The 144,179-nt window shown below is 42.8% G+C and overlaps 1 protein-coding gene across 3 annotated transcripts; it reads left to right on the top strand.

Moving 5' to 3' along the window:
• Positions 1-88,965: 88,965 nt before the first annotated feature.
• Positions 88,966-140,752, top strand: PAK3 (p21 (RAC1) activated kinase 3). Of its 3 annotated transcripts, none has more exons than XM_077826111.1 (15): positions 88,966-89,140; positions 97,422-97,522; positions 101,204-101,248; positions 102,402-102,555; positions 104,141-104,178; positions 106,846-106,977; positions 109,538-109,700; positions 119,595-119,658; positions 126,466-126,514; positions 130,719-130,831; positions 131,881-131,998; positions 132,792-132,891; positions 133,343-133,539; positions 139,834-139,971; positions 140,663-140,752. In XM_077826111.1, the coding sequence occupies exons 1-15, from the start codon at positions 88,966-88,968 to the stop codon at positions 140,750-140,752; spliced, it is 1,677 nt and encodes a 558-aa protein (XP_077682237.1). The 3 variants fall into 3 exon arrangements, with proteins under 3 accessions (XP_077682237.1, XP_077682238.1, XP_077682239.1); XM_077826112.1 differs by lacking the exon at positions 101,204-101,248 and adding an exon at positions 100,029-100,051 and having other exon boundaries at positions 102,395-102,555; XM_077826113.1 differs by lacking the exon at positions 101,204-101,248.
• The last annotated feature ends 3,427 nt before the right edge of the window (positions 140,753-144,179 follow it).

Raw genomic sequence — 144,179 nt, 5'->3', positions numbered from 1 at the left:
CTCTGAACTACCATATAGATCAGAACTAGGGGGCCGCGTGTTGGAGCTATGTAAATAGGTCCCCAAAATGCGTGCAGACACACACTGCAGCAGCAGCACAGCTCCCTGTGCAGAGTAATCCTGCCACACTCTTCAAAGGCACCTTCCAGCTTGGTATCAAAACAGCAGAGGCAGGAATAATCTGTACCGGGGACTGTGTGAAGAGTCCTGGGCTGTAATCTTTGATCCCTTGCAGACCCACTGTATTCCCCCCAGGCCTTTATAATCCTGTTGTGCAACTCAGTGTGTGCTTCCCCTACCCCACCCATTTTCTCCCCCCTTCCTGTCCCTGCACTTTCCCCCCTTTTCTTTCAATCCCTCCCCAAACCCTACTATTCTGGTGACACCCTCAAGAGGCGAGTTAGCCTGTTAGGCCCTTACCCAGATTATATGTGTCTATGTAAACTAATGGCACCGGAAGAGATGCCTATCCCCAAAGTGGATAACCTCAAGAGCCCATCCTCCCTGCCCTGTGTTACTCTCACTCGCTTAGATGTGACAAAACACTTTGGGGCAGGCATCATGCCTGTCTTCTCTCTCCAAAGAGAGACTGCATAACAGAACTGATGATGTACAGGGACCGCAGTGCTGACTCTCTGGTCCCATTCTGGGATGCCCCTTTCTGACTCCTATCACATAGACTCTGCAAAGCAACCCTGTCTGTAAGCTTTGGTGAATGTTGGAACAGGAGAAACCCAGCGTCTCCTCTGGGCTAGGAATGGGAGTGGGCATTCATAGCTAGCTAGTGTAGTCTCTTGTACTGCTCTCATTATGTAGTGTCTGAGCAGCTCATGATCGTTGTAATGGATTTATCCTCACAACACCCCACGTGGTAGGGAAGTACTATCACCACCATTTTATAGAGGGGGAACTGAGGTGCAGAGATGCAGCTAGATGCTGTTGGATTGAGATTCACTTACTCAGCAGATGGGTCTAACAAATATTTATTAAGGCAAAACACTCAGAGTAGTAGATCAGTTACTCACAGGTGATCAATTACTCAGGACGATCTCATCACAGTCGCCTCCAGTACCAGACAATATAGCTTAAATCTCCCTTTGTTACACACAATTATTTATAACTTTTGTTATCTTATGTGTAAGTTTTAGTCTTTCATTTCCATGTTAGCTTTCCTCCAGTGGCAGTACAGACTTAGTGTTAGTCAAAACCAATCTTTTCTAGCTTTTTAGTTATACTAGCTGTTCTTGTTCTCACAGACATGATTACTCTGCAATTTCTTGCACATACAGAGGACTACTTATGCTTATGCTGTTAAATGTTATCAGAACAGACTGCTAAAATCCACAACAGGCTTCTGTCTGGTTGAAATATGCCTTCGCTCCCAGCAGCTGCCAAATACCTTTGAAAATCTGAGCCTAGGTGATTGACCCAAGTCACACAGGGATTCGATGATGGAGCAGGAAACAGAACCCACATGTCCTGGGCTAGAATTGAACCCCCAGCCCGCCATTCTGTATGCTGTGCCTGGCAGGATTTGACCCTGTGCTTTGTCTTATGGCTCTTTCCCTGGGGCTCAGGAGTTAGGGATGCTATCTCTAAAAAAACTGATGGATGTAGAAGTCAGAAACAGATTTTAAAATCCTGTGGCATGTTGACAAAGCACCCAGTTGAAATAGCCTCAATGAAAATCACCCTAACTGAAATGATTTATCCATCTTTACTTCACACTTATAATGTGAGTGACTGATTTAGTGATGCTGAAGCTCTGCCATTAAGGTATTGGGTCTATAAATCCTGGCAGGCATGTTTTAAGCTTGGATTTGTACACCCTGATCAGATTTTCTGTATCTGTTTCTACCAGGCAGAAGTGATTTTGTAATGAGCACCCTGAAAGGTTTCTCATTGTATGTGCTACAGTCTGATTAGGGGAAGCTCTTTACAGAACCTTACCGAGAGATGGAGTCTCTCGTCCAGCCTCGTGATACTTTACACTTCAGAGTTTGGTGGTCTAATCAGTAACCCTCTGCCTGCCTGCCTCATTTGTAAGTCAGCAGAGAAGAGACCAGCAGATAGGAGGAGGACTGAGCTATTGGGCTAGGCAATGGTGCTGGGTGATGCAGATCGGTTCTTTCCTTACCCACTGCTTTATGGCAGGTGGAGTCATAGTAGCTCAGTGTGGGGATGGGGGAAGAGTGAGAGTCATAACATTCAAAACCAGAAAGAACCACTCTGATCATCTCATCTGCCCTCCTGTATGATTCAAGTCATAGAATTTCACCCAATAATTCCTCCGCTGAGCCTGATAACTTGTGGACAAACTAGAAATGAAGGAAACAATTTTTTTTTTTACCACTGGTAAATCTGACTTTGCAGTCTGTGCCATACAGAGTAAGTTTTGTGAGATATAAATCTGTTCTTCACTCAAGTGCGAAGAGGTCCCCTGTCACATTTGGTCTTAGGTCAGTAATGCAGCCTAAGGAGAGAGACTCAAGCGGTACAGTGTATAGGATGCACATAATCTTGCCTTTCATATACTAACCTATTCATGGTTCTTCATGAGCAAGACCAATATGCAGAAGGTACTGGAATGTGGCAGCTTCTATTGTGTACACTTCTGCCAAACGAGCTTTGAAATGAAATCATTTAGCAAATTGAATGAACTTTAAACCAGAAATGGAGGGCTTGATTCTCTGCTCGCTGATACTGGTTTTGAGCCAGTGTGATTGCACTGCCTTCAGTGCAGTTACTCCTGATTTACAACACTATATGAGAAGACGATCAGGCCTATAATTGTGGGGAAATGGCTTAACTCTCAATTATAGCTGGGCATTGAAACACTTTTCAAACGCAAACAATCTTCGGCTGCTGAAACAAAGCGAAAGTTTAATTTGTTTAGGAATAAAACAAGACTAACCCCAATATGCTTTTCACTGTACTAGGTAATGTGAAAGATGCCTTGGTGTTTTGGCTATTAAAACCTTATAACACACATAATGTTGCTTTAAAAACGACCTCCTGCATACCGAGATCTATTGAGATATTAACATTTCTGTAGAGTCTGGCTTAATAGATCATAAACAGAACTGCAGGAGAGTTAAGGAAATGATCAAAGTTGAGTGTTCTCCTGATAGCTACAGCTGGGCATGCTGACAGGATTTCTGTGACTTAATGACCAACTTTCCCACTAGCCTGCAGACTGACCCTGTGTATGTGATATACTAGCATGTGGGTATCTATACAAACCACTTGGTATATATGAATGCAGATGGAGGCAGTCCAAGTCATATGTAAGTTGGGGAACAGTCCTGCTATTGTGGGGAACTTTCCTAGCTTCTGCACTATCCCGGTGAAGTGGGCTAGCGAAAGGATCTGAGTCCTTGCTCCCACTTCCTTTACCCAGTGGCCTCCCTGCCCTTGAGGACTCCCCTTCCACTCTCCTGTCTGGCAGAGTCCTCGTAACCCCAACAAGGCTGGGCCCAGGATTCCTGGGGGGGCTCAACCCCCAATTCTGCTGTGGTCACCTAGGACAGGGGCTAGGGTGTCCCCACTCCGGGGTACTCTTTCTGCACTGGGCACTTCTCTGACCCACTGACCATTACATACAAGTTAAAGCAAATGCAAGTTATTTAATCAACAATTAATTTTAAAAAAGAATAAGGAAACATGGGAAAGGTTAAAGGAAACACATCAACCCGCTCTGTGGCAGGGAACGTCACAAACAGTGTCTCTGGAATGTCTGGGCAGTTCACAGTCTGTTCCTTGTAAGTCCCAGGCCTCCTTCTCAGGCCCTGGCTGTGCTGCAGGGATGCTGTGGGTCGGACACTTGCTCCGGTGGTGGCCACACGCTCTCAGGCTCTAAGTGGTAGGACCCTTCTTCCCAGTGTCGCCCCCGCCCTGTTGGGGTTACGATTCAAGCCTGGACTGCAGAGCCTCTTGGCTGAGGCGTCTCCCTGTGCTGGGCCTGCTGCCCAGGGGCCCCCTCACTCTCCTCAGCTGCTCACCGCACCCAGCTCCGGACTGCTCCAGCCCCAGCTGCGCCACTCGGTCTCTGCACTGCTGCTGCTGCTCTGCCTCCAGCTCCCTGGGCTGCTCCTTTGGCCCCTCTGGCTCTGGTTGCTGCAGCTCTGCTCCCAGGACAGGTCTGCTCTGCAGGCTGCTTCTGTGACTCTGCTCACAGCACTGACCTGCTTCCTGGGCTGCTTTTCTGGTCCCTCTGGATCTGGCACAGCTCTGCTCCCCAGCTCAGCTTGGGCCCCTACTTTCTTCTTAGCTTGGCCCCACTCTGTCTGACCCAGGCAAATCCAGCTCACATGGAGGACGGGACCTCCCTGACCTCCTGTATCTCTGATTAGCCTGCCCACCCTGTCATTCAGGCTGACCTGGAGCATTGTCCTCTCCTCATTGTTCCTGGGGACTATCAGTCTCAGGGTCTTGGTTTCCCATAGACCGTTCCCCTTTTAGTACTGGGAGCTAGCCAACCAAAACACCCCCACTGAATGTTAGTAAGGGGGCAACAGTCCCCTTACAAATACATATTCCTCCCTACAGAAGGTGATCCAATGTTCCACAAAACCAAGCCCCTCTATTTAATGATTACATGTGTAAATGGAGAGAACTGTAGGTAATATCAAGAAACTTAGCTCCTTAAATCCATTAGGAATATGTAACTCCTGTGTCTTGAGATGATACTGTAGCCCTTATTGTTTTGTCCTGGATCAGGGAAAAGAGCAAATCTTGGAGAGCTGGGAATCCAGTATAATTTCAAATATCTCCAGGCCTAGTGAACAGGAACAATAATCAAAGAAGTGGTGATGATTCTAACTCTGACATGTTTTACTGACCCCCAAAATTTCCTCTCTTGATCTCTGTGCATTATGTTTTCATGATGCAATAGTCCTACAGGAGTCCACTTCTGAATGATTACAATTAAATGTCTTCAACAAATGAAGGAATGGTTAGGTGGACAAGAGGTAGCAGAAAAAGATCCATAAAGTACATGGAGTGCAAAAGATAATGTAAACTACAGCACTGCCCAAATGATGCATACCTAGAAATCATTCAGTGTCAAGATTTAGTAATATCTGTGGAAACATGCTATAATTAGCATGACGCTAGATATTCAGGATTTACGGCACGATAATGATTTACTGACCGAAATGCTTCTGCTGTTGCACCAGCCTCTCAGTAAAAATGTAGGGTGAATTTACATGTAGATATAAATCAAAAACTCCTGCTAAACTATTTCCCCAAATTGAGGTAGACGCTTGCTGGGCCAAGTTCATCTTTGGTGTAACTCCATAGACTGCATATTTGAACAGCATATGTTCTTACCAGTACAAAATAAACTTTGACATGAAATTTTCTACTGGAGTTACACTAACTATTCTTAGTCTTAAAGTTCCACTTTGCCTAAATACTTTTTTATTGAAACAATTATGGCCAGCCATGATCTACATAACAGACATGAGCGCTCACCAGGAAGATCATTCAGAAGCCAAAATCTGGACATCGAAGAAGAGAAATATGGGTGCTAGGTTCAGATTGGCAAAGGTACAAAGGCAGAAAGATGCCTGGTAGGACTTTCCAAATTTCTTAAACAGGTTAGGCACCTATTTCCCACTGAAGTCCCATTATGCGCCTAACTACCGTTGTAAAGCTGGTCCTTTGTGTGCTGCATTGTGTATGTGGGAGCTAGGAGAACAAAAATACAGATGAGAAAGCAAACCATGATCAAGATCATCTTCTCTTGACAACAGTGTAGAAGATAAACTAGTAATGGGTTGGTAACATCACAAGGACAAGCCAAGAAATAATGATTACATGCATAAGGTATAATGGAGCACCAGTGAATAGTAAGGACAACAGAGCAGATGGTGATGAAATAGGAATCTTTGCAGAGCCATCTTGGTCATCTTAGCCACGTCAGGGATATATAGTAGCACCATGGGGAAGCCTTCAATTCCAAGGGACGGAAAGAAGATGAGGATGGATAAGTGTCACAAATTATACCATTTCCCTAGTGTTCCTGTTTGGCTTCCAGAAGGCCTAAAGGAAACCCATAATGTGTTGCTCTACCAATAGGAAGCCCTGCAAAATACAAGCTATGAAGGTATAAAAACTATCATTATGTCAGAGACAGTCCCTCTGTCGACAGTATCTTTTTACTGAGGTTTTCATTTATGTCACTGAACACTTTCATAAATGCATTTGCTAAAAGTATCCATTTGCAGGCTGTACAAAAGTATTTTCTTCCCTGGTTTTATTTCCTCAAATTGTAGGCATGGTTGCAAGTGGCATCACAGTCCTGTTTAGCAACCAAGAGGAAATCCTTAATGGTCCAAACCAAAATCTGATTGAGATGCCAGGCCTTTACTAGTGACAATCCGCTTATTAAAACATTTGGGGTGAAATCTTGGCTTTGCTGAAGTCAATGGCAAAACTCCCATTGGCGTCATAGGGCCAGGATTTCACCCTTGATGCACTATTGTTGCTTATGGAAAAATGCAGGATTCACAATTCACAATTTCAGTCTAATCTTTATGCCATTAAATAATTTAAATTAAACTACTACAACTTCTTTGGGTTTCATTACCACCTATAATCACCACAAAGATTGGGATCCTATTATGCTGGGTCCTATACAAGTATATAATCAATAATTCCTGTTCTAAAGAGTTCACAATCTAAAACCACAATTTAGCAAGGTATTTAAAGGTGTGGCTAATTTTTAAGTATGTGAATAGCTTCGTTGGCTTTAGTGGGCCTACTCACAGGCTTAACCTGAGGCATGTGCTTAAGTATCTTTCTGAATCAAGGCCTAAGTACTGACAATCTTTTTTTCCCCATTTCCCCCCATTTTTCTCTATTCTCATATCCCATTCCCTGCTCCCCCTTCATAATACTCCATAGTGCATGTGCTAGCCTACAGAGAAGCCCCTAGAGTATTTCATTAATACAGTTAGGCTAAGGCAACTATATTCTAGCAAACATGCTGCCTCAATAATCAACAAATGTAGGGTCTCCAAGCCACACACAATACCCTGTGGTTCCACACTGTTCTCAGCAATCAGAGCTAAACAACAACATTGGAGAAATGGGCATTCGACCGGAAGCCTATTTTGTGAACTGTTGTAAACAATAACCGTTCTGTACAGTTCATAAGATTATAGTGATCTCTGTCCGAAGTGGCCAACCTAAAATGGTCCTGGCTTTTATTATAAAAATGTGGAGCAGAATTGTACTTCAAAATTTGGGGGTAACTTATAGGAGTGTCATGAGACAGCCTGGTGTATGTAGCTGTGCCTCTTATTTTACTATTACCTCACCATATGTCTGGATTCATCTGTTGGCAGGGGTAGCTATTGTGGGAGACAGTGATGATTATAGTATGTGCTGTCTCATGGAGACTACTTTTGTTTTTTCTTCGTTTGTTGCTTCCATTAATTTTAAAATCAAAGCCATTCAGATTAAAAGTACATGGCTACACTCTCTGCCTAGGAGACTGAACCAAAAAGGAGTTGACGATAATCTTTTGTTTCAGGTTTTGGCTGCTACTTGTGGAAAAATCAAATAAGCTTCTCCTTTAAGGCTCTTTACCATTTAACCCTGCCCTATCTATTAGATCTATAAATATACCAAGATCCTTGCCTTTGCACTGCCAATGAGGACAGCAAAATTAAGGTAGCTGACATCTTAACTTCTTCAAATGCCTCCTTCAGCACCCTCTCTGCTGGGATGCCTAAAAATTGCTACCACCTGGTATCGATCAGGCAAGTGCTGAGCTTCACTTGTGCTTTTATGCTCAACTCTGTTTGTTAGCTCAGCTCCCAATCCCCCACCTTTGCCCCCCTTTGTTTGTTTTGCCCAGCTGTCCAACCCTGTGTGACATAGAGATTGTCAGCTCTGTGGGGCAGGGACTGTCGTCTTTGTTGCTTGTCTGTACAGCACCTAGAACAATGGGGTTCCTAGGCACTAATGCAATTCAAATAACAACCCCTCCTTGGGTGGGTTCTTCCCCTGGGCAGTAGTGCAATGGATTACAAGTACCTGTGACTCCTTCAGAGGATTGGTTCCATTCCAGGCCAATATGCTTTGACAACGCATCATGATGTGGCAGGAATAAGTAAACTATATTTCTGATGAGTGGGATGGAGGAGGCCAGTAGCCCCAGACAGCTAACCTGTGCTGGAAGAGAATTGATGAACCTTCATGTTTTAGCTTGGACTCAGCTGTATCCAAGTAACCCTTTGCTACTGGACACTGAAAGCCTCTCTGTGCTTTGTCCTCAAGTTTATTCATAGTAAATTCTCACTTCATTTGGAAAACTTGAACTTTGCTCCCTAGGCAAACCCCTGGTGACTCCCAACAGTTTGTAAAATGACAAAAAGGGATGGCAGAATCTTGACTGCACTGCTCAGCATGCCCTCTGGTTAGTCGTCTTTGCACACTGGTGGTGGGAACCCAGAGTGGGCCAGCTGGCTTCAGACCAGCTTGTGTTGTCTTACACATCACTCTAGGGTCCTTAACGAATGTATGTTTTATTCTGTGTCCCTTGGAAATTGCTTGAGGGGGCAAGATAAAAGGGGGAGTGAGAGGAAAGACAATCAGGAGAATAGCAAAGTGTCACTGGAAGGGAACATAAATTGAATCCAATGAGTACATTCTTTCAATGCATATTTGTTACAAACGCTTCCATTTTTAAAAAGGTATTGAGGGAAAAGCAGTATAATATTAAAGAGAGACACAGAACACATTTGGGATTCAGTTTGGCAGCTTGAGGTTTATTTGAAGGGCTATTGTTCTCTGTGTTGACTCTCTCCCAGGATCCCTTGTGTTTTAAAATGCTTTACCTAATTTCTTGACCCTTCCCCCCCATTTTCCTTTTCCCTTTACATTAGGGAGCATATCAAAAACATCAAAGTGAGTTCCTTGCATTCAAGAAGAGAAGCATTGGGTCCTCTGGTGTGTTTTAGTCATGATTAATGGTCATTTGCTTACATGAGTAAAGAGTTTTACTTGCTAAGGAATCACAGTTTCTTTCAAGAGACTATCTACATGGCAATTTGTACCTCTGATTTCTCTCACCCGGAGCTTTGAATAAATAACTGAATTATGAATTAGATGCTTTTTTTCAAAAGACAATTCTACATAGTGTCCAAGAGACAGAGTCGAGTTAAAAGAAAACATTAAAACAAAACCTGAATTTCCTTGTCTCAGTGTTTATGCTCTTCGATTACCTTTTGCATTCCACATATCTTGGACAAGGAAAATGACTATTACTTATTTCTTTAGAAAGTGCCACACCATAGAATGCCCATCCAGAGCTCTGAGCACCTTTGACATAAAGGTACAACACAATAATGACACACAAAATTAATCAGTTACACTTATTTCTAGTCCATTTCATGTTTTGGATCTCATACAACATTGCAGGAAAATATTGGAAAGAAGCCAGTTTCCACTGAAATTTTAAAAAATAATAATGGAAACATTTCTCTTGCCTCTCAAATCCTGTAAACTCCAATTTTTATAGAACCTAAATTTTTAGCCCAACTTGACCTGACCGCATCCCTTTTAACCATTTGTTTAACAGTAAAAATGTCCTTTTTGGTACAGTAATGGCAATTGCTTTGACGGGAAATCTCATAAACCCTTACTTACTTTAGACACACTACAGAAAAATCCTAAATAACAATTTATCTATGAGAGCAATTGTGAGCATGTCTTCTGTATTTGTGATGGTGACAGAGACAAATGATCAGGAAGACTGAATTCATTAAGATGCCAGTTTTTACTTTGAGCATTCTGTTTCAGATTTGCACAGAGCTTGTTATGTTTGTGGCCAAGATTTAATGAGAGAACTTTTGACAGCTCTGGTGAGTGTTGACTCCTCCCCCCCCCCCCACGTTTGTTTGCTTTGAGTTGATCAAGATTCATCTTGTACCTTGGAACCTCACAAACCTGCATTTCACTAACAAAATTCTCAACTGGGCCCAATAACCTCAGAATGCAGGTGAGTGGCAGACCCATAAAGTAGGATGAAAGGTGCTTGTTTGATGGTCCTGGCAGAACAAAACAAGTACAACATAGACATCAATAGACTAATCAGCCCCGTGTTGCCCTGTCAATGCACCTCAGTCCAGACCTAGAGGAATGTCTCAACAGGGTGGTAAAATCCTGCAGTTGATTGTTCATTGCCCATTCAATCCTTGCCCTCTCCAAGGAGATTGCCAATAAAGTGGTGGTTTTGATTAGAGCGGAGCAAATAATTGATGTTTTGGTTCCTTGAAAGAACCAACAAATCCAAAAAGACATTGTTAGTTTTGAACCACAATTGAAAGCTTTTTTTTTCTTGCAGAAATGAAAAACTAACAGAATTTTTGTTTTGGGTCAAACAAAACATTTTGTTTGCGCTGAACTATATATGTGGGTTTTTTTTTTTTTCATTTCTTCATGTTTTTTGATGTATTTTACCCTTGTAAAATAATTAAACAAATCTAGCTGAAATGAAACATCAGTTTGAAATTGACAGTCAAAACATTTTGTTTAAAAAATGTTGACGCAAACAGTTTTGAATTTTTAAATAAAAACAAATATTCAGCTGAAACTATTCGCCATATCTGACCTGAATTTGCAAATTGTTGTAGTCACCCTAAAACTGACTTTTCCAGCAAATGGACTATTCATCTGAAAAATTTCTCACAGCTCTGGTTTTGATATTGTAGCATGTGCGTGCCCACACATATATACATCTTATTCAGACTGCTGTGTATCGTATACCATAACACATGAAACTAACTAACTAAATAATAATGACCTGTCTTGATACTCAGTTGGGATCATGGGGCAGGAACAGAAGTGTGTGCTTTGAAGATAGGCACACAAACAACTCTTGTATTTTTATTGATTGCCTCGGGGCAGTTGGCCTGTTAAAATGTCTTAGTTCTTCTCGTGAATCACATGTGATTTTTAGTAAATACTTTTTTCTTTTAGAAGATTAGCTATGCATCTAGTGCAAGAGATAATTTATCTTCTGAGCAAGAAGCAGGGTTGGCTTACAGGGAGCTAAAATCAACAAAGGGGGTGGCTTTACATCAAGGAGTATTTCAGGCAGGACTTCACGGAGGGTTCCAATAAGAAATGGTGCACCTAAGTTATTGTTCTTATAGGAACAAGGAGGTTAGTCTGGCCTCTGATTGATACATGGCTAGATTTACCTTGCTGCACTTTCTCTGTGAGTGACTGCAGTGTGACCTAGAGGAATGAGTCCCCTAGGCGGGGGGAAGGGGCGAGGGTTTGCAAATGAGTACAAAACAAATCTGGTCTATTTCTTGTTTTGATCCACTCCATCTATCTTTTACATCTTTGGCTGGCAGCAGACGGTGCAGAAGGACTACATGCCATCCACATCTGCATGCAGGCTGCTCGGCAGAAGATGGTACAATAGGACTGCTAGCCATCCTCATCTCTTGCCTGCCCGGCAGAAGATGATGCAATAGGACTGCTAGCAATCCGTATCACCTGCCTGCTCACCATAAGATGGTTCAATAGGACTGACTGCAGGACTAAAGAGAATGACTTGATCAAGTCACTCCAAATTTAGTCCCTGCGCCCATGTCTGCCCAGGCGCTCCTGATCGACCTCACACAGGCGACCAGGAGCACCTCGGACATGACGATGACGGCTACCAGTCGTACTGCACCGTCTGCTGCCACAAGGCAATGGGTTGCTGCTACTATGTACCAATGCCGTACTGCATCTGCCAGCACCCAGGAGACATACGGTGACAGTGAGCTGAGCGGGCTCCATGCTTGCCGTGGTATGGCGTCTGCACAGGTAACTCAGGAAAAAAGGTGCAAAACGATTGTCTGCCCTTGCTTTCACAGAGGGAGGGAGGGAACGGGGGCCTGATGATATGTACCCAGAACCACCCGCGACAATGTTTTAGCCCCATCAGGCATTGGGATCTCAACCCAGAATTCCAATGGGCAGTGGAGACTGCGGGAACTGTGGAATCGCTACCCACAGTGCAATGCTCCGGAAGTCGACTCTAGCCTCGGTACTGTGGAAGCATTCCGCCGAGTTAATGCACTTAATGCACTTAGAGCATTTTCTGTGGGGACCCACACACTTGAATATATAAAACCGATTTCTAAAAAACCGACTTCTATAAATTCGACCTAATTTCGTAGTGTAGACATACCCTCAGAGAGGGCTAAAATTGGTCATTAACATTGCTCCTTGATAATGCAATTGTTATCTCTCAGGTTACTAGAGATCTCCTTAAATCAAGGTACTGATATTGAGTAGGGAGACTTATAATGATGAGCTTTATTGATTGTATCTGCATTTTGAGTATTCACACATTGCTGCCAAAGCACCTAAAATCCTGTCCCGGTGTAAAATCTGTTAAGGATTCTGTAGGAGAAGTGGACTCTTCTTTGGTTTCTGGAGGTATTCCCAGGCCATTACAAGCGTGAGGCTAGTTTAGGTAGCATTATGTATAAAAGCCTTGGTACAGCTAACAATAGTGGGGCAAATCCTCAGCCAGTATAGATGTCTAAATCATCTGTAGTGTGGCATGGACTCACTCCAGCTGAAGCCTGGCCCTGAGATTTGTTTTTCAAAATAAAAGGATTCACTCAGTCTTACAACACTGATGTAGGACAAAGACCAAGACTGATTTAATGCTTGCTCTGTTAATTGCCCAATGGCCATTCTTTCAGCACAGATCTGCATATGTGTGCCAGAATAATTTGTGTGACATAGGAGATCTGGCTTGCAGAAGGGACTGGGCAGTCATTTTTGGAGGCCTGGAGAAAGCAGGTCATTTCCTCCTTGCCTTGTGGTTCTGGAACTGGACACACCTTTTAGATATGCGTATTTATCAGCAGTGACCTGAGATGCCCCTATTTATCAGCATGTAGTTTTCACCTCTGTTTGCAGCCCCTATCACTTTGGCCCAGGGTCTCTAGAGACTATCCTCGGTACGTTAAGTACAGGTATGTTGTGCCTGTCATATAGTTTCCGTAATGTACTTGATTTTAATAGAGCTAAGATTTAAATAAGATGATTGTCTGCATTAAGGTTAACATAATAGAAATCTAATGCATGCCTTCTCCCATCAAATGCAGCTGAATAATGTTTTGTGATGACAGGGAAATCATGCAGTAAAATCAGACCCTGCTCCTTGGGAGATGAATGAAGACCAAGTGAAGTTCAGGTCAGTCATGTTAATCTGAAGGAAATAGGATTGTGGGGTTGGGGAAAGGGAGAGGCCCTTTTATACATGAAAATTCTGTAGCTTAGAGGCTTAAAAACACTCCATACTAAACATTAGTGAAACCTCCATATCATTACCATTTTATAGGAGACAAATCAGTTTAGTATTTCATTTCTTGCAGGTCTTTCATTCCCGTGCATATGCAAATCCTGCTGGGTGGCAGTGTCTCATACAAATAGGTCTGAAATGCAAAGACAGCCATGCAAATTAAATGTCTTCACCTCCTGTCTGTAGCCATAACTAGGCTTTTATCAAAGACAGAAGGGAGAGAGAGAGTCTGATTATTAAGGAAGCAACAGGAAGACAGATGAAAACACAGGGAACCAGAACTGCCGGAGCATCGTAAAATGATCGAACTAGCTGAGAAAAGCACTGCACCTTATATCTGTATGACCTTTCTGCAGGTGCAAGGTGAAATTGACAAGAGCCTTCCAGGCAGCTGTCATTTTGATTTTCCTGATGATTTTTTTTTTCAAAATTGAAATGAAAAGGGCTTTTTCAATCAGGAAGTCATTCCAGCTAAAATTTCCCAGCCAGCTCTAAATAAAAATGTTTTTCTAACCTAGAGGTTTGCTATCCCTTGGCAGAGACCTTAGGCAGGACCCTCTTTACTCCAGAGCCCTGGCCTGTGGGGTCTGTGCCCAAGCAAACTACTTCTCATAAGCAACTCCCATCAACCACTCCTCCGCCCTCGAGAATGTCACTTTTATCCCCCCCAGAAGCACTTTCTATTAGAGCTGGCCTATACATGGAATTATTCAGGAACAGCTATTCTTGAATTACTCCCTGTGTGGACACACTTATCCTGGAATGAGAGTGTCTTGTTCCTATTTAGCTTATCCCACTTTGAAGGCACAGGAACAAGGAGTTCTTATTCCAGAATTAGAGGGTCCACTCACATAGCTCTTCTGGAATAGCAATTGCACTTTAAATTCATACCCTACCTTAATCTGAGACAATTTTCAAGTGTAGATAAACCCTTGGTTTTGGAGTTGTTTGATTCTCCTGTATTTACAAAGTGGGATTCCCTACCTTGACAAATGGGTCTATCAAGCTTGATGGGGGGTTGGTGGAGGGTGTCAGAGAAGGAGCATCAAAGCGAAGGGGTCTACTACTATTGTCCCTCAAGTGTGGGTAAACGGGTGGCTATCTGAAGTTATTGTCCTCTTTGCTGGATAGATGTAGCCAACCTCTGCTTGAATTAGCCCCTTGAATTCATACAGGATCCCCTTACAACAGTCAGACAAACAGATAGTACGTGTAATATCCGAAAGTTATGACAGAGCTGGTCCATATCTGTCATAAGCATCACAGGGCCTTTTCCCTCTTGCTCTTTGACCTTACTTTAGCATTAAGCAACATGTAGCATGACTGCAGTGTGACACCATGTCTAGGCTTAGTTGTCATGCCTTAAAATTAACTGCATCCTCGGCTTCAGTCTGTCTGGGCTGTCTCATGCTAAAAACTAAGAGACCTTCACTTTCCATGTGATTCTGAAGCAGAGTGCTGATGAGCTCCTCTGCCAAGCAAACAGAAAAATCCTCTGTCTTTATGTTTATTCTTTATTGCTGCAAATGCTCCCAGGGAAAATGGCTGAATCAGAAATAACTGACTGGCTTTTAACTTTAACTCCTTCTTACACCTTGTTTTCTTTTCAAAGCAATATTCCTTCACAACATTTGGCAACAGCCAGCCAGAATCTCCTTTCAGTGTCGCTGGGCATCGCCATTGACTTGGAAACGTGTTGTTTACTTGGTTTGAAATGTTCGTCTTTTACCTTCCGAGTTCAGACTCCCCCCGACCCCTTCTTGTCTGCCAAATGCTTATGCAACTCAGCACTGGAGTTGTCTGCTTCCTGAGGGTGTCTGGGCTGGCATGGGATTATCTTGGACATGAAGCCTGTGCAATGCAGCCCTGGGCATATATTCAGCATTCTGGATCAGCTTCTTAGTCCATCTGAGAGCAGTTTCCTGTATCATTTTTAGCATTTCACCTCTGCTCACTGGTGAACTCTTGCTAGTGTTTGAAATAACAGCTTAATACCTTGCAGTTTGGTTTTTATACCTACATTTCAATTTCAACCACATGTTTAGATTACAACTTTGGTTGCATTCCTTTCTTTAGTGTTTATTATCTGCAAGCCCTTCTCTACTCTTCCTTGCTTATCAGAATATAGAATGTGTCCTTTTACATACACACGCTAGTTAACTATTTTCTATGTAGAATCTACACTTCAGAATAATAGAGAAATTGACAAGAGTCGTACTTTTTTTCCTAGTTGATTCCAGATCATAACCCTGAAACTGCAAGACAGTTGTAGGCTTAAGCAAGTAAAATTTACGTTTATGCTGTCTATGCACAATGATTTCACTAAACCATAGTATTTCGAGATGGAAATGACCTACTAGATCATCCTGTCTAGTCCCTATCCCCTAAAAAACAATCTGTAGTCTAAAAGCTGCATTAATTTCTGCCATTTTTTTCCAGTTGTTAGGTATTCCTTGTTGTGGCCCTGACAACAAGGAATGAGAGAGATAATCATGTCATAAATAATGCCATTGGTCTGCCAGCCTTGATGCAGAACGGAGTATACTGAGATTGTCACTTGCTTTTAGAATCATTTTTGATAGGAAATGGAATTTAACTACAGACATTGAGCCTGAGTATTGGACAGAAGTGACAAATGTACAGCTAAATGTCTGTCAGTCACCAACAAACTAAACAGTGATTCTCAGAGGTATTAAAACCCTGCAGCTCCCATTGTCTGCAGCTGCAATTGCGTGCTCAGTACTTCTGAAAATTAGGCCAATCCTGGCTAGGGAGGAAGTGTGGTTGGTGAGTAGAGAATGAGTCAGAAGTGCTGGGTTCTAGTCCTGGCTCTGCCAGTGACTCATTGTGGGACCCAGGGCAAGTCACTCTGATTTTTGCCTTTACATTCCTCATTTGTGTACGAGGGATAAAAGTGCTTCCCCCTAAGCCACACAGGTGTGTTGCGGGATGCAAATAGTGAGTACTTGGAAAGCCCGTGGTTCTGGGAGAAAAGGAACTCTAGAGGGTATACAGAGCATGGTTACAGCAATACAAATAATATACAGAGTGCAAAAGCTTCTGAAAACATTGGTACCTGCTGTGGGGTGCTGTGAGCGGTGCATCATGTACATTCTTGTACTATCTACATCAGGATTCTTTTTAGTATTTATAGTGTGATGCTGGAGGAAACCCGGTGTAGCCTTTAAATAAATTCTGCAACTTAAAAATACGAACTGCAGTACTATATGGGGGAGCTATCACTACCATATACTGCTACCTCTCCTGTTCCTGTTCATTGGTTAAATGTTTCCAGGCTCCAGTGCTGTCATTCTGGCATTTTTCATAAGCCCCACCAAAGCTTCGTGATTGTAGATTCATGGATTTTAAGACCCGAGGGTTTGTTATGATCAGTTCATCCAACCTCCTGCATGCCACAGGCCGTAGAATTTCACCAAGAGGCTCTGGCATCAAGCCCAATAACTTCTGGTTGGGCTTGGTTTTTAGAAAGGTTTCAGAGTAACAGCCATGTTAGTCTGTATTCGCAAAAAGAAAAGGAGTACTTGTGGCACCTTAGAGACTAACCAATTTATTTGAGCATAAGCTTTCGTGAGCTACAGCTCACTTCATCGGATGCATACTGTGGAAAGTGTAGAAGATCTTTTTAAACACACAAAGCATGAAAAAATACCTCCCCCCACCCCACTCTCCTGCTGGTAATAGCTTATCTAAAGTGATCACTCTCCCTACAAATGTATATGATAATCAAGTTGGGCCATTTCCAGCACAGCAGGAGAGTGGGGTGGGGGGAGGTATTTTTTCATGCTTTGTGTGTATAAAAAGATCTTCTACACTTTCCACAGTATGCATCTGATGAAGTGAGCTGTAGCTCACGAAAGCTTATGCTCAAATAAATTGGTTAGTCTCTAAGGTGCCACAAGTACTCCTTTTCTTTTTGCGTTTTTAGAAAGGCATCCAATCTTGACTTTAAGTGATGGAGAATCCAACACATCCTTAAGTAAGTTTTTCCAGTAGTTAACTACCTTCACTGTAAACATTTTGCACCTCATTTCCGAATTATTGCACCTTATAGTCTGAATTTATCTAGCGTCAGTTTGCAGCCAGCACATCTGTTATATGTAGGTACTTATAACCCATGATCATGTCACCTCTTAGCCTTCTATTTGTTAAACTAAGTAGATTGAGGTTCTTTAGTCTCTTGCTTCAGCCCCCAAATCATTCTCGTAGCTCTCTCCTGAACCCTTTCCAACCTGTCAGCATCCTTTCTAAAGTATGGACACCAGAACTGCTGGTGTTAATTAACATCAATGGCAGTTCATGTTTGTACTGAGGTGGAACTTGGTCCTTGGTGTTTTACTGAAAACAGTGTAAACTCATGGTAGTTGATAGACTGGAGTCACATTGGGGACATGGGAGAAGGTAGTGGCGGTCTTTCAAACTCCTCCCTCAGAATAAACTCCACCCATGTGAATTGCCAAAATTAGACCACTCATAGTACATTGTGCAGATATTCAAATAATGGTGGTGTGTGCCACTCGGCTCCTGTTCGGTGGGCCTTGAATATGCTCATAGGCTATGCTGCTCTCATTGGTCTTGTCTCTTTCTTGATTGGGGAGACAATAAGTGGTGGTATCTCCCAAACACCACCCACTTGTGACACCAAAATGAGACAACACTCAGGGTATATAGTGGAAATCTGTGATTTCTCCCCTTTCCTTTTTTATATGAGAAATATAGTAGTTAGCAGTGTTGACATTTAAATGATCATCATTGTATCTGAGTTAACACCTCACTGAGATGAATGGGACAGTTCACTCCTTTCAGAGCTTTAGTTCCAGGCTCTCTGCAGACTGAGACAGGCATCTGTGCATCCAATTTGGGGGATTTTCTTTGTAACCGTAACAGCTACAGACTGACATAAAGAAAGAAAAGAAAGCTGAGATTCTGGAGAAGAGAACAGTAGTTCCAGGGTGGTGCCAACATGGCATATGAGTGTACCAGCTGGTTACAAGCCCTGACACTAGACTGCACATTTTGCTCATAAATGATCGTGTTATTCCAGTAGCAGAAGCAACAATGGAGTTCTCATATATTTCAGATGTTTCCTTAAAGATCATCCTCACAAATATGCCTATAAAACCAGTTTGTTTTATTAACTGTTTCTTGGGACAGATTATGGATGGAGATGAATACAGTTAATTTATTTGTCTGTGGTAGATGTGAATTGATACAGTGAGAAACTGGAAAAGGGGGTAGGTTTTATTTTTACCGCAGGGGTTTGTTTTCTATAAACAGGTATCAAGTTCACATCGCACAACTCGCTGCTCACATGGGCTTGGTTATTAATTCCATCCAGCAGAAACCAGTGGGGTTCATCCACTTTGGTACCAAAGTGTTCTATAAGAAAGAAATGCCTGTTTACATGTAAGTACTTAGTAGATAAGGTGCCAGTAGATGGTACCCAGGATATATCCAAATAGTATGTTTTCACTTGTAGTCCATCACGTCAGTAATTTATGAACTGCAGATTCAGGCCATGGAGGTCAGGAGGTAATTTCCTCCTGTGTTACCCTATATCCTTTAATCTGTAACCTCATCGCTTTCTGTTAAGAAGATCCACTGCTGTTGTGTGTGAACTGACATCTGAGTGGGCTGCTGGCACATAAATAGTTCTGTGAGTGGCTGAAAGGCAAGTATCTAGTACACTAAAGTAAGTGGATAGCTTTCATCTCAAAGCTTTCTATGTGAGTGATGAGAGATGGGGCTTCACTTAGGGTCAGTTCACCTGTTGCTTTTCTAAGTCTGCTGACCAGGGTTGTTATCTGTTTCCACTCAGAGCAGCTCACCTACATAGGGTTTATCTACACAATGAAATTGACCAGAATAGCTATTCCAGAATAGCTCCCCTTGGGACTCTCTATTATGAAATTCAAATGACTTTTACTCTGGAATAATTTTTCTGGAATCAAACCACTTTTGTTCTGGAATAGTCTACACAAGAGGAGCTATTCCAGAATAGCTAAATTATATCGGAACTACTCCACAATAGTTTGCCAATCAATTTCCTCCATGTACACAAGTCCTATCTAGCTTCTCTCTCCCTTGTTATCTGCACCAGACTTGGGAAGATCTCGAAAATGTATTTAGTGCTGGCAAAAGGTGCCGGACTGTTAGCACTGGAAACCGAATATCATCTTTTGTTTATCCACAGAATAAATAGAGCATGGGTGGTAGTGATGCAAAGTTTTCAAGCTGTCCTCCCCGCCCCCACCCCCAACACACACACATTTCAATCCTAGCCTGGCGGGAACATTTCCAAGGGTGAGAGAGCATTTGGCTCTCCATGTCTCATTCCGTTCTTGTCCTGTCTGCTCAGGCCCAGTTAATGCTGATGAGCTGGTGGTTTTGTGAGGTAGAGAATTCCTCAGCAGGAACTCCTTAGGTTAGTGGCTTTTTAAGAGGAAACACATCAGGCATGAACTGGACACTCAAACTGGCATCTGCAGCTAATATGTTGCATAGCCCGCCAAAAAGGTAGTCACGTGGGAAGTACATTTGGTCTTTAAAAACAGATGACTTTTTGAGTACAGTATTTCAACAAGGGTTGCTGGGGATCAACACTATAATCAGACATTGCTATTTGTCCTATATTGAGGAATGTCACTCAATTGGGTGTGGGTGTGGGTGTGTATGTACATTATAATTTAAGCGATGTCAAGAAAATGGAAAGGCCTCAAGCCTTGAGACTGTTCCTTTTTGCATTCTGTCATAGTAGAAATAAGTTCTTTTTTAAAAATCTGAACCTAAGCAGATAATTTGGTTATAATTGAAATAAATTGGTTCTCTGTCCATTTCTTAGTGGACAGATGTCAGCATCACAATAGCCCATCACTGCAACTGTTCTGAACTCATGCCCATGCTGGTAATTACAAGAGACACCAAAGTCTGAATGTGGATACAGCTCTGTTACCAACAGAAGCACATTAGTAGGGTGGACTATGAAAGTACCTGGCAGGGCTGGTGCCCACTCTTTGGATGAAGAATGGATATTGGCTTCCTGTGCTGTCTGTCCAGTGCCTTCCACAAGGAGTAAATAAACTCAAGTTAAATGAAGGATGTAAAACATTGTAGTAAAATCGAGGCATGGCAGGGAGGCAGAAAGTCTTCCTCCCTCTGCTTGAATGTAGAGCTTTACATTGCAAAGTAGAGGTTCCTAATGCAAAGACCATAGTAATGGGAATGGGGAATACAACTGGAGACACACCATCTATTACAAGTGCTATCTGAATAGTTTCAAAATGACTGCACTGGACCCTCTGTTCCTGGAGATCCTAGTTTACATTAACAAGTTCTTAGCTATCAGTGCTGAGTGGTGAGATCTGGCTCTTGATTATGATTGCATTTACACCTGATGGGAAAAAATGGTGACACTAAATTCCCATTAGACTCCAGAGAAGAGAACACTTTCTGTCATCATCAGCTACTTGATGGCTCACTTCAGCAGCCACAGATGAGGGAGAAGAATGGCTTCTCTTCTGACTCGGAAGAGTAGTGTGTTCTGCCTGTCAAAGGATATCATCATAGAGTAGGGTAAGTGAGGCAAAAGGAATGACCAAAGAGTTCTTCCTTCTTGGGTCAGGGAGGACAAGATGTAAGTGATCTATTATTCAGCAGGGAGATAACTGGCTGTAGTAGCATGAAGCAATGTGCACATGGGTATGCCAATCCTTTTTGTCATAGTGGTTGTCCCTGCATTTTGCTCACAATTGTAACTTACCTTGCAGTGAAATCAATGTGTACCAGCGCATGCATCATTTCTGAGAGAGCCAGGTTGCCAGATGAAATTAAGTGTAATAGCCCAAAGGCCTAGGCTGGGATGTTTCTGAGGTTATTTGGGCATCGCACGACCTGTGAGAATAGAAGATAAATCCAGGTTGCTGCTGGAAGGCAGAGGGGAGGCAGCAGAAGAGAGGCAGGCAATGAGGGGAACAGACCTCCAAATGGGAGCGACAGCATCTCTTTCTCCCCCTCCTCCCTTCCATGGGGGGAGCATCTAACCTGGTGTGACCAGCATGTCCTCCCTCGTCAGGTTTCTTTTTTTGGGAGTATTTTGGATTCTCTCTCATGTCCACAGTGTTGGAGCACTGCCCACCCATCATGAGCGTGATTTCACTTACGTGGCAAATTCTAATTACTTTGTGGACTCAGCCCCTCAAAATTGCAAGATTGGCTCTTTAGCACAAACTCTTCTATTGTTTCACCTTCTTTTCGTGCTCTGCTCTAAACCTAACTCTCAAGTTTCATTTTCCCGTGCACTGTAGTACTCCGCATATTTCTGTGTTACAGTTTCGTAGTTAGCCTCCTCTCCCTGAGTTAACTGAAGACAGTTAAACACATTAAGTGCTTCAGAATCCGCTAGTGTCGGAAATAACTCTACCTTCTGACTGGCTTTTAGCTGGCACCCATTGCTGGCACATAGCGAGTGAAACACTCTTTAAACTTCCTGTTGTCTTCCATGTTTCCAGAGTGTGGAGCTTTTATCTGCTCCATTCTTCCACTCAGGTTTTTTTTTCCCATGTGGGTTTAAGTAATCACTCCAAGGCAAAGACTGACCAAGGTCTGCTTCATTCAGTGCCTGAGATCCAACTGAGCAGCACCAAGTCTCTACGGAACAACCAGCTCCAGCTGGCTCTTGCCAGAGTCTCTTAAAGGTGCAGCTCCCTATGGCGGGAGATGGGCCTGAGCCACAGAACTGGAGTCCAGAACTAGCTTTCAGACATTTCAGAGTTTGATGATGTTTGGCTCTGTGGCTTTAGCTGAAGCTAGCTATGTGAGCTCACTGCCTGAAAGGTGAGAGCTCTCCCCTGAAACCGCTCCTTTGCTGCTGCTCTATAGGGCCATGTTGCATAGAGATAAATGCAATTGTTAATGAAAAACACCCACTTCACTTACTGTGATGACCAGGAACACACACAGCATTTCTTCCCTGTTTTTCAGAGACATTTCGAGCTTTTTTTACATGTTCTCCCAAATCACTCATTCCCTTTCAAACAAACACTGTCTTGTCTCTCACCTCCCCAGGAGCTGGTTGTATCCGATTAGTCCCTTTCTCCTTGTTTGGAACTGAATGGCCGTGCGTGGCAGCTAATGAGAAGCAGCCAGGACAGGAACTAGCTTTTTTTAAAATAAATAAATAAATAAATAAACAAATCAGGCAAAACTTGGTGTCGTTGGCTGCTTTTTGTTTTGAGATTTTGGGTTTGCTTGAACTTGAATCTCTGGAGAGTGCAAACCTGAGTGAATGGAACCAAAATCCAATCCAATTGCATGAAGCCACCATGGAACAAAAACACCCAGTTCCTCTTGTGCTCAAAGAGGCAGAGGAGCTGGCAGGTCATGCCGGCTGGGTCGGACTTGCAGCCGATTAGGCTGGAGGCACACCCTGATCAACACCCTGGAGTTCCCCTTTAAACTTGCATAGCTAGTGGAGTGTCAGTGAGCGTACTCAGCACTAATAACCTGGCAGCCCTGCACTGGCAGCAGAGTGAGTGATTCCCAATCCAGCTCCATGCCGTCCTAATGCTCACATTAAGAGACTATTCAGAATTTTCCTCGTGGGCCCTGGGAATGTCCTGAAAGGGAAGCTCATCGTAGAGGGAATTTGGATACCACATGCCTGGTAAAAAGGTAGATTGCACTGATCAAAAGTCATAGGCTTCACTTCTCTGTGTTGAATGCAAACACATTCTTCCATTGCATTGCAAGAAGGCTGAACCAAAACCTTGATTCCGAACCCACCTGAACTTTGGAAGCAGACCACACATTGCCACTTGGGCCCTTCTCCAGCTGCTGGAACTGTATCAGGAGAACACCCAGGATGCTACAGATTAAGGTTCTGACCTTTGCTCAGCTGTGTTCTCCTCTCTGAATGGGGGTATAAACTGGACAATACCTTTCATTGTAACAGTCCTACCACTCCCTAGTAACTGGATATCCCCATTTTAAGAACAAGGAGCTAGGACAGATAGTGATCTGGCTCAGCAATGTTTCTGAAGTGAACCAGCCCCACTAGTCAACCAACAGGAATTAAATGAGATTCCCAGCATGGGTACTGTGGGGATGAGAGAAAAGGAGATGCAGCCATAGTGGCTTTTACGAGCCAGCATGTTGTTCTTGTCAGTTTTCTTTCAAGGAAAAAAACCGATTTTTTAAAAATTGGGTGTTGTGTTTTAAAGATGACTTTGCTTAGCTGGATTATGAGCCCATAGTGCTTCACAAAGCAACTCTACTGAGGGGCTGTTTTGCTCTCAGGCGCATAGACAGCTGATGACTCTCAGCCCAAGCCAGTCTTTTTATTCTTATGCAGTGAAACCTTTTTTGGTGGCGGATATTTGTGGCAGGTGCTTATGCTGAGGCAGCTCTGCCCAGCATGGAAACTTGCAAGACAACTGCAAAACGACTTTCAGGACAATGAAGAAAATTGGGACACAAAACCCACCACGCACAGACACTCACGTACGCAGAGAGGCTGAAGGGACTGCATTTTCCAGTGAGCTGAACTCCTCCCAGAAAGGCTCTTAAATCACACAGAGCCACAAAAGGAGGTTTCTTCTCCTCTTACTTTCTGGGATGACCAAGAAACAATGCATCCCTCAGCTTTGGGTCTCACTCATACTATAAGAAACGAGCATCTTTCAGAAAATGTGGGCCAGTGTGACAGCTGGAGCACAATTGCAAGCTTGTAGCCTTTTGGGAGCTGCCATGGTGTTACACACCACCTCCATAAAAGTTAACCTTCCTTTAAAGGGGGGAAAGGGTTTAAACTCCTTGTTTTGTATGATGTCAGTTTGTCTATTGCAAGGGGAACTCTGACTCCTGGCACAGAGCATAGAAATACCGGAGCAGATCAAATGATCTGTCTAGTCGCAAAACCTGCCTACCACATGATCAATGCCCGATGCTTGCCTCAGAGGAATGCAGAACATTTCATATGCTGGCAACCCCAATGAAGTAATTAATTAGATTCTGGGCGATTAATAGGGTATATGTAACCAAGAGCTGAGCTTGGCTCAATGCACCTAACAGTGTGATACCGAAAGGGGATCTCTTTCTGATCCCAGCTGTTGATCAGATGAGGCCCTGAAGTGTGAAAATTAAGACAGGTGCTATTGTCTAAACCACCTAACTTTCATGGCCAGAGCTGAGGACTGTCAATATATTTAGAAATGTTGCTGCTGCTTTAAATTCTGACCCCCCCCTTCTCCACCCCCCCCCCCCGGTATGAGAAGAGGTGTTTTTGTTTTGTTTTGTTTTTTTCCCAGTACTTGGACCCTCTATCTTAAAATTAGCTATTGGCCTTGCCTGTGACGTGTCCAAATGGGTGTTAACTTTCTCCATAGTATACATGATAAATCTACATGACAAGCCTCTTCTCTTCCTCTTGGTATTTGCAGCTCCACATACGTTTAGCAGAGTCAGGGTCCCCAAACTTCATTCTTTCTGAATTAGTTCTCTTTGTGGCTGAACAGAGCAGGAAGTAGCAAGCCAGACAGCACTGAAGTAACCTGTGGCATTATTAAGTCTGCGTGCTCTCACATTTTAGTTGGTCTCTGCTGCTAGGCAATACATTAAAACACAGACCTGTGCAGAGTTTAAGAGGGAGAAATGGGTGGGTGGGTGACAGAGGGGGAATGTTATTCACAGAAGCCCTGAAGGTACATGGTAGGGGAATGTGTAGCTTTTGAAGAAATCCTCTGCCAGAGTAATGATAACACTGAGGATGTGTTGAGGGAATGGGGAAGTGGACCAGCCTATTTGTAAGGCTTTTGTGGTTCCTCTTTCTGCGTACGGTTGTAGGGGTTTTTTTGCCTGGCACATTATCTACTTACGTTAATGACTTTCTGGTCAGCCAGTCAAATTCAGAAGTCATCTTTTCTGGAACAAGCTGACAATCTTTTTTTTTTCTTCCCCTCTCTTCAGACCCAGATTGAAAACTGTCCCACAAGACTGGGGTTTCTGTCTTTTTCTTTGATGGATTGTTGTAAATAATTAACATCAGAAATGCAGAGTCATCAACTTGCTGGTTTAGATGCTATTAATTATGCTAAAGGAATGAATCCCGTGAAGTTTAACCTTTTGTATTATGATTCGATTTGGACTTCTGTTATTGGCTTGGAGCCTTTTCCCCCCTTCCATGCCATTGATTCTTTAATCCAAAATCTAACACTGGTTTGATCACTCAACAACCTGCTTTTATACTTAGACATTCCAGCTTGCAACTCCAGAAAGCTCGGAAAAGGTAGTGGGTAAGATGAACCACATATTCCCACCACTTTGTGGATTCCATCTTACAGACTGACGTTGAAGAGCCTATAGATTAGAGAGTAACCTAGGCAGTGTTGACAGGGACCCAGGCACAAAGCTTGAAAGGAATGGTAGTAAAATCCAACTGAAGTGGTTTCATCTCTGATACATGTGCTGGGGGACTGTGTCCTGCACTTGTGGAAGAAGGAATGGCTTTGCTGATCTGCAACTCATCAGCTCAGGTTCATCCTGGTGTAGATTCCCTCAAGTCAATGGAGCTGCACCTGTGACAAATCTGACCCATTAACTCCGACTTCACTCAAATCAATAGAAATGTAATGCCATCTATTCTCTTTCTTTGGCACAGCTGCAGTAAAGTGTAGAAGCTGGAGTCTAAAGAAAGGTTTCAAGAGTAACAGCCGTGTTAGTCTGTATTCACAAAAAGAAAAGGAGTACTTGTGGAACCTTAGAGACTAACCAATTTATCTGAGCATAAGCTTTCGTGAGCTACAGCTCACTGCATCCGATGAAGTGAGCTGTAGCTCACAAAAGCTTATGCTCAAATAAATTGGTTAGTCTCTAAGGTGCCACAAGTACTCCTCTTCTTAGTCTAAAGAAAGACTCGGTTATTGATCCTGACTCTGATTTCATACTGGTGTAAATCAGGAGCAACTCCATTGATTGCCCCAGGATAAAACCTGTGTAGATGGGCTCAGAGTCAGGCCCACTGTGCTTTCATAGCAAAGGACTGAGGAGGGAATGATGTACCATTTTAAGCTGTAGAAGATAAATAGGTCTGAAAGATTTATTATACTGAAACAATATAACTACACACCAGAAATAATCTCATTTCATGTTCACAAAGAATTAATCTTGTGCTGGATCCTGCATAAAATTGATCCTGCATAAAATTAATTTCCAACCACCTGCCCACATTACAAAATACTACCCCAGGTCTCATTGAAGTCAATGGGAATTTTGCCACTGACGTCAATGGGGTCAGGATTTTACCCACGATGTCAGAGGATGGTGTTCATTTCACAGTATGTATTTTCTTCCTTCTTTCCCCTCCACCCCTTTTATCCAACCATGTATTAATGTGTGTTGGCCCTGTGGAAGAAGTGAATCTTCTGGAGAGAGTTGAATGAGAAGGCGGAGCCCTGCCAGGCAGAAACAGGTAAGGCATCCCAAGTGTATGGGGTGGTCAGGAAGAAAATGTGAAGGAAGCAAAGGGAGTAGTGAAGCAGGATTCATTAGTGGAGAGAAGGGGAGGAGGGAACGTACGTTTCCAGAACATCAGAACTGTGGGCAGGGATAGAGCTGTGCAGTTATCCTTGTCATTCCAACTGCTGTGAGAACACTATTAAGACATAAATATATCCATATTTGTCTATGCTGAGGATAGGATCATGGTACCACAATCACTGCAGCATATTTCTGAAGATCTAGAAAGCAAGGCCCTCAAATGCCACATCGTTTTTAATCTGTGAATTGTTAACTCAGATGTAAAGTGGTTGACTCTCCCAGGTTCCTGAGGCATTACCAAACTGAGGACTGACAGGTATGTCACTGAATAGCCTGCTCATAGTAGCTAGGATTCTAAGGAGCATCAGCCAATGTTCTCTCTTGTTAATCCATGTAGTTCTCAAACCCTGGGCAGGGACAGGCAAGATTCAGGCAATAAATGAAGCAAACCTTTAAAAAAATATTGTCTTTATCAAGGTTGTACTGGGGAGGGATGGCTGGTTCAGGGAATTGGTGACGGGCTATAGATGCTTTCACCTTTAAGTTGTCTACTCAAATCCAGCCTTGGCTGGTAGGGATCAAAAGTAGTTATCTTCTGATAACTGTTTGGTGGCCTATGGGAGTTGGTGATCTCAGTCCATTTCTTAGTGGACAAATGTCCTCATCAGAGAAACCACTATCTCTGGACTGAGAGGTCTTGGACTGAATGTACCATGGAGACTGAAATACCTTCTTAGCCCGAGATAAGAGGGGGAGAATCCTGGCTCTGTTGAAGTCAGTGGGAGTTTTGCATTGACTTCCATGGGGTCAGACTTTCACCTGGCTTCTACAGAATATAATTGAGTAACAGTGGGGTAATGGGGCTGGGTGAAGCTTGCATACCACATGTCCACGCTGGGTTTGTTCTGTGGCCAAACAGAAGACTTCAGTCTCCGGAGGTTTTGCTCCAGTACCTTCCCTTACTGCAAAATTTGCTGAAGATGGGGAGAATCCACCCCCTCCTACCTGATAAAATGGTTGTGTGTATCCCCTTATAAGCCCTTTCTATTCATGAAGCAAAACATGACCCCGTTGAATGGGACAGAGCTAAAGAGTAAAATTATTCTGTTTAAAACCCTCTGACACACAGGCAGGCATTTAAAAAAATTGTGGCTGCAAGGTAAAAGCTATTAATACCATTTCATTGTCGAAGAGCCAGAGCAGCTTAAATTACACATAAAAGATTCATGAGACAAGAGTCAATATTGCTGTGGCCTTAACAACCCTAGTGGGGACACTTTCTCAGTCTCCTAAGGATGAGGCACCTGGTGCAGCAGCACCTGAGAGGCCCACGGGAGGAGGGCCTGATATAAGGAAAGCTGCCATTCTGGTGCGGCGTCAATTGCAGGGAATTGACACGCTGCTGAGCGCAAGCTTCCCAGTTGTTGCAGGGATACTCTCACGGGTGTCAGGCTTAGCAGCTGTTGTATCTTTGTGGTTGTTGCTTTGGCAGTTGTCCTCTTGTAATGAGGTTCCCGCCTTAAATGACACACTTATGTTTTGGGGGGAACTTTGAAAATCATTCAGTTTAGAAACCATTCTGCTGATCTCTCCTGATGGTAATTTTCTCTCTCTCGTCTCTTCCCTTACTTCTGCTCTGAGGTAGTTGGCATTAAGGGTCTGATCCAAAGCCCACTGAAATCAATGAGGATCTCTATTCACTTTAATAGGCTTCAGATCAGAATCTTCATTCTGCCCAATACTGCACTGAGGCCAAGACCATGTTAAAGTCATTTGAGAGTCACTCCGGATCGGGACCAAAAGTCCAATTTTCAGAAGTGACCAATTAGTTAGGGTGCCTCCATTTTGGGGTGCCAGGGTGGGATAACTTGGGACTTACTTTCAGAACTGCTGGGTACACACAGCTGATTTCAGCTGGAGTTGTGCGTGCTCAGCACCTCTGAAAACCAGACCCAAGTCATCTGATGTTGCTGGACACTCAATTTGATTGATCTCTTTTGAAAACATTGGTCTAAGTGTACAGTAATCACAGGCAGTTGTGATATCACAAGCAGAAGGTTATGAATTGCTTTTCTGTTTAGCACTTTCATACCATAGTACTTTCCAGCTGTACAATATTTAATCTTCACACCTAAAAATGAACCTAAATTAACCAAACTGCAGCCGTGTTTGGATTTGGAGTTTTAAGCCTGAATCCAGGTCTGAACCTCAGGTCTCGAGCCCATCTATGTGCAGCATTCCTGTGAGGCACATGAGCCAGTATTCATAGCCCCAGTTTTTGGAAAGAAAATGCAGAAAAATGTTTTTGAACTTTTTTGATGCTTTTTGAAGCCTGTTTAGTTGAAACTTCAGCTTTTCTAAAAATAGGGACCATTCTAGAAGCTGTTTGCAAAACAGAAAATAGTTTTTCACAAAAAAGTGAATGATTTTTGCACAGGTATTTTCATGGAGGTTTGAAAATGTTCAATTTAGCTCTGGCTACTCTACAGATGGGAAAACTGAGACATAGAGCGGGAGTCAATGAACAATGGTGATTTTACGCCAGCTGAGGATCCAGCACTGCGTCTGAGACATTTTTGCTAAATGATGAGTTCCCAAACGCTCCCCTATTTCCTCTTCTAATCACAAAAATACTTAGCCCTCACACAGCACTCTTCATACACAGATCTCAGAGTGCTTTTCGAACATGAGTAAATATGACCATTTCCATAGATGGGGAAACCAGGGCCTAGAGAGGCTAAGTGACATGTCCAGGTTCACACATTATGTCAATGGCAGAGCAAAGAATAATACCAATGTTGGGTGAAATCCTAGTCCTGTTGAAGTCCATGGGAGTTTTGCCATCGACTTCAATGCCGTCAGGGTCTCATCCTCAAATCCAGTGCCCTATTCACTAGGAGTATGTCTATATTTGAGTTTGCATAGATGTACCCTTGCTAGTTCTCCTCCAACTAGCGCACTAAAAATAGCTGTGTAGCTGGGGTAGCACAGGCAGTGACTGGGGCTCGCTGCTCAAGCACATCCCTGCCTAGACCCGTTGGGTATGTATTCAGGCAGCTAGCCTAAGCCACCACCTATGGTAGCTTGACTTTTAGATCTCTGAGTAACTCCTCATCCTTGACAGCTTTTTTAAAAAACAACAAAGCTACAATTTTGTTTGCACAGTAAAAACATACTGCTCACTTTTTGACCATGTGAGTCTCATGCACTAGCCCAATACCATGATGATTTGGGTTGCAAATCCTGCAGGGCAATATATAAATCCAAACCAAACCCCTGTTTCCATTGCACTTTTAAAAAGAAACATTTTGAGTGGTGTTTGAATTTGTAAAACGCCATTGCAAAATTGTGAGGCAAAATTATCTGGTGGACGGTGCACAGGACAAAGAGTTGGGGACTTCCTTGGTATGTTCCTGACTCTACCACTGAACTGATGGGCAGCACTGAGCCAGTCACTTCACCTCTCTGCCTCAGTTTCCCCATCTGTAAAACTGGGATATTACTACTTCCCTACTGCACCAGGCTTTTGTGAGGGTTAATTAAGGCTTATGCATTTATTTATTTAGAACAGGGGTCGGCAACCTATGGTACACGTGCCAAACATGGCACCCGAGCCAATTTTTAATGGCACGCTGCTGTCTGCCAGACCTGGGCAGACAGCAGCGTGCCACTGAAAATCCTGCCTGGCCCGCTCTTCTCCACCCCCTGCCCACCGCTCTCTCCTTGCAGGGCAGGCAAGCTTCCCCCTCCCCCTGCCTCTTCCCCCAGCATGCTGGGTTCCTGCCCCTCCTCTCCCTCCCTGTGGCTGATCGGTATGGAGGGGGAGATGTAAAAGCGGGGGAGAGATAAAAGCGGAGCCGCAGCGTGCCCTCTGCTCCGGGGACCTTGGGGAAGGGGGTGGAATCAGGGCATATCCCCTCCAGCCCCCTGCCGTGAGCTGCTCAGGGCAGGGGGCTGGGAGCACCCCCACAACCCCAGCCCACACCCCCAGCTCTATGCCCTGACTCCTGCCCCCCCCACACCCCCAGCCCCCTGCCCTGACTCCTGTACCCCCCACATCCCCACTCTCACCCTGAGCACCAGACAGGAGCTCCTGCATCCCCCCACCATTCCCACCTGCACCCCTTGCACCAAATGGGAGCTGCCCAGGTAAGCGCTCCACACCCAAACCTCCTGCCCCAACCCTGAGCCCCCTCCCTCATTCTAGCTCCTGGCCAGACCCTACACCCCAACTCCCAGCCTGCTCCTTCACCCCCAGCCCTATTCTCAGCACACTCCCACCCTCATCTCAGTGCAGAGAGAGGAAGAGAATGGCTAGAACCAGGGAGAACGTAGGTACCTACTCTATGTGGACAGGGCCGGGACTCCAGACCAGCAGCGGTCTGAGCGGGGCCTGAAGCTGGGACCCTGGCTGGCAGGAGCCGGCGGACGGAACCCCAGATTGACAGCAGGCTGAGCTGCTCAGCCCAGTGCCGGTCTGGGGTTCTGGCTGCCGGCTCCTTGCCAGCCAGGGTCCCAGCCTCAGGCCCCGCTCAGCCCGCTGCTGGTCTAGGTGAACGGAACCCCACACCAGCAGCGGGCTGAGCGGGCCGGTGGCGTAAGATCAGCATTTTAATTTAATTTTAAATGAAGCTTCTTAAACATTTTGAAAACCTTGTTACATACGACAATAGTTATATAATATATAGACTTATAGAGAGAGACCTTCTAAAAAATGTTAAAATGTATTATTGGCACGCAAACCCTTAAATTAAAGTGAATAAATGAAGACTCGGCACACCAGTTCTGAAAGGTTGCCGACCCCTGATATAGACCATGCAATACAATGTATAGTAGTATTGTCTCAGATCATTGTCTCAGATCATCCTTTCCTGAAGGAGTGGACTCTGGGACAGGGATCTTCTTGTGGATATCCCTACACATTGCTCCTTTTATGGGAGGCACGATTTGAGGATCTAGGGTCCATTTTGTGGCCCATTGTTATTCTGATATTTTTCCTCCTGCATCTAAGATCTTACCTTAGGGTTTTATACTGCTACTCATCACCATAGTATGTCAACACTACATTTAGCGGTACTAGTTATTGGATGCCGGTTAAATGCCAGTTGATTATTAACAACAGTTAGTGGGATTCAGCAACTGCTTAATGAGATGTAACAACTATATATTAAGATAGATATCTATTAAACACAGTCTTATTAGTCAATTGGTGTTTAATTGACATATGTTAATTTTCTTATTACAACTCAATTAAATCCACAGTTGAAGCACTCAATTTTGAGTATGACCAAATTATGATTGGAGGCAAAAACATAAACTAAAATATAATCACATAAGCTACAGCTGATCTTAAATGCAAACACTTTATGAATATTCTTCTACCAGTGAAAGAGTAGATTTGAGGTAGGTACTTTAAAAACAGTGTAGGAAAGGTGGCAAAAATAATCATTCTGTCAATTAACTCTTGCAGTCAGGGATTAATGTATAGTTATTTACAGAGATAATTTCCACAGCCACTCCCTTTTCGGCAAAATTATAAAATTTGAATTTTCTAAAAACACCCTTGAAATGAGTGTGCACAAGCAGCAACTGAGATCGCCAGGACATTTGTAAAATTCATTTTTCTGTTAAAGTTTGTTTTAGGGGGTGCAGCAGTTTACAAAACTCAGTGATGGAATGTCCCCAAGTTGCGTGTGGATGACACACAAAGGTCTGGGACTGTGGACAGAGGTAAAAAGCATGTTATAATATAGGTCCCAACCTGTGCCCATTGCAGTCAATTAGAAAACTCTCTGACTTCAGTCAATGCAGGATCAAGCCCATAAGGAGGATGAGGCAAAAGATTGGGTTATAGATTTAGTAAAGGGGGCAAAGTAGGAATATATTGAATGTTTAGTGACAGGGAACAGATAGTTTAATGCAGGGGGCTTGCCTTGGCTTCTCTCTTTATGTATAAATGACTGCAGGCATTGAAAGTAGCAGCACTGAGCGGAGGGAGTCTCTGTTCTAATTGGTCATCCACATCTTTGACCTGATGGGATCACTTGGTAGAGCTCCACCATGAGTCCTTCTCCTATGGAACTGCCATGGCTAGCAGCCACTTCCCTCAATAACTAGTAGTTAGGATTTATAATCCCTAGACCTCAAAACTCTTCACAGAAGTGGGTAAGTATAATCATATTATCCTTTCTACAGATGGGGTAAGCTGAGGCACAGAGAGATTGAGTGACTTACCCAAGGTCACACAGGAAGTCAGTGGCAGAGCTAGGAGTAGCATCCGGGTCTCCTGACCCCCAGTCCTGTGCCCTCTACCCTGGACCATGCGGTGTCATTGTCCACTGTGAAGGGTTTAACCACCTGGATACTGGATCATAGCTGGCTCGAGTCATTTCAGTTCAATATTTGTGAATTCCTCTTGCTTCTCCTCTGCTTGGATTTCCATAGGTACCAGATCCCATAACTGAGCTGTTCTGACACACTCCCTGTTGTGAAACAGCCTAACTGGTTTCCATAGCTATGTGTTGTTAGGTGTTTCCTAGCTAACGAAGCACCTTTGCATGGCAGGCTGGTCGTGTGTGCCAGCAGCGACAAATGATCTCCCTACCTTTCCTGTTCACTCGTTTCCCTCAGACACATTAATGATCACTAAACCTTGCTGATGGAGGGACTCCTTTTGGTGACAACCTCATTATTTGGTTATCAGGAGCTGACACTATCCAGGTTGTCACGACAACCAGCCATGATTCAAAGCTGCTCTGAAAGGTCTGAACCTCAGGCAAATAATCAGCTCTCAGCTCTCAGCAGATGCTCAACCCCTCAGCCAATCGTGGGGGAGCTGGGAAACCATGACATCATAGTCGAACCAGTCCAAAAAATTTAATTCTTAGTTTGCAGTGTTCCTCCTTGTTGCTTTTCCCCAAACCCCAGCTCAGCACATATTGTGGTAAAACCAGCCCGCAGTGTTACCATTTCAAACCACTTCACGGCTGACTTCAAAACTTCAAACGGGGTGAGGAGTGAATGTGTAACCAGGGCCACAAATAATAATAATAATAATAATAATAAAAAAAGTACAGCATTTCAGTTAACTAATTCAGGCTTGGTCAGAGCTATTGCAGAGTGGTGATCAATTACAATCCAATCAGAAGGCTGGATGCTGCCATAACACTGACAGTCATGCAGTCAGGATCCAGATAGTTATGTTGCTTGTTTTGTTTTTTTATTTTAATGGGGGGTGGGCTTCCTTAGCACTAATTTCCTCTGAAGTACAAAGTCTCTTGCAGCACCCACTAATTACTGTAGATGGACAGGGCGGGGGGGCGGGGAGGAGAGAAAATCCATTGGCATCCAATTAATAGCCATGCTAAATTGCAAAGAGTATGTCAGGTTTGCCAGGGAGGTGTGGTAAATGCTGTGGAACCAGTTCCATATCTATCAAAGGATACGTTCGCATATACTGCCTAACGCAAGCCAATGAGGGATTGCTCAGTGTCTCTGAGCCTGAGTTTTGGCACACCTGGACTGCTGTACCTGGAGCCATAGATTTGATTAGGGTTGAATTAATTTCAGTAGTATTGACCTAAGGATTCCCAGCAGTGATGCTTCTGACGTTTGGTTGCTGAGCTTTCGTGAATTGCTGCTCCTCTAGAACAGTGTTTCTGAATGACTGGTCCGTGGACCAGTGCCAGTCCCTAAGATCTCCATGACACAGTTTAGGAAGGCATCAAGCCGGTTCCCGGTATCTAAAAGGCTAAAAAACACTGCTCTAGAATTCACTCCCTGTAGAAATCAGCTTAAGCACAACGTATAAACTTTTAGGAGAAGTTGCTCTCTTTGCCAAAGAAAGATTTGTCTCCTTGCCTGTGTGGCCATCCTAGGTGGTCTTCTGCAAATACCAGGGAGCACAGTACTTGGCCTCTTTTATTGAGACCTCATGGCTTGCAGGCACTCAGATATAAAGTGGTGAATGCCAATAAATGATTGTAGCAAGTGCTAAGTCCTTTCAGGGTAGACTGAGGATGCAGGAATTTATAGGTGCTGAATATTATTATTACTTATTATCGCTGCGTGATGGTCTATCTGATCAGATCTGAAAGGGGAGGTCAGCTCCTCTGCAATGACTTTAAATGTCTCCAGCCTGTTTATTAAGAATAGGGGTTCACCCTGCTGATATTCCCCTTTCCCCTACCTGGTTATATACTGGTTGTCTGTCTCCCTCCATCCCAGTGCATTTAAGTGGGGCTGTACTGATATAGCTATCAGGGGGAATTCACTCCTGCATCAGGGCCACTGTGCACTGGCTATGTCTGAGCAAAGTGACTAGGAAGCAGCCATTAGGCTCCCCCAAGGAGCATCCCAGTGTAGGAGGCTTCCTCAGCAAACATGGAGTTGGTGCAGCCAGCTCTATGTTTCCACAAGAGCCGTTGGCGCAGGAGATGTGTAAGAGGCAGGCCGGGGGAGGGAGGAGACGTGGACAGGTTATGCCCTGATTATTCCCAGCTGCTGCTATGGCCCATAGGGGCTGTGGATCAAGGTAGGGCAGCTCCTGAAGCTACTCTAACATGGGCTAGGGGCTAAATTGGCCTCTGGCATTCACAGAATTGGGGGCGGGGACTCAGCAGGCCACTTCTCAGCTGGCACAGGGCTGAATTGGGTCCCTAAGATGCTTGGGGAAGGAAGGCTCTGTGTAAACACAAACTCTGATCTACACTTCAGATAAATGACAATTCAATACAGGTATATTTTATGTAGCATTTTAAACTGGCTTTGGCACCAGTGAGACTGCCTTGTGAAATTAGCATCTAGCAGAGAGATATCCTCTCCTGTACCTGTATGTAGTAGACAGAAATCTTGTGGTGACCCACTAAAGATTTGGGGGACCAGGTTTAGCAGGATTCTGCAGCAACATCAAAACACGTCACACCACACCAGCCGAGCAAGTTCTACCTGAGCTGCAGAATTTCAGAGCCCTGGGGCCTTCCAAATTCCATGGCCATGAAACCATTCCCTGTCAGTAGAAAGTAGTTAGCCCTTGAGAATACAAAGAACAATGTTCCCTTTGTCAACATACCTTGAAGCATACAGTGCACGCAGGACCTCTTATGTGTAGCCTCCAGTGTGCGTGAACCACAGAATGATTGGGTGGGTATGAGGGGGGATCCAAAAGTACTGTGTTTTCAGGGGGATTTCCCCAGTGAGAGGCAGAGTCCCCAAATGCCAGTAAAATGCCTTTTTTGTGGCTTCTTTCTCTTGTTTTCTCCTATGCCACACTGCCCTTCTATTTCTCCCCATCTCCCTTCACTAGAGTTCCCTTCCTCTCTGTTCCCTAAGAGGCTCCTTCTCTTTCCTACTGAGGAGAGGCTGCTCCTGAAGATGGGCCAGGGATGGTCCTGCTAATGGGTGATGTTCCCTTCCCCCTCTCATGGGAACTGCACGGGTATGTTTGTGCTGAGCTTGGTCCCCATGTCTTTTACCCTCATCATGTCTTCTCTCTGTAGTTGAATAGGTTTTTCTGCTGAGATCCAGCCCCTCTCCACACCTATTCTATTCTTTTCTATTCTATTCTACTCTACATGGGTGTTTCTTATACCACACTCATTATCCCTTGTGGTCGGTGACTTCAGTGACAACTCTGGGTAAGCTGCTCGAATTCAGAGAGCCAGGTGATGGCTTGAGAGTAGTTTGTGGCAGCAGCCTGGAGATGGCTAGAGGGGGGTCCCCATAAAACCACAATCCCCAAAGCCAAGGGTTTTGGGAGCCCCAAAGGCCCACCCTGGGCAGCGGTGCAAGGACCACTCAAAAGCCCCCGTGACTTTTGGGATAAACCACTTGCCAAATATCCCACCAGTGCTTTGGTGATATTTTGAAGGTTGTCTCTGCACCCAAAAGGGTTACAACCTTAGTGAAAAGGCATATGCCCCTGATTAAATAGTGCAGGGGGAGAATGAATCTCCTCTCTCCTTCCAACCTCTGATGCTGGCTTCTTTGCCTGCAGTCCCACAGTCATTGTTATGCTCTCTGACAGAACAAATGGGAGACTAAACTACCCCTTCATATGCTGTGCTGGCCTGGTCTTTGTGAAACACAGGCAGAGTCCACGGGCCAGGCTCTTGCATATGTGTATCTATTTTTTAAAAAATGCATGTGATCAAGTCACATGATTAGTTTGAGTTTTAAATGAATGGGGCTTATTCACCCACTGATTCTGCCTCCTGACCTGTACGTGTGTGTCTTAGGCAATGCTCTGACCAGCACTTGTCCTCACGCCGTGCCAGCCCCAGGAGATTTCAAACAGGGCACATTTCTTATTCTTAAATGGTGGCAATAAAGATGTGGATTGTTTGTTAAACTGTGATTCGGAGGCTGAGCTAGTCTGAATTGTATTTATAAACTAATCCCTGTTCTACATAGATGGCTGGGTCCCTGTTCACTCGCTCACCCAACAGTTGCTATCAGTGCAAGCTCTTTGTGAGCAGTGGGATGTTCAGAAGCTCTCTGCACTGGTCTAACTCTGCTCCCATTGACTTCAAAGGGAGCAAAGTTAGGTCATTGGCAGGGCACTTTTGAAAATCTCATCCTACCTGACCGAAAAAGAGAAGCAATTCCCTATCAATTATTCACCCAGTGCTGGCTCTCAGGATCCAGCAAAACTCTCCTTGTGATGAGGGACACAGTGTCCGTGATATGTACATTACCAGTACAACGACTCCTGTTACCTGCTGAGTGGGGAGGGACTCCCCTCTTACACTGCCATGAGATTGCTGGGCAGGCCTGGTGAATATTGGCACTAACTAGTCAAGGTTACTTAAACATCTCTCTGTAGGGCTGGGAACAGCCATGCCACCTTACCATACACACCATGCACTGTCATCGTGTCAGGTCTCACAAGCTAGTCAGAATTAGGTTAGATAGAAGACCTTTGAGAACCCTCTGTGTGCAGCAGGAAGTGGTGACAGCAGTTCGGTAAGGGCTGCTCTTCTGAGTCACTATTGATTTAGTGACCCAGCATGGTGTTGCTACTGAAGGAGCTGTCTTTTGAATGAGTTGTATCGCTCAGGCATGACCACATGTGGTCATTAAAGATCACATGGTGCTTTGTAGGATGGGGAGTGCTTGTTATCTTGGTCACATTTTGACTTGGGTAATTACATTCTGCTTGCGTAAATTTCTCCTGAAGTTTCAGATAGGAAAAGTTTCAGAGTAGCAGCCCTGTTAGTCTGTATTTGCAAACAGAAAAGGAGGACTAGTGGCACCTTAGAGACTAACCAATTTATTTGAGCATAAGCTTTCGTGAGCTACAGCTCACTTCATCGGATGCATCATTCATGGAGCTGACTGTCTCAGAAGATTTAATTCTTCAAGCCAAAGTTCAGTGCTTTAAAGTCCTAAACAGAAAGAAAGAACAAGAAAAATAATCTGAAAAGACACTAGGGGAAATAGGAATCTCTTCCGACTAGTCCATGGCTCATTGCACAAAAGTGTCCTCTTTATTCAGGACTGGCTAGAAGTTTGTGTAGAAAAAGAACTGCTGCAGCAAAAGCACATAGAATTCAGCAACACATGGGGATGACTTTTAGCAAAGTGGCTTATTGTGGAAACCTAAACAAGTTTCATGAAATTTTCACCTTCTCACTGGACAAAGAGAAACCAGTGCCATGAGCCAACCAAAGCCTACAGATGTAAGTCAGACATACCTTTAATATGATGAAGGCCAAGGATTGAAAAAGCCCAGAAGACTGAACTACCCTCTTATCCCTGCAGTTCGCGGTTGAGGTATATTGACAGGACTATGTTGGGGAAACATGCAGTACTCCTGCCTGTGCGCAATGTGTGTTCTATGGGTGAACAGATGTCTTCATTGTCCATGGCTGTAAATCCAGCACCCTAAACCATCGCTGAATTCACATGAAAAAAAGAGTAAAAAATGTAAAAAATTGAATGCCTCAATATGCCCTCCTTTGCTGGGCTTAGGAAGTAGTTTTGTATGGCACTGGGATCCAGTTATCCTTCAAAATAAACATATGAATGAAAGGGATGATGCTGTATATAAAGGTGTGTGCGTGTGTGTGTGTGTGTGTGTATATACACATTTCTGGGTGGGGCACTTGATTTTTTTTTTTAACCGGCTGCGAGTGAGGAGATTCTTACACCACTTCTGTATCATTTTATTCAAGTTTCTATATTCCCTCTCCCACTTCAGCTTTCCCTGTGTTTCCTGCTTTGAAACAAAAGATTTGCCTATTCCAGCCCTCTCAGTGCTATTAGTAGTATTATTATCTGCTCTCTCTCCGCCAATGAGTGCAGCCAAAACCTGGTGACGACATGGGCTAGGGAACAGCAAGGAGGCAGTGAAGCATCCAAGCTACTAATGTTAGGATTGGAGGTCAAGAAGCTGCTCTCCACAGAGAATGGGAAGCTTGCAGATGGACTAAGCTTGGAGGGGAGGTTGCTTTTGATGACTATACCAGACCTCGAAGGTGGACAATCGGGTGCAGTATGACAGGACAAAGTGCAGGTAATGCCTTTATTTTTGTTATCAGGCTGTCAGTGCAATTGGTGCCTTATCTTGAGCTATTCAGCTGGGAGAGGAATGGCCTATGGTTGCTTTCTTAAAGCTGTCTGCAATGAACATTACAAACAGCCATGTGTTCTGTTTAAATTCCCTTTATCGTTGCTGAGACTGTATTTAAGGGAAGGAAACCATCCAACACAATTGATGCTGTGGGGGGTATTTGGTTGTGGGGAGAGGCTCTGGTGGTGTATTCTAGGCTTTGTGTATTTTTCCCATTGTTGACACCTGTATTATTTTATTGCATCTGAATTTTTAAAAAATGGAGATTGACATGTTCTGGCGGATAACTTCCTGGTTAAATAAAAAACGTAAAGCCTGCATTGGCACTGAAGTTGTGTCAACACAGACACCAGCCGTAAAAGCTGTCTTGGTGTGTTTGAAATCAAATCCCAACAATGCAGTTTTCTAGGCTGTGCTTCTGCGGAAGAGTAAGAAAACCTATAGACTCTTTGTAATTTATTCTTCTGTCATTTGCTGACAAAATGCACCTAATTCACCCCTTTTAAAACACTTTCTGGCTAAGTTTTCCCCAAATCAATTAAATGCAGTGATTTTGGTCTCTCTCATGCACACACAGGGTGGTGGTTTGTGACACCACAATGAAGCTGGCCCTGTGTAAGGTTGTCCCTTTGTCCCAGTATTGAACACTAGCCAATAGAGGACGTTACAGCCCAGTGCCCTGCTGCTCCAGTCTCCTCTCTTCAGAGGGGGAGATGATTTCAACACTGGTGCCCCGAAGTCCATTCAACTTCTTTTAGAATCCAGTTTTTTCTGATGCTAGACTTGAACCACATTTTGTAGCACCAAACTCTTTTAAATGTTATTCCATGTAAAGAACTATGGGGAGGAAAAGGGGAAAAGCTGTTGTTTATTATTGCGCTGTGTCTGGAAATGTCGAAGGGACATGGGCCTGAGCTGTGAAGAGCCGTTCTGGCTCTGGACTTGTATTTGGAGCCAGCAGAGGCTTGGGGTGTTGGGAGTCAGGGTATTTGAATAATCCCCGTTCTTCTTAATAGGGAACTTTGATGCTAAACTTGCCAGGAGTTAGTACTCCTTTGGAGAGTTTGGCCAACAAGTTTGCACCTTTCATTCCCTCTCTTCTGCGCCACCCTCCCCAAACAAATGTTTAACCCTCTGTAAGGAATATTTGGGGTTTGTTTTTATTTTTCCTAATTGACCAGTAAATGCTACTGCTTGCTGCATGGAAGCTGGTGCGGTAGCAGTGGGAAGTGGCTAGTTAGAGATCAAAGTCCACCTTGCTGGGTGACTGGGTGCTGATCTGACTCTTCCCAGCGTGATCACTGTCACCAGGGTGGGGGTGAGTTGGATAAGGGTTGTGGGCAAGCCAGCGGCTGGCCTGAGAGGGAGAGAAAAGAAAATGCTGGGGTCTGAGGGGAAGATGAAACAAAATGCTCCCCAATGTCGCCTATCTCTTGTATGAGTTAACGTTCTACGCTGGGTCTCTGTGTACGGCTGGTGGGAGAGGAACCTGGAGGGGAGGGGAACATGTTTGGACAGTGGGGAGCATGGGATAGCACTGTGATGAGAGAGGGGGTGTGGGCACAGTGAGGAGGATGGCAGAGAGGAGCATGAGCTTGGTGTGCAGTGGGAGTGAGGGGAAGGGGAAAGGATGGTCAGGGCAGGCAGCTGGGAGAAAGGAAAGAGTGAGCAGGTTGAGACTATGAGGGGAAAGTGGGCAAGGGGGCAGCGTGGGAGAAGGTGGGCAGGGCGAGGGCTTGGAAGAGGAACAGGAGGAGGCAGGGTGGGGTGTCTCGGAGGGAGTGCTGGAAAGGGAAAAGCAGAGGGTGAAGTCTGTAGTGGCCTTATTAGCGAGCATGATGGGGTACTGGAGGGTGAAAAATCTCACTTGGTCAAGGCAGCAGTTTGGGGCTGGATAAGTTCAGGGGGAGAAGAGGATCGAGAGGCTGAGAGCTGGCAAACCCTCCCTGCTTCCTGCCTAGGAGCCATGTTGGTAGCATTCTCCTTGTCTGGGCTTATTGATAGTCAACTTTTTTCTTAAGATTTCCCACCATTGCTCCCAGTGACTCTGTTCCACCAATGGCAGTAAAGGTGGGGACACTCATACAGATGGGGCAAAGGTAGCAGGCACCTTGCCATCGAGACCTTGTGTGGGCAGGCATAGATAACATGGTCCTTAAGGCACTGCTGGGTCATCTGCACTACTGCACTGATGGTAGCAACAGTCGGGAATGTTCCCAAAAAGGTCCAGTGTAGACAAAGCCCTTGTGCACTTATCTCATTCCTCCTGGAATCCATCTGTGTTGTGTAATGTGATGGAGACAGGCAAAGAGGAAAAACACAATGGGGCGATGAACCCACACATGCCTTGGAAGGGGAACAGATAGTGGTAGTGACCCCAGTAATTTGGTCACGAGTTAGAATTTCTTTGCTATAGCACTTAAAAACATCAGGTGTACAGTTAAAGGAGGCTCTAAGCCTGATGAGTGCTTTGATAGGTTGCTCCAGGATTGGGCAGGAAGGTTGCTTTGGGCATCCAGAGAAGGGATGGATGGATTGCTCTACGTCTGGAAAGGATGAGTGGGTGGATTTCTCTAGGTCAGGTTGTTGCTGTAGGTGTAGGAGGAAAAGGGATGCTTGAGGCCTGGACTAGTGGGTGGGATTACTGTATATTTGTGTGGGAAGATGGAGAAGTTGCTGTGGGCTTGGGAGGATGCCTTGCTCTCGGTCTGGGCTGGTTGGAATCTGGGTAGGCTACTCTAAGGCTGGGGAGGAAAGTTGCCCTGGGCTAGGAGAGTGGGCAGTTGGGTTGGGTGGGCTAAGCCTGGGTGGGAGGATGAGACAGCTGCTCTAAGAGCAGGACAGTGAGCTGCTCTGGGTCTTGGTAGCATCATGGGTATGGCTGAGTGGAGAGGTTGCTCTAGGCTGCGTGTGCAGATATGCAAGGATGGTGCAGGCAATCTGATCTAGGCCTGGGCGGGGAATTTCTCTAGACTTGGGCAGGTGGTTCTTTGTTCTAGATCTGGGTGAATGGCTGGCTGCACTAATCCTGGATTCACTCATTTAGTTACTCATGTAGTTATTAGAAGCATGTCTGAGCTGCACCTTTGCTCCTGTTGGCCATGAAAAGGATTCAAAGTACCACAGGCTACTGCTTTCAGCAGCAGCAATTTCGGAGAGCTGCAATGGCACCTCTGATGAGCCCCGTGGGAGGCATTAACTAGGGCAGTCTGCTTTTGTAATCATGGGCTCTGTGCCCGATGCTCACATATGTTTCCCCCACTCCCTCACCGCAAGCCCCTTTTAACACCTTCACCAATGAAAGGATCTACCACCATCCTCCTTGCAATAACTGTCTGGCAGGTTCTCATAACTCCTGCAATGCTGGGTCTCGAGGGAGCTGTGGATCCACCATCCTTTCAAATAGACGAACCCAAACAAACTCCCTGGGTGAAATCCTGGCTGTACTGATGTCGACAGGATTTTGGCTCCTCTGTCTGTATTGGACGGAACCAAAATCCTGTATCCGAACAGTCCCTAAACATGTGGGGAAGCTGGGATCCAAATCCAGCCTTTGTGGCCTGGGCCCTTCTCTACAGAGCCACTTTACAAGCCTTGACTAAGGGGCAGTGGCAGGCCAGTCAGGGGCACCACAGGCTGCATCTTTGTCATCCTGGTGCTTATACAGTAGTTACACATACCCGTGGGAGGGTCCCAGTTTAGTTATTGGCTTTGGTAGCCATCAGTTAGTCATGCTCCTGCAGGAAGACTGCTCGTTACCTTTGACACTCCTGAATGATGTATATCTGCGGATAGCAAAGCACTGTGGCACCGTTGTTTTGAGCAAAGGGGAGAGATTTTTTTGTTTCACACATAAGAACTGGAGAGAAGCAGCTTTCTGCTGTCACCAGCACCTAGTGACCCACCCCAGGAAGAATGCTCCATTTCTGCTGCATTACACAGAACTGCCACGTACAGATCAAAAAGATCTTAGCTGGGATGAGAGGCAAAGTTCTTAGATAGAGTGTCCAGGCCACTGGCTGGGGATTCCACTAATGGTTACATCCACTTCAGTGTCTGGCAGACATAAGACTTAATTTTTTAGTCTTTAGTTACACAAAACTTCAATGACATGATGGCTGGTGTGAGTGAGTACTGAACAGGGTCAGGTCTGTAAAGATTCCTCAGCTTTCTAGGGGTTTTTTAATAAAATTCTGTTTAGACTTCTCCTAAATTGGATTAAATCCTGCTTGCCTCCCTCAAGAGAGCTCTGCCATTGGTGTCAATGGGACTGTTGCTGCAAGTAACACAAGCAGGGGTTAGCTCAGAGTTTGTATTGGTTTGATGGACTTTGAACATGTGGTGTGTAAAGTAGGTAAGTAAAGTAGGTGTGTAAAGTAGGTAAGTGTGTCTAACCCTAGAAATATTGGCATCACCTGAGCAATGAGCTCATTTCAATACATAGTGACATAAATTTACCTGGCCCTTCACATACAAAATAAGACCTGGTCCCTACCCCTGCATGTTACCATTAGTCACATAGTTAAAATAATCTGTCACATATGTGGCAATGTTCATGCTGCTGCTGCCTGAGTAGTACCTGGTATGTTTCAGGGAAGGCTTAGATGAGAAGGATCCTTAAAGAGAAAGAGACAGTGCACAGCGTAAGGGTAGGTCAGATCTGGAATAGGCTTCCATGTGGAGATTGTAGAATCCCTGTCATTGGAGGATTTTAAGAACAGGTTGCACAAACAGCTGTTGGGGATGGTCTTGGTTTACTTGGTCCTGCCTCAACACAAGAGGTTGGACTTGATGACCTCTTGGGGTCCCTTCCATCCCTATATTTCTATGATTCGATGATAATCAATAATAAATGCAGAAAACAATGTTAAAGCAATGTATAAGAATGCAGACATCAGAAAATGCCCGAGTCAAGGTTGAATGCGTCACCTTTACTCTGTCCCTTGTCTGGACACATTATGATATAGGCTTTATTTATTACTGTGATTAGGGCTGAATTAATGTGGTCTGGGGCATCAGGCACAACACAGCACCCTTATAGTGCTGCCCCACCATCTGGAGTGATGGTGGTAGTGGGGCTCCCCCCAGGGAAGTAGGAGCAGTGGCATGACCACTCCCAGAAGCAAGCAGCAGCAGGCCCTCCCTCCCAATGCAACAGTCATGTTTGCAAACTTTTCTTTACAACCACGTGGGCTTGAAAGTTAATTCATTTTAAAACGAAACAAGAGATTCTGATGTAATCCCATGACTCCAGGACCTGCAGCACTGGGGTAGGCCTACAGTGCCCATACCTTGATCTGGCCCTGCGATCATGTATGGTTATTTATTAATGTAATATACTGTACTCTACTGGTGTTTATAACCCTATAACACATGCGTATCTAAAATAACCTGTGATTGCAATATTACAGATTATGTCATGATGCTGACCTTCAAAGGGTCAGTGTTAACCGTAACTTTCTCATTTCCTTCTTACATTTGGGGTGCCAAAAATGCCCCTGGAATATTTGCAGGCTCACCTTTTTTTTTTTCTTTTCTTTTTGAACAGTTACGCTTGCATACACAATAACCTATCTTACATATGCACCAATAATCAGGTTTATTTTGGGAGGCCTTTTGAAAATGCAGCTGTGTCTCACTGGTTGCGGGTGAAGGTTGAAATGTTTTCTGGGTTGTTTCCTCCTCCCTGTCTTTCCATTGTAAAAGAGAAAATCCTCTAGACTTGAAATTGTCCAGTGCTTTTCTGCTGTGACTCTTGACTGGACGTGCAGTGCCCAGGTGCCAGTTTTTTGCCAGCCACAGCCTTGAAGTAATGTGCTGCTGTTTGCTAGAACTGCGGCTGCAGTTGTACTATGGATGTGGTGGTAGGGATGCTAGTCACTTCGTTAAATTCCTGTACATAATTTACCACAATGCTGCCATTCAGCCCTCCTGCACACCTTGTTCCCGGGATGATCCTGGACTTGGCTTTGGGACAGCCTTGCGCCGTCACTTCTAAAGTTGTCGAAAAAGAGTATTTGTACAGGTGGAAGCACAGAAAATGCCTTTAATTCTGATTCTGTTCTGTAAAACACACACTACTGTGCTTTGAGCTGAGGTTCATTTGTCTCAGGGGTAGACACTGAGACCACAGCTCCTATTGGTGCATGAATATTTTAGCAATTGAAATGCTGTCTGCCTGCTCCAGAAAAGAGCTGTTCAGATCCTCATTTGATCCTTTAATGAACCGGCATCAGGCTGGCACAGGTCAGCATCCTGGTTAGTTCTTATGGTGTGGCTGATAATGACCGCATCGCTACGTATTGTGTTGTGACCTCCTCTTCCTCACTGGATCTGTGGGAGCTCGAAGTGGGGCAAAGTGAATGGCTTCTAGGAAGAAAATAAGGCAGCAAGAATTCTTTCTTTGTACTGATGGATCAGGGAGACTCATTGCTTTTTTTGGGGATGCTCAGTCCAAAAAATTAAGGGGGAGGTTTTTATACAGTCAAAGTTGGGAAAATCAAGTCCATCCCTCTCTCCATCTCTGTCTTTACGCTTTCCTACCCTGTATCTTACTCCCTATGCTCCTCCACATGCTCTCTCCAGACTCCTCCCTTTGTGCCCTTCTCCCACTCTTGGCTTTGTACCTTCTAATGCCTCCCCCTTTGTTTGGATGAGCCTTTCGCTTCCCGTGTGCCAAGCTCGCTCCTTCCCCGCCTTCTGATCCCTTCTTTTCTGAAGCTTCCTTATGATGATGCCATTGCTTGTCCTTCTCACGCTGGAACTCTTGTCCCAAGAATTGTACTTGTCTGAGTTAGGGGTGGAGAGCGAGGGAATGAGGAGAATCCCCTCTCTCTTTTGCATTCCCGGGAGGGACCAGTCAACATTCCAGTCCTTGATCCCAGGGAGCACAAGGAGTCCTCTAGTTGCGTTTCTCAAATGCGGCCACCTGCATGCAGCCACCAGTGGATTTTTTTGTGGCCACGACAGCCTCCAAAGCGTGGGCAGAGATCATAGGGGACAAAGCAGTAGCCCCTCCCTGCAGCACCCAGCTGTTGCTCCTGAATAGCTGTTACCAAGGGCACGGAGATGCGCCGTCTCAGGTTTTGCACTGGTGCTGCCAGTAGGGATCGGTGCCCTGCACCGTGCAGCCTTCTCGGGGGCTCCAGCCAGCTCCTCCTGTGACGTGTGGGGCTGTCAGTGGAGGGGGCTGCCGTGTTTGGTTGCCGTGGCGCTCCCCTGGGCAGCTCCCCCGTACCCACCCGGCTGGGGCATGGGGAGCCTGGGACTCTGCAGGCAGCCAGTGAGTCCCCGACCCTTCCCTGGGGGTGGCTAATGAGCTCCCCACCTTCCCCAGGACAAGTGCTCACTGAAGGGCCGTTGGGAGGCAGAGACAGGGCAGTGCGTCCCCCAGCGGGGTCTGCACTTGCCATTTACAGTTGCTGTAGCTACACAGCAGCTCAAAGGCTCCGGGCTGCTTGGCAGCTCCCCAGCAGGGTGAGGGGCTCCCTCTCCGTGACACGCTCCGAGCACAAGAATAGGAGCAAAGTCCAGGTGTGCTGAATGGGGAGCTCTACTTCCTACTGCCTTCCTATGATATCCATAAATTACCGTGATTTGGATCTGCACATGTGCACAGTTATTTGTTTTGCCGAAAGTTAATTAAGTATTTTAGGAAAAATTGTCAGAGTGGCCCCCAGCAGGAGTTGGTGGCCACACTCTGAGGCCACCAAAAATTTTGTTGTGAGAACCCAGTGCCACCAGTGATGCGGGCTGAGAGTGGAGCCATAGCCTTGTCCTTACTGCACTGGCTAGCGGAGCTGGCCCTGCCCAAGGGGACAGGAAAGACATGTTGGACCCTTCTTTTCAAGAGGTGTACCAATCGCAACTCTTTCCTGAGCTCCCAGAGGTATTATACCTGCCTCAGGCAGACTGCCTACAGCAGGGGTGGGCAAACTTTTTGGCCTGAGGGCCGCACCAGGTTTCCAAAATTGTACGGAGGGCCAGTTAGGGGAGGCTGTGCCTCCCCAAACAGCCAGGTGTGGCCCGGCCCCCGCTCCCTATCCGACCCCCCCTGCTTCTCGCCCCCTGATGGACCCCCCCGGGACTCCTGCCCCATCCACACACACACCCCAGTTCCTTGACATCCCCCCCCGGGGACCTCTGCTGCATCCACCCCCCCCCCCACTCCCTGTCCCTGTCCCCTGATTGCCCCCGGAACCGCCGCCCCTGACTGCCCCCCACCGCCCTATCCAACCCCCCCTCTCCTTCCTGACTGCCCCTGGGACCCCTTCCCCCATTCAACCCCGCTGTTCCCCGCCCTCTGGCCGCCCCAACCCCTATCCGCACCCCTGGCCCCTGACCATCCCCCGAACTCCCCTGCCCTCTGTCCAACCCCCCCGCTCTCTGCCTCCTTACGTGCTGCCTGGAGCACCAGTGGCTGGCGGCACTACAGCCGCTCCACCCAGAGCACCAGGACAGGCAGCCACACCACCCAGCCGGAGCCAGCCACGCACTGTGCAGCACCGAGCACCGGGTCAGGCCCGGCTCTGCAGCTGCGCTGCCCCGGGAGCTCGCAGCCCCACTGCCCAGAGCATTGTGCCGATGGCACAGTGAGCTGAGGCTGCAGGGGAGGAGGAACAGCAGGGGAGGGGCCGGGGGCTAGCCTCCCGGGCCAGAAGCTCAGGGGCCGGGTAGGATGGTCCCGCGGCCCAGATGTGGCCCGTGGGCCGTAGTTTGCCCACCTCTGGCCTACAGGGGCTCACCCTGGGCGGCTGTGCCCCCACATTGTCATCACCTTCACTGCAGCCACTGACTTGATATCCACAATCTGGTCGTAGAGTTGTGTGCTCTTCGGGGTAGGGATCTTGTCTTTTTCCATGCCCTGTAAAGCACGCTGGACACTTATGCTGCATTCTGCGTGAATAGCTATAATACAGACTTACCTGGATGTGAGGAATACTGGGCACCATATTGTTATTTGTCAGCAGAAGTAATAGAAGGCTGTGAACATGTATCCTGGTAAGATGGTTCTCCAAGTCTTATTTCTGGGCATATCTGACCTGCCTCTCCCCTTGTCCAATGAGATCTTGCAGCAACATCATGTGGATGGAGTTTTCCAGTCAATAGATGGTGCCAGAAATCAACTACTGAATGCAGTCTGATCTTTGGTTCATTCTGTTTAGCTCACTGAGCCACAGTGAATGGCAGTGTTCGCCAGACTAAGGACTTATCTTCACAGGGAAATTTTCCAGCATGGCTATAGTAATATTATTATAGTTATACTGGTATAAGTCCCCATGTGGAACACATGTGATTTTATTCTAATATACTTAGTCTACCTGGAAAGTGGAGAAAGTATACTGGAATAAAGTCACTTTTATTCCAGAATAATGTGCCCAAATGGGGAATTCAAATTATAGCAGTAGATTTATATCAGTATAGCTATGCTGGGAAATGCAGCCATGTTGGCATTTACTCCTGGACAAGGAGAGAAAAAAATCTGTCCATACTTTTTCCCAGCTGCCCCCAAAGCACACACATCTGTTAGAATGATCATTGGCTTTCTGGTGGAGTTAGGTAGCACAGGGACCTCCTGTGATGGCTCTCAATTCTGTCATACAGTGTCAGTGAGCATGAGAGGCTCCAAGATGACCAAACCTAACCCATTTAGGCTTGGCACAGTTCAATCTGTTAATAATGTTGATCGATACTGTTGATGTTTATTTTAAAGGTTTTTTTTAGATTTGTATTGGTCTTAAATTTTCACATTTGCAGGAAATTATTGGTGAGGCTCAGACAATAGGGGAAGTCAGACAATAATTATTTAATGACAATAGACAGTGAGAAGTCAAAAAGTTAATGCTATGTAACCGTTAAAAACCAGTCAGTCACACGCCAAAATACACAAAGTAAATATCCGTAAATCAAACTCTTGTAAGTTCTCAAGCAGCATTTGCCTTACTTTGCCTATCTGTACATTTCAGTTATTATCAGTGGAAATATTATTTTTTGTCGGTTTGTGTGTGTATGGTGAAATTGACGCTTATCGACATTTACTGATAAAAGTCTAATCCTTCCAAGCCTATTTACCTTACTCTCCCTTTCCTGCAGAAAGAGTGGCACAGCCAGAAGCTGGCTCCTCCCCAGTGCTTGGAAAGTTGTCACTGGAATGTATAATGTTGGCATCAGAAGGTGATGGGTAGTAGGCATCTGAATCAAGCACTTTTCAGCAGTGAATATGTTCTGAGTTCTTGGGAGCCTAAACTATATCTACTTGTGAAGGCTGTTTTAGAGGCTTGTCAAAATGGGTAACAATGGAGTAACAATATGATTAGTATTATGGTAGCATCTGGTGACAGATATGGCAATTTCCTGTAATATCCTTAAAAAAAGTTATTGAATTAAGTTTAAGTAACTTTGGAGTCCATTGTATTAAACTTAAAGGGTATGTATTGTTGTGGGGCAGGATTGCATGTAACTTCTCTACGCGGGAAATGGGATGTGACTCTGGGAGCTGTTAGGAATTTCAAAGGACTATACTGAATAATGTGCCAGAAGAGAATGGACTTTTGGGACAAACAGGATCGAGTGTTGGCCTGGGGAATCTCTGTAGGGAGATGAATGCAAATTCCCATCTCTGGTTTTGCAAAAACCCAGCCTTTGAGCTAGGCCCTTTGGAGTGTAACTGCTGATTACTTGTTCCCAGAGATTTGAGATAAAAGGTTCAAAGTGTCGAACAAAATAGGCTGAGCGGCCCAGATGGGGTGCTTGGGCTGAGCTTAGGCTGTTATGAACTTGCAACCACAGAAAAATCCCTTTGTGGAGTTGCAAGACTGACTCCTGCCAGAGCCCTTGTTGGAGTTGGGGATTGTGGGTGTGGCCTCTGGAAAACTTATTAGCATGGGTGTAGGTTCTTTTATTGATTTTAATAGGTTTTCTGTGTAATGCTTTTACCTTAAGAATAAATGTGCTTGCTTAGAAAGAGCTGTGTGGGAACTCCTAACTGCTGGCAATTACATTGTTCAGAGCCTTCAAAAAGAAAGCAAAGTGTAGACCCTGGCCTGCATAGACAGTTTGCCTTGGTGGGAATATCACAGTATAAGCAGGGAATTGTGCAGCCTGGAAAAGCTCCTGGTCAGGAGGGAGAGAGATGTGGGTCTCCAAGAGGGGTGACATCTGAGTTATGCTAGGCAGTGTACACACATGTTATCAGAGGCCGTGCCTGCCTGAATAAACCTGTGCTGACAAATAACCAGTTTTTTCTGCCCTGTAACAAAATGAAATCAACTTGTTTTCTGAAAGTATCTGGTGCCAATTCAGCCTCAGACCTTTGTGTGTTTGCTGTACTATTTCCCGTGGAATGCTAGGATTATGGTACAGTCATCATTTAAAAACTTAGCATTCACCACCCTAGGTCCTGCAGTGTTTTCCTATAGCTGCCATAAGAGAGGCAGTGGCTACCATTAAAACTCAATGACCACTAGCATTGCCTATTACTTCCTATTATTTTACTTGGGGAAAAATGTAGTATCTCCACCACTATGTAGTAACTTTTAGTAAGTATTGACTTTTTAATGGTGATCCCTATACCTCAGTAAAGCAATAGCACTGAGTGGTAAATGTTGAGTTTTGACTGGAGCATATTTAAGCCCCTTCATTTTCAGTTTAAACCGTTTTTTACTCCCCAAAATCCAGGGTTTTACAAAAAGTATTATCTGCTTTTTCCAATTTTCACCCTACTTTTGAATCATTACAATATATAAAAAATAACTTTTTTTATTAGGAAAATACAATACATTGCATGAGATATATGTATTACTCCTGTGGGAATTCTGTGCTAAAAAAATTAAAATTCTGCATATTTTGTCAAAATAACACCATATAATCACTCCAGTTTCAATTATTGTGATAATTTATTTCAAAATACCTGTCAATAAGTATGTCAACAATACACACAACAACACAAAAATTTCTCCAGGAGTAGACAGTCAAAGAAACCCCTATGAAAACCCAGTTCCAGTTGGGAGGTGCTGGAGGGGGCTGCATGGAGCCACCAGAGCCCAGTCATCTGCACTCCCCTCCCCAAAGAGCCCAGCTGTGGGGCACTCCCTGGTCAAGATACCCACACCCCTCTCCCCAGAGTCCAGACACCTGCACCCCCTTGTCCCCCAGAGCCCAGCTGTGGGGTAGCCCCTGGCCCAGACATCTGCACCCCCAGAACCTTTACTTCCCTGCAGCTTCTTTACTGTCCTGCCAGAGGATGTGGTGTGGTGTGGTCCTGCCCTTCCTCAGCCTTTGCCAGAACTGGGTCTCCAGGGCCCTTTCCTGTCCCCAGGAGAATGAGGATCAAGCCAGGCAGCTAGAGTGTGCAGAGCCTTTGTCCCTGCCAGGCATGGCACTCCGCTCCCTGCGAGCTGGGCTCTGCAGGGTCCAGCGGTGCCTAGTGGCACCCAGCAGCTCTGCAATCCAAATTCTGTGGAAGAAACAAGAATTCTGCACAAATTCTGCATTGCACAGTGGCACAGAATTCCCCCAGGAGTCACGTATTATGATAATACATTAGTCTGTGTGTCTGTGCAAAGCTGCCTGTTGAAGCAAGGCTATGTATTGGTCTAGAAGATACACACAATAAACAAACAGGTACTCACGCAGGCTCTGGAGGGCATGTGCATCTGAACATGCTGATGAATCTCATGCCCACCACGTACACAATTTCAAGCTTTTAGCAGATAACGGTTTAGAGATCTGACATGCTAAAATGGAAAGAAAACAAAAGTCTGTACCAGAATACGTTTCAGAACACAAGGAAGTATTGAAAGTGTTAAGGAAACAAAAACAGGAGAAAAGGATGAAGTTGAATATATGCGCTGCAAATAGTGTGGCCCAATTATTAAATGTAAATATTTATAGGCTAATAGGTCTAAGTCTACAACAGGAAACTCTTTATTCAAATGAAAAATATTGTTTTCTTAAACGCAGAGGTGGCATTCTGTTTTGAGTTCTGTTTTAGTGCTGCAGAAACTACATAGAATTCCATTAATCAAAGCATTAATCTACTGAATACTTTTTTCCCCGTCCTTCCGTCCATCAATATAAACCCTGATATTTACCCAGAAAAATTATTAATAGTTTTTTCCCACCAATTTTCACCTGTTTTTGTTGTCGTAGTAATAAACATGGATAAATTCCTGGGAAAAATTAAATAAAATAAAACCCAAAAATGAAGGGCCTGAAGCATATTGTACTGGAACACTGGGCTGGAGTGTTTAAACATTTAAACTATAAATACTGTTTATCTTTTCGTAGCACTGATCATTAACTAGAACAAAAAGACAATTATAATAATCTCAGTTTTACTGCAGCGGGACCCGGGAACCCTAGTCATGGAAGAGCGACCCACTGTGCTTCTTGCTGTACAAACACAGAGCAAAGAGACAGTTCCTGTCCCATACGGTTTACAATCTAAGTAATTCCTTCTTGTTTTCCTTAGACCCAGAGAACAAAAAATATTCCTTCAAATGCATGATCTTTAGATGTAGGAAAATGGCAAGGAAAAAACAAATGTGGAATCTCCATTAGAGAGAAACCCCAGTGACTCTCTCTGCAACATTCTGCACCTGAAATGAAACACAAAGTGGCGGCTGTGTCACAGGTCCCCACGTAGCAGGACTCCCAGCTGTTTAAAGGTGCAGTACACAGAAAACAGAATGACATCTGCTTTCAGTATATATCTACCTACACAGCACGTCTGCTCATTTGATTCATTGTTTTGTGTGTGTCTGTCTGGAGAGAGATTTTATATAGGCCAGTTTGGCTGAAGCTTGCTCTCTCTCTTTCCAGTTCACTAGACAAGTGTTTTACATTTTCTTCAGTTTAACTTTAAATGGACATTGTTTTACCCTGTTCTGCAAAGGAGCTGATCTTTCTCAACTCACGCTGTCATGGAAGTAACCTTTTTATTTTCTGAGCAAGGTCATTACATCATGATGCAGTAATCCTTTGCCTTTAGGATAAAACATTCACTCTCTGTCTCACACTCTCTTTATGTCTGTCCCTTCTTAAAAAAGGAAAGCGGGGGGAAAAGTCCTGATTCTGGTCTGTTAAACTAGTCAGTTTTTAGTGAGAATAATGCATGGGCTGTGGGTATTGAAGGGCTGGAGGCTCACAGAGATGCTTCTCTGACATCTCATCCACAAAGAGAAGCTCCACATTTTTAAGTCATAGACGCCTGGGGATGATATTACACCTTTGCTAGGCTCTGATGGGGTAAATTTTAAAGTTGCACGAATAGCAAATTAGCCAGACTGAATTGCAAAGGAGAGATTCTAAAAGGGTTTAAAAAAACATGATGGGCAGAGTAGATTTATAAAAATACCTTGATCTTTGCATAGCACTTTCGATCCCCAGATCCAAAGTGACTTACAGAGGAGGGCAGGTATCATTATTCCTGTGTTATCAATGGGGAAACTGAGGCCAGAGAAATGAAGTTACTTGCATGGTAGGTCAGCAGCAGAAACAGAAATAGAACCCAAGTCTCCTGACCCCCAGCCTGCTGCCCTGATCACTGGACTATGCTGCTTTGTCTGCTGATCTTGTTTTCGACGTGAATGTTTGTGGGGTGGTGGTTTTTTTCCATGTCAGGTTACATCACCATATCATTTACAGCCAGTCTGAGGTACACCTGATGAGGCATCTGTCATAATGTAACCTGAGGTGATGCTGTCTCAGCTACATCAGGATGCAAGGGATGTAACTTCAGACTGTTTAGCCAAACCCCCGCTGGAGTCAGTGAGGCTGCACAGGTGTAACTGAGGGCTGACGTTGGCTTTGTACGTTTCAGCCAGATAAAACACTGGGGATGGAAGGATTTGATCCAAAGTTTGCTAGAGCAGAGAAGGTAGAACAAATGGGTTAGATTGTCAGTCCCTCCCCTGTTATCCCTCCTGTCTGCATGGAGCAGCAAACATCCAGTCCCAGTTGTATATGGTCTCGCACTCGAACAGAAGTGTCCAATTTTGGTCATCATATTGTGGTGTCGTCTCAAATTCCATTCAGATATGGCAGGCCCTCATTTTGTGCTGATATTATACTTGAAGAGATATAAGTGATTTTAAACTATATTAGTACTTCAAAGTTATCACTATGCCATACTCCGTGACCATTTGGAACTTGGCAGTGACAGAACTCAGATCCTCCTCATACCCAAAAGTGAGAAGAGAATCTCCATTAGCTGTTAGCAGTGTAGTGCCCATGGCACACAGCCAAGCAGTCCTTATTCCATTCAACAGAGGGCAGTGGTGATACATAGGTAGCAGCTAGTTTCCTGCAGTAATATTTTTGACTTGTAATGGTTCCTAACTCATATTCTGAAGCCAAGTGGTCCTTACCGGGATTGCCCTGCTAGAAGCTCCATTCCACATATAGAATCTCTAGTACCCCTGCTCATCTTAACTGTGGCCATATTTGTTTTTCTACAGTTCCTGAATACTGTAGTGGGGGAAGATAGACTTATAAATTGCATGAATTTATTATGATCTATTATGTGTTATTAAGGAAATCCCAGCAAACTAGTCTGTAGTGCTCTGTTTGCATTGTTGTATTCACTTCTTTAATTCTTGTAGGACTGCAGAATCTTCAGGTTCTGGACTCCGAAGTGATTACTGCATCGTAGCAGTAACATAGAACCAATAGGGACTGCTCAGCCTGTTGGGCAATAACTTGGGCTTCTGTTAGTTAACAGACAGGGAAACAGTGATTTTATTTCTCTATGTAACTTGGGATTTGCTAAATTACAGCTGACGACAGCTTTTTGATGTCCTTAGAGGGTCATTCTCTTTTTGTCTGTTGTGTTTGAAAACTGCAGAATCACAGCTTAAAAAAGAAAAAGCCTCCAAACATGTATAATTTGCGTTTAGTACCTTTTGCTTTTCTCTCGGTCTGAAAGCCAAATGTTATAAAACAACTTCCAAACCTTTGATGTGAGCTCATAATTTTCTCAGTGATGCTATTAATATTGCATGCTCGCTTGCTCCTTGGTGGGCTCCAACACCCACTAACAGCAGGCATCTGTGAGAGCAGAGTTCCTCCCCAGCACAGTGAAAAAGTCAGGCCAGATGTACATGCTGGAGCCATGTCTTACTGGCTATTTCTCCGGATCCCCTTATTTCCGAGGCTGCTACCTGGGATTCCAATGTTTAACCAACGTCTCTTCTCACTCCTTGGTGACAAGAGGTAGAAGCCCAAGTGCACTCAAATCCAGCAGGTCTCCATTAGAATAGTAGGAACTGATACTGCTCAACTCAGGGCATCCCCTGATTACATTACAGCCCAATTACCTGTGAAGTAGTTAAGGATAAAAATGAGGCCATTGTGTCAGTTATGACAAGACTGGAATATTGTAACCTATTCCACCTGTCTTATCAGAGAATCTATGGATCCCAACCACGCATGAATTGTGCATGGTATGAATTGTGCCTGGTAACTTTTGTAATCCTAGCAATGTGATTGCAGCTTTGGCACTGTGGAGTGGAATCACTTTTGCTTTGTTTTCCCAGAGTGTTGGGAAGCTGTGGTTCCCATTGCCACCAGGCTTAGCTCCTGGACAGATAACCCCCGTTAAAAAATGAAGAAAACCTTCAAGCTGGATCTCGGTTAAGATCAAGATACTGGTGGTTGGTGAGATTTCTCACAGGCTGAGTCATTTTGCAGTCAAGCTTCTGGGATTTAAATAGATTTAAAATCTAGTGTCTGAGTTTGGTGCAAAAACTAAATCTGCTAGAACGGTTCTGATAGTCTGTGATTAGTTGCATTGTGACATGGATTGCAGTCCACTCGGAGCTGTCCTTACAGAAAGTGTCCTGCGGGCCATTTGTGGCTTGAGCTCAGATTTTCATGTAATGTACATGACCGAGAATTATAATACAGCTCTGTTTAATATAATGCAAAACCCTTGTCCTGATGTAGAATGAGCACATCGTTTTTAGTTTACTATGGTCTCCCAATACACATCTACCTAACATGCTGTCTGCCAATAGCTAACTCTTAACTTCGTCTTTCTTTCTCAGACCCCAGAGATCTTGGGATATATATGTTGCAGCTGACTCCTTTCGCTAACCACTCATTCAAGAAGTGGCTTGCATGCTGGAAGTTTCTCCTATTCAAGGCTGGTGCTGCTACTAAACTGGGGTGGGGGTCCAAGGAGCAGTCCCAGGAGGCTGCTATTTCCTTCTTCGAGAAAGTCATTTGGGGCAATTATTGCTTGTTCTTTTGAGGTGGTGCAGGGCAAATGTAATTTTCATAGGGATTCTGTGTGTTATTCATCCCCATTTATACCCTCTACAGTTTCACTGCACCAGAATCGTTACTCTATATTCACGGCATGTGCTTAATGAGATAACGCCCATGTACGTGAACCAGATCAAGGCACACAGTGTCTAATTAAAGCACTTATACTAGTGCTGCTGGCAATCTTTAAAATTTGTGACCATGAAAATAATAACTTTTCTGCCCAAATGTATCATGGCTGACATTATTGCTAGTAGGAAATAGTTATAGTAACGCTCAAAGGCCCAGGTTGGGATGGGGCCCCATTGTGTTGGGTACTATGGAAACACAGAAGACAGACAATCCCTGCTGAGATTCTGAAAGTTGTAACAATTACCTGTTTGTAAGGATCAGAGGGAGGAAGTGGGGAGAGCCTGATTCTGCTACCCTTCCTGTGTCATCCCTAGGAAATCAGAGGAAGGTGGTGTTCAGTGTGAGTAAGCGTGGCAAAACTGCATCCTTAACAAGGAATCGTCATTCTTCAGTACGGTCCAGGCCAATAGTCACCAAAAGTTCTGGCCATCTAATATCCCGTCAGTGGTCTGTGAAATGAATGTAGCTCACAATCCATTTCCCAGGGCACTGATGTCCACAACACAAATGCCACTAGTACAGCTGGCTCCAACTGGCAAACTCATTGCCAATCTCTGCAGAGAAGCCAGGGACCAAATGAGCCGGAGAGACCCAAATAACACCTTGCTCCTAGAGGTGGTCTCTCCAGCTGAAAGAAGTTCACTTTAGCAGGGGGCAGAGAGCAGTGTGTGGAAGTCTGCCCTGCCCATGTCTGTGCAGCACCAGTTCTGAAGACAAATACAGCACTTCATTCTGCAGATGGCTGGTGAGGCACTTTTAACAAAAACTAGATTCACATGGAAATTTAAAATGAAGAGTCTGCACTTTTGTGTGCCATGGCCAGGTCAGAGGGATGGCGGGTATTAACCTGTGCAAATGTGTGAAATCAGCAACAAAATACACATTGCCCTAAACCCTTCAGACAGGCTGGTGTGTGCCAACTCAGCTTACATGTCAAAGGGTAGAACACCAGGCAGAGCATGCACCCCTCGAGCAATGTAGGCCTTATCTGCCAGAAGTGGAGACTTGTGCAAATATGTGTATAGACTCTGCACTTACAGCACCTTCTTCCCAAGTAGCTCAAGGTAATTTGCAGACATTAGTGAAGGAAGCTGCATAGCTCTTCACAACCCCAGTGAAGAAATATGCAGATACCCCAGTGCTAACATCCTTAGTTGATATGGGGAAATTGAGGCACAGACTTGCCCCAGGTTATTCTGGAAGTCTCTGGCAGAGCTGGGAGCTGAAGGCAGATCTTCTGACCCTCCGGACTGTGCTTGAACCACAAGGCCATCCTACCCCTTCACGGGAAGCCCCTGAGAGGACAAAGTGTAATTTCTCCTAAATGTAAACAATACAGAAACTGCTGAAAACATTTGCTTTTTGCAGCTGGGTAACTCACTGCAGTCCTGATCCATGGGCTGGTCAAGAGGTCACTGTGATGTAATTTCTGCATGCATATTGATATCATCTGTTGCTTTCTGTGTGCACAAGAAAACCTGGGCCAGATAGTCAACTTCAGTGTTCCCCCTGTTCATTGACTACAGTGGAGCTATAATGATTTGCCTTAGTGGAGGCCCTGTGACTTTTGTGATGAGTTAGGGCAAGACACATGATAGACTCGAATTAATTAAGATGTGACCTTGGTTGGCAAGAAACTCTAGGACCAGGTGTTGGCATCAAGGGGCTGTCCTGTGAGGGAGTTCAGACTGGACACAAGAATGGTCTCACTGCTGGTGCTGGCTGAGAGGTGTGCAGCCTTTGGCAGTTGGCTTCTCCAGCTCAGGTTAGTATTTATCTCCTAAATATAGATCATCCTAAACCAACCATGTCCTGCCAAGTTGACTCTGATCTCCCTCCCCTTCTCTAATGGCAGATACCATTTGTGCTTCCAACACAACAAGCCTGGCACAAATTATGAACCACTGCGTGCGGGGGTTGCGGGGGAGATTGGGGGATTGAGAGTATTCTGATACTAAATAAAAATCAAACAACTGCGAGAGTATGGTGGAAAAAGAGGCCACACCCACAGCAGCTGAGACTCTGAAAAGTAGTCACCCCAAGCAAACCGGTAAGCAGTCATAGCTAGAAAGACTATTGAACATTTCTAGGAGAAAACAAGACACTTTATATTCTCTCTGCATGCTTCAGTGCAGCATCTAGATTTACCTAGGTATCACTTCTAATCAGCAGGCCCTTAGCCATTCTCCACCAGCATGGGTTGCAGCTTAATGACATGTTATTGTACCATTCTTTTATCACTCAGCTTGCTAGGTCATTTACCTCTTGGGAGGATGGGGGAGAAGAGTTATTGCCTCTTTGTTTCTTAAAGTTATATAAAGCAAATGCGTATAGCCAGAGATTTGGGGGAAGGGTGCGATCTGAAATTGCATGCTGATTGAATATCTACAAACAGAGGTGCTTCACGTAGCACATGCTGATAATCTAGCCATGTATACTTAATACCCTGTTACCCTATATCCACTGAGTTCAGCAGAAAGAAGATTAGTGAGATAGCTGAATGATACAAAATAACTTTCGGTGTGTGCTTGCATGCACACACAGTTGGCATTTTAACAGCTGTTGCTAGCAAGTTATTGAGGGGGAATTTTCCCCTGGATGTAAGCTAAGTGAGGAGTAGAAGAGGAAAACTCCCTGCTCTCCAAATCAGTTGACTCACTGTTCCCTGTTGAGATGGTAGGTTGGAGACCATCTCATCAGCAAGGCACAAGATTACAGGAATCTCAGGCCTTGTCTGTTACACAGGTTGCACTGGCTTAATTCAGTTTTAAATAATCTAGTAAAACTGGTGGAGATCCCTAATGTAGATGTAACCACACACTGCTGGGTGTGGTGTTCTGTCCCATCTAGTGGCACCGAGACCACTTAGAGAGAGAAATTAATGAGTCTGCTCTACAGCCATAGCAAATGGCTATATGGCGTTTAGCTCATGCAGTTGAGGCTCATGTATTAGCTTCCCAGGTTCAATCCCACCCACCGACAACCGGGGTCTGTCTGCGTTGCACAGACTCCCAGTTAACTCCCAGTGGCTTCCCCTTAAGAACAATAGGAACTGCTGGGTGCCGAACACTCAAAATCCAGCCACTTATTTCGGTACTTAAAGGGGACCAAGATATTTTGAAAATTTGCCTCAGCTAGTGCTGCAGGGAAGAGGACTAATCAGCAACAATCACAGAAGGCCAAACCTGTTAGAACAAAAGGAGCAAATCACAGCTCTGGGCAGCACAGCAGTTGACCTAGGATAGTGTGTTCTAATAGGAAATAGTCTCACCTCATAAGGAACTTGAGAAAGACACTGACTTGAGAAGAGATCTTTGGATTCTTGTTAGGTCAGCAGGAGGCTGGACATTTTGCAGAGGAGACATGGTCAATCCTGGCAGAAGGGCAGGGTGTTCAGCACGTGACACTGCTGAGTACTCCTGCTCCCTGTGGCTAGAGGCAGGTGTTTAGATGTCAAAGCAGCAGGGAACATGTAGCAGGTAAGGGGACCCTGCCAGTTCGATAGAAAAGAGGCCTGGGCATACTAGAGACGCAAATCATGGCTCAGACTGACAGGGTGGATGCTAGGAATCTTAGCACTGCACACAGACTGATTAATTTTCTGTGTAGGTTTCATCTCTCAGAATGGTAAGGTGCCTGACCATATTCCTTTGTTTGGATAGGGCTACATTGGTGATATATGTGACACAGGCAGTATTGGCAGCTCGTGTAATTTTGTTGCAGATCTCATGTTTGTTTTTTAAAAGCCCCAGCCCTCGGAGTCATGTGATTACATAAGAAATCTCAGATGCAAAAATGTAATGTGAAAGATGATTCTCTTGGCTAGAATGCACCCTCTGTTAGGATTGTTTGCTTACTTTTGGATTACAGTGGACATTTTGCACATTTGAATTACAAAATAACAATTTTTACATGCTAGACATTCTGTAAGCAATTGGTAGAGCAAAGACTCCTGGGTTCTACTCTTTGCACTGGCTGGAGTGTTTCCTAGTAGTTAGAACAGGCAAGACCTGGGAGCGGAGGCTCTGCCGTTCTATAAGCACTATGTTAGAGCTAGGTGGTGATATAACAATTTTTTCCTAGTTCCCCTGACCCACCATGGGATCTTGGACAGGTCAATCAACCCTCTCCTTGGCTCTGTCTCTTCCTCTTTACATTCATTACAGATTGGTGTCGCACTTGAATGAGTTCCATTTAGCATTAGATGCTCAGGGCGAGCTTTGACTATCTGGGGGGACAGAGTGTACCATGTACTGTGTGTATTGTCTGCCTCTAGTGGCTGTTCTCATTCAGCTCAAGTGGTAGACGCCTGTGTTTTTGGAGCTGAAAGACCATGGTGCTGATTCTGACTCTTCAGAAGAGTATGTGATTTGTTTAGAAACAGCACATTGGTTCATTCCAGAAGCACTTTGAGATTACTGGAGTTAAGACTAGGTAAACGTCAGTATACCCATGTGGTGTCATGGGGCCTAATTAATTAGTGGTGTAAAGGGATTTGTGAACCTGAGATAAAAGGCTCTGCAGGAGCATAAAATATCACTCTCCATACATCTGTCCCATGTAATAAGAAATACTTAAGAACATAGAAAATATAGAAATAACTTCTCTAATGTGCTATGCTCATCACAAGTGAATGCTCTTGCAAGCTGAGTTAAGTCTTAAGATCATGAAAATGTCATAAATGAGGATGTAATAGTCCAAAGTTTCAAACACGTGCATATCAAAATGTATATACATCTGCATTTAGGCTCTCAAATCCTCGTGCAAATTTGGGTTGTGCGCATACCTATGTGCAAGAACTGGTACGCACCTAAACCAGGTGTATGAATACTTAAAAATAGGAGCCAAAAATGCCAATGTAAATTTGCAATTACTTTTTTGACATGCCATCTAGCTATCAGCATTGAAAGCATACACAGGTACACCTTCTGAGGCCTTGCCCCAGTCTCTAACTTGTTCACTCCCCAAACTTGTGCATTTAGCACTTGATCAAGTCACTTAGGCCAGAATTTTGAAACTTGGGTGCTTAAAGTTAGGAACCTACACGAATGTTAAAGCTTCAGAATAAGCAGCCTGGTTTTTCAGTGGTGCTGAACACCAGCAGCGCCCCTTGACTTCCGAGGGAGTTGAGGGCGCCTCGCAGGATTGGGCCCCCTATACATGAGTTTCCTAATCTGTAAAATGGGGGTAACTTGTCTTCATCACAAAGGTTTGTGAAGCAAAATTAAATTTAGTTCCTGAAAAGAATGTTGAGCTGCTCTAATGGGAAGGGTGTGTGTGTTACAGTGTCCACTGGAGTCAGTGGGATTCTCTCCTTTGACTTTAAGCTTTGGATGAGACCCTAAGCGTGCAAAACTATAATAATGATTAGATAAGTATATCTAAAATACATCATAGGGAATGAGCCTTCCTTCATGCAAAATTATTACTTCTATTGGTAGAAGTCGCCGTAGCTAGAATATTAAGTTTGTTTTTTATAGTATCTGCCACTGTTTAAGCCTAATGAATAATTTGTTGTTCCTGCTGACAACTTTACCACTGAAGAGATCCAGTTTCAGATCCTTTCTGGCAGTAAGGTGTGTGGTTACAAGCAGTCTCAGCCTTCTCTCGTCCCCTCAGAATTTCCTGCTGTTACAGAGGTGCCTCTACTTTGTGAAATGCTTACAAATACAAGGCAAATATTTGGCGCGGGGGGTTGGGTGGGGGGGTGGGTGGTGGTGGTGTGTGTGTGGCTTACTTCTTTGTTTCTTTCTTGTAAATAGGAGCTATTTGAGCTTTAAGGAATGATTTGCTTTTGCAGAAGACCTTCCACCTTTTAAATGTGGGAGGATGCTTTCCTCCAAGTTTGTTTGATCTTCTAAGTGAAGTTTGCCTAAGTGTTGCACAAATGCAGATATCTTTTCATTGCTTAATAGTGTCAGATGCCTTGAGATTTCAAATCCACAAATGTACTGGAATACTTCAGCAGAACTCTTGTGCAACTTTAAAATTCAGTGAAGTCCTTTACTTCATTCTGGATAGTATCATACCTCAAGTCCATCAAGAGCAAACTGGCATTCCTTGGTTCATATGTTGAGGATTTAGTGCCCAAACCTGCACTGTGATCTTTGCCCACACAGACCACAGTACAGTACCCGGGCCTTATTCTCTAATTGAACCTTCCACCAAATCCAAAATCTTCACTTCACTTCCTGAATCTTTGTGCTGCCAGCTCAGGTAGGATGCACATGTAATACTTTCCCCACACTACATCATTCTTAAAATGTGATACAGGCAATATTATCAACTCTTGTATTTTTGTTGCAGACCTCATGTTTGTTTTTTAAAAGCCCCAGCTCTTGGAGTCATGTGATTACATAAGAAATCTCCACTTTTATTTAAATGCCCTCATGTTTGCAGAGAAAAGCTTGAAGACACAAAAGCTAAATGCTTTAAACCAGGGATCTCAAATTCGAATCACCACGAGGGCCACATGAGGACTAGTACATTGGCCTGAGGGCCGCATCACTGACACCTTTTCATATAAAGGTACAAAAGCCTTCCTTCCTGAGCATGCAGCTCTCCACTCCTCTCCCCTCCTTCCTGGAAAGCGCTAAGCGCTGCCAAACAGCTGTTTGGCGGCAGGAAGCACCTGGAGGTAGGCAGAGGAGCGGGGACGCGGCGTGCTGGGGGCGAGGGGGAGTGGAGGAGGAGGGAAGCTTGGCAGCCGCAGGAAATAGCTCCGGGAGGGTGGGATGGGGGGGCACGGGGAGCTAGGTGGGCCACAGGAAATAACCCCGCGGGCCGCATGGCCGCATGTTTGAGACCCCTGCTTTAAATCCAGAAGGTAATATATACAGATTCCCACATTGGCTTAAACATCATGAAATTAAAAAAAAAAAAAAAAAAAGTTAATCTAATGAGTCAGGCCCCAAACTTCTAAAATTTTTAATGCTTGGTGTTGGCAGTACTGCATAGGCCTTTAAAATCTGACAGGGACCCCACAGAGGGACACAATTATAATACAAATGCTTGTCACTTCTGTGACATACGGACTTCTGTGTTGTCCAGACCAGCGAAGGGAGGAGGGAAGGGGGCTGCGTCACCCTTGCCCTGTAACCTACGGTGCCTTGTAATGCCTTACTGTTGAAGCTCCCATCGTGGACTGCTCACCGCTTGCCAGCATACCAGTCATTCCCAGATGTTTGTGTAATTGTAGCCTGCTATTATCCTATTTTACAATGAGTAAGTGCCTTGGCCAAGGTCATGTATGAAGTCTGTGGCAGTGCAAGGAATTGAACCTCTGTCTGTTGAGTCCCAGGCTACTGTCCTAACCACCCCGTCCTCCTTCTCTATAGACAGAACAAAGAAGCAAAAAGGCACAACTCTCATCAGGGCATTTTCCCCTGACAAGGGCCAAATTCAAGCCTGACTCTACACACCTGAGTGATGGAGATTAGCATGCTGAAGCTTTGGCAGCTTAGCAAATCCTGCAGAGTTGCTACAGTAAACCATGAGTGCTCTGAGGTTGGAGCTCGGGAAGGAACTTGCCCGACATACTGCAGTGCGTATGCCTTCTGGATGGGCTGCCCCATGCCACCAAGCAAATTAGCTCTTGCTCAGCCAGAAATTGTCAGGGATAGTGCGAGAGTGACACAGTCAGTCTGTACTCTAGCCCATATCAATGCAGGCTTGTGCAGCACATACATATGTAAGAGGTGAAGCTGGCTCTGAAATGAGGGATGTTCCTAAGAGTTGGGACAGCTGGGAAGTATCTTCCCAGCTAGAGTAATCACAATGGAAATGTGAAGTATTGCAACTCCTGAACCAATCCCTGCCAGCAACAAGGCTGTTTCTGCTCTATTCTGGCAGAGTCCCGCTTACTTCAGGGAGGGTTACGCATCCTTTGGATGTGTGTATCAGGCCCTTATTTGTAATGACTAGGGAACCCTGACAGATGGAGGAGCAAAACGCATCCTCAAGCTTTCCTCACTCCATCTCTTACCTTCCTACCCTCCAGCTCCCTGCCTGGTTTTCAATCTGTTTACTGTGGAATTCATAAGAACACAGCAATCACTTGGTGCCTCGTAAGACCCTCTGTTTTCTATAAAAGTTCCTGTAAAGGCCCGATGTTGTTGTAAAATGAAAGCAGGAGGTTACTGAAGAGTGGTGGGCTTCGGCCATCAGGAGGGTAAATGCTCATTCTCTGTTTTAAGAGATCCAGGCTAAAGCTTTTATGCCAGAACTCGGAGGTATGCCTGGCAGGGAAAGGCTGACACTAGAATCTATTTTAGTTCCCATTCTCATCCCCCCCCCCCCACCCGCCTTCCCCCCCGCCATCTTTCTTCAGATCTTTTGTTTCTTTGTTTTGTTTATATGCATTTTTGTTGGGTCCTAGTTTTTAGTGTTTACTTAAACCTGATACCAGATTACACTAGCGTTTACTGCCACCCTGAGAGTTTACACTTCTCTAGAGACTTGTACTGGGGAATTTCAAAATACTTTATAAATATTCATTAAAGGATGAAGGCTCACATTTTTCAAAAGGTGCATGTGCACGGCTACACATTTCTGACTGAGGTATTAAAAATCCCTCAGTGTGCACTGTTGTATGAAGACACTGGCGTGTGCAACCTTGCCTTGCATGCTGACATCAGAAGATTTGCATGATTTTGCATGAGCAGTTTGAAAATTTGGACCCCATTTCCTCTGAGATACATTGTATAATACATGTAGGGAAACTAAGGCACAGAAAGGTTAAGTGATTTGCCCAAGATCACACCTTGAATCAGTGGCAGAAAGCTGGGACTAGAACCCAGGTACTTTGCTCTAACCATTGGACCATACTTAGTTCTAGATACTCCCATCTTTCTATGCCACTAATACTACTATGGATGAAGTGTTCTCAGGCTTGGGATCACAATCCCTACATGGCCATGAACATGTGCTGAGGATGGGGTTGTAGTCTCCTTTTCTTTATGTCTAGATGGGAGGGAAGTCCTGAACTGTCTCCCTGTTGCAACACGGGGACACTGTATGGAAAAGCTAGAAAAACTCTGCAACAAAACATTTTTCTTATGTTTTTGTGCAGTCAACCCCACAATTGCCTTAACACAGGTTTATAACAAGGGTATAAAACTGTACATTGTTTTTTCAGCTGCCCTTTTTAAAAATTCAGCTCAAGCTCTGTGTGGATCTTGCTGTGCTTCCTGCACGTTGGTTTATATTTTCCTCTGATGTACTTAAATGACAGAGAAAACTTGGATTCTACTATTCTTCCTGTCTTATTGATCCAAAGCAGGGGAGTAGCTGGCAGTTTGTAATGTGTACACTGACTGCTGCACTTTCTCCCTTTGCCTGCTCTAGATCCATAATCCCCCAACCCCCTGGTAGATGTGCTGTTATACACATTAAGATCATTACCACAGAAAGTGAATGTTATATATACAGAGTTCGTTGGCTGTTAAAACGGCCTGGTGAGGAACAAAAGAAAAAAAAATACTGTCCCCGGAGAATTAAAATGGGATATGTATGCCTTTGCCCAGCACCTAACAGAACAGGCCTCTGGATGCTACCCAATATCAAAAATTGGGGGAGTGGTAAATAATGACGAGGAAGGTCACTGATCCAGAGCAATCTGAATTGTTTGGTGAAATTAGCACATGCAAATAGTATGCATTTTAATACAGCTAAATGTATACATCTAGGAACAAAGAACATAGGCCATACTTACAGGATGGGAGACTCCATCTAGCGAAACAGTGACTCTGGAAAAGACCTGGCAGGCATGGCGGATAATCAGTTGAACATGAGCTCCCAGTGAGACCTTGTGGCCAAAAGAGCTAATGTGATTGGGATCCATAAACAGGGGAATCTCAAGCAGGAGTAGAGAGGGATTATTTTATCTCTGTATCTGGCACTGGTGCGACACCTGCTGGAATACTGTCTCCAGTTCTGGTGCCCACAATTCAAGAAGGATGTTGATATATTGAGAGGGTTCAGAGAAGAGCCATGAGAATGATTAAAGGATTGGAAAACATGCCTTATAGTGATAAAGTCAAAGAGCTCAATCTATTTACCTTAACAAAGAAGGTTAAGGGGCGACTTGATTACAGTTTAATTGTCTGCATGGGGAACAAATATTTAATAGTTGGTTTCTTCAATTGAGCGGAGAAAAGTATAACATGATCCAATGCCTGGAAGTTAAGCTATACAAATTCAGAGTAGAAATAAGGTATACATTTAACAAGGAGGTTAATTATCCATTGGAACAATTTACTAAGGGTTGCTTAAACAGTCTCATCCCTTCCAAAGCCTGTGTGGTGATTTTGGTACAGCTGGCACATGTCGAGTGGAACATGAACCAGGACATGCTAAGTATATCATGCATCAGCAGTGGGGAGTTGCATTGTGCCCTGTGATACACACACCTCCACCTGACTTCCCCAAAAGACATGCATATATCTCAAGACAAAATTGACTTCTCTGTGCGTCCCATGGGGAGTGTGTCATTGGGGGAGGATCCAAAGTAATTAGGTATTAATGTTCAAAACTAGAATATTTAACTGGTTTATGCTTCTCATGTTGTCATGGCAGAACTTTTATGAATGCATCAAACAGAGTAAACTTTAGAAGAGCAGAGAAGGCACCAGAACAGCAGGAGTTAGGGAAACTGGGCGACTTTAGGCTAGTAAAATTGCATGAAGTCTATTCCTCTCAACCTGTTTTCATATACACAGAATAAGAAACATAATGAGAGAAATGCTGTTACATTATTAAACACCCATTGACTTCAATGGGAGTTTAGGGTTCACAAAAGTATGTAGGATCAAGAGCTATTCTTGTTTTATATTATTGCACAAGCAAGAATGGGACTCTATTGGGATAGGCGTTGTACATACATAGTAAGAGATAGGCTCTGCCCCAAAATGCACAGTATAAATAAACAAGAAAGAAAAAGGTGGGAGTCAAGAAGGAAACTTGCAGCAACAGAAGGAGTTTGTCAACCCTGCCCCGAGTGAGGTCAACAAGAGCCCTCTTCTGTCAATTTAGCTGTGTCTACACTGTGGGTTTTGTTGGCTTAGCTATGTCGGTCAGGGAATTATTTTTTTCCAGACCTCTGACCAGTATAGCTTTGCTGCTGTAACTGACCCAGCCTAAATCTGTTTGGGGAGGTGGTGTAGCTGTGCCAGCAGAAAAATTCCTCCTGTGAGCATATGCTGCATCTACAGTAGGGTGCTCTACTGGTGTACCTATTCAAATAAAGCATTTGTGGAATAGACAAGGCCCGAGGTAGAGAGAGAGTTGTGAGTCGCCCAAGGTCATACAAGTAGTTTGTGGAAGAGCCAGCAATTGAACCCAGTTCTCCAGTTCAGAGCCCTATCCACTGAACCATCCTTCCTCTCTGGCACTAACTCCATGCCAGGGAAAAGTGGGTGTGGTAATTATAGAGTGAAGAGATGCAGCAATCCATCTTCCGACTGTACATGCTTCAGGACGTTGTGTTCCCCTGCATATAACATGTGAAATGAAGTCAAACACTGTCAGACAAAGCAAGTCAAACTTCAAGTGCTAAAGTGTGTTATTTGTTGGCATAAGAAACAGGCTGAAGCCATTTCAGTTCCAGTTTGCTGTGTTTAAAGGCTTGTTTATACAGGACCTTTTCCCAGTTATACTGGCATAATTATACTGATGTAGTTAATTGCTGTAGTTAAACTGGTATAACTCCCCAGTGTAGTCCCCCTTAATTCCAGAATAAGAGTGGCTTTTTTTGGTTTAGCTTAAACTGCTTTCAAAGCAACATAAGCTAAATCAGAAAAAGGCACTAAACCTGTACTGCTTTTTGTTCAGACCCTACCTTTTAATGGTATAATTTCCCTGTGTAGACAAATCTCAAGAAAACATTTCTTTGTTTGGAATGTGTGGGGCAAGGGTCTTTGATGGACCTAACTGATTTTAAGTCTAGCTTCTTATTGCTATACAGAGCCTGTATATGAAGTTGTCAGTGGGTTGTACCAATAAACAGGGAAAACTTGCAGGTTCTTTTTTATTTTGCAACAGACAACTGACGTGTTAATTAAGATCTTGTGGACTTTTGCCCTCCTCACACATGAATATTTATTCCTGATGTCATTATTGCTTGATTAGACTGAAGGAAATGTTATGTAATAAAGGTTGTAATTCTAAGGATGGGTTCTAGTGGTCTAGTCCATCTAATACATTTCTATTGTCTTTCCTATCTATCTCTTCTAGCTTTTTCTATAATGTCCATCCCTGTGGTAACTAAGCACTGTATTTAGATACTGGGGCCCAGAGCAGAGGTGCTAAACCTTTGGTCTGTGATGCACAAAAGGACAAAAAATTATTTTATGAGTTGTTCTGGGATTGGGGAGTGGGTGGGTGGAATGGGCTCGAGGCAGTAGCCATAGTAGCAGATAAGCGGTGGAGGGAGAAGAGAGAGCTGCTCCTTCCTTATCCTCCTCCCTGGCTGTCATCTGTGTCCTAGTGACACAGGGATTTTGCTGTTTTCTTAGTCAGTGGGGTGTGATCCACCAGCCTTTCCCGTGTGACCCCCAATTAGGTCACACTTCACTGACTGCGGAAGCACATCTAGAGGAATAAGCACTGCTACAGCCCCTTTTACAGGGACAGTTTAAAGGGCAGAGTGTCCCTGGGGAAATTCCCCCAGTGCAGGGGCAGTGTGTTTGTGGACTTTCACGGTCCCTCCCTCCGAGTTCCAGGGATAGAGGTATGTCAGATTGCTCTGGGCTTCCGTAGTTCCAGGCAGTGGCAAATCTGCCATAAGTTAGAGCAGTCCCTGTGATAGCTTTAAGTTATGTTGGGTGCTGCACTGGTCCCTGGAGCAGCACAGAATCTAGGAGGTGCAAAGGTAGCTCAAAGCTACCTTTTGCCTCTCCTGAGCTCTGCCTCCTGAAAAGCACATCATAGAATCTGGCCCACTGTTGGTTATTGGGAATTCCTGGGTAGAGTGAATAATTGTTTTTTTTCAATTTGGTGGCCAAGCTGAAAATTTTGTCTAGAACAACAATGTTTAGTTCTACCTGAAACTATTTTTTTGTTTGTTACATCTTTGATGTTTTTTACCCTTTAGCCAAATCTAGCTCTTTCAAAAGGACACATTTTGAAGTGAAAAGTCAAATGGTTTCATTTCAAAAGTGTCAGAATTAATTCAACTTTTTCCAATTTTTGGTTTTTAATTGGCCAAAACTATTCACCAAAACGGATCCAATTTTGCAAGTAGTTTGTCTCCCCAAAGCTGCATTTTTTGGGGAGTGAATAAACGGACTGAATTTTGTCCAGCTCTGCTCGTCAGTTTTACTATCCAACTCAATCTCACACTTGCTGTGAGACCACGGAAAAAATCACTTCCCCATCCTATATGTCAGCTTCCCCATCTGCAAGAGGTTCACCATTCCCAGTCTTATATCCTTCAGAGCAAAGCTTGAATGGTTCATCATGTGGACAGGTCCATGGGGTGACTGCAGAGTTTGGATGTGTTATGTTTTGATTAGAAGTGCACACAAGGAAAATGTTTTGCCAGGATGTGCCCTAAGCCTGGATCCAGGTCCTGCAGGGCAGATAGTGACTCTCCCTCCTTCTGTTGTTTGCCTCCTTGGTGTCTCACTGCTGCAGTGCAGCCCCAGGGTCCTTATCCCTTTCAGGCCATGCTATTCATTCCAGGTTATCCACTGCATTGAGGCTCGGATTCAGCGAAGCACTTAAGCATGTGCTTAACTTTAAACATCAGTGACTTCAGTGGGTAAAGTACAACATGTGCTTTGTAGGACTGGGGCTCAGACTGAAAAGCTACATCCTGCTTTTGTGAGTGAAGAAGTTGCAGAATAAATACTTCCTCCATACTGAGCCTCGGATGAGGTATAGGTGATTTGCTGTATGCCCCTGGCCTATAGAAATGAATGGGAGTCAGAGGTCCCATACAGCTGAGCCGACTGGATGCTGGGAATGGCTATAAGGATGCTGAGGAACCTGGAGAAGAACAGCAAGTCTTCACCAGGTGGGAAGAAGAGTGCAGGCTGGGCAATGAGGTGAAATCTTATTAGACAAGTTATTTCTTACTGTTGGCTACTGCTGACACGATTCCTGTATAGAATAAGAGTGCAAAAAGCTGTGGGAAGTACTGTAGCCAAATGGTTAGAACAGGGGACTAGCTGGAAAATTTGTTAAAATGAAATTCAGTTGAAAGAAAAATCTTGGCATTCGAGCTTGTGAAACAACATAACAAACAAGCACAATAATGTGCAGAGTTCTATTTCTGGCTCTCCTAATGAGTTGCTGTGTGACATTGGGTGAGTCACATGGCAGTCTGGGCCAGAAAAGTGGGAATGACAGTCACCCAGATCTAAATTGTCTCCATTAAATTTCCATACATATTTTCTCAAAAGCATCAAATGTACTGTGTTCACATTCTGACAAGATTCTAGTAAGTGAATTTACTGGCAGGAATGTTCATGGAATGGTGAATTTGAAACCAACATTAAAGAATCATTTAGTGCAAATGAATTTTGGACTCTGACATTAGTATTCATATCAGACCTGATTCTAAAAGTTATGTTTGTCCAATCAGAGAAGAGAAGCATTTGGATTGGACACAGCTTGAATTTTGAACATCCAGTCCTCAGAATGAGTTGCTTGGGAAGAGTCCAGAGGCCAAGAGTGACTTGTAGAAGTTTTCTGGGAATAATTTTGAATAAAGAACACACTGGAGAGAATTATAAGCTCCTCACAGACTAGTTACAAACAGAAATGGAAAGTAAATTAAAAAATGATTCAATCTGAATGATTTGGTCAGCTCAAATAATGCTTACTTGCCCCATAGGTGTTTTGTGAGGCTTAATTACTGAATATTTGGAAAGTGCTTTGAGAGACTTGTATAAAAGCAATTCTAAATGTGAGGCATTGTTAAATTAGGGCTTATAGGTTTATAATAGTTGTAATTCTTCAGGTAGTGTGTGGAGTTATATTTTACTTTGTTTTACTGGTAAAAAAGGAATAATGGTTACAGCTAGATACATAGATAAAAGGTTCTTTTATTCAGAAAATTTGTGTCATTGTGTCCATTTAACTAACAGCTGGCATAAGCGAGTGCCACAATTGGCATTATTATTATGGTTTACCATATTGCCTGGGAGCCCTAGTCGTGGACAGGACCTCATTGTGCTTGGAGTTGTACACAGAATAAAAAGATGGACCCTGCCCTAAAGATCTTATAGTCTAAGTATAAGACAAGGGACAACAGCTGGATACAGATAGCTTGATGGGGAGCACAAGGAAATATTGGGACAATACTGGTCACCGTGATAGGCAGTGGCTCAGCACACCAGCAGCCTAATTGTACTCAATTTTTTGTAGGCATTGTGGCACGAGTGCTAAGGAGAGGAAGAACCATGCAGTAGTTTTACAGTGAACTCCTTCCCAGGTGTGAAGGGCAACATGGGAGAGAGCACAAAGTACTTGTTTTTTAACAAGTGGGTGAGGGTGGATGAAGTCATGGGGTGATCAGAAGTGGGAGTCAGCATTTCAGTAGTGAATGAGAGATGATTGGTAGGCCATGAAGGGCCTTGAAAATGAAGATGTGCAGCTTATGTTTGATGTGATAGAAAAGGGGGAGCCAGTGGAGGGATGCAAAGAGAGGAGTGACATGGTCAAAGTCACTAGCTAGGAAAACTATCTTTGCAGGTTTCAGAGTAACAGCCGTGTTAGTCTGTATTCGCAAAAAGAAAAGGAGTACTTGTGGCACCTTAGAGACTAACCAATTTATTTGAGCATGAGCTTTCAAATAAATTGGTTAGTCTCTAAGGTGCCACAAGTACTCCTTATCTTTGCAGGAGTATTCTGAATGGGTATGAGCAGAGCAAGATTGCATTGGTCAAGGCCAGAGAGAAGGATGTTACAGTAACTGAGACCCAAGATGAGTGCCTGGGCGAGAGTTTTAGTTGTGTGGATGGATAGGAAAGGCCGTATCTTAGAGATGTTCTGCAGAAAAGATCTGTAAGACTTAAGTATAATCTGGATGTGAGAGAGAAATCGGAGTCAAGAATGCCACCCAGGTTAAGGGCCTGAGTGGTAGGCAGGATGGTGATGTTTTCCAAAGTGATCAAGAAAGGAATAGGAAGGCCTTGGGGTGAAAAATTGCAAGCTCTGTTTTAGTCATGTTGAACTTGAGTTGATGATTAGACAATCATGAGGAGATGTCAAAGAAAGTAGGAGATTTCAGCTTGGACAGGAGACTGGTCTGGAGCAGAGAAGTAGATCTGTGCATCATCCACATAGAGATGGTGGTAGAATTTCTGGATGAAATACACTGAGATAAGGTGTAGAGAGAGATGAGAAGGGGACCAAAGACATGGCGTTGTAGAACCCCCACAGAAAATTGGAAAGGTGACAAAGAGAGTTCTCCGAAAGACACACTGAAGGTGTGGTTAGAGAAGTAGAAGAAGAACCAGGAGAGGACAGTCACAGAAGCCAAAGCAGGACAAGATTTTCAAGAGGAGGAGTATGATCTTTGGTGTTGAAGGCGGCTGACAGCCCAAGGATGAGGTTGGAGCACCAGGTCTGGGCTTTGGCTAGGACTTCAACAAGAGTAACTTCAGTGGAATGCAAGGGGCAGAGCTTGGATTGGATAGGGAATGGATGGATGGGATGGAGCTAGGATAGAATTTGAGGACAGGAATTTCAGACAGCAATTGAAAACAAAATGCTCAATGAGCTCTGAGAGATGAAAGGGAGAAGGCAGATGAGGTGGTAACTGGAGAGGCAAATACAATCAAGGGAGGTTTTGTTTTTTTAAAAAAAGATGGAAGAGGATTCTTGGATTCTTGTATTGTGATGGGAAGAGCCAGAGGAGAGTGAGGATTTAGAATGAGTAAGGGAGGAGAGGAGACTTGGCAAGAGGGAGATCGGAAAATAGGATGGTGTGTCTGGAGCCAGTGGAAGGGTCAGAGAAGGAGACAAGAAACTTGTGCATTTAAAGAAGAGAGTTGTAGGAGGGGAAGTGACAGTGAGCTCAGGGGAGGGGGAAGGTCATGGCATATTTTGTCAGTTTTCTTTTGGAAATAATTGGTGAGCTCCTCAGCAGAGAGAGAAGTAAAGGCCAGGAAGAGGTTGTTTTTGCTTTTTCAATTGTGAGTTTGGCCCAACTTCTCAAAAAGATGTCAGTGTCATATATTCAACCATTTTATATAGAAAAAAACAATTGCAGCTCTCAAACAGCAAAACTATAGCTAACCAGCAGCTCTTTCTACTGAATTCCAGGGAGGCCAGAGATACACACAGATGCAGGCTCATTCTAATTGTGTAAGATTTAGAAAAATATAGACGCACAACTGATACTGGATGGAAAGTAATGTATAAATATGCTTATTTAGTACCTAATATACACAATATATCAGAGCTCAATAGGCAAATAGTCCCTATTGGCTACAATCATGCAACTCTCCTGATTTCTGTGGGATGCACAGATGTAACTGAGCAGAATTTGACCCATCTCAATCAGCAGTAAAGTATCTTTTTGCAATAAATATTTATAGACAAAGCTCTGTGAAAAGACCATTGCGTCTTCAAGTTAATTTGCAAGTCTTACACCAATTGTAAACAACATGCTTAATGAGCTCTTAGAGATGTATGGCCATGAGTAATTTCAGGTATGTTACGGCTAGAGCTAACGAACAAGTGCTTTGCAAAGGGATAGTTTTGGTAGTTTAAGTTCCATAGACCATGTCCTAGCCTTCACTTGAGATCTCCAGAGTGATGTAAATAAATGCTATCAACTGAGTTTATATGCTGGGTCACAGGTTATACCTGACTCCAAGGCTCACCTTCTCACTGGCCTACAGCACTTTTACAACTGATGGAGGAGGCGAAGTCATAGGTGGGCTTAAGTCTTGCTCCTTTGCTTTCAACACAAGTAGTGTGGCACAGAAGTGAAGAGGCCACTAGCCTACCTGTGGCAGCAAAGTTCTGCTATTACCACACTGTAGAGAAGGCCTGGGAAATGTAGTTGAAGCATGTTCCTTTTTTCAAGAAAAACAGACTATTGCTAGAAAGGTTCCCTAAAGTCAGGGTTATTAAAGGAGACAGTAAAAAAAATTCCTCACTTTTGTTTTTAAACAATCCCCTTGAACATGAAATTGAAATCTCTTTTCCTCATTGCATGTGCACATCAGTTTGTTATTAAAGAGCTGCTTGTGTGGGTCAGACTGCAATAACTAGATTCTAGAGTACTGAGATGGGAAAAGCTTACTCCATTCTCAAGTATCCCCCTGCGAGTGCAGGCTAGCCTCTGAAAGAGGATGTAATTGATGATGACCTGATGCTACTCTTGCTGGATGGTGTATGCTGGTACATTGCTGTAGGATGCTCAACAGTATTAGCCTATTCATAATTGTATTGTAGAATTGCTTATAATCGGGGCTTATATATTCCGCAGTTCTGTGGCTGCAGAATTTACCAGGGAATTTACGCCTTACTGCAAAATTGTGCTCTACTATCATTTCTTTTGAAGTTTCTAGTCCCTTTGGCTGCAGAGAGAATCTTGAAAATATGACTAGTGTAAACAATACTGTTGTCTTCCTGAGTTTGCAAAGAGCCTGAAACAATAGCTCTGAGAGGTCTGAACTGCCATTCATCTCAATCGCTGTCCTTTGGATTCCGCAATCATTAGGCCGTAGAATAGGCTATTTTTCCAAGAAGCTGAGAATTCAGTACTTCTGTCCTGGAATTTGCGGTTTTGCTATAGTGGGCCCTGGACATTTTGTTTTGTGTCTCTGTGCTGCTGGGTCCTGTCTGCAGGTGCCTCTTGTACTCCAAATTCTCCCACAAGGAAGAGTTATACAGCATGCTTCATACAGCCTTCCATAGAACCAGGCAGCCGGGGTCAGGGATCTAGAAATGGAGTCTATCTTGCAACCAAGAGTGGAGGGAACCAGAAGTGTAGACTGGCCAGTTGTGCTGCCTGGAGAATAGGGAATCAGCCAAGCCCTGGATTTTTAAGAAGGCGAGCTGCTGACGTTGGCTACATGCTCTTCACCTTCCCTGGCACTTAAAGAGATTCAGAGCCTGGTCACAGAATAATATCATGGCTGCTGAGGCCCAGGGAGCCACGCCACCTGGGGAACATAGCAAAAAAACCAAAACCAAACACCCATTCTCAAAAACAATCACTGACAAAATAAACAAAAAGGAATCTTATGCCAATGAGTCTTTTCATCTCTCATCAGAAGTGTGTGTATTTAAGAGTATGGAGGGGAATAGGAGTGAAGGAGAGAGAATAAATGAACATTGCTGCAGAATTTAGGGGTACTTAACAAGGAATTTGGTCTCATTATGTCATGGAAGTCCTAGGGCCTTGTTTAGAGTCAGTGGGATGTAAATACCATTTTGTAATGAGAGGGTTTCCCATGAGTGTTGGGCTATACACTCACTGGTTTATTGTCAGCATTATTGATGAGAGCAATTAAAGCATTGTTTTGAAAAGTAAACTTTTTTTTTGATCTTCCAGTCTTCTTAGTGTCTCTGCCCAAAGGGAAAATCATTGGTAATTTTAACAGTGTCTGAGTAGGAATGGTATAAGCACTTCCAATGGGCAGGAGGGATTTTTTAAAGTACAGACACACTGTGCAGTCCTATGGTGGAAGTCTGAAGCTGGGTATGGCAGTGCAAAGGAGCACTTAACTCCTGAGTGCCTCCAAGTGGCGGGTGCAGTACCACAGTCCTTTTCTTGCCCCGGCGCCTCCTGCAGGCTGCTGACTGACCATGATGAGTCTTCAGTAGCTTGTCCCTCCAGCCCAGTCACAAAGTCCAAATGAACCTCTTCCAGGGTACTAACCTGCTTATTTGTTGGACTCTATTTCACTTTCTAGGCCCCAGCTCTGGGTCCCTTCAATTCAGCCCTTTGTTTAGGCTCCCAATTAAGGCCTGTCCCCTTCTTGGGATTTATGCTACTTTACCTATGGCTAGTAGAGGAACATAGGCCTGCCCACTATTCCAGGTTTCAACCTAGGGCCCCCTCTACAGCAGCCACATACTGCTTACTTCAATCTATTGCTGCTGTTTTGCTGGGCCTCTTTTATCTCCAGCCTATCTCAGAGCCAGCATCCTCAGGGTCTTCTCTAGCTGCAGGCATCGCCCCTCCCATCCCAGTCAGGAGCTGAACTTGCTAAGGCCAAGCATCTCCTTTTATCGGAGCCTGGTGGGCTCTGATCAGCTGCTTCCATGAGGCCTCTCTAGGCAGGCCTGGAGGACCCACCTTTGCTGTTTCTTTCCTGTCACTTTGCTGCTTCCTGGGGTGATTTGTAGTGGGACTGTGGGGTCTCCTGTAGGAAACTGCAAAGGCCAGGTTCGTCCCGTCACAGTTCATTGTCTTTTGTCTCAATCCAGTGCTGTAATATGATGTTTGAAATGTCAACGAAAAGGACAGCAGATGGGGCTTGAGCAGGAAAAGTAAAAATTGAAAGTTTCTCCATGCGCACTGCCTCCTGGTTTTCTTCATTTTTCCTTCAGGTGCTTTTAGAAAGTTAATATCAACCGTTAAACCTTTTAGACTATCACCCTTATTTGGTTTAGAAGTGAATAATTCTGCTGTGTATGACTCTTGAAACTGAGCCTGAAGCAGCCCTGAACAAAATATAGTATTCCTTTCAAGACCTTGGAAACAATTACATCATAGGCAAATTGGGCCAGAAACCATTAATGGTATTCTTTGTGAAAAGAAATCCCATGGGACAGCCTATTTCAGCAAACTGGCATTGCTTATAAACAGATACAGTAACAGATACAGTTGTCCCCATTCTGTGGGAGAGCTGAAACTTCATACAGTGCAAAAGACTTCACAAAATAAACGTCTTTCTTTCTATAACAAATTTTAAAAAGCTGCCTCAATGATTTTATGATCTCTTTAATGCTAATGCTCTCAGAGGATGAAGGTTGTCTTTGGCGCACTGAAAAGTATTTTTTTGAGTATTATTGTTGCCTTTAGCTCATCGTTCGTAAGAATTGTCTAAGGCCATGTGAGAAGGCATAAACCTCTTTGTCACAGAACAAAATACTGTGGCTGGAACCTGACTGAACCATTTATAGTAACCTGCGGCTGGCCCGGGCTTGCAGGGCTCAGGCTAAGGGGATGTTCAATTGTGGAGTAGATGTTTGGGCCCAGGCTACAGCTCAAATCCTAGGATGCTGTGAGCACGGCCGTCCCTACGGAGGTGCAGGGCCCGGGACAAATCAGCCTCCCTGTTAGTCTCCTTGCCGCCCACCCAGCAGCCACTCGCCTCCTCATCACCCCGGCCGCCCGCCGCTCTCCTCCTCGCTGTCCGCCTGCCTGCCTGCCACACGACTCCTCACCCACCTGCCCGCCCCTCACCTTCCCGCTAGTCTCCTCACCATCCGACGGGCGCCCCCCCACCCCCGCGTCCACCCGACCGCTGCCTGCCCACCTGCCACTCGCCTCCCCGCTCGTACATCAGTCGGGACGCGGGACAAAGGGCTAAATATCAGGACAGTCCCAATTTTATCAAAGCACTGGGCCCCCGAAAGCATGGGGCCCGGGGAAGTTGCCCTGATTCGCCCTACCGAAGGGATGGCTCTGCCTGGGAGACAGAAGGGTCCCAGAGCTGGTGCTGCAGCCTGAGCCCAACATCTACACCACAGTTCAACAGCCCCTTCACCTAGACCCTGCAAGCCCAGGCCAGCCACAGGGTTTTAATGCCTGAGCCCCACAAGCCAGAGTCAGCTGGCACAGGCCAGCCATGGGTGTAGACATACCCCAAGGCAGTGGTTCTCAACCAGGGGTACATGTACCCCTGGGATATGCCGAGGTCTTCCAGGGGGCACATCAACTCACCTAGATATTTTTCTAGTTTTACAGCAGGCTACATAAAAAGCACTAGCGAAGTCAGTACCAACTAAAATTTCATACAGACATTGACTTGTTTATACTGCTCTCTATACTATACACTGAAATGTAAGTACAGTATTTGTATTCTAATTGATTTATTTTATAATTATATGGTAAAAATGAGAAAGTCAGCGATTGTTCAGTAACAGTGTGCTGTGATACTATTTTTGTACTTTTATGTCTGATTTTGTAAGCAAGTAGTTTTTAAATGAGGTGAAACTTGGGGGAGTCAAGACAAATCAGACTCCTGAAAGGGGTACAGTAGTCTGAAAAGGTTGAGAGGCACTGCCCTAAGGGATCAAACTGAAAAATATTCGGTGGATGCAAAACATATGCTTGGAGCAGGGGGCACGTTTTCATGGGCAACAAGGGTGACAGTAAAAATCTGTATTCCTGCTCCAAAGCTGGGCAACTTTCCATAACTCCCCATTGACAAGTGCAGTTATTCAGTTTGTGCATGCATGGAAAAGCAGGTTAGAGATAATTCTGGGGTAGATTCTGGCATCCTTACTGACACCACGTAGTACTTTACCTTGCAGACACTTCCATTGCAATCAGTGGGACTCCTTGCAGAGTAAGGTGCTACTGAACATGTGTAAGCATGACAGAAGCTGGAACTTGCTGAGGAAATAATGTGAGATGTGTGAAGTTGTCACCATTAGCTTAAAATGAATTTCGCCATTGCTTGGTTTTTGTTGCTGTTGTCATAACATGGAAAACTCTCCCACATTTAATTATATACAAACAAAAAAACAATCCCCATTCACGTTAAACGTTGGACTCAGACCCAGAAAATCAACATTGAGTTAAAGTTAAATAAGGCCTGGCTTGCGCTTGAAAGTCATACTGGTATAGAATGTAGGTTAGGAGTCTGATTTGTTACCAGTCTAGTAATATCAGTACAAGCCCTAGTGTGAATTCAGGTTAGCCCAATATAAAGGTGACTTATCCTGGTATAGCTGTTTCCCTCGTGCCTGTGGAAATAGCAGCCCTAGTATTAAGAATCATTATACAGATATAACTGTATCCTATTAGCAGGGTTGTTCTGCTTTAACTATAGTAGTGTTTGTATTTCATCTTTCACAGTGGTATAGTTAAAGTGGTACAACTTTCTAATGTAGCCAAGAACTGACATTATTATTGGGTCTCATTCACATTTTTACCTGGGCCCCTGTACAGCAAGCTGACAATGTAAAGGGGCCTTAACGTAGGTGCAGAGGGCCATGTAAATGTCCCCTCTACGCTGTCAGCACAGGGTAAAGGTACTGTCCAAGGGAAGCATCCTCCAGCAAGCAGGAAGTGGGGGGAATGGACATTTTTATGGCACATTGTAGAAAACTCTTTGTGAAAGGGTCCATAAGAAGCTCCTCTCTGCACATGCTTAAACTCCCCTTCATGCCATTAACAGTGACACATGCATGTTCAAGGGAAATAGATTTCTACCTCTTCAACACACCCCGTTGTACCTAAATAGTGCAGGAGGTCTGATAGCATGAGGGGGACTCTTATGTCTCATGAGCCGAATTCTTGCAGTTACTGAACACAAGCACACACCAAAATATCCACTTCGATAGTAAGCTCTTTGGGGCGGGAGCTCTTGTTCTGAGTTTGTACAGTGCCTAGCACAATGGGGTCCTGGTCCATGACTTGGGCTCCCAGGTGCGACAGTTATACTAATAATATCCGGTCAACAGCTGGTGTGCAGCCTTAAAGTTCACGGGCAGCACAACTGGATGTTCTGTATGTTAATATTTGGATATCCTTTTGACCCAGCAATGGGATTACTCAAGTGAGGATGCTTACCCATATACATAAGCATTTGGAAGAATGGACTCTATATCCCTTTTTACCAATTCTTTGAGCCATCCAGTCCCACCTGTGGTGTAATTGTCACTGGAGTTTTTACTTACTGTAGGCTTTTTGTATTTTTAAAAACAAACCAGGAAATTGGTTTAAAATGGCATGTAAGCGCATGAGGGCTGACTATGGAATTATGTCCATTGTATAAACGCAGAATTATGGACTGTTCAAAGTATTATTTACTCCAGACCCTCATTTCAAAGCCATTACTGTCCATTGTGCCAAGGCCTCAGAGGGTCACTGGCCAGAACAACTGTAATCACTTTCGAGGCCCACGTTAAATCCTTCTTAGAAAACACATTAGTTCATGGGTCGTTAATATGATAGACCTGGTGCCACCATGGTCTGTCAGGTCCATGTGGAAGATGTACGTGTGTGCTAAGTCCACATGTTCAAATTCTTTCAAATAATTTTTTAATTTGCAAGTGTCATCACTTTTAAAAAAATTAATCAATTCTCCACCCCAAAGCACCAAAAGTGCCTGAAAAAAATGTTGTTCAAAAGTTTAAGTTGGGCGAGGAGGCTCAGGGATAAAGAGATTTTTTCATCTAGAGCAGTGCTGTGAATCCCAGGTTAGTAGTGACCTTATAATTATCTGACAGCAATGTAATAGATAGGGCTGTCAAGCGATTAAAAAAATTAATTGCAATTAATCGTACTGTTAAACAATAATAGAGTACCATTTATTTAAATATTTTTGGATGTTTTCTACATTCCAAATACATTGATTTCAATTACAACACAGAATACAAAGTGTACAGTGCTCACTTTATTTTTATTACAAATATTTGGACTGTAAAAAACAAAAGAAATAGTATATTTCAATTCACCTAATACAAGTACTGTAGTGCAATCTCTTTATAATGAAAGTTGAATTTACAAATATAGAATTATGTACAAAAAATAACTGCATTCAAAAATAAAACAATTTAAAACTTTAGAACCTACAAGTCCACTCAGTCCTACTTCAGCCAATCGCTCAGACAAACAAGTTTGGTTACAATTTGCAGGAGATAATGCTGCCCATGTCTTGTTTACAATGTCACCTGAAAGTGAGAATAGGCATTCACTCGGCACTGTTGTAGCCGGCATCGCAAGATATTTACGTGCCAGATGCGGTAAAGATTCACATGACCTTTCATGCTTCAACCACCATTCCAAAAGACATGCGTCCATGCTGATGATGGGTTCTGCTCGATAACAATACAAAGCAGTGCGGACGGATGCATGTTCATTTTCATCATCTGAGTCAGATGCCACCAGCAGAAGGTTGATTTTCTTTTTTGGTGCAGTTTCCGCATTGGAGTGTTGCTCTTTTAAGACTTCTGAGAACATGCTCCACACCTTGTCCCTCTCAGATTTTGGAACATAAGAATGGCCATACTGGGTCGGAACAAAGGTTCATCAAGCCCAGTATCTTGTCCCCTAAGAGTGGCCAATGGCAGGTGCCCCAAAGGGAATGAACAGACAGGTTGTTATCAAGTGATCCATGCCTTGTCACCAATCCCAGTTTCTGGCAAACAGAGGCTAGGGACACCATTCCTGCCCATCCTGGCTAATAGCCATTGATGAACCTATCTTCCATGAGTCTATCTAGCTCCCTTTTGAACCCCGTTATAGTATTGGCCTTCACAACACCCTCTGGCAAGGAGTTCCAGAGGTTGACAGTGTGTTGCGTGAAAAAATACTTTCTTGTGTTTGTTTTAAACTTGCTACCTATTAATTTCATTCGGTGGCCCCTTGTTCTTGTATTATGAGAAGGAGTAAATAACACTTCCATATTTACTTTCTCTATATGACTTATGATTTTATAGACCTCTATCATATCCCCCCTTAGTTGCCTCTTTTCCAAGCTGAAAAGTTCCAGTCTTATTACTTTCTCCTCATATGGAAGCTGTTCTATATCCCTAATCATTTTTGTTGCCCTTTTCTGAACCTTTTCCAATTCCAATAGATCTTTTTTGAGATGGGGCGACCACATCTGCATGCAGTATTCAAGGTGTTGGCGTACCATGGATTTATATAGAGGCAAAATGATATTTTCTGTCTTATTATCTATCCCTTTCTTGATGATTTCCAACATTCTGTTTTCTTTTTTGACTGCCACTACACACTGAGTGGATGATTTCTGAGAACTATCCACAATGACTCTAAGATCTCTTTCTTGAGTGGTAACAGCCAATTTAGACCCCATCATTGGATATGTACAGTTAGGGTTATGTTTTCCAGTGTGCATTACTTTGCATTTATCAATATTAAATTTCATCTGCCATTTTTTTGCCCAGTCACCCAGTTTTGTGAGATCCTTCCGTAGCTCTTCACAGTCTGCCTGGGACTTATCTATTTTGAGTAGTTTTGTATCGTCTGCAAATTTTGCCACCTCACTGTTTACCACTTTTTCCAGATCATTTATGAATATGTTAAATAGGACTGGGCCCAGTATAGATCCCTGGGGGACACCACTATTTACCTCTCTCCATTCTGAAAACTGACCATTTATTCCTACCCTTTGTTTCCTATCTTTTAACCAGTTACCAATCCACGAGAGAATCTTCCCTCTTATCCCATGGTTGCTTATTTTGCTTAAGAGCCTTTGGTGAGGGACCTTGTCAAAGGCTTTCTGAAAATCTAAATACACTATATCCACTGGATCTCCTTTGTCCACATGCTTGTTGACCCGCTCAAAGAATTCTAGTAGTTGGTGAGGCATGATTTCTCTTTACAAAAACCATGTTGACTATTTCCCAACAAATTATGTTCATCTATGTGTCTGACAATTTTGTTCTTTAAGATAGTTTCAACCAATTTGCCTGGTACTGACATGAGGCTTACTGACCTGTGGTTGCCAGGGTCACCTCTGGAGCCCTTTTTAAAAATTGGCATCCCATTAGCTATCCTCCAGTCAGTTGGTACAGCAGCTGATTGAAATGATAGGTTACAGATGACAGTTAAAAGAAAAGGAGTACTTGTGGCACCTTAGAGACTAACCAATTTATTTGAGCATAAGCTTTCGTGAGCTACAACTCACTTCATCGGATGCATTCAGTGGAAAATACAGTGGGGAGATTTATATACACACAGAACATGAAAAAATGGGTGTTACCATACACACCGTAAGGAGAGTGATCACCCAAGAGGAGCCATTACCAGCAGGAGAGCGGGGCTGGGCGGGTGGGGGGGGGGAAGAAACACCTTTTGTAGTGTTAATCAAGGTGGGCCATTTCCAGCAGTTAACAGGAATGTTGTCCGAAGAGCAGTGGGGGTGAGGGGGGGGAAATAAACATGGGGAAATAGTTTTACTTTGTGTAATGACTCATTCACTCCCAGTCTGAGAAGGTCTCAAATGGAGTGAAAGCTGTTAAGAAAGTTAAAGGTTTCAGAGTAACAGCCATGTTAGTCTGTATTCGCAAAAAGAAAAGGAGTACTTGTGGCACCTTAGAGACTAACCAATTTATTTGAGCATGAGCTTTTGTGAGCTACAGCTCACTTCATCGGATGCATACTGTGGAAACTGCAGAAGACATTATATACACAGAGACCATGAAACAATACCTCCTCCCACCCCACTCTCCTGCTGGTAATAGCTTATCTAAAGTGATCATCAAGTTGGGCCATTTCCAGCACAAATCCAGGTTTTCTCACCCTCCACACACAAACTCACTCTCCTGCTGGTAATTGCCCATCCAAAGTGACCACTCTCTTTAAAATGTGTATGATAATCAAGGTGGGCCATTTCCAGCACAAATCCAGGTTTTCTCACCCCCCCACCCCCCTCCAAAAACCACACACACAAACTCACTCTCCTGCTGGTAATAGCTTATCCAAAGTGACCACTCTCCTCACAACCCACCTTGATTATCACTACAAAAGGTGTTTCTTCCCCCCCCCCCCCAGCCCCGCTCTCCTGATGGTAATGGCTCATCTTGGGTGATCACTCTCCTTACGGTGTGTCATAAATATAAAGGGAAGGGTAAACCCCTTTTAAATCCCTCCTGGCCAGGGGAAAGCTCCTCTCACCTGTAAAGGGTTAAGAAGCTAAAGGTAACCTCGCTGGCACCTGACCAAAATGACCAAAGAGGAGACAAGATACTTTCAAAAGCTGGGAGGAGGGAGAGAAACAAAGGGTCTGTGTCGGTCTTATGCTCGTCTTGGCCAGGGATAGACCAGGAATGGAGTCTTAGAACTTTTAGTAAGTAATCTAGCTACGTATGTGTTAGATTATGATTTCTTTAAATGGCTGAGAAAAGAATTGTGCTTAATAGAATAACTATTTCTGTCTGTGTATCTTTTTTGTAACTTAAGGTTTTGCCTAGAGGGGTTCTCTATGTTTTTGAATCTAATTACCCTGTAAGATATCTACCATCCTGATTTTACAGGGGGGATTTCTTTATTTCTATTTACTTCTATTTTTTATTAAAAGTCTTCTTGTAAAAAACTGAATGCTTTTTCATTGTTCTCAGATCCAAGGGTTTGGGTCTGTGGTCACCTATGCAAATTGGTGAGGCTTTTTATCCAACATTTCCCAGGAAAGGGGGGGGTGCAAGTGTTGGGAGGATTGTTCATTGTTCTTAAGATCTAAGGGTCTGGGTCTGTAGTCACCTAGGCAATTTGGTGAGGCTTTTTACCAAACCTTGTCCAGGAAGTGGGGTGCAAGGTTTTGGGAAGTATTTTGGGGGGAAGGACGCGTCCAAACAGCTCTTCCCCAGTAACCAGTATTAGTTTGGTGGTGGTAGCGGCCAGTCCAAGGACAACGGGGGAAATATTTTGTACCTTGGGGAAGTTTTTGACCTAAGCTGGTAAAGATAAGCTTAGGAGGTTTTTCATGCAGGTCCCCACATCTGTACCCTAGAGTTCAGAGTGGGGGAGGAACCTTGACATGGTGGCATAGTGGTGGGATTAACTTGAAATCATTTTGAGATCCAGTTGAGATTTTTTGAACTAGAAATACAGATTTTAAAAAGGAATTTTTTTTTCCCTTTGGAAAGCAGCTGAAACTGAAAGCTGAAACTGTGGCCAAGCAGAGACAAAAGGGGATTATCTTTGTGAATTGCAGGTTTTCTTTGCCTGGAGGCAGGGTACTTAACTCCTGCAGGGAAATTCACAGTCTTCCAACCCAGAGTTGTTTTTTTTTTCTTTTCTTCCTAAAAGTAAATAGGGGGGGTGTGCTCTACCCATTTGCCTGGAGACAAAAGTGGCAGGGTTTTTTTTTTAGGATTTTGATTTTTTTTGTTTTACAAGGAGCACAGGTTTGAAAGGGAATTTTTTTTTCTTTGGGCTGGGTAAGCAGGTTTCCAAGTAGTTGGAGGTTTTTTGCTTTAATTTGGGCCCAGAGCAGAGACAAGGGAATTGTCTTTTTCTGTAGGCTGACAATCACTATCAGAGAATAGGTATTCTATTCCAGCACAGCAAAATTTTACAGCCAAGTTTTGTTTGTTTATTTCTAAACCTCGGGTGTAAAGTTAGTTAAAAACAGAGAGGTTAGAATGACCAAATCCTCAGCTCGACTACAGCTGGAATTAGCCAAATTTCAGGCTGAGGAAAAACAAAGGGACCATGAAAGACAGATAGAACTCATGCGGCTGGAGAAGGAGGTACAGGAGGCTGCCCACAAGAGGGAAATGGAGGCAAGGAAGCATGTGGAGGAGGAGAAGGAAAAAGAGGCTTTCTGCTTCTAATGTATTTTTTTAAAAATGTGCTATTACTTTTGGAGGCTTTGGCCAGCTGTTCTTCAAATTCTTTTTTGGTCTTTCTAATTATAGGCACTTCAGATTCTTAAACCTGTAAATGTAAACAAACTTGTTTGTCTTAGCAATTGGCTGAACAAGAAGTAGGACTGAGTGGACTTGTAGGCTCTAAAGTTTTACATTGTTTTGTTTTTGAGTGCAGTTACATTAAAAAATAATCTACATTTGTAAGTTACACTGTCACAACAAAGAGATTGCACTGCAGTACTTGTATGAGGTGAATTGAAAAATACTATTTCTTTTGTTTATCATTTTTACAGTGTAAATATTTGTCATAAAAACAATAATATAAAGTGAGCACTGTACACTTTGTATTCTGTGTTGTAATAGAAATCAATATATTTGAAAATGTAGAAAAACATCCAAAATATTAAATAAATTTCAATTGGTATTCTATTGTTTAACAATGCAATTAATCGTGATTAATTTTTTTGAGTTAATCGCATGACTTAACTGCGATTAATCGACAGCCCTAGTAATAGCCTGTATGAAATGGGGTGGGGTGGAGTAGGGGCATGTCTCAGTTCAGAACCTAGTTTGTAGGAACTGGATTTAAAGCTCCACTCATTTCAAAATCCATTATCACATCTTCAGTGCAAGAATGAGGCATGTTAGCTGGTTTTGCACTGCCCCTTCCTGTATTGTACCTATCTGCGGGAAAAAGATTTGAATCTCAAAGTCTGTGAGTTCATGAAGGCTAAATTCAGGTAAAATAAATACAGTAATAAAGGCAAAAAAATCATGAAACAATCAGTTTGTGTGCAGTACTTTAAAAACAACAAAAGTTTTATATTTTTTCCAAGTTTTTATAACAAATTTATACTGGGGTGAACTTCTCTAATATTGGGATCAATCCTTTAGTGTATACATGCATGTAACTCTCACTGAAGCCAATGGGAATTTTATTTACGCATAAAAAACGGTTCTACTATAGGAGAAAGTCTTGACAGAATTTTAGCTCTATCAGTGTTAACGCAGTTACTCTTAGAGGCTTTATCCCCAAGCCTGCAAACAATAACTTTCCCTTTGCCAAACCTTGAGCATAAGATTTACGTTTATAGGGCCTCAAGGTGTGACCTTGCAAGTGTGATGGCTGCCATCTTTGGTCGACACACACGCTGGGAGCCTCCAGAGCTAAAAGCACAAGCTGCTTCAGCTTAAGCTAAAGAGTCTTGGTTGCCTAGCTGGGGGCTGTAACAACTCATCTCATCTGCAAGTCAGCGCAGATGGGGACCTGTAAGTAACACATACTCACCAGTGGGTTATATAAGCCCTTTCTGAATGGAGGGTTTCGGAAGGCATGGTGTTTGTAGAATCAGACCCTATTAAAAAAGTTTAATATATCTAACATAGTATGAACGATCCTTTCTGAATCAGATATTATTTTCAGGTCTTATGTATTAAGATTTTATTTGCCTAAATTACTGCTTGCTTGTTACCCCAGTTTGATAGCATCATACTCTGTACTTACATTACAGATATACGAGAGAGGTTGCGAAACATAAAATTTGATTTGCTTCCCCCCTCCCCATATCTATTTGCAAATCGTGTATAATTATTTCTAGGTAATTCTCCCCCAAATAAATACAACAATTCTGAAGGAAAAAAGCACATGTGACTAAAGTAATGTACAGGACCGGTATACATAGCCCAGCACTTGTGAGTGACAAACCAGTGCATAAAGCAATGATCATTAACAGCCATACAATAACAAAGTGGTACAGTCAGCCAAGCATCGTAAGTAGGGTGACTAGATGTCTCGTTTTTATAGGGACAGTCCCATTTATGGGGGACTTTTTCATATATAGGCGCCTATTACCTCCTCCCACCCCCTGTCCCGTTTTTTCACAGTTGCTATCTGGTCATCCTAATCATAAAGAACCCTACAATAACAACCTGTATGGTAATACAGAGCACTAGGGGTGGAGTGGGACTCAGAGCTGATTTTAGTTTGTAGCTTCCAAAAGATTATTATAATATGGTTTCCAATATGTGGTGGTTATTTTTCTGATTTTTTATCTTGATTTTGAGGTAAACATAGGGTTCATTTTTATGTGTAAAAATACTTTAAATTATTGCTTTAGAATAGTTTCCCTTGAAAAAATGTCCCCCCCTCCAGTGAATTCCCACACTCCCTGGGATACTCTCAGTAAGCATGAAGCAGGGGGGAAATCAATATTTGTGACCCGTTACCCCCTTGACAAGCAGTTTTCTGCATTGCAGAAATTGTTAATGTCAACTATTTTCTAAGATGTCAACAAAGAATATCTCTAATTTTTGCTCTGGTAGGTCTGTGCTGGTTTGAGATGAAAACCCTGTTTGTAGGTAGGAAGAAAATGAGTTTTAAATATAATTTTAAAAAGCATTAACTGGGATTAAAACGTGTTAACATTTATTTTACCATTGTTATGATTAGCAGTAGTATTTATTTATAGTGCCAAGAGTACCTGATTCGAAAGGCTAAAACAAACTTCTACCACATGCCCCTCCTTGGTTCATCCTTATGCTTTTCTTCGTCCCCTCCCAGCACCCCAAGCTGGGTGTCCTTTTGTGAACTGTAGCTTTCTGTACTGGTTTTTACAGGAGGCTGTGAGGGCTGCTGAAGATGTCCGATAGTCTGGATATTGAAGAGAAACCTCCAGCCCCTCCGCTGAGAATGAACAGCAACAATCGTGATTCTTCAGCACTGAACCACAGCACCAAACCTCTCCCCATGGCCCCAGAAGAGAAGAACAAGAAGGCCAGGCTGCGCTCCATCTTCCCAGGAGGAGGGGATAAAAGTAAAGTATCAGCAGTGCAAAGGGGTTACTTTTCTCTCTTCCTGTCGTTTGTTGGTTGCTGTGTTTGCTTTCTGCCTGTGCTTTCTTTCTGTTTCATCTGTGGGACATGCTAATTAAAAACTACCCCAAAGCGTTATGTTACTATAATTCTAATGCCGTATTTTCAGAGAGGAGGAGGTGATGTTTCATTAATTATCTTTGTGTAGCTGACCAGGACAATAAAACACACATGCACACATGGTCTTGCATTTTTTAAATGCAGTTGCGGTTTAGACTGGGTTTTGTCTTGCATTTGCAGAGTGAAACCAAGGGAATAAGGTTCAAATTTCATTTGCAAAATTAAGGGAGGCATGTGTTTTGAATTAAAAAAAAATGTATTTGCATTTAAAGAATGGAGAAAGGGGTCTTGCTTTTATTTGCACTTGTTGAGATGAGGAACGGTGTGTGTAATTTTTTTTATTTTTTTTTACAAAACAACACCAAAACATGTGCTTAATTAAGGTCGAAGTGTGTCTTGGATTTTTTAAATGCGTAAACCAGGAATGTATGTTGCGTTATTTGAATTTCTGAAGAGAAGCATGTCTTGTATTTTTAAATGCATTTGCAGAGTGAAGGAAGGTAACGTGTGGGTATTTTAAATGCAGTTACTGTTAAATCAGTAGGCTGTGTTGCATTAGTTGAAATGCATTTGCAAATATAAAGGTAGAAGTGAGTCTTAGAACCAAGACAGGAAATGATTCAAATCTCCCCTTGTGTCAGAAGGTTTTTTGTGACATTCCTCTGAGAGCAGCGCAGCTCCTCCCAGTTCCAGGTTGGTGCCACAATTGATTTTCTGACCTGCAGGACTCTGCACCATGCAAAGGGGGTGGAAGATTACCATGCTTCGTGCTCCTGCTTTGCAACATTATCACAGCCACTCGTCCCTTTTTGGAGAGGCTATTAGTACCCCATTTTAATAAAGTTTGAGAAAAGTTTCTGATAGCTGCATTTCAGTGGCTTGATGCAGCATGCACAGGATGGGTAAGAGATGCCTTGGACAACACGGGGTTGGGGAGCAGATAAGCCCGGAGCTGTGACTGCCACTGCACTTTGCCTTAGGAATACCAGAGTTGGGACTGCATGAGTGAGTGTATGGGGGGGGGGACGGGGGGGACGGGGAAGGAATGTCGTGCATACAGTTCTTAAACTGTGATACATTGATTGCATATTAAGGGGGGTGTTTGGAGTGTGTGAGCATGAGGTGGGTCTGAGGGCGTATTAAGAGTAAATTACTGGACTAGGGTTCAGTGGAGATGTTAGGCATTAAGGGGGGCGTATATGTTATGACTGTATTGGGGTGAGTTACTGGGGTGGGGTTATTTGGAGATTTGGGGAATTCAGAGGTCAGTGGGGGCTGACTGGAGGTGCTAGGGGTGTATGTGCATTGGGGCAGGGCTGAGTCACGGAGGGGGGATGGCTGGGGAGGTCTGAGCTATGGTCATAGGGGTTGAGTCACTGCTGTGCGGTCCTAGCGTCTGCAGACCGTGGCACCTTCCTGTCCCAACCCCTATTGCCTGGCCGTGCAGGCATTTTCCCACCCGTGGCCAGCACTCTCTTCCCAGCCACTGCTGCCTAGGGGCTGAGTGCAGCACAGTGCATGGAAAGCAGCTTCCCCAGCCAGCTTGGCAAACGGAAGCAGAGGATGCACCCACTGTAGGAGTGGCCATGTAAGGTGGAATTGAAAGCAACAGGCCTGGGAGGTGAAGGGGAGGAACAGGGGAAAGGAGATCTTGGAAGGAAAGATAATACTCCAGGAGGACCACAGGCAGCAAGAGAAGTTTTCTCCCTCCTGCTACATATAAGTTGCCCGTTACCCTACTGCTGCCTTCTGTGTCCATCCCTCTCCGTCTTTCCTCAGAGAGGATGGCCTAGTGGCCCCTGAGTGTATCCTACTTAGGACTTCTGGCTTGGCCCTGATTATTTAAACCACATTCTCTTCTGGCTCTAACACAGCACTAAAAAGTAGAGAGGACATTTTGACTTGACTCCCTTGATTGAAAACCACCATAGCTCCTGGGGTGATAGAATGACTTGAGTCATTTCCCCTTCTGGCTGACATCAGAGTAGTGTTGATTCTCTTCTGAGGGAAAACTTCCTCAGCATGAGGTAGTGTGTGAAACAGATGCAGAAAAGGGGAGATCCAGAAGGAATCCATGCCCAAAATAATCTGTTACAGCCAGAACAGTAGTTCATTTTCTTCTCGTATAGAAGATCAGAATCAATTTAGCAGTCATTTAGATTTCATCACTACAGGTGTAACTAGGAGTAAAGTGACTAGGATTTTGTATTTTAATTTTGTTGTGTGAAATAGTAAGAATATTTAGCTTTGATGCTCAGGATGTGCCAAATCCATTGAATTGAATTCATCTCATGGCTGATTTGTAGGTCAGGGTATCAGCTAGCTTGTGCATTCTTCACAGAGTTACACAGTGACAAACTTTGAAAGTCTTGGTTACAAGCACAACGTTACTTTAACATGTCCATTTTGATCCAGTGCAACTGATTTCAGCATCACAGATTTATTATAATATCCTGCTATCAGATCTTTTAAACAGAACGAGAGAGAAAGAGAATCGTAGGATATTTCTCCTTAAACAGACTAGGACATTTGTATCCTTTGTTCATTCACCAGGCCTGAGATGTGCTACACTACTTGAAGTGTTCTGTCAACCTTTCTTTGTAACGGATAGGTAGCTGGTGTACTGTGACCACTACTTATCATGCTGACCAATACTGTCTCATTGTTTCCTTGTGCTTCCCCTGTCTGATTGTTGTATGCACCTGTTATCTCTCACGTTATAGTTAGTCCCTAAGCTCTTTGAGGTAGGGACCATCTTTTTGTTAAGTCCAATGGGACTTGATCCATGACTAGAACCCCTAGGTGCTACCACAATACAAATAATCTGTGTTAAGTAATTATATGCTCATAATCACTACAGTATCTAAGTTCCTCTGTCTGCAATGTGTGTTTCCTCAATACCTCTGTGAGGTAGGGAAGTACCATTGCCATTTTACAGATTAGGAACTGAGGCACAGAGTGACTAAATAGCTTGCCCAAGGTCACACAGAAAGTCCTGTGGCAGAGCAGGCAATTGAAACCAGGTCTCATAAATCCCAGGCTGGTGCTCTAACCATTTTCCTTCCTCTTAAGTATGATAGTAGTCAGTAGCTATGGGGGATTCAGAGGCTGTGCGTCTCCTCCCAGCTGGGCTCTGTTCCTTCAGGAAAACTGGGAGCAGAGCCATTCAAGGAAATTGACGGGGTTCTGGGCTGGGTTTTTTGGGTTGTTGTTGTGGTTTTTGCAGTCCTGTAGATAGAGCCTTCTTTTCCATTCTCACTGAATCGCCTGGATTTGCTGCTCTGCAAAAATAAGTACTACCGTATAGCGGGAAGTGGTGGCCTAGTAAGGAAATTACGGGAAATTAAACCTAAATTATCACAAAGGAAATGTACCCACCTGACTCTCTTTTCAGCTATATTGGTGTAAATGATAGTAGTATTAACAATATTAAACCCCATGAAGATTTAGACTGGTGTAGCTGAGAGCAGAATTTGGCCCTTGGTAGCTAAGTTGCCTCAGATACGTAAAAAATAAGAAAATGGAGGAAGAACAGACCTGTTGGGATAAGGGGGAAAGGAGGAGAAAGAAAAGAATGGGGATGCTGGGGTAGAAGAGAAGGGAGAAGGAGGAAAGATTAGAATAAGGTGAGAAGAGGGTGGAGAAAAGAAAGGACCCAGAGAAAAGAACAGAATGAAAGGGGGATAGAAGGGAATTAAACAATGGAATGAGCAGGTGAAAAGAGGGCAAGTTGTTCTTTCCCTTACAAGAGAAATGAAAAAGTCACCACTTAGATGAGTCACATTTTACTGCCAAAGAGACGGTTTTTAGCATCATAATAGTGTGACTGGGAGAAACCAGACAGAACACTGTCTATTTCCTTGTCATCTTTTGATCTGTAATAATTGTTGCAGATGTGGTGGGTGATTTCACATTTCCCAAACTTTGACAGCTGTGTTTATATTGGCCAATTTATCACAGATCATTTATAACATAAGCAAGCAAGAATTACAGATATTCGTGCAGAGGAGTCAGCCCATCACATTATATTTCACCACTTCACATGGAATGTATGTGATTTGGGTTGCAGGGCATAGAAAAGTGTCAAAATGTTTAGACAGTGGGGTTAAATATAGACATCTAATTCCTTATTTAATTTACATGTTATCAGTGTTTTGAATGCAATCTTTAAGCAGAGGTATGCCATGCATACTTGCCAAGTCTCCTGAAAAAAGAACAGGAGTACTTGTGGTACCTTAGAGACTAACACATTTATTAGAGCATAAGCTTTCGTGGGCTACAGCCCACTTCATTGGATGCATAGAATGGAACATATAGTAAGAAGATAGATAGATAGATAGATACATACATACATACATACATACAGATAAGTTGGAAGTTGCGATACAAACTGTGAGAGGCTAATTAGTTAAGATGAGCTATTATCAGCAGGAGAAAAAAACTTTTTGTAGTGATAATCAAGATGGCCCATTTAGACAGTTGACAAGAAGGTATGAGGATACTTAACTTTAGGGAAATAGATTCAATATGTGTAATGACCCAGCCACTCCCAGTCTCTATTCAAACCCAAGTTAATGGTATCTAGTTTGCATATTAATTCAAGCTCAGCAGTTTCTCCTTGGAGTCTGTTTTTGAAGCTTTTCTGTTGCAAAATTGCCACCCTTAAATCTTTTACTGAGTGGCCAGAGAGGTTGCTAATTAGCCTCTCACAGTTTGTATGGCAACTTCCAACTTATCTGTATGTATGTGTCTATATATATATATATATATATATATATATATATAATCTTCTTACTATATGTTCCATTCTATGCATCCAATGAACTGGGCTGTAGCCCATGAAAGCTTATGCTCCGATAAATTGGTTAGTCTCTAAGGTGCCACAAGGACTCCTGTTCTTTTTGCGGATACAGACTAACACGGCTGTTACTCTGAAACCCATCCTGTAAAGGGTAACAAGTTCCAATTTTTGATAGAACATATTGTATAGCACCTAATTGCACTTACAGATCTGACTGTTCCTTTAAACTGAACTTGATGACCCTTTAAATCCAATTTTTGCTGCAGTCACTTGCAAGTGGCAAGCTAGGAAAAGCCAATTTTGTTATATACAATAAAGAATCACATACACTGAAAGGATATGATCTCTTATTACTGAAAATTAAGTAACAATTCATTATAGATGAAAGGAAAAACCCTGGCATTCTGACTTGATATATTACTGTTGTCTCTTCCAAGTGCTGAAGGAAAATAAATTATGAGTTAACATTGTGTAGGTGTTAGGATCTTGGGCAGAAATGCAGCAGGTAATTATTCAATTAGGATAAATGCAACACTATGGACATGGGAATAAAGAATTCAAAATACCCTATACTTTCAGTACGAAGGGCAGTATGTGCTAACTTTGGGGAAAGCTGACTTTTCTCTGCCAACTAACTGGATGTGTAAAGTGGCATTAAGGTCAAACAGGGAAAGAAACACTTCCTTCTGAAATGAGATTAGCACAGCTCATATTGGTTTGCCTGCGAACCAAGAGGGACCTGGTTTGTGTCTTGACTATGGTGTTGTGCAGGATGCATGCACACACAGTGAGCTCAGGCACCAGATGAGGGACTTCACTAATGCCATCTATTGGCAGACCCAATGCTGTCACTCATCAGGAAAGGCAAAATAAAAAGCCACTAGCTTAGTGTTTAAGGTAGAAGTCTGACTTGGCTTGGATACAAATAAAAGTGCAAAATGTGAATATTTATAGAACAAAGACTCCATTCACTCAGCTCCCCACTGCTCTCTGTCAATAGAACAGGAAACTTGCTTGTGGAAATAAGTCTCTCAACAAAATTGCTGCCATGCAACTTTTTCTGTACAACTTGGCTATCCTTAATAATGTACCCAGGGAGTGTGAAGGACAAATGAAGGGAATGCACAGTCACTTCTTGCTCTCTTACTAAACTGTCATGCATGTTGCTGACCAAACATGCAGGTTCACAGCATGACTCCCACACCTTCGGTGAAGGTGCTCCTTTCCTCCCAAAACCAGTGCTTTATATCAGACCTTCCTTTAGCCTGCAGCTGCCATGTTATTTATTAATTTGTACTACAGCCGTGCCTAAAGACCCAAATCATGGCCCCATATATCTCTGGAGACCTTGTGACTGTTCGTGTGACGTCATATCAGATTTGCAGAGCTAGTCAGTCTAGGAACATGATGAGAATTTATAAATCCGTTCCCTAAATATTTGTATTAAACTGATGGGAAGGGAGGAAAGGAAGAGCTGGCTTCAAGGGTATACTGCAGAAATTTTCAGTTTAAAGCACTAGAGATGATGCAATGTGCATTCTACTAACATTTTATTAACATCTTCTTTCTCGAATTGGGATCAGTAACTAAAACACATTGCAGATAGAAATTCGAATACATTCTAGCCCCCTTTTTAGCACATGCTATTTCAGCTGAAGTGGCAAAGCTGTCCCACAGGGAAGCAGTTGCTCCCTTCAACAGCAGTGCACACCGCACTAGGATAAAAGGAGAACCTGCAAATAGCTATGTCCTATACCAGGGGTGGCCAGCCTGAGCCTGAGAAGGAGCCAGAATTTACCAATGTACATTTCCAAAGAGCCACAGTAATACGTCAGCAGCCCCGCATCAGCACTCCCCTCCCCCTGCACCCAGAGCCTCCCACCCCTAGCAGCGCCGCCGATCAGTGCCTCCCCCTCCCTCCCCACACCTCCTGATCAGCTGTTTCATGGCGTGCAGGAGGTTCTGGGGGGAGGGGGGAGGAGTGAGGGCACGGCAGGCTCAGGGGAAGGGGTGGAGTGGGAGAGGGCCTGTGGCAGAGCCAGGGGTTGAGCGGTGAGCACCCCCCGGCACATTGGAAGGTTGGCACCTGTTGCTCCTGTCCCGGAGTCGGTACCTACACAAGGAGCCACATATTAGCTTCTGAAGAGCCGCATGTGGCTCTGGAGCGACAGGTTGGCCACCCCTGCTCTATACTATCTACCTGTATGGTTTCAGTTTGTAAAGTATGACGGTTCTCCAAGGAAACCAAATACTTCAGCTTGTACTATCAGTGGACTCCTGCTGTTTGAACATAGTGTCTGAATTATATGTAGACTCCTTTAGAGATGTATTTGAGAGTTCAGTAAATATGTTCTACAGTTAGGTGTATTCATAAGCTTATATTTGATATTTTAACTAGGGTTCTGCCTGGATTTGGATAGGTTTCCCCAGATGTTTTTGTAACCTAAACACAATTTGTTGCATGAACAGTTATTTCACTGTAACTTCTAATTCAGTGTGTTAGTGGAGGTACCTTTTGTCTTATAGATTCATAGATTCATAGATATTTAGGTCAGAAGGGACCATTATGATCATCTAGTCTGACCTCCTGCACAACGCAGGCCACAGAATTTCACCCACCCAATTTATAGAGGGTTGTCATTCATAGTATCTCAAAAACTCTGCCAGACCCAAAAGGTGAGTGCTCCTGAAGTACCTTGATTTGGTCACCAGCCAGGGGCCAAAATTTTGTTTGTTTGTCATTTGAATACTCAGTAAAACTGGTCATGGATGTGGTGCTGCCATTCAGTTCTTCAATGGAGAAGAGTGCTGGGAACGGACAACCATAAAATATGATACTTTACCAAAGGGCTATAACAGGAGGGAGAGGAAATGCAAATGCAACTTTTATTGATTCCCCTCGCCCCCCCCAATCAAGCTCCTTCCACAAGAAGCATCAAAATCTGTTAGGACAAACTTCAGAGTTTTGAAAAAATAAATCAAACAAGTATTAGCCGCTGGATATGAAGGCGTGATTAAAAAGAGAAATGATGGTGGAAATAACTTACCTGCCTGCTTCCTTTATATAGATGCCTAAGAAGGCTTTTACATTTGTTTAAAGTGGATTCCTTGCTTGACTCTTGGTAGCTGTAATCTGGATTTGGTCATGTGAAGAAAATCAAATACAGTCTCATGGGCCACCTCGAAAAAGGGGTATACATTAGGTTGGCACTTCATTAACCTGGGTCTCTGTAGCGGATAAGATTCCCTTTGAATTAATTGTTTCCCAGTTTAAAATGGTTACTTTTACTGAACCTGATTGTAAATACCTGTGAATGAAAAAACTGCAGAAAATAAGCGCATGTTAACATTTTTGCCTCTAGCCAATAAGAAGAAAGAGAAAGAGCGTCCTGAGATCTCTCTTCCTTCAGATTTTGAACATACGATTCATGTGGGGTTTGATGCAGTCACCGGGGAATTCACTGTAAGTAACCTCCATATTGCACCTTTAGTAAGTCTCCCAGTTCCTTGACAGTGAAATAGTTTTTTGCAGCCAGAAACTTCAGGTGATGACAGCAGTCAGGCTGAGAAAAAACAGACTTGTTGGATTTGGATATTTTCAGGACTTTACCTCTGATTCCGGCTGCTTCCCTTCCCTCCTCTCCTCTCCTCCCCCGCCTTCCCTCGGATTAACAGCAGAGTGCCTGTGGAAAATGAAAACTAGGAAGAACCCAGGTGCCTGCCTGGATAAGTCTTGTAAGCTATTTTGGGGCAAGAGCGCACACACATCTGGACATCTGGCCTAAGGGGCATAGTCTACCTGGCCTATAGACATCTCTAGAGCAGTGCAGAAAGCTGCAGAACAGGCATTGTGGAAGGCTGATCATTTTGTTTCAGTAAACAACCTCTGAGGTATTCCCCGTCCAAAGACTAGGTAATCAGGCAGGCTTTTAGCTTGAGTCAGGTAGTAATATAACAGCCAACTTTGCCACGTAAGATTAGTGGGAAGAGTTAACGCAATGTGTTTCAGCTCAAGTAATGGGGAAAATGAGTCTGATCCAAGCCCACTGAAGCCAATGGGAGGCTTCATTGAGCTTTGGATTGGGTCACTAGTTAGGTGTTGGAATCATTAATTAATTAGTAAGCCTAACATGATAGTGAGTTTATGCTTACTTTTTCCCAGTAACTTTCCATACCTTCAGTACCCAGTGAGCTGATGGATCAGACTGTGCTGTACAAACATGTTGAATGGTAGGAAGTGCTAGTGTTGATTGGCTGTGTAAATAAAACAGGCAGGATGGGACAAATCATTTTGTGGCTTGCTGGCAAATGTGCCACAAGCTTCCAAAATCTGGGCACCAAATGCAATTCTTCTGTAATTTTTGTTTTGGTTGCTGCTTCTGTTTCTTTAACATGTTTCAGGAAACTAGAACATTCCTGCTTCCCTAAATAAATAAATAAAATAAAATAATACATATAAAATGAAAGCGGTGTGGTGGCAACACCTCTTTAACAGAGAACTAGAATTGAAGAGCTTTTAGTAATTTGAAAATGTTACACTCAGAATATTTTATATTGGATTTTAAAGAATAGACATGACTTCTAAATGTGTACTTTAAAAAAATATTCTGGGCCAGATCCTGAGGTTCTTATTCAGGCAAGCCTGATTAACTTCACTGGGAATTTTCCCTAAGTAAGGCCTGAGTAGAGATTGAGTTTAGACCGCCAGATTTGGTCTTCTGCCCTTAGAAATTGCAACAAATATATCAATTTCAGAATACTTTTCTGGTATTCTCTCTACATTTTATTGTTTATCCCTCCCAGTATGTCTCTCTCTGTAACTACTTGACAGTTAACTTTAATCTTTGCTGCCATTTCTCAGTTCCACATTACATTCTGTCACTTTTTTATTTTCCTCCTTTTGTGTTTACATTTTCCATCTCTTTCTCTTCCACCTTTTCTATCCTCTTCCTTCCTTTTCTTTTGTGTTCTCTCTTCTTTTCTCTGATCCCCTTTTTCAATGTTCTCCCAGTTACTGTTCTGTTATTTCTTTCCTGTTTCTGTATTGTGCACTCCTCAGTCTGCTCTCTTTGTCTCTATTCCCTGTGCTCATTCCCTTCTGTGTTCTGGCTGGAAGAAAAGTGAAATGGATCACAATTATCTTCCCTGGTGCACCGGTAGACAATGATCCCAGTCATTTTCACTTCCCTACCAGCTGGAACAAAAAGGAGTGGAACAACAACAAAAATAAGTTTTCAGGTCTGAGGCACCCTCTGCCTGCACTTCAGAGATCAGCATTTGGATCAGTTTTAATATTGTTGCCCGCATCCATTGCGTCAAAACAGTAGGTCTGCAGCATCAGACTTCTTATTTTCACGTCTAATGCTATTGACAGTACATTAGCACAGGCCCTGGCCTCTTATAGAAAGCAACATCTCTCTGGACAGACCCAGTTTTATATTAGTGATTTCTTTTCAATTACTTTTTTTCCCCATTTAAATTATGGGCACTAGCTTCCTAGTGTCCAGCCACACTTTGTTGGATAGTTATTTCTAAAATGATACATACTTGCTACTGAAGCATGAGAGTGCAGAAGTTAATTCAGTGGGCTGCGGCCATAAAGAGATGGCTGCGCCATCAGAATATACTTACTCCACCGCCCAAAAAAAAGCCTGGTGATCATGAGGCTTGTTGGTATAGGCCAACTTCTGCAGTACTTAATACAGCAAAAAGCCCATTCAAGTCAAAGGAAATGTTGCTCCATTAAGGACCACAGTTTGCCCCACAGCCACGAGCTAGTTCCAGTCACCAGACATAAGTATTGTGTTACATTTGGCTTCCCTGATTTTTCCCAACCTCGACACAAGTCTCTTGTCAGCCAAATAGTCACACGGTAAGTAAATTTTGCTGAAGGGACTGCCAATAGCTACACACCTTTTTTAAAAAAATTCCCACTGTTTAGTGATCGCACTGTCTGTGTCTCTCAAAAGTTTGGAAGTGCCATGGGAATGTGAAAATATTTTAAATTTCAAGCGATTACAGTGGTTGTCATGCCAGCCATGTCTGCTTTATGGGTTATGCACAATGCATAGAAAAATTTCTGACACCCAATGTTAATCACGCCCGTGTCTGTATTACCTGACTGCTATTAGTTGCATCTAGAATCGGAATCAGGAACACCTGCATGGGACCCTGAGTTTTGGCTCTAAGGTTTTAGCATCAAGCTATGTTGTTACTCATGTATGCATGTTAAAACTCCATTTCACTGTGCTTGGAGCAACCATGATTGCTAAGAATTAGGGCACAAAGCACCAAATAAAATTGTTTGGAAACTGTTGGGTGGAACCATGCGTCTTTAGCTTTATATTTATTTATTTTGAAGAAGTTATTGCAATTATTTTGAGGGGAGGAAGGCTCTAGATTTGTAGCTTTTTTGTTTCATTTTGTTTTTAAAGTGAATTTTGTAAGCCATGCCTTTTAGTGAAATAGTTTCCTGACCCCCAGTCTGGAATAAAAACTGGCCCCACCCCAAATTTTTAAAGATTCTTGATTAAGATTTTAGCCAGTTGGAGGAAGTCATGGCTTTAGATCCAAGGTGACCTAAACAAATGTTTAGTGACCTAACAAATGGCTGTCCAAAGTTTCCGAGGTTTTTCACTCTGACATATACATTACTTGTATTATAGCAACACTTGTCCTTCTAATATGAAATCTGAATTCAACAACTACTTTCTCAGTTGCACTTTGTTCACTTGTGCACTGGCCAGTTATGATCTCAGGACTGGAAAAGCAATGGAAAAAGTTGCATACAGCTGTTAAAAATTGCTAAACTGGTTTTAAAAAACAGAAAAAACAGAGTAATTTTTCCAGTCACTTGCCGTGAATCCTCAGTAATATGTTTTTGTAAGGGAGGGAAAAAAAACCTGGTAAAAAGGGGGATGATGCTTCCAAACTTTGGAACAATTGTGATTTTTCTGTTTTTCCTAAGTCTGTCTTCCTGTAGCCTGTCCAGCACCTAATCTATTTGGTACTTACCTCATAATTCTCCCACTTTAGATGGGATTTTCCCCATTTTGGCCCATTGGTTTCACCTCCTTACCACCTTCTAAGTTGTCCCACATTCTGTTTTAACTTTCTTTTCTTTCTTTATTTACGTCCATTACAGCCAGATCTCTATGGCTCACAGATGTGCACAGGGAAGCTTCCAGAGGTGCGTCACAGGCCCAAAAGAAGCTTGCATCAAAGTGCTTCTTTGAGATGTCATAGCACTGCAGCAGCAGGTTCATGTGTGTGCAGTAGATTTGTTGCTTGGCTTATCCCACATTTTTGTCATTAATCCAAAACTCTGGAGGCCCATGTCACACATTGATTTGCAGAGAACTTCGTAGGAAGAAGCCATGTAAAATGTATATCTAGACTGGGGTGGCACCAAGGTTATGCATAGATGCACCTCAGGTATAGTCTTTATTCGGTAGCTCCTCTAATTCGCTGCTAGATGTTGGCTGTGTGGTAAAAGGGGAAAATTGTAGGTTCTGAAACTTAGGAAATTATACTGGATGTTTAAAGCAATTTGTCAACAATAATATTCCAATGCAAATTTGCAGCTTTCCAAGATTGGATCGATTTCCAAATGTCACCCTCCCGCCTAAGATGATTGAAAACTCATGCTAGGCTTTGGCACTTCCAGCCTGTTTTCTGAGTTCCTACTTTCTATACATTTTTAATAAGCAGCATAGAGAGCTAAGGGTGCTGGAAAACGAGACTTTCCTTAGCAGCAGCAGCAGCAGCCGTGTTACAACTCAGTGTTACAATTTTTACGTTTCAATCCAAATTGTTGCCCCCTTCTCCAAACTAGAAACAACACTCCCCTGATTTAGACATACTGTACTGTCAAATAAATGTATCAGGGGAGGGGGCTAATCTTTTAATTAGAACAGCAACTATATATTTCCATTAAGCATTGAAAATCCAGTGTAAAGCTCCTAAAATACACTGTGTTGTCCACAAATATAGAGTAGTCTTGTTATGTCTGCACTTAATCACCAGGAAAACCAGCTAGGCCTTAAATCATTATTCCATGGAAGAGCAGAGTTGATTTAAAGATGAGTTTCATGCACGTTTTTTCCTGTCAGTCATAACTTTCTTTTCTTTTTTTAAAAGTTGGATCCCGGTTTTAGCTCTGTATTTTGATAGAGAAGAGAATGATTACATCTACTGTGTCAGTTTCTTATTTTAAATGTAAGGCATCAATTAAAGTTTCTGAAAGTAATCTTACAGGTAGCATGGGATTCTTGGTAAGGAACTATGCTGGTTGTGGCTGCTGAATTTCCTAAATCAACATTCTTTCTACTTGGCATCCACAGGGAATTCCAGAGCAGTGGGCCAGGCTGTTACAGACCTCCAATATAACAAAACTAGAGCAAAAGAAGAATCCACAAGCTGTTTTAGATGTTCTCAAATTCTACGATTCCAAAGAGACAGTTAACAACCAGAAATACATGAGCTTTACTTCAGGAGGTAAGTTGAAGCCATGCTGTGCAAGAAACTGAAAGCCAAACTGGTTCAAAAGTAAAACAAGTGTCTTTGAAGTGCAAAGAAGTGACCAGAAAGACATTCCAATGACAAGGAAAGATCTAATATCCTGGAGTTGAATGCTGCTTCCTCCCAAAGATGCAGTTGCAAATGTGGAAGAGTAATTGGATAATCTGGTTGTTTTTGTTACTTTGTTTTCAAAATTAAATAAGAGGATTTGTGAAACAGTCACTGGCTCTTTCATTCGGAAGCCACAAATAACTAGTGATCTGCATGGGAGATGGGTGCTATGCATAAATATATGAAATGAATACAACATTTCTACTGTCATGGAGTCTTACTAGGAATCTGGATGAAGGATCAAAGAGAAGGAGGTACTTCTAGAGCCTGGAGCATCTTCATTCTGGGGATTTCATTGCAATCGAGGTGCCATAATTTGGAAGCCTCCAAATGTGACACTATCCCTGGGTTTTCTGTACATTCTGCAAGGTCACTAAGCAGCATTGAGAAAATGTTTTCAAGGAGAATAATTCTGAATTTTAGTTTATATTTTTTTCAGTGTGTTCTTTTTTTTTTCCTTGTTAGCGAAAGGAACTCTGTTGCCTGATAATAAATCATGTCTACCAAGGACGCTGAGGCTTCAGACTGGGTAGAGTGTGTGTGGCTTTAGTAATGATGTGTTCTTTTCTGTATCATGGCTCTCATAATTATTGACATGATTCCTGCACAAAAATGCTGTTATAGCTACTATAGACATAGCTATTATTTCCGCTAACGTGGCGTTCAAACCCAGCAGCGTGTGAGCAGCATCTGTAACTTTCTTGACCTGAAATTGTTCATCTGGTAGAGCTAATAAAAATGCCGCCATCAGTGCCAGTCGAGACAGTTACTTCCTTGAACCTGGTGGCTCAACTGAGACCCATAATTCAAAAAATTGATTGCCTGACTAACCTTCAATTTACCCCCACTAAAATAACAATGAATGCTGGAATAAGATATCAACCATGCAAAATTTCAGGCTTGTCGGAGTTTTGTGCATGTGTGTGTGTTTGCAAAAGCTAGAGGGATGATGTGTTCATAATCCGCTTTAGAAGGGAAACTGACGTACATTCTTAGGGAGTTGCTATTGTGGCTCCATAATAATAGAACAATCACAGTATGAGAGGGGTTATACTAAATCTTTTCTGTCAGAAGGTTTTGACCCCACTAGAAAGAAAAATGCGTGTATTTGCATTCTTTTTATCCACGTGACTTTATCATAAGCCTGACTTCAAACTGCCTTCCCTATTGGGGAGAGACGTGTGCCGAACCACTTCCCAGCTCTTTTGGGATAGTAAAGGGTCAAGTGAAACATGGAAAACAGACACTAAAGTAAAATGCAGACATTGCAGTAAAAAAATAACCCAGATCATTCCACCACCTTGCTGTCATCTTTATAAAGTAACTGGTTTTGCCAAAGGGGTGTTGTGAATGAAATCCGACGAATTTTGGAAGAACTTGTTCTGCTGGATTCCCCAGACCAAGCTTTATTATGAAAAGTATCTAGCCAATCTTCTTTTGCACCTTTCAGATAAGAGCGCCCACGGATACATAGCAGCCCATCCTTCGGTGAGTGTAAAAAAATAACAGCAATTTCATTTATGGTGTTTGTGTAAGTGTGGTGGAGTAAGCCATAAACTCTGAATTTTCTGGTATTTAGAATACCAGTCGCCTCCGCTGAAAGAAGTCAGACACAACATCTTTGCAGCAGTGGTATTTAGATTCCATTGGCTATTTTTAATTTTCTGTATAATACCTGACAGACAGATTAAAGTCTGGGTTTGTTGACGAGGAATTGCTTACTATTCCCAGCCCTTTATGATTTATATTCTTTAGTACAGTGTGTTATTCCAGGCTCTCTAATTACACTTTAGCGTAGTTTTTTCCATCTTAAAATAAAATCTCTACTAAATTTTTTTGCTTTTGTACTTCTGTGATTTAATTAGCTATATGACTGAACATAAAATTAGAAATTATTCAGAACTCACTGAAATAATTTGTAAGAAAGTTTTAAATATTGGTCCATTATAATTAATGCTGAATTACTGTGGAAATCCTGGAGATATATTTATGATGTACATATTAATATTGACTGAGTTTATCAGTATTAACATTATTGCATTAAATATCAATAATTAATTAGGGATTTGGCCTTTATTTTAAATTCAGTGACTCAGTTTCACAGTTAAATTTTTTAACTAAAGCCAGATCCATTATCCATAATAAAATACATTTCTGGAAGAATACTGTAATCACATAGGAATATAATCAGTATGGCCTTCAAAAGTGGTTCCTACCAGTGGTTATGGTGTCCTTAGGAACTATAACTGTGTATCATGGGATATAACCAGTAGCAAGATACAAGCTCCTACAAGAGAATAGCCTACTCAAGGGATTCAACAGGAATCTTATATAAGAGGGAAGGTGGGAGCGCTATTGCAATACAAAGAAATCATTCAAATCCTACTAACTGAATTTCACCCAGTAATACAAGTCTGGTATTAAATATTCAGGTTATTGTATGTAGTGTAGCTTCACAATTCTAGTGTTGTCACATCAACTGTGGAACCCTTCTAGGGTATGGAAATGGTTTGTTATGGTCTGGCATCATAGAAGTGAGATTATTTTATTGCATGATTTTTTTTCAAAAATGTGTAAGTTTGTAAAATATGAATTTTAAACAGGAAACTTTAGAGTCATGTGATATGCTACAGAATAATAGATACTCTTTCCCACCTAAGACAGCTCCAAACTCTGGCAAAGTTGCATGATATCATATAGTATATGGTGAATGCTTCTCTGTCCCGGTAGTTGGGTTATGCAGCATATAATTCTAAAGTTTTGACACTTTAGTAACTTATTTTACAGGTCACCATTTTCAGTAAAATCAGTTATGCAGTGGAATAGATTCTCATGGGAGATGCAATATCACTGAATATATATTTAAGGACAAATTAATTCAGGCAGTGGTAGGAATGATGTAGTGAACTGTTCTGCAAACTATAGGGGTTTAGACTGGATGATCCATACAATCTTTTCATTGATGCCATGTACTGTACTGAAGAGAAGTGATCATCTCACAGGTTATGTGCGAGACCTGATTACTTAGAAGAAGTGTCCCCAGTCAGCTTAAGATCCTGCTTTGATAACCATGTTATTCTCTTGTGTTCCTTCTCTTAACCCCCCTATAAAATTCCCTTCAGCATTTGGTAAATGTTTGATTGGATTTTTTTCCCCAGTCTATTCTTCTTCTAGCAATTCTAGCCATTAGTCCACATTTTAGGTTTAGTCGCTGGGTTTATGGTAGCTGCAGCCCCATTAATGTTATACTGCTGATTCACTGAAACCTGGCAAAGAGCAGAAATACTAAGCATTAAGCATTAGATGAAGATAAATGTGAAAAGCATCTAAACAGGAAAAAATAATATTATGCTGGGTAAAATAATAAAAAAATGAATAGCTTTTCTCTATAATGCAGAATTTCCTGTTAGACTTAATGAAGGATCCTTTGAGCTTTGAAGTGCATTAATTAGGCCTGGTCTACACTAGGGGCAGGGATCGATCTAAGATACACAACTTCAGCTACGAGAATAGCGTAGCTGAAGTCGACATATCTTAGATCAACTTAGAATCACTTACTTCGTGTCCTCTCGCCCTGGTGGAGTTCCGGAGTCGACAGCAGAGTGATCAGGGATCGATCACTACCCGCCGATCCGGCAGGTAGTGTAGACGTGGCCTTAGTCTAACAGGTAGACTTATTAGCTTAATTAACTGTTACCATTTCTGCAAACACATTGCCAAAGCAATTAACCAGGAACTAGAGATGATTTTCTAGCTCCTGCATCTATTCACGTATTGTTCTCAGTTAAATTAGTCTTTCATTAAGTATGTAAATGAATGATTTATTTGCCTTTATTTAACTTAATTCCTCTAATAATGCAGCACAGGATACAATTCACTAGCCCAAATGCTAGTATCTTACCAAGACTGGCCATGAATAAATAAGAGGCAGAGGAAAAACACCAAAATGAATTAACCAAACAATACATATATTTGTAATCATAGAAAAAGAATGCACCATATGCAACTAACAACTGAGGTTTCTACAACTAAATATAAATGTAAAATTCTCTGTTATGTCTGAGTAGATTTATGCTGTACATTATTAACAAGCCTCCCATGCTGTCTTTAAACAATAAGTGAACAATCAGTTATGCTGCTCCCTTTTATCCACAGAGCACAAAAACTGCATCAGAACCCCCTTTAGCTCCCCCAGTTTCAGAAGAAGAGGATGAAGATGATGAAGAAGAAGAAGATGACAATGAACCTCCACCTGTTATTGCACCACGACCTGAGCATACAAAATCAGTAAGCTCACTAGCAGCTTTGGTTACTGTTGTCATTGTATGGTATAACTGAGAGATATATCTGTTATAATAGGAAATAGTGTATAGAGTTCCTTTTGGGTGAAGACTCAGTGTTAGAATCCTAACTACCTCTTTTAATTCCCATGAACCTACAGAAGCCAGCAGGTTCTGATTTGAAGCTTTTCGTGTAATCTTGAGCTTTTCCCATTCTGCCAATAGGTATTGTGAAACTCTGAGTTCCGTTTTTATATTGTGTTTGTGTGTATGTAATACTATGTTATTTAAAATACAGATATATAAATGTGGACATAGCCATGGTCAGTCGAAAGAAGGCTTACGATAGTGCTAGCTCTCCTCCTTGCTTCCTTATTGAGAGAGAGAGAAACTGAACCGATGTGATGGGGAGATGAAATGAAGAGCAAATATAGACAGTGCGATTCTGTGTCTTCTAACAGGACAAAGCATTTGTCATATTAAAAGACAGATACAGTATATAAATGTTTTCCTAATTATGGTATTCCATGCTACACAGTTGTGAATGGGAGAAGTGATCTGCGAGATTACAAATTGAAGGAGGGAATTCCATAAGATAGTGACTCTATTAAGATGTGGTCCCCATCATGAAAATAATAAGGCCTTTTATTATAACGTTGGGATCTGTCATGTCTAAATGCACTGCTATGGAGGATGAAAATACAAATCAGCTATATCCAGCTCTGCTGAATCTAACCTGATCATTGTGATTCAGCTGAGCAGACATTGGCTTTGGTGAGGTTTGCACCATGACTGCTACTCCCAGTATATTCAGACTCCTATCTTCCGACTTAATTGCTCTAAAACAAGTTTTTGTTACTATTACTCCTGTTTGTCCTACAGAGCCATCACAGGCTCTGGAGCAGTGGTGGGCAGCCTGAGGCCCGCAGGCCACATGTGACCCGCCAGCGGATTACCCTGACAGGCCACAGGTTGCCCACCACAGCTCTGGAGGATGAGCTGGATACGCTTCTGCCTCATGCATCTTCAGCAGCATTTTTAACTGAGTTCCAAAAATCTTTTTATTACAGATTGTCAAGAGATGCTCCTCCCCTGTAGTGCCCTGTACTAGCCAAGCATGGCTCTGCAGAGGCCTGCCTCAGTTTCCCCTTAAAATGTCCACATTTCCCCTGCTGGGGATCCAACTTTTTAAACCCTGCACAAAATATTTCAAAATAGAATTCAGGCCCAAAGTCTTCACCTACAGTTTCATCTGGGCCTAGCCTCTCCTCCCTGAGCGTCTGTTCTCTCTTTGAAGTTTCATTCTTTCACCCCAGTACCAAACTGGGCACAGCCTCTCTTCCCCAGGTGTCTGTCTTCTTGCTCTCCCAGCACTTCTTGCCTGGAGTTTCAGCCCAGGTCAGAAAGAGCCCAGCTTGATTCTCTGTTCCCAGGCAGTACGTGTAAATGCAGAATTTGAATCAATGAGACACAGAGCCTCACAATGTCATTTTTACAGTCACCCTTCAGAGCTTAATCAGACTATAAGCAAGTAAATGTTCCCCTCCAGGGTTTGAAACATAAAATTGCAGAACCAACAACCTAAAAATGAAACTGACTATAAATAAGGATAAAACTGACTTCATTAGTTTTCATTGTCCATGTTTTGAGAAATGCACAAAGGAAACAAACATCTTAATGTAAAAAGAAAAGGAGTACTTGTGGCACCTTAGAGACTAACCAATTTATTTGAGCATGAGCTTTCGTGAGCTACAGCTCACTTCATCAGATGCATACCGTGGAAACTGCAGCAGATTTTATATATACACAGAGAATATGAAACAATACCTCCTCCCACCCCACTGTCCTGCTGGTAATAGCTTATCTAAAGTAATCTTCAGGTTAGGCCATTTCCAGCACAAATCCAGGTTTTCTCACCCTCCACCCCCCCCCACAAATTCACTCTCCTGCTGGTGATAGCCCATCCAAAGTGACAACTCTTTACACAATGTGCATGATAATGAAGTTAGGCCATTTCCTGCACAAATCCAGGTTCTCTCACTCCCTCACCCCCCTCCAAAAACCCACCCCCATACACACACAATGGGGTGTATGTGTGTATGTGTGTGGGGGGGTGGAGGGTGAGAAAACCTGGATTTGTGCTGGAAATGGCCTAACCTGAAGATTACTTTAGATAAGCTATTACCAGCAGGACAGTGGGGTGGGAGGAGGTATTGTTTCATATTCTCTGTGTATATATAAAGTCTGCTGCAGTTTCCACGGTATGCATCTGATGAAGTGAGCTGTAGCTCACGAAAGCTCATGCTCAAATAAATTGGTTAGTCTCTAAGGTGCCACAAGTACTCCTTTTCTTTTTGCGAATACAGACTAACACGGCTGTTACTCTGAAACCAATCTTAATGTAAGTTGCCATTGGTGATAGTAAGTAAAGGAACATGATTTGTTTTTGCTTTTTTTCCAGTGTGACACTTAAGTTGGCAGAGTCCCTATTTATGTGTGAGATAAAATCTCATGGGGATCTATCTCCAGACCCACCTTTCTGACCACAAAATAATTTTCTGTTGCAGATCTACACTCGGTCTGTAATTGAACCTGTTGCTGCACCAGCACTAGTTAAAGAGGCTTTGACCCCTCAGCCTGAGAACTCAAACACAAACACTTTGTACAGAAACACGGACCGGCAACGAAAAAAATCCAAGATGACGGATGAAGAGATCCTAGAGAAATTGAGTAAGTGTCCTGGCCTTACCTCTTGTTTGATAAAAGGTTGTCTCTATGTGTCCCTCCTGTATGCATGCAGAAGGAATGTCCTTATTTTAGTGTCACTGGGACACTTGGGCTTTCTTGTATACACTGCAGTTGTGCTCAATGGACAGGAAACAGAGATGGAGGGAATCCCTTCCTTCTCAGTGGACAACTGTGATTTGCCTGCCTGTGCTTTCTAATGTGCAGCAGAGAGAGAGAACATTTCTGGATAAACTGAACACTGTTGCCTAGTAACCCCTGGTGTACTGAGTCACCAACAGGTGTCCATTGGGCTGAAGAGAAAACACATACTACACCTCTTCTACAATAGTAGCAAGTGCAACTGGTGAACATCCCCTCCCCTCAAGGTACTTGTTAGGGGGCTTATTCCTTCACCCACTTACTTCCCTGGTCCTTCTCGCATGAACAGAGAGCAACAATACCCGAAGTCCAAAGGTGCAAACAATTCGATGTTTATTGGGGTGAACTTCCAGCAAGCATGATTCCAGTTTCCTTCCTTAGTGTCCTCCTTCCCAACTCTGACACCACAGAGCCTTAGACCTGTGTCCCTGTTCCCATTCCTACCCTTAGCCAAACATGACTCCAACTTCCTTACTCCCATTCCCTGTTCCCATTTCCCCCTTTAGCAAAACATGATTCCAATTTTCTTACCCCCATTCCCTGCTCCCATTTCCCTCACCCACATGCCCATGCCCACCCCCACCCACACCCACACCCACACCCACTCACTTCCTCATTGACTACAGATTATGTAGTAAAACTTGAGTTCTGCTTAGCTATACCTTAACCAATCATTTTCCTGAAATTGAACTAACCAATCCTAACATATTGTCCAATTATATCCCACCACCTTAATTAGTTTACACCCAGCAAAATTAATTATACAGCAGACAGGAACAATCACAGAACCAGACAGAGATTATACAGACAAACAATAGCAAAGTGGGAACTACAACGACAAGACAACACAGAAGCGAGGATTTCACATCCCAGCTATTGATAAGTGAGTTCTTGCCAGACAGGATGCTATCAAACTAAGTTTCCTTTTACATTTTCTAGGCACTTCCCTTTCTCTGGAGGTGATAGGAATACAATCCTGTCCTGATAGTGCCTAACAGCCCAATAGCACCTTATTTCAATGTGACTAGTTTGGAATGTGAGGATGTGACCGGTCGCTTCCTAGCTTATGGCTGCCTCTGCTGCTTAGCCAAAGGCCTTAGCCTAAGAACAGGGCCTCAATCTGTCACAGTAAGAGAAGGCCCTTACACCGGCAGACAGTGATTTCTTTCTTTTGTACCTCTAGAACTAAGCAAGCGATAAGAATACACCTAAATTCTTAAAGTACAGGCCTTTGCAGACAGGCCTGAATATCTATATCCTAACAGTACTATGTCTGTTTCGGGTCTGCAGTGGCATAATGCCGCCAATTACTGCTGCTTTGGCCTCCTCTCCTCCCGCCCCAGCCTGGCTAAGTTCATTAAGCTTTAGCTTAGCCCTTAGTACGTAAATACTCATATTTACAAGCCAGTGTTTCTGTTGTGATTTCATATAAATCTGTATTAAACTCAGATTGCAGATTTAGTGGTATAGAAGGGAGATCTTTATGACTGTATCTTCGTTACAGTTCTGTGCTCTCTGGCATTTATATATACCAAGGATGAATTTGGTCCAGTAACTAAAACTACCTATACAAGGCACCAACCATTGAAATGCAGCAGCCTCTGGAGTGGAGAGCTTCAGCTGTTAATACAGAGCAGCACTACACTGGAGGTCTGCTCAGGCCTAATATTAAAGCTCGACCAGAACTCAACCCAAGCCCAAGAGTGTTGACTTTTTTTCATGCCGGGCACTTGTAGGGTGTTAGTTTTGCTTGGAGAGCTATGGGTCACTGACTAGAGGCTCAGACAGGGGGTAGGGGGAAAGGAGCGAGACTGAAGAAAGAAGGGTGGAAGGAGAGAAGGAGCAGGGGAATGGTGTGGAGGAGACTGGGAAAGGGGAGGGAAGGGAGCAGGGAGGAGGAGAGAGGCAAAAATAGGAAGTTGGACGAGGGCTTCAGAAAATTGAAGTCACATGCACACCGATGTTAAAAATGTCCTGACCCGAGCCAAAGAATGTCATTTTCATACTTGACCTGACCCGAGATTTGTAGCTGGGTGCCATCGGGTTGCAGGGCTACATTACAGTGCTGCTGATGGAATACCCACTACTTCCTGTAGCATCTAAGTATTCCTTGGAGTTCTTCCAACTAGGCATCATCTCAGCCTGTTCCTGCTCAGTTTGTAAATTCTGTTGGGATCTCAACAAAATATGGTATTACTACAGTCACCATGTAATTCATATACATAGTCAAACCCCTATAAAATTCCTCCTGCCTTCCGGGAATCTCATGCCCTGAAAGTTGTGTTCCTTTTAAAAGACTGAGTCCCTTTTTAAAAAAATGCTCCATTCTTGCAGGACAGGATGCATTTTAAAGGGTGCTGGAGCTGGGTTTGGTGCTCAAATGCCGTGAGGTGTATGTTATCTAATCAAGATGGATAAAAAATAATGGAAGTTGTAAAACCCTGAAAAAATTGCCTTTTAATAGAAATCTGTCTTTATACTATACTCAGTTTAGTTTTACTTTTTAGCTTCTTCACTCATTAAAAGTGTCTAAAAAGAAGCTGGTGCCAGTAACCTGGAGTAATCAGATGCTGATTAAAATCATTGAGAAATGATTACATTACATCTCTGCAAGCATCTCTCAGTAGCTAACCATCAATGTATCTATTGTAGTATGTACATGAGACTTTGTCACAATTAATTCCTAACCAAATAGTTCTCTAATGAGTCCACCTGTGAGCTATCCCAGAAAATATATTGGTCATGGCCCAGGGATGTACACCAAACTCTGGTAAGTCTAGAGCAAAAGAGGTTTCTCAGGCTTCTAAGCAAAATGACTGATTATTGCTACTTTCTTAGCAGATGAATACTCAGATTCCAAGAATAGGCCCTTTCAGTCTGTCCCCAGCTCTAACTAGTTGATAAATAATTTCAGTGGAGAGTTCTAGATCTTTTTTTTTTTAACATTTTACATTTGATTCTGAAGTCAACAACATTCTGAACAGCGAAAACTGTATCCTTAAAATGAATACAAAGTTTGAGATCATCTGTAATGCAACGCTTTTATAGCAGCAGCCTCTTCACGGCAGAGAGTGTGGCTCTTCACTGACCAGGCACATTACTGCTTGTACCTGTGCTCAGCGTGTCTCTTGTTCATCACTGCTAGTATTGACTAACAAAAATCATTACAACCTGACGTGAATCCTAATGCTTACCCCTTACAAGTGTGAACCCAAACACTACTGTAGATTTTTCAGTGCAATGTGCCTTTTGCAGATTGACTGGTAGATTAATAGAGAGTGAAGAATTGTTCTTGTTATCCTCTGAGGATAGGACAAGAAGCAATGGGCTTAAATTGCAGCAAGGGAGGTTTAGGTTGGACATTAGGAAAAACTGACAGTTGAACACTGGAACAAATTGCCCAGGAAGGTTGTGGTATCTTCATCATTGGAGGCTTTTAAGAACAGGTTAAACAAACAAACAATTGTCAGGAGCAGTTTAGTTATTACTTAGTCCTGCCTTGAGTACAGGGGACTGGACTAGATGACCTATTGAGGTCCCTTCAGGTCCTACATTTCTATGATTCTGTGGTAGATCTTTTAAGAGTTGGATCTCAAAGAAGCTAGGCAGTACCCAGGAGACAATGAAGTAAGTTAGAAGATATTTTCTAGTGCAGGTAGTTACCCCCTTGCATATCAACTCATAATGGCTACTTTAGCTGAGGCTACGTATTTGAGGCATGCTTCTAACATGAGATCCCCAGGCACACTGCTGGTTTTGTGAGGCATGTATACCTGCAGCAATGGATTATTCAAGATGTACAGTTATAATTGCCTGTGTTTCTCAGCTTAAAACTGAGCCCTGGATTTATTTCCGTTTATTTCTTTGAAGCATTACAACCACCTGCTCTCCTTTTGCTATCTCAGGAATCTGATATCCACATGAGCAAGGTCTTTGAAGGTCTGCCTCGAGCAAATATGTGACGTGGAGATTTTAGAAAGAAATCCTCGCCTCCAAATCCTAGCCTTCAAATTAGTTTAATTCTCTTCTGTGTGAAATATCATGTGATCGCTTTCATCACATATTTTACTGGGGAGTAAATGCTCTAGTACTGAGACTGGATAAAATGAAATTCCGTCTATAATGAAATCATTAGTATGTTCCATTATAATTGTAAAACATAAATGTCCTGATTCAGCATTCATATATGCCTGTTTTAGGCCTTGATTTTGGACAGTACTTAAGCATGCGCTTAAGTCCATCCCTGTTCAGGACAACAGTTATGCATATTCTTAACTGTAAGTTTAAAGTTAGCAACATGCTTAAGTGCTGACCTATATTAGGGGGTGCTATCCTGAATTGGGGTCTTACAACAATATAATGTTGACTTCAGTGGAATTACTCTGATTTGCACTGGTGTAAAAGGAAGAGGAGAGGAGAAACTAACTAATTTTACTAACGTAATTTTCAAAATTAGGTACCTGAAAGTTGAGATGCCCAACATCAGTGGCCACTTCCGAAAATTCTGACCTAAATATATTTGTTAGTATCTTTCTTCTCTGATCTCTTGTAGCAGGAAACCAGTGTCTTGTTAGACCTCTGAGTGAGCTCCCCGAAAGTCCTCTTGATGGGTACACTATTGCCGTCAATTAGCTGAAGATAATACATTATGCAGACACAGATTTAGTAGTATTCAACACAGCACTAAGTTAGAGTGATTCTGGATACAATTCTTTAGAGACTCATACTGATCACTGTCTTTAAGTTACCAGTCATTTTGTAGTGAAATTCTGTTTGTAGCAAAATGGAATACAGTAAAACTCCTGTCTTGCATTATGCATTTCAATGGATTTCTACTCCTATAAGGAAGCTCACTCTTATAGGAAGCATCTCTGCTCTAATAGAGTTCCACTGTGCAACTCCCCTTGGATTACAGCAGTTACTACCTTGCAGACTGCAGGTTTTAAGTACAGTTTCTGAAGTGATGCTGAACACAGTTTATTCTAGGCTCTGATTGGCGCTAAACAGTGTTCATTATCAATTCAGCTGCATCTGTTGTCAGCAATGGGTATTTTTTGTGGCATGGACCAGGCTAAAGAGCATTTGCCGCTGCTCCATGCAGGAGAAGTAAGTCTCCATGCAGCTGTCCCTGCTGTGGAGTAAAACAGAGTTTGGCTCATCTTGCTGCATCATCTACCAAATGAAAATAAGGTGTACCCTGCCCCAGCAGCCAGTGTCCCTCGCCACTGCAGAGGATCAAGAGAGCATATCATTATTCCCAAGGTGAAGAAGTGGCTCTTTTGCTAGACAGCTCCTCTCTGCTATAATGAATCTCAACTCACCATGAAGCATTTTTGTGTAAGTGGGTTCCCTTTGTTCCTAAAATGCCCTTCATTCTAATTACGGATAATACCAAGCCACTGTCAGTGGGACACTACCGTTTCTTAAAATAACAAACATTAGAAATATATTTTTTCCCTGCTAAACAAAAAAGTCTCTGGTTAAAGGGGACAGTAAAGTATTGTGATTGTGTGTCTCCAACTGAAAGAACAATACAGAGAATTGTTTCTGTGTTCCTCAGAAATCACTGCTCTATCATGGGAAGTATTTAATTACTTTAAAATCTAATCATTTCATTTCTCCTTTCTGGATGGCATTTTTATTATTTTTATTTTAAACGCATTTACTGCACTTCTCTCAATCTGTGGTAAGGGGTTGGTTAGTGGCTGTATATAATCACTCTGCCAACTTCAGAGAGCATAAGTGGACTGGAATCAATAGCATTTCAGTGCTGTCATTCGTTTGAAGTTTGCTTTGAGCAAACCCATGACACACTTGAAGAGAGTCCATTTCCTCTTCCATTTATCACTCATTTGTCAGTGTGTGGGGATTATTGCTTTTCCACCTAAGTGTAAACTAGTTAGCTTCTAGCTAGGTGTCATGGAGTCCCTGGGCGATGCTCTGGAACTGCTCCCCATGAAGCCAGTCAGGACTCTGGGGCAGTCGCCTTTCTGTGAGTAGCCTGTCTTCAGGACACACAGCTCACACAGCTTCCACCTTCCTGGGTCTGACCTCGGAGCATTCAGCATCCTCTGCCCCTCCGTGCACTTCCCACAGCGAGTCCACTCAGGTGGGGCTCCTGGGGAAGCCAGAGGGTCCTGCACCCCAACTTTGCAGTGAGACGTGACTCTCAGCCAGCCAGTAAAACAGAGGTTTATTAGACGACAGGAACATGGTCTAACACAGAGTTTGCAGGTGCAGAGAACAGGACCCCTCAGCTGGGTGCCTTTTGGGGGGAAGTGAGCCAGACAACCACATCTGTACTTCACTCCATGTCCCACCTAGCCCCAAACTGAAACTCCCTCCAGCCCCCCCCACCTCCTCTGGGCTTTGTCCCTTTCCCGGGCCCGGAGGGCACCTGATTCCTTTAGTTCTCACCTTGCAGAGGGGAAGGGCCCAGGCCATCAGTTGCCAGGAAACAGGGTGTCGGCCAGTCTCTGTGTCCAGACCCCTGCACACACCTGCCCTCTAGGGCACTGCAATGATCATACACCCTTACCCCACCACCTAGATACTTAAGAACTGCATAGGGGAAACTGAGGCACCCCTACACTATTCAGAGGAACCATTAAGAACAGTCCCACTTCGTCACACTAGGTCCCTGAAATGCTGAGTTCAATAAATGTTTGAGGTGGAGTCTGAAAATACAGTTAGAATACCTTGTGCTGCACTCTTATAGGATGAGGCATGTGGGAGCCGGTTGCTGCACCTCCAGCCAGCAAGAACATATGCTGGGATCAGTAGCAAATGCTGGCTTGCGGTTCATGATGCTCCTGGTTGGGGGAGTAGTATAGCATGTTCCACAGCACATCCCCATTCCCGACAGCTCCCCATTAGGGATCTTGCCTTGACCAGCAGGATTCTTTTACTAAAGGGTGCACCAGACAGTATCTGTGCTTCCCACTGCACTGGCCGGAGAGGAGTCAATCAGACACCCATCAGCATTAGATGCCAGAGCACTGAGCACCATAGTAATACCATAGACAGGAGAGAAAGAGACTTACTTACAATTACTGGCAGCTCAACTAGATGTTCATAATTTGGAAGTACAAGTAAACACAAGAGAGAGAGAGGGGTGTAAATTTCCAGATATGTGCACACAAATCATTATCGCATTCCAGACATTTTTTCTCAGTTAAGGAATAATCTTCTCAAAATATTTTAGTAGTGTACACTGTACATTAAATCTTTAGTAGCTATTTACCCTGCTATTAAGTTTTTAGATTTTACTTTTCATCAGTTTTTATGTTTTATCTAGGAAAGTGGACTAGAAAAAGTAACATTAATTTTGTATGATTTGGGTTTATAAGATTGTGGCTCCATTACTCAATTTAAGCACACGTAACTCTTCTGCCAGGTGGAGCCAGCAGCAACAAGGGCTGGGTTGAGTATCTAGGAGTTCCTTTTCACCAAACTGGCTTGAGCCCCCACCCAGTGACCTGGGACAATTACATACCACCCCCCTGGGTGCCTCTAAGAGGCAGTACTTCCCCTCTTGCAAGCACAGAGTCTGAGTATAGCAAAAACTTTTAATAAAAGGAGGGAAGAAACTCAGCATTAATTTGGGAAAACACCACAACTACTGTTCATAAACCATGAGCAAAAGACCCACCCTCAAGTAGGTTGGGTAGTGTCCTTTTCCTGTCAAGTTCTTAAGTCCAGCAACTCAAAGTCCCTTTAATGTGCCCGTCCCTTCTCTGCACCCCACTCACAGTTGCTGTCCTTGCCCAGTGCAGCCCCAGAGTTCAGAGGTTCATCTGTAGAGTTCACCTCCCACCCTGGGTGGAAGGGGGGGTAAGGAGGCACCTTACATGCTCCGCTGATTTGGGCACTCGCTTGCTGCCCCGCCACTGATTGCTGCACCTCTCTGCAGGACTCTGCTCTGGCCCTGGCCCTCTCCGCCAGCAACCCTGCTGGCCACTCCTCTCTGCCAGCTGCCTGGCTGGCCACTCGACAAGATGTCTTCAGGGCCCACCACTTAACACAGCTCTCAGTGATTTCAGCTGTTAGTGGAGGAGCCTTACTACTCGTGCACACTGGGCAGTCTCTTGCAATAGAGACACTGTCCCAAAGTAGGTCTAATACTTAGATATAGGTATCAGTGATTTCAGCTCTGCAGCATATGACATGACCCTCAATTGAGTCTAAATGAGCTCTTTTATTATACTGTGGAGAGAAAGGGAGTCAAATGGTGTTCAGAATCCTTAAACAGGAACCACACCAACAAGTAAAAGTACCTGTCCCCACCCTCTCTTAACTCATTGGGTTTTGGAACCCATGTCCCCTGCCTAGCGAGTGCCATTCAGTTGAGGGTGAGTCTCTCAATCAGGGTATGCGAGGTACAGTTCTGGTGCCCTCAGTTCACACAAGGATAACAACCCTTTATTACTCCTGCCCCAGTAACAAGGAGACTGGAGATCTAACAGAAGCCACAAGTGAACATTTGGGCAAGCAATCCCATCGTGCTGAATACCTAGGCAGGGTGGGTGTGCCCATGCAAATGAGATCAACTCCTGAAGTCCTTTTCCACAGCTCACCACTAGATGTCAGGAGAGAGCTCATTCAGACTCTGCTTACACACACTTTCCCAAATACTGCTCTATTTTTTCCTGATTCAGCCCATTTACACTGCTGGCCAAGCAAGAAACTACCAAATTATTAGCATTTTTGTTTTCAATAGGACTTGTGTGCCTAAATCACACTCTTTTGAAAATCCCACCCTTAATTCATTTGCAACTTTCTGAATATTACATGCAAAGCCTTTCAATCAAAGCCTGTTGTTGCAATAATTATTCAATAGAGGGCAGCACTCCATCCACCATAGCTTGTTGTTGAGATCAATTTATTTGTAAAATTACCAGCACCTTATTAATGTAGATAACTTTTTAAAGACGTTAAAAGCTCCAGTCTGAAGAATACTGCTGCTCTTCTAATCCATTTAAAAGGCTGTTTCATGTAGTAAGATTAGCATGTGTGTTCACTGTAAAGTATTGAATAAAATAATTGTTACTGATCAAAGTCAGACTGAAGACAAGCAGTGTTGCTCTTATATAAGTGAATTAGATCTCTTTCACAATGAAGCCTACATCATAAAGATTGTCAAAAGCCTGTAATTAATTATTTGATGTTAACTGTTGTTTTTTAAAAAAGGCAAACCAAGGAAGGGCTAATGGAGAGTCACTCCAGGAAACTCTTTATCACTTTCTTCCTCGTGTCTACATGGCAACTGCTTATAAAAGTTGAGTCCAAAAACAAAGTTGGGTTCAGTATATGAAAGTATGAACCCCCCTGCGGAATCATAAAGAGACTAGCTAGTTCTGAGGAAATTAGCATTGTTATGCTAGCGCTCATTAACATTTAAGTATACAAACACTCATTTACATATTTATTCATTCGTTAACTCATATCTGAGTCTTACGTGAGCTCTTCTCTACAGTTCGTGTTCTTAGTTTTCTTTCCAGCTCCAGAGGCAAACATGCTCATCAATGGATTTAAAAAAAACCAGTAGATGCCACCTGAATTATTAAACTGCTACTCTTATATCTAATCTGTGTGCTCTAGTAGTATCATATTGAATCTAAACTGCACATAATGCAAATGATGCCAGGCAATAATGGTGGATTTTTGACTTGCCACAGATTGTCACTGAAGATATAATACTCATTTTCAAGAGAGCTTCATTGTTCTTTTTTCTTTCAGGAAGCATTGTGAGTGTTGGTGACCCTAAGAAGAAATATACACGATTTGAAAAAATTGGTCAAGGGTAAGTACTGTTCATAGAATCACAGAATATCAGGGTTGGAAGGGACCTCAGGAGGTCATCTAGTCCAACCCCCTGCTCAAAGCAGGACGAATCCCCAACTAAATCATCCCAGACAGGGCTTTGTCAAGCCCGACCTTAAAAACTTCAAAGGAAGGAGATTCCACCACCATTCCAGTGCTTCACCACCCTCCTAGTGAAAAAGTTTTTTTTCCTAATATCCAACCTAAACCTCCCCCACTGCAACTTGAGACCATTACTCCTTGTTCTGTCAGAATATCAAGGTTGGAAGGGACCTCAGGAGGTCATCTAGTCCACCCCCCTACTCAAAGGGGGACCAATCGTCAAATGGCCCCCTCAAGGATTGAACTCACAACCCTGGGTTTAGCAGGCCAATGCTCCAACCACTGAGCTATCCCTCCCCACGTTGGAATCTTGGGTTCCATCGCAGTCTGCAGTTGGAGTTATATGCATAAATATGGGCCAAATACTTTGCTGGCGTTACCTCTTTGAAGTCAAGGGAGTTACATATACATTCAGAATATTTGTTTTGATTGTACTTGTTCCCTCCACATTGATCAGTATTTTCTTGTGGCCAAAAGGAGTCATCAAAGAAATTTTCATGATGGCTGGCTTGATTGCATAAGTTACTGGGACATGGCAAAATTGTCATCCCTCAGATGTGTGGTGTGGTTCATCTGCCTTCATGGAAGAAGCCATTTTGATATGACCAAGAATTACATAGGTCTACTAGAGAAACAGAAGTTTACCTTTACTTTATTGCATGAAAAATGCCATTTATCATTTTATCTGATGAGTGTTATTGTGCAGCTCAAAATGACATTAGTCAAAAATCATTTAGTGGTTAAAGAGAGTATTTCAGGAGTCAGGTTTAAAATCATGTAATTTGAGAACAAAAGTCAGAGGCTAAATAACCCTTGTTTCCCAGCATATGTAATGAAAAGTATGTATACAGAAATGCAATCCATTCTGATGCACAGAATCCTCAATAGCTGCCCATAAGATACAGCATTTGCTAGTAATGATAAACATGGTGTCTTCAAAGTGTTAGGCGTTTACCCAGAATGGAATCCTATGTATGCTTTATCAGACTGGTAAGAACAAGGTAATTTTGAAATTGTGTGGTGTGTGACATGCATTTTAAATACTAATGCTGACTACATATAGGGTCTGATTCTCTTCTCCATCACAGCCAGTTATGTAACATTGTAATTCCATTGTTTTCAGTGGAGTTACTCCAGATTTACATCATGTAAGAGCAAAATTGGGCCTTCAGGTTACCAGCAATAATTATCACTGAATTAAGGGTACTAAGATTAGCAGGTATCTTTGCGCATTGTATATATTATTGGATTTGGAATTTTCTATAACTTCTGGTTGACTTGGAACTGGCACATGCAGAACAAGAAGAGACCATGTCTTTTCAAGCTCACATTGCTTTTTCTTTTAGGTTTTATAATAAAAAGACTCTGGTTTGAAAGGGCAGTTATGGCAAGACGATTTCAAATAATGTCAGCTTTCATTACTTTCATTTACCTTATATCACTTAAAATAGATAAAACTACATCTTCATTCTGATTCTACAACATCAAATGTGCTCATTAAAGTTAAACGAGAAATGAAACGTAATATGACCCATAGTATAACAAAGCCACAATCCACCTTACAGGGTGCTCTGAATGGGTTTAGGTAGGAACTTTTTGATCATCTTAAGTCCCAATGTGAGTATTTTCTAATTTCCATAAATATACATTTTAGAATGTAAATCTTGTAAACAGGATCAAACCGCATATATGTAAGTAGTGAGAAATTAGGCTCTTCTTTAACTTCTTGAGTTCTTCATTCAATACACTTGTGTCTTCCTGTACTTATAGTGGTGCCTCTTTCTGGTCTTGTTTTCGTGGAAATTCTCTGACCTGTGGAATCACAAATCTAATCCCTTGTAGATTAAGCATGAGGCATATTCTCACCAGAGCTGGGCATTACAAAGATGAGATAATTGCAATCCTCTGATGGGATAAACAAACACTAATATAATGTGTTACTGCAAGTTATTTACCACAGCCACAAAATATTATTTACAGAAGAATTAAAGTCTTTGCATTTCTGATAACCATTTATGGGAAACCATAAGATTTTTTTGCTGGGGTTGTACATTAAACAATGTATTATCATTGTAGAAGCAAATATCTTTCCAGGAGTTTAGAAGCAGGTAAAGCTTTAGTAGCCATTATTCTAACAATCTTCTTACTTTGGGCTTCTAGAATTGGAGCATTATGTGTTACTCACTTTTACTCAAAACTTTACAGAAAATCTAAATTTAATATGCTGTACTCCAGTGTATTAGACAGCAATTTTATCAAAGAAATGAAGAGGCTGTTTCTTTAGTTGGGATTATGTGAATTTGGGGAGGGAGGGAGGAGGGGAGAGAGACACACCTTGCCTCAAAGCAGAAAGTTTTGCTGAAAACAGCAAGCAGTGGACACAAGGGAGGTATATGTATCTATAGAAACAAACTCACTTCCGTCTGCATTTCTTTTTTCTGTCCAGACACTAGAGAACAATGTTAAGACTGTAGCAAACACATTCTTCCTTTAAGCAGGTCACTTTACCCTAGAACTATAGATAGTGCAAGAGTGCAGTGGTTGTCAGGGAGCTGCAAGGCACATAAATACTGCTATTACCAAAATAACTTATTTTGATGGCAAACATTTTGTTTCAAAATGCGGATGTGCAAAGAAGTTTCGATAAAATTAGAACTGTCTGGAATTATTGCCCAAAATTCAACTTGAAATAGACCAGAACCATTTTGAGCCATTGTTAACTTCATATATATATAAGCCTCCCCAAAACACCCCAATAACCCATCTTACACAATGTTAAAGTGGTAAAGTCAAGCTCTTAAAAGTTAGGAAATGACACAATTAAGGTTGCTCATGCATTTGCATTATGATAGGCTTTAATTAAATGATCTCACACTTCTTTGACACAACTTCCCCTGCCTCATTCAGTGTCAGGAGAACAGCTAAAGGCACCCTTGACGCTAGGGTAACCTGCTTTCTCCCACCAAATTTCAAGACCCTACTCCCGAACATGGACCTACTAGAGCTTCTCAGTGAAACAGTTGTAGGAAGTTTTTAACAGGCAAAACAACAGTCTTGGAAGTGACTGAACTTTCAAAACCAAATTTTTAGCTGAAGCTTAAAAAAAAAAGTAGCCTGAGACCAACACCCCACATGGAAAATTTCAGCCCAACTGGTTGAAGTTTGGCAAAGTTACGAGCACCTGAAAACAGGAAACAGGGTCTTCTAATGGAAAATGTTGGGCAGCCTTAACCATCAGCATGACTATCAACTCTCTACCTACTACTGTGTATCATGATGACTTTAAACTTCAGACCTGCAAGTAGGAAAACAGTGAGAGAAGCTATTCTTGCTGGATTTCTTAGTCACTTAAAAGTGGGGTGTATAATATCTTTCACAACAAAGAATTCCTGTTTGATTTTGTGACCACAGAATTTTGGGTTAGCATCTGAATCATTGCAGGCTTCCCTGAAGGAAGCTTTTTTGAGACACTCCCATCTTTTTTTAAACTGTGAAAAATATAAAATGACTCGGATTAAGGACTTACTTTAAAATGCAGAGCAGTGTTTGCATTTAAAGAAAAGACGTACAAAAACAATCCCTTTGGTTTTATGATGACAGGACATACATTTAATCTCATAGCCAAGATGAAAATATATTTTGGCCGCTGTGATAGCAAAGCTTCATTCCACATATTTCACGAGTCTGGCAAAGGGAACTGTAAATCCTCCTTTACCTTGCACTGAATACAGATCCCAAAAGAGAGCTGAAGCACGTGGGAAGTGAAGTCTGTTCTGAGGATGGTATATATTCAGGCTTTGCTTTTCAAGTGAGACAAGGAGTTGATGTGCCTATTTACAGGATGGGACATAATAAATGAGATGATGTGGCCATTACTCTGTTTATGTATTTAGTTAATGTTAATGAAGATGACACAGCTTATTGAGCTGATTTCCTGGCATTTATTACAAATAATCAGTTAATATGATATTGAAGATAGTAATAGAATAGGATATGAGTGGCTAGATCTTTCAGTGGCTGCTAATAAGGAAACTGGAGACTAGAGGGGAAGACATGGTTCCCTGGCAGACTGCAGCTGAAGAGGAGCTTTTGATTTAAGGAAAAGTGAATTGGGTGGGCAATCACTCCGCGGTGCTCCATATGGTTAGCAAACAGCGTACTTTAGTCAGCAGAGTCACACTTGGAAATAGGTGAGCTTCAGAGCTGAATCTCTTTTTTGGTATTTGTTCTTGGTTTAGGATTTGAGGACATTTCAGGATACCTAGGAAATGTAGGTTATGCTGCTTGATAGAGAAGGCTACACTGGCTCAAATCAGTTTCTGGTTCCTTCTATCATAAAGATATTTTATGGTTTCTGTGATTTAGTTTCTTGGTTCATCTTCACCACTTCTACTTCACCAGGATACTGAGACAGATCCAATTCCAGATCCCACTAAGTGCCTAACTTTGTTAAAACTAAGATGTTACAATGTATTTTAAAAGTTAGAAACTGAACAGAAATTATAATCGCTTGGAAGAAAAAGTCCCTAATATAAAATTATAGTGGCATTGCAATTAATTTACAGATTTATTTAAAATACTCATATCTATCTAAATTCTTACCAGATAGCCTTGAGCCTACAAAAAAAAAAAAAAAAAAAGCATCCAAATTCAAATAGCTGTTTTAAATAAACCCTAACAGGAATGAGCTAGGGAGGTACAGCTCAGTATTAGCAACCCTGAATAAACTGTTGGATTTTTATGAAAACAAATTGGATTAAACTCCACAATTAGTTTTAGAAAAATGCATTTGCATTTATATTAAAAGAATGCATAGCATGCCAAATGCTAACATTGTTTCCAATACAGGCACTCAGTCTATGGTGCACAAAAGAGTGAGTCTGCCAAATTAAAATGCTATGGAAATATTTCAGCTTCCAGGTGAACAGAACTAACATAAAGGTCTTGTAACACTGGGCAACACTAACTGGTTTCAATTTAAATTAGCTGGTTTTCACTCAGAGTATGTAAATGTTCCAGCTTCCCTTCCCAAAATTTCCATCCTGGTCCATCCATTTCTGCAGACAAGCAGGAAAGGCTCTCTAGATGATCACAGTTTGAGAACCAATGCTTTAATTCAGGTGTTAGCCTCCAGTAGTGTTAACAAATGTTACCATGGCCCCTTGACATTTAAATTCATTAGGTGGTTTACTCTGTGTATTACCTCTTTCCAATTCTAGTCATCCACAACACTGTAGGGAAAGAATCTTTCTTAATCAGGAACAGATGGCAAAAAAACAGACTGTCTAGTCTGCATATGCCGATCAGTGTGTCACTTTATTTTCCGGTGGCTCTATGACAGACTCCAGATCTGCTTTGAAAATGAAACTTGAATATAAGGGCGATGAAGGATTCAAGTGTCTGACACCCTAAAATAGGAAGCTGCCGAGTGACTTGACGTGCATAGGAATCTGGGGCTTCTTATTTATTTATTTGTATTCTGTTTTAGGAGTCTAGGACTTCTCACCTTGCAGAATTTTACAAATAAAATTAACATAGTCTCTAAGTGCGTGTATACAATTAAAAATCACATCATGCAATATAGCAAGCTAACTCAGGGCCAGCCCGAGGCCTAAACAAATCTCTGCCTCAAAAAGAACTTCAGGCTTCTTAAACCATCCATCCATGTTGTGAAGATCAGCAAACTCTGGCTCTGAGGAAAACATTTAAAATATCAGGACAGCCGTGCAATGTTGAAAAACCAAATGAGAGCTCATAGAAGGTGAGCAGTTGGGCAGAAAATGGGATGTTGAGAATAGGAAATCAAGTTAGCAGCACTTCATCCAAGAAGCGAGAAGAAAATATAAGTAGCTCAACTCAACCACATTTGAATCTCTCCTAGATGTTTTTCATCAATGTTAAGATAAACCTTTAGGAAAATTGAGATATTGTCAAGGTTTGCTTGTTGCTTTAAGACTAAAGAAACCAAACAGTGGCTCTGCAGAAAGCCTACAAGCAAATGCAGTGTAGGCTGTAATTTTTGGGTTGTAAACTAACAGCTTCTCAGGTGCTGATAATCCTCAGTTTGTGACTATGTCTTCCTCCTGGAAGATCTACAAAGGGAATCCTTTTCCCTCATTTTTGCCTGTTTTCTTATCCTCCACTGCCAGCATCCCCAGAGTGCTCCTAGGAAAGGAGCACAGCTCCCTCTGAAGCCCATGGAGCATACCCCTAAATCATCTGAAGAGGACACAGGTAGAGCTGGTTGGGAAATGTATCTTATTTCCTGCAGTAACAAAACAGAAGAAAATGAACATTTTTCATTTTTTGTCACAATTTGGATGCAAAATTTTTTGTTTTTTGGGAAACAACAAAACCCAGAATATTTTTTGGTTTTTCATTTTTCAACAAAAAAGCCAAAAAAAAAATCAATAAAAAGCATTTTTCATAGAAAAAATTTGCTTTTATTTTGGCCAGGTCTAGTCACAATAAATGACTCAGGGTGCTCCTTTCACTCAGGTGCTGAGCTTGGGTTTTTATCTTGCATCCTTTGCATGGTGTGGTGGCTTGTTGTACAAAGCTAAATACTGTGCTGGCTGAATAAATTTATTTTGTAAACATCTTAGGCAGAGATATGGTATATATATTTAACATTCGTCAAAGGCACTGTACATCTCCTCACTTCTTGGCTGCTGTTTTTTTCTAGGGCATCGGGTACTGTTTATACAGCAATAGACATTGCCACAGGACAAGAGGTGAGTGCTAATATTAAATCCAGATTTTTATGTAATTCTTCAATATTTTCTCTTTTATCATGAATATTATGTCATACTCATTGTTCACATATAGCTTAACATTAAGGTATCGGTTACTTTGATTTGCTATTGACTTAAATAGAACCAGAATTTCACCCTTAGTATAGCCAGTTGTTAAGTGGACTATTTTCCCTACCTACTCTTTCCTCAAACCAGTTCTTGCATCCTCTTAAATTTTATCAATCCCAACCTAGCAACCTAGACTATTATGGCATTCCAGGTTGTATTACGGTATAGAGAGAAATCTGTAAAGACATCCCAGATAGCACCTATTGCTGGTTTACACATAGTTTTTATTACTGATTTAACTATACTGGTTTAGAAATTGATATAGGTAAATCTGTGTGATCCTATAGTGTGGAAGCAGTTTTACCAGTATAAAGGTATTTATATCAAAAGAGCTTATATCTATAAATTTACAACACAAAAAGCTTGTGTAGAGCAGACTTTAGATTGTGCATCCTCTAATCTAACTACAGACTTATGGATAACCACAGGCTTGACGATACCCAGGGTTTGTCAAACAGTTTAGCCCATCTCTAATTGGTATTAGGAATAAATACGGTTCACTGCAGTGACCTAAAAAAGTTTCTCCAATCGCATTATTAAGCACTGCCAGAAAGCATAACCGGAAAGAGTATGAAAAGAGAAGTTATATCCTGCACAGAAGGACATGCTAGCTCTGTCTTAATTACTGAATGTATTAATACAACAACCTTTTGTCAGATTAGCTGATGGATGTTTCCGTCACTTCGTTCCAATTTATCTTAATCATTGATTCAATTATAATAACACTTAACACTTTTCTACAGCACTTTTCATCTTCAAAGTGCATTGCAAATATTAAAGACAGAGCATTATTAAGCCACAATTTTATATTTTAGTGACATTGAAGTTGGTTGACCCAGACCATTAAAAACAAGAAAACTCAAAATTAAAGGTAAAGATCTGTCCTTAAAACATCCATTTAAGCTTAGGTCGTGCCTCACAGTACAAGACACTACACACTGATCTAAGTGTGATCTTGCAATAGTTTGTCACAGTGCAGGGAGTGGAGAATGAATGAAGTCTTGAATTAAGAATGTCTTGACTTTGAACTTCCAAGTTTTGCTACTTTTAGTTGTCATTTTCATGTTCATTTCTTTTTTTTTCAAACCAAAGTTTTTGAAATTATATAAAATCCTGTATAAAGGTCAACATTTGCAAGGTTAGGTGACTAAAGTGAGACCCCTAAAGCTATATTTAGACATCCAAATAACAATGGCATGATTTTCAGAGGTGCTGACCACCAAAGCTCCCAGTGACTTCTCTTAGGATCAGACACAAACACATTAAACTGACTGTGTTACTAATATACCATAATGGGATTTTTATAAGGGTTCCTGTACCCTTTAGAATGGTTTAGAATAGTTAAGTCTACCATGAAAATACATGTATAGGCCCCAATCCTGCAAACGTTTACACACGTGCTTAATTTAATCACAGAAATAATCCCATTGACTGACTGCTCATGTGTTTAAAGTTAAGCACATGTATAAGTGCTTGGAATATTGGGACCTTAAACCAGTTCTTGGGGGAGGGGGGTCAAGCTGAGGCGCCTTGTTTGGATGCCTCACAGTTCCTGCTCACCTGCGTTCCAGGGAAGTGATTTCTTAACTAGGTCCAAAGAGGTCAGCACAGAGCTGGAGTAGTGGCCATGAAGGGCCTGCTTGTCCCATGTCATATAGGCTAGATTTCATTCATTCCCCATTCAAACCCTTTGTTTTTTGAGATGGAGTGAATTTCATCTCCGGTGCATATTATAGATGGGACAGATAATACCTCGTTGTATAATGGTTGCTTGACATTTCCTGTTATAAGACCCTGTTTTCCGTTGCCAGAGATCTGCTGCAGGCCATATTATTTTTGAAATTTTTTAGCCAAAATGGTTCAACTATCTCTGAGAATGAGGCTATTGAAAACTACATTATTTTGTCCATGTTTAAAAATTCTGGCAACTTTTTCTTTGAGAATCTCTAGTGTTTCCATGCTTTGGAGCAGGGACTCGAAATTTGGCCTTTCTCTCAGGGATGTGCCTTTTGCATCCCATTTGATAGTCTGCTCAAATTTGGCAGTGTTATAAGCATTTGAAAAATCACTACATGTGCTCAGTAGAGATATCTGAGATTTTTAGCAGTTAAATTCCCCCAAATTCTGGGCATGCTCCAGCTGGGGGCTGAGTAGCACTTTCCTTGAAGTTGCTGCTGGGGGCTGGGCCTCAGGAATCAGAGCAAGGAGATGATTACCACTCCCACACCCCCACCGCTGGGTCTAGGCAGTGTGGAGGAGGAAGCTGCTTGATTCAAATGTGGAGGGGACAACAGTCAGACCTGGGGTGAGGGTTAGGAGTAGATTCAGACAAGGAGGGTGGTAGATGGGGAGGAAAAGGGGAACCAGGGAGTAGGGATTGGGGGGAAACTGGGACTGGCTGGGCAAAGAGTGTGAGATTGGGAGCTGGGTTGGGGAAGACTGGGACTGGCTGTGCAAGGAGACTGAGACTGGAAACCAGTGTGCAGGGGGAGAACTGGGACCAGCTGTGCAAGAAGAGTGCAACAAAGAGTTGGGGAGGAGGGGGAGATTGAGTGAAGAGTCCATGGAGGAAGACAATGAGGAGGGGGAACATAAGCATGGGAGAGGTGGGAGGGTGATGGAAAGCCAGGGGTGGGAGAGAAGGAGACAGATTGGATGAGAAGCCAGGTTGGGGGGAACTGGTATTGGCTGGGCAAGGAGACAGGGGACAAGGAACTAGAGGGGACTGGAAATGTCTGGGCAAGGAGACTGGGAACAGAGGGGAGGATGAAGACGGGGAGTGGAATGGAGAATCTAGATGGGGAGACTAGGACAGGTTGGTCAAGGAGAGTGGGACTGGGATAAGAAGCCTGATGAATGGAGACTGGGACTTGCTAGGTGAAGAGAATGAAACTGGGATGAGCAACCAGGGTGGGGAAGGGCTGGTTGCAGGGGGCATTTCAAAAGAAGTCCTACTTGGGGCGGATATAGGCAGAAGGGTCTGCAGTCTGGGATGGAACCCAAGATTCCAAGGGGGGAGGGATAGCTCAGTGGTTTGAACATTGGCCTGCTAAACCCAGGGTTGTGAGTTCAATCCTTGAAGGGGCCATTTGGGGATTGGTCCTGCTTTGAGCAGGGGTTTGGACTAGATGACCTCCTGAGGTCCCTTCCAACCCTGATATTCTATGATTTGCCTCTCACCATTCCTCTGCTATTTACAAACATCTGTGAAACCCACTGGCAAAGTGTCTCATTCCCTTCTAACATTGGTCCACATAGAGGATGACAATCTAATTTTTCTATCAGCTACTTCATTAGCTCAAGTGGCAGAGATCTGTGTGGTGGATCTAGAGGTTCTAACGCTGGTGATGACTCACGTTGGTGCCAGTAAGATGCTACTTGATGGAATATCTGGGGGGTGGAGGTTACAGGTTGTGTTTTTTACAAACCTAGAAAATTGCTTGCAAGACTTCATTAAAAGAATATTATTTGGGTTGCCAAGTCAAGCACTCAAGATAGGAAATGCCAGAATTAAGTAGGTCTCTTCTGCCTTAATAATGTTCCTTTATTGTCGCTTTTTGTATGAAATTGATATAGGCATTTTATATAATTTATGTAAGGGGAATAACTAATCTTCCCTGTGGAGAATAGTTATTGAATTTGTATTGTTGCCATACTATTGCAAGATGGTTTTATTTTTTTATTTAATCAAAGTACCCAAATCACTAATTACTTGCAAAAATGACTGCAATGAATTGAGACCATTTTGGAATAAGCTAGGACTACAGAATGTTAATGATATTAAGTAGCAGATAACATTTTTAAAGGCATTTTATATACTTTGCAAAATAAGACATGTAAGGCAGTGCACTCTGTAATTGTCACCCAAGTAGTGGGTGAAATAGTGCGGATTTCAAAGTATAAAGCATAGTATTGCAATGCAAGTTACTGAGCACTAATGCCTAATTAAAGGGCAGTTTGGTATAGTTCTCAGCTGATCTGAAACATATGGTCTCAAACACATTTATTTCTTTTTCATTCTGGTCTGTTGCAATATATGCTATTAAACTTAGTATTTAACAAAATGTCATTTTAGGTGGCTATAAAGCAAATGAATCTCCAGCAGCAGCCTAAAAAGGAACTAATTATTAATGAAATCCTGGTCATGAGGGAAAATAAGAACTCTAATATTGTAAACTATTTAGACAGGTAAGTTGTGCCAGTCATTATCACTGTAGAGCTTGTTTATATACCGTGCGTCAAAGATTTAGCCAGACAATTTTTTAAAAAATTTTGTGTGCAAATGACCATTTGTGCACACAAAGCTGATCACTGAACGTCAGGATCCATTTACACAAGCATACAGAAAGCTATCCTTCATGTGTGCATGTGAAAGATTCCTGCAAACTATGTAGACCCAGTTTTTGAAAATTGTGACCAGCACGTGCCTTTTCTGAAAACAACTGTCAATAACTACATACATCTTCACGTTTTATGAGTTAGACACATTCTTCCTATTTTATTAAGTGGGCGTGGTTCAAAAAGTTCTAGAATCTATGTCAATTGTTGCTCCCCGATAGGCATGATGCCATTCATGTAATTTTGGTGAAGACTAGATTCCTGCTAGGATTTTTTTATTTATTTATTATTTTTTTTTAATGTTCATGTTTAAAGCTCTCCATAAACTGATGTCTTGTCAGTTTTAAAATTGTTTTTGTATATCCAGGGATACTTCAAAAATGCACTGAAAAAATGTTTTTCCTGTGTTTTCACTTCTTTGCTTCTGACGGGCTAAATGAAAAACATTCAGCTACGGCTGGATTGTGTTTTCTGCAGGCAGCACATGAAGGATTTCCTTTCCCTGTCTTTATATTATTCAAGGTTTTTCAAACTGTTGATCAAATTCCATCTTCTGCCACCATCGGCTGCTGTGCGTCTTATACCTCTTGGAGTTAATGGTTATATTTCTCTATATATTTCACTATGAAACAAATAATGTGAGACGGCCTAGTTTAACTTTCTTTACATTTTCTAAACTGCATTTTTACTATCTAAAGCTTGCTGTATAGTTAAAGTATTGCCTATAACCTTTTTCATTTGAACTACACATGTTCTTCTAACGCTGTGAACTGTTCATTATACCTGGTTGTCAATGAAAAATGCCAAATAGGCAAAGTCATCTGTGAGTTTCTTTTGTCAAAACAGCTCTGTAAATAGTTGTGCTTACTGATGGTGGTGTCTTCATTTTCTTGTTTCAGCTACCTGGTAGGTGATGAACTTTGGGTAGTTATGGAATACTTGGCAGGAGGCTCTTTAACGGACGTTGTTACAGAGACCTGTATGGATGAAGGACAGATAGCAGCTGTCTGTAGGGAGGTAAGAGGTGCCATGCATGGATGTGCTTGCTGGGATAGTGTGTAATGTAGTGTAATGGTGTGATAAGAATGTAAGGGATCCCAAAATACATCTTTGTTTAAAAGTTGTCTTTTTAATATTAGAGGAGGAAGAGCGTCTTAAAGGAAATCAGATCTATGTTCTGCTGAAAAATGCCATCCTTGTAATAAAGTTCAGTTATGATGACACTTTTTATTGATTTAGTAGTGTTTAGCTTTGCTTCTTTGAATGTTTACCTGTGATAATTCAGCAGTGCACCTTATTCCTGGCCTTTAAAAGGAAATAGTCTTGCCACAGAATGTAAAAAACTGCAAGTAAAAACAAATGCTAGTTTGTTAAAGTATGAGAAATTACATGACAAAAAAATATTTTAAAATCTGCTGTAGATTGTAACACCAAAGTCTTTGTCATGCAGTATTTTGCCAATAGTGATCCGGTTCATACTGAAAGAACTTTATTTCTTTCTGGCAAATAATAGTTTGTCATATGGGATAGAGATGGCAAAATTCACTGTAGCAGCAATCATTCCGTCTGTGCTTCCAGGCTATAGTCTGTAACAATAATTGACATTTCTAATTCAAAAGCTAATGTGCCTTCATTTAGAAAGTTATTATTCTAATAGTGTTGAAGTAGCAAGCTATTTCACTTGACAGCACAATATTCTGCCATTACTCACAATTCATCTAGAAATTAAATCTTTTACAGATATTTTTATCCCCCTATATGATTAAATCAGGCCATTAATTTTTACCTTTATGTTCCTTTTTTATATCAGTGCCTGCAAGCGCTGGACTTCTTGCATTCAAACCAAGTGATCCATAGAGACATCAAGAGTGACAACATTCTTCTCGGGATGGATGGATCTGTCAAATTGAGTAGGTATTCTTGCTCAGGTGGCATTATTCCAGTGGTTGTTGTGGAATTGCTAACTGACAGCCTGTTGTCAGAAGGAAGTGATAGTATATTGGCCATTGCAGCCAAGGAATGTTTCATTTTAGAACAATTTTAACACCACAGGGAAATCTGAGAACATAGGTAGGGTGACTCAAAATTATTTGACTATGTTCAGAGCCCAGAGTTCTGATCTAAAGGCCTGAAAGACATGTAGTTTCTCACATAAATAAGAGCTGTAGAGTCCAACTTTGTTAAAAGAACTTAAACGGTCAAATTCAGTAGTTGTTTGGTTATATCCTGTTATGTAAACAAGAGATGGCCCTGTTTCCAGCCAGATACCTTGATGCATTCTTGTGCAGAGAATGGACTATTTGTATTTGTTTGCTTCATAGCCCAAGTTGGTGTTAACAGTATTTTTTTTCTTCTTTGCAGCTGATTTTGGGTTTTGTGCTCAGATCACACCTGAGCAGAGCAAACGGAGCACAATGGTGGGGACTCCCTACTGGATGGCACCTGAAGTAGTGACAAGGAAAGCATATGGCCCCAAAGTTGACATCTGGTCATTAGGGATCATGGCAATAGAAATGGTGGAAGGAGAACCCCCGTACCTTAATGAAAATCCTCTCAGGGTAAGGTGCAAGTGGAATCATATAGCGCTGTCCTTCTCTGCTGTCCCAATTTTAGATACAAAATCCTGTCCAAACCACACAAGCTTGGTATTGTTTCAACAATATCATTGCAGAATAACAGTATATACTGTTGCTATAGGCACCTAAATGATGGCACCTCAGAAGATAAGTGACATGGAGTTATTCTCAATATGTGTAATTTTTGTCTTCAGGGCTGTTTAAAATTCTCAGTATGTCTGCTTGTTTTCTGAAATCTCCTTCTGCTGTATCTCTGATGACAAGAATCTTTCTGATTCCAAGTTTCTCCAGCTGATGAAGTCTTGTGAAAAGAATTTCAAACAGAACAGAGGGAAAAGGAGAATTTTCCCAAAAACAGCTCAGTGTGTATTTGTTAAATAAATGAAATGTCTTATCTTATAGTGAAATCTGTAATTACTTATTAGTAAGTGCAGTTTTAAGGTTATCTTTCAACACAAATACTGGTAGTAAAAAATTGGGGCATTTATACTATGGAATAGTTTACATTTTTGTCCGAAGAAATTTAGCCTTTCCTACGTTAATCAATTTGCATATTAAAATGAGTGAATATTAAGGGACAGTCTTGCCTAATTGTATCACTGAATGAAACACCCAGTTAAACACTGGTCTCCCTTCCCTGGGATGTATTCCTGGAGTGATACAGCAGCCCACATTTACCAGAGGAAGTCCAGCTTGTATCTCCCTTCCCTATGGCATTAGGAGGAATTCAGACCATGGATTAACATTTCATAAGTAATTCTAGATTTGCGTAGAGAGAATATCAGAACAAAGCATGGCCTCTAGGTTTCTCTCACGGGATACGTCTATGCTGCAGCAAAAAACGTGTGGCACCAAGTCTCAGGGCCTGGGTTAGTTGACTCGGGCTCAGGCAATGGGTAGGGTTGCCAATTTTGGTTGGACGTATTCCTGGAGGTTTCATCACATGACAATCTTGAATTCTTGGAGACTCCAGGACAGTCCTGGAGGGTTGGCAACCCTAGTAGTGGAGCCCAACATTTCAGTGTAGACATCTGGGCTTGGGCTGTAACCCAGGCTCTGAGACCCTCCCCGCTCACAGGAGCTCAGAGCCCAGGCTCAAGCCCAAGTCCAAACATCTACACTGCAGTTGTATAGCCCCGTGAGTCCAGGTCCCACAAGCTAGCGTCAGCTGACCCAGGCCAGTCTTGGCCATGCAGCAGGCCTTTTATTGCACTGTAGACATATTCATAGGTTCTGATCTGTGATACCCAGACTGCAGACATCAGCACACAGACCGCTGCCTCTGAAAGAACAGGTAGATGAACAAAAATAACGTTGGAGGAGAAACTGTGTTGGTCATTGCCATTAAGGAAAGAACAGTAAGGACGAAGTGGCCCATAGGGCTTTAAACAAACTCGACGTTGCAACTTTTGCAAAAGGTTCTCTATTCTTTTGGAAAGCCACAGATTTGGGATGTGCGGTGCTAAGCGTGGAAAGGCTGCACTTTCACTTGCACACAATAACTTGCACCTGCAGACTGCTTCTGTCCAGTGCTTTCTGCACCACTGCATGGAGGTACTGTGGGGGAAGGGACATTGATAATTACACTGAACGTGAGCCCCACCTCCAAAAGGGCAGGCCAGTAGTCACTATTACTGCAGTCCTGGTGCTAGAGCAGTGGCCTCTGAGCAGAACCAGATGTGCTCTGCTCCTTTGTGGGGAGAATGATTCCATACCCCATCATCTTCCTCAGGGAACCCTTGCAGAAACCTTCATGCCCTGGATTTGGCCCAAAATCTGGCAAGGAAAATTAGCGTCACTGCAGTCTCCAGCTGGCCCTCTGAAATGCAGCTGATTTTGACCTGCTGCAATCTCCCTACTATATGGTATCAGCGAGCTGATTAGGATTCCTCTAGACGCTGCAAATCAATTATTGCAAAGCTAATTAGGCTTCTCATCTGTGACTGCATTCAAATTCAGTTATACCTCTTCCCACCCAGGTTAAATCAAAGAGATAGTCTCTCTCCCTGCTGAAGTTATGATTTGTTGGATCACTCTTAATTCACAGAAGTAAACTCTTCAGGGCATCCTCAGTGAGAGGTCCATGCCTCTGAAACCAGCTCCCATGGGTGGTCTGGGGAGCTTCTAGGCATAGACCTGTTTGGCCAATTTGCTGGCAGATTTATAGGTCATTGTAATGGTTGTGTTTAAGAGTTTGTCTGTGTTCATGGAGTTCTGCAAAGCTTTAAACTGCAGGGTTGATACTTTATTTTGTGAATAATTGTTTTAATAATGCAAGGTGCCCAGGTGCTCTAGTTGCTGGCACCAATATAAATGTATAAATAAATAATAAAGGCATTTAAAGGTCATTAATCATGGACAGAGTTAATAGCCATCCTGATGCAAAAGCCTGTGTCATTTCCTAGCTCAGGGGAAACTCATTCCACTTTGAAAGACAAGTGTTCAGAGACAATCTATGGCACAGGTGCCCTTTCCTGGCTTCTGGAGATCCTAATTCGCTTCCAGTTCATGAATACAGCCTGTAATAGTGTGACTTTCTTTTCCCGGTGATTTTCACTGTGCCAGATGTGCACTCAGGCCCTGAGATACAAGCCTGGGGGCACAAAAATGCAATATACTTTTAAATCCATGTTGGATCTCCCAAGCTTCAATTTAAAAAAAACATTTTTCTTCTTTTTTATCCTATGAGTCACCTGTTGCACTAGTTGCATTAGTTTTCATCAAAAATTGCAAAATATTTCTAGAGTGCTATGGATGCTACAGTTCCCAGCCTGAGAGTCCTCATAAATTGAGCCTCACACATGTGGGTATGACGTGACCCATATAAGGTCTGTATCTAACTTTCCCAAATCGCAACCATAACTATCTGGTGAATCCTTCCTGTTTTTTTTCTATGCCAAATGCTTACTGCCCCTTTACAGTTCAGTTACTACCAATGTGAAATCCACTCCCTTCCTACATACTGGACATTTTTTTCCCTGCCTTACTTTGCAAGACCTAAATGATAAAATTCCCTCCTTTCCCACTTCCCTTCCCTTGAAATATTCAAAAGGTGCAATGCTTGGCTAAGGATGACTATTCTTCATGACTCATGTATTGTGATGAAATCAGCACAGTGAGTCAGCTTCTAAAAGGGCTGCTGCATTTAACCTGCAGCTCCTGTTTGACTTGGAATTCAAGACAGGGTAGATGCAACTCGTATATCAATACTTAGCCTAAAGCAAACAGAAGGGGGTCAGTAAGTTTTAAAGTCCATTGGAAACAAAAAGTCATCTGACCTCTGGAATGTCTCCAGTCCGGATGGAGTCATTTAGGTGGTAAAAGCTAAAAATGATCAATTCAGCTACGAACTCAGCAGTCCTCAGAGACAGAGGCACTGATTGGAACGATACCAGTGTAAATCCAGAGATATCCGTGAAGTCGAATTACTCTGGATGGATAGTGGTGTAAATAAAACCTGAATCTGTTCTGGCATTCTAAGTACCCTTTAAGATCAAAGCAAATATCTGCTTGTGTAAGACAGTTGCTTTAAAAGGATGAAGTGGCCCATAGGGCTTTAAACAAACTTTTAGGTCTAGAAAGCCTTGCTCTATGTTTAAGAGGGTAAAAATAGTGGATTTGGTCACTGTTTATTTGAATGCTAATAGGACAGAACTGGCACTATTTTAACAGAAACATTTTGGGGGGGGGGGGGGATTTCCAGGCCTCCTCCTATTCTGAAAGTCCAAGTGCGAAGAGTTGGTAGGGTTTCATAGGTCCCTTTTGTAACCTATGTAAGGATTCAAAGTGTCAATGTCATAACAACATCCTGTAGTGGTGTCACAGGCTTGTGCTATAGGTTTTCAACTTTCTAGGCCTCGACCACAAGTAATGATCTTCTTAAGGACAGTATTTTCAAATATGAAGGAACACAAATTCACGTGCAATTGTGTGCCATGCTTATATTTGCTGATGATGTGATTGTGTGCACAAACTGAATATTTGTGCACTCAAATGGCCCAGTGGATGCTTAGGGCTCCATGGAACTTGCTGTGGAATTCAACCCTTGCCACTGAATTCTTAGCTTGCTCCAGAGTCTTAGCTTTCACCTTTATTTTTATTTTGTTCCAATTATGTTTCTGCACCTTTGGGTTCTGAGGATGACCTTGAAAATGTGAAACAAGCATAATGGATATAGTTTTATCTTTCTGAGTCTTCAGACTCCTTGAAACAATCATTTTTGAAGTGTGAACTAGCTCGTTCATCTGAATGGGTTGCCGTCAAGGTTCCTTCCCCGCTCTGAACTCTAGGGTACAGATGTGGGGACCTGCATGAAAGATCCCCTAAGCTTTTTCTTACCAACTTAGGTTAAAAACTTCCTCAAGGTACAAACTTTGCCTTGTCCTTGAACGCTATGCTGCCACCACCAAGTGTGTTAAACAAAGAACAGGAAAAGAGCCCACTTGGAGATGTCTTTCCCCCAAAATATCCCCCCAAGTTCTACACCCCCTTTCCTGGGGAAGGCTTGATAAAAATCCTCACCAATTTGCATAGGTGAACACAGACCCAAACCCTTGGATCTTAAGAACAATGAAAAAGCAATCAGGATCTTAAAAGAAGAATTTTAATTAAAGAAAAAGTAAAAGAATCACCTCTGTAAAATCAGGATGGTAAATACCTTACAGGGTAATCAGATTCAAAACATAGAGAATCCCTCTAGGCAAAACCTTAAGTACGAAAAGACACAAAAACAGGAATATACATTCCATTCAGCACAGCTTATTTACCAGCCATTTAAACAAAAGGAAATCTAATGCATTTCTAGCTAGATTACTCACTAACAAGTTCTAATACTCCATTCCTGTTCTGTTCCCAGCAAAAGCATCACACAGACAGACAGACCCTTCGTCCGTCCCCCCCATCCCCCCCCCGCCCCAGCTTTGAAAGTGTCTTGTCTCCTCATTGGTCATTTTGGTCAGGTGCCAGCGAGGTTATCTTAGCTTCTTAACCCTCTACAGGTGAAAGGGTTTTGCCTCTGGCCAGGAGGGATTTTATAGTTCTGTATACAGAAAGGTGGTTACCCTTCCCTTTATTTTTATGACAGTTGCATACTCTGAAACAAAGATTACAGTTGAAATGTCTGCATTAACTAATTAATTTCTTTTCCCTGGTCTACACTATAGAGTTAGGTTGACGCAAGGCATCTTAAGTTGACCTGACTTTGTAAGTGTCTATACTAAAATTTTGCTCTTGCCGATGTAACTCGCTCACTACACAGACTTAATAACTCCAACTCCACGAGAGGTGTAGAGTCAAGGTCGATGTAGTTTCAGTGTAGACACTGCGTTGCTTACATCAACTGTTGCTGGCTTTCAGGAGCCGTCTCACAATGCCCCACACTGACAGGTCAGTCAGTGCAAGTGCTTGTGGTGAGGATGCACACCACCGACACAAGGAGCAAAGTGTAGACATGCACAAGTGATATCATTACTGTGACTGCTGTATGCTGACATAAGTGAGGTCAATTTAATTTTGTATTGTAGACATGCTCCTATACTTTTGCAAAAACATCCAGCTAATTTGCTCAGCCAGCAGTCCCAGTGCCCTCCCTCTCCCTCCAGTGATCAGAGCCCTATTGTCACTTGCCCAGCTGGCAAAACCTTCAGTTTACTCTCTAGCAACTTGTACCATGCAGCTATCCATCTACTTTGTGTACCTGGTAAGTGGGCATGCAATTGTAGGCATATTTTGAAAATCAACTCCTAAATTTCCCTATTTTCCTCTCTGAATTGATGAACTGATGCACTGCACTTGAGTTATGATACAAAATCACAGTGATATCCAGTTGTCCAGAATGAATGGAAGTATCTACTGCATCACTCTGTCATATGGAAGTGGTGTTTAAGGGAACAGTGAGCACTGCAGAGATGCATTTGAATTATTCCTAGTACCTTTGAAATATGTGTTTAGGCCTGGTCTACACTTCAAATGTTTTGTCAGGGTAGCTATACCACCAAAACCTCCCTATTGCAAACACAACTTATGCCAGTAAAAAATTGCTTTTGTTGGGATAGCTTATTAGGAAAATGCAGTAAGCTACATGGACAACAGCCCTTTATGCGTCTACACTAGGGCTTTTGCCAGCATAGAAATGTCACAGAAAAATCACACCTGAAACCGACATTGCTTTGCCAGCAAAAGTTGCGAGTGTAGACCTGGCCTTAAACAGGAATACATATTAGATGTTGACAACTCTGAAAGAAATAGATTAAACCCTCTGGTTTAATGTTTCTCTAGGCTTTGTATCTGATAGCTACTAATGGAACCCCAGAACTTCAAAATCCTGAGAGACTCTCTGCTGTGTTCCGAGACTTTCTGAACCGCTGTCTGGAGATGGACGTAGACAGACGAGGGTCTGCCAAGGAGCTTTTGCAGGTAAAATGGGCACAGGTGTGTGAGGTGATTGCAAGCGAAAAGTCTATGTAAGTGGTGGCATTTGTATCCTCCAAATATGGAGCCCCACTGGCTATACAAGGAGTTGGTGTAGTCGGATCTTCATTGTGCATTACACGTCAAGCTTGGCACTTCTCACACTACCAATAGGTCTTCTGTCATGTGTAGTTTTCTTTTTCAGAACCAGTTAATGGCATTTGAATGGGGCGGCGGAAAGGGGGCGTGAGGTGGGGCTGATGCTCCTCCACTTACATGGGTGCAGTTAAGGAGGAAATCCTTTGAAGTTAACCAAATCTGAAACACAGGTGTAAATGAGGTGAGAGCCTGGCCCCAGAAATGAGAGGCCAATGTGCACTCTGTCACCCAGCACCCTGTAGTCTGAATTTTGCCTTCATGCAAAAGGCAACTGATGTGAACCTGCGCCTCAGAGGTTCTGAATACAGGATCTGGGCCTAAAATAAGATTGGGCCAAATTCATCCCTGGAGTCACTAGAATTGCACCAGAGATTAATTTGTCCTTCGTGTTTTGAAAAGTTACATAGCATTGTGTCTTTTTAAAATTAGAGCCTCAGGATGGCGCAAGCACAACCAAAAAGCTGCTTGACAGTTAGGGTAAATGGGCTTTGAATGGAAAATAATGAATAATTTTTCTTTCTGTTTTTGTTTTAAATAGCATCCATTTTTGAAATTAGCCAAGCCTCTCTCCAGCCTGACTCCTCTCATCATTGCAGCAAAGGAAGCAATTAAGAACAGCAGCCGCTAGCATTGTGGACTGGCTTTACCCCAGGCCAGCTCCCTCCAGAGCAGGACTGAACAAAACTCTGTAAAACCTCAATTCTTGTGCTGCAGGACAGGCAGACATAAGGACAAACAAACAGTCACAGTCATGATGGAGGCCAGCTGTTTTCCAGCTCTTCGAGGACTAGAAACCTAACACGTGTCTTCTTCCTGCTCTCTGATTCCTTGATTTATTTCTCAGATGAAACAGGGCCCAAAACCGAGCTGCCAGGCCAGAAATCGCCTTGTTGTCTCAGCCATCTCCAAGGTCAAACAAACTCAGTAGCGAGACTCCCAGTGACCATCCTATGCATTTCACTTTTAAATGATTGGTTGGTTCTTAAAGATTCACAGTCACTTTTCTGAGTTTTTTGGTTTGGTTTGGAATGGAAGAAGGGTCCTCCTGCATTGAGAAACCTCCTCCAGGCCGAGTTGTCTTTTGAATACAACCCATTCGCTAGTATTTACCCATTCATGGTACTGTTAGATGAGAAGGATGAAAGTGAAGGTGCTTTTCCAACCAAAATTAAATAGCCTGCCGAGCAGGAATCGCATCCTGCTGAGATATACCCTTTTAGCTGTGAACATCCAGAGTTTGGGTCCTTCACAGCACAATGTGTGCAATTAACAATGGTACTTTTGCCTTGGTGAGGTTCTTGTAAACTGAAAAGCGGAACAGGCAGCAAGTTTGTTCAGAAAGGACTCGTCTGATATAAAGCTATAATAAAAATGGCAGCCCAGTCTTACTAGGTGCTGAATCTCTCCTTCAAAGTGCTCAGCACACAACTTCCCCGGCAGTGAGCTGGAAGGGCACTCCCCTGAAGGGAACTGAGGACGCTCAGCCCCTTTGCAGACGGGAGGCACTCAGTGCCCTGTGGGATTACACCAGCTGTTCATAGCATGAGACCCTAACCAACAGTAGGCTAAAATCTGCTATCAGCTGCCTCCACGCCAATGCAGCCCTATTTATACTTGGGTTTGTACCGATGTAATGGAGGGGCAGAATTCAGCCTAGCGATTCTGTGAACTGAGTTTGCCCATCCTCTTGGCCGGGTTGTGACTGCTGAAAAGGGACAGGTAGCGTCTGTAAAATTCCCAATCAATTAGGGACCCCAGTGCTCTAAACTGTTACTCCGGTGAGTGCCCCTTAGTCATGTGAATAATCCTATTGAACTTGTTGGGGCTACTCCAGTGAGTAGGAGTTTGCACGATTTCGTTCTGCATGAGCTCTCTGCCAATCCAACAAAAGAGGGTGGAGAAAATGTATTTAAACTAGAGGTTTTGTAGTGCCAGGTGAAGGGAGGGAAAGAAAAATGCAGAATAGCGTACATAAATACTCTTAGGCCATAAACTGGGTCAGCATTTAACTCTCCCCTCAATGCATGCACCAAACTCGCCTTAATGCTAGTATGTATATATCGAGGGGAGAATAATTGCTGGAAATGACTGAGGATTGTACTGGCTAGTAAATTTATTTGTAAAGGAGCAGAATAGTATAACTAAACAATTCGTATTATGTGAAGAGGACAGACCTGGTTGGCTTTCACTTAGCAAAATAACATGTACGGAATATTTGCTGCTGGATTTTAGGGTTAAGACTGCATTTAAAAATCAAAGCCCTTTGAAACAACAGTAGGATATGGGGTATTGGTAGTGGGGAGCCTGCCTCTGTAAAAATAATAATAAACCCTCGAATGTAGCTCAAGGTGACTTCACATTTAGTTTCTGATACTTCAAGGAGCTGAGCATTCCTCAGAGGTGCTAAGTATCCTCAACTCGTAGTTAGAGTTAAGGGTGCTCAGCCCTTTCCTGGATTAGGCCTTGAGCCTTTGGCTTTGGATTTTAGTCAGATCTTTGGGTTGTGACTTTCATTAATATTGCCAACTGGCTGGCCCTCATTATTTGTCCACCTCAGTTTCTGTGGGGCTTGACTGAGGCAGTGTTTGTTAGTTTACCATACTCAGCTGTTAATTAACTTTCCCCAGTCTCCTGGGATGCAGAACAAGTTTTTGCTTTTGTTTTATGCCCAAATAAGTAAAGATCCTTTTTCTGCAGTGGGGTCATTTTTGTCTTTGTCAACTCAGGTTAGACATCTAGGGGATGGGAGTTTAGGCTTCTTTGAAAATCCAGTGATTCAAACTCATGAAGGCCCAACCTTATTTTGTAAAGCATCAGTCGGAATGAAATGAATTTAAATTCCAAACAAGAAGTAAAAGGGCAAGTGACAGTTTCTATTTCCAGGGTAGCTTTTTCTTTTCTTTGTATCTACAAAGCTGTGGACATCCGTCCCTTGAAAGGAAAGCACTTTCTGTGGAGCATTTCTGGTGGACATCCAGGACAAATCTTTTTGGGGGGAGGTTATGCTATTCAATTTGCTCTGAGTTTTTTCCATGGTTGTTTTTTTCAGCTATAAATATTTTGCCTTTTTATCCCAGCTCCACCCTTCAAAGAAAGAATTTTAAAAGGTATAATCAAAGATATACACTTCAGAACGGTTTGTGCTCCAGTGTGTGAAATATTGTAGACACTGGCTTTTTAAATGCAACTGCTTTAATAAGAGGCCTTAATTTTTATTTTATTTTTATTGTAAAAATATTTTATTTTGCAGCAGCAAATCCAGAGATTTTACTTTTTAAAAAAATTCCAAGCATGCCGACAAGATTCAATAGAAATCCAGTTCCTACCAGTGATTGCAACCAGCGCACAAGATATAATTGCCCAGCTGAGTACTCTGTAAAAGGGACCAATTACTTTATGTCCCTTTTTATAAGGGACTAGTAGCATTCCTAAAGCTCTTCACTGGGGAGAGTCTGTGGCACTAAATGCTACAAGGCAGTGGATGCAGAAAGATAGGAGCTGCTTTTATGTCCTCCTGAATTTGGAGGCAGACTTGGAAGTGGAAAACAATCCTGAAAGAGACAGGCCTTGTGTGTGAATTATGGAATTGAAAAATAGCACATCAGGATAGGCATTGCCTTTGCAGAACAAAAAAGATATAAACAATCAGATAAGTCTGTGGTACCATCTCGTTTATTGAGAGCCATCCCTGGTTTAGGCAATTATTTATATATATTTTAAGGAGTATTAGAGAGAAGCTAAAAGAAAAGGAGTACTTGTGGCACCTTAGAGACTAACAAATTTATTTGAGCATAAGCTTTTGTGAGCTACAGCTCACTTCATCAGATGCATTGAAGTGAGCTGTAGCTCACGAAAGCTCATGCTCAAATAGATTGGTTAGTCTCTAAGGTGCCACAAGTCCTCCTTTTCTTTTTGCGAATACAGACTAACATGGCTGCTACTCTGAAACTAGAGATAAGCTGTTCCTCCTGCCAAAAGCATATATAAAGATAAACATACTGTACATGTTTCAGACACTTTCATTCCAGGTATTAATAGACCGGTTAATTTCCTTT

The sequence above is a fragment of the Eretmochelys imbricata genome, chromosome 9 (genome assembly GCF_965152235.1).
Source record: "Eretmochelys imbricata isolate rEreImb1 chromosome 9, rEreImb1.hap1, whole genome shotgun sequence".
Taxonomy (NCBI): Eukaryota; Metazoa; Chordata; order Testudines; family Cheloniidae; genus Eretmochelys; species Eretmochelys imbricata.
This window is presented reverse-complemented; position numbering and strand designations above follow the sequence as displayed.

What these genes read in the sequence shown, in the direction of transcription:
- PAK3 (XM_077826111.1), top strand. Translation starts at nt 88,966, where the DNA reads ATGTCCGATAGTCTGGATATTGAAGAGAAACCTCCAGCCCCTCCGCTG. An exon ending in CATGAGCTTTACTTCAGGAG is followed by an intron (nt 102,556 to 104,140) that starts GTAAGTTGAAGC and finishes TGCACCTTTCAG; the next exon opens with ATAAGAGCGCCCACGGATAC. An exon ending in AGAGATCCTAGAGAAATTGA is followed by an intron (nt 109,701 to 119,594) that starts GTAAGTGTCCTG and finishes TTTTTCTTTCAG; the next exon opens with GAAGCATTGTGAGTGTTGGT.